At 44.1% G+C, this 144,179-nt stretch overlaps 2 long non-coding RNA genes across 4 annotated transcripts; one reads left to right on the top strand and one right to left on the bottom strand.

Annotated features, from left to right (window-relative positions):
* Nucleotides 1-37,457: 37,457 nt before the first annotated feature.
* LOC149127064 (uncharacterized) lies at nt 37,458-63,047 on the top strand. Of its 2 annotated transcripts, none has more exons than XR_016232548.1 (3): nt 37,458-38,630; nt 46,185-46,376; nt 62,730-63,047. It is a non-coding gene; the product is annotated as an uncharacterized LOC149127064 (long non-coding RNA). The 2 variants fall into 2 exon arrangements; XR_016232547.1 differs by lacking the exon at nt 62,730-63,047 and adding an exon at nt 49,279-52,241.
* A 13,178-nt stretch (nt 63,048-76,225) lies between these two features.
* On the bottom strand, nt 76,226-101,568 carry LOC149127063 (uncharacterized). Of its 2 annotated transcripts, none has more exons than XR_016232540.1 (4): nt 101,307-101,563; nt 99,671-99,729; nt 87,796-87,840; nt 76,226-79,173 (listed from the first exon to the last, which is right to left on the bottom strand). It is a non-coding gene; the product is annotated as an uncharacterized LOC149127063 (long non-coding RNA). The 2 variants fall into 2 exon arrangements; XR_016232541.1 differs by lacking the exon at nt 76,226-79,173 and adding an exon at nt 83,107-84,004 and having other exon boundaries at nt 101,307-101,568.
* Nucleotides 101,569-144,179: the final 42,611 nt, after the last annotated feature.

Genomic DNA, 144,179 nt, shown 5'->3' with positions numbered 1-144,179 from the left:
ATTGATGCTACTGGGAGCAGAGAGAACATTCAAGGAATAGCACAGGGTTAAGCATTGTGACGCAGCAGGTGAAATCTGCCTTGGGAGTCCACATTCCATCAGAGTGCCTTGTTGGAGTCCCGGGTCATCCACTTCTGATCCACCTTCCTGCTCTTGCGCATTCTGGGAGGCAGCAGGTGGTAGCTCACATACTTACTTCCTGCCACTCACGTGGGAGACTCAGATGAAGTTCCAGGTTCCTAGCTTCTACCAGGTCCAGTCCTGGCTATTGCATGCATTTAGATAGAGAACCAGCTGATGGGAGATTTTGCTCTTTCTCTCTCTCACTCTGCCTTTCAAATAAAATAAATAAATAAAATAAAAAGGAATGGTATGAATATTAATAAGCTTCCAGTTCTGCAGAACCAAGAGCTCAGTGTGCCCAAGGTGAGTATGAGAATATAACTTTAGGAGCAGTGTTACGCACAGTGGTTGACACCACTTGGAATGCCTGCATGTCATATCAGAGTGCCTGAGTTCTAGTCCAGATTCTGCTCCAGATACCTTTGACTGGGTGCCCTGGGAGGCAGCAGGTGATGATTCACGTACTAAAGTCCCTGTCACTCACATGGGAGACCTGGATTAGCCTTCCAGGCTCCTGACTGTGACTTGGCTCAGTCCTGGCTGCTGTGGGCATTTAGGGAGTAAACTAGTGTATGGAAGATCTCTCTATCTCCCAGATATCTGTATTTCTCTCACCTTTAAATATTAAAATAAATGAAAAACATTTGAAAAACAATGTAATTTTACAGATATCTCAGTAGTCCTGGAGGAGAACTATTGACCTGAATAGTGTATCTGGATGAAAATGGACAAGGAAACCCCAGTAGGAACTGAGTCACATACATTATTCAGAGTTCCTGGCCCTGGCCTTGGATAGTAGGAACTTAGTGTCTTAGGATAGTCTAACTGCTATGACAGATGGTCCCTGAATCTCAGTGGTTCAACACAATAAAGCTTATATCTTAAAGAGTCTAATACGAGGCCAGCACCACGGCTCACTAGGCTAATCCTCTGCCTGCGGTGCCGGCATCCCGGGTTCTAGTCCCAGTTGGGCCAGTTCTGTCCCAGTTGCTCCTCTTCCAGTCCAGCTCTCTGCTGTGGCTCAGGAGGGCAGTGGAGGATGGCCCAAGTGCTTGGGCCCTGCACCCGCCTGGAGACCAGAAGGAAGCACCTGGCTCCTGGCTTCAGATCAGATGCAGTGTGCTGGCTGTATCGGCCATTTTGGGGGGTGAACCAACGGAAGGAAGACCTTTCTCTCTGTCTCGCTCTCTCTCACTGTCTAACTCTGCCTGTCCAAAAAAAAGAGTCTAATACGAATCTATAACTTGAAAAGCAAAGCTAGTTTTAAATGAACAAGCACTTACCAACAGTGAAGCCATACTAAAATAAACTCAAATAACAAAGAGGAGCCTTGGCTTGCAAGCGGGGGAGGTGGAAGCTGCCCTGTGCAGCTGTTTAGAGCAGTTCTGTGCAACTTCTCAGAGCTCGGGGTGCCAGAGTCCACCAGCACAGCATCGGGTAGTAGATGAAGGAGCGCCGGCACACAGAATGCACACCAGTCACCTGCCACGGGCCTTCTGTCGCTGTGCTCTCCGTGCATAGGAGAGGGCTCTTTGTAATCCCTCCTACATGTCAGGAGCCTGCACAATTCAGTGTGCCAGGATCAAAGGAACATGGGTAACGGGCAACCGCTAGCTCACCCCTGCCATTCTCAGTAACTACTGGCTAGATCAAATGAGCTACTGCTCTCTGGATCGTCCCAGGCCTAGCACTTGGACCTTGCAATGGCCGTGCTAAAGCAGCTGCCTGTGTATGGCTCCTGGAAGACATCTGTATAGAACAAGAGACTCCTGGTGACATAATTCCTTAACTCAAAATAATGTGTTGAGGATAGTGAGAAGGGCGTAGGCCTGACCTATATCTTTGAAGTTGCATTTGTATACACTTGGCTACTGTGACTGGTAATATCTTTTTCTCTCTCTGGAGACTGCACCCTCCGTGAAACATGCTCCATCTGTTTAGCAAACACTAATGCAGCACTTGCACTCTGTCAGGCAAGCGTCTAAGCCCCTGGCTAGTTCTGAGTGATCGGATGCACATATGCCTGTGAAGGCCATCCTACTGAGCTCTGTGTTACCATGGAGAAAACCGAGGCCCATAGAGGACAGGAAATTGCCTCTGAGTCGTGGCTCCAGAATGTTGGGGCATAGACTCCAAACCCAAGAATCAGGCCTGAGCACCTGAGCTAGTTGTAACCACTGCACCTCGCCGCCTCTCCTCGAGGAAGCCTCTCGCTCCCTTTCCACTCACACCGGAGTTTGTACCCCAGGACATTACAAACATAAAGATGAGTCTGCCCACAGTTTTCATGGGAGCAACGCTCTTGTGCATTGTTTCCAGTCGGTCGTTACAGATGGTTGTAGAGCCTGATGAGCATGTATTTCAGGCTTAACAATCAAATTGCAGAAACCCTTAATACATTTCTCAAGCCTGTTGCTTCATCAGAATAAAGCATTGGAGAGAATTCAAGGCCCTAAGAACAGGCTGGTGGAAGAGATGGGCTGGAGCACCTTTTACCCTTACCTTACGAATCACATCTCCTTCATCCATTTTATTCACCAACAGCTATTGAGGTCCCCATAAGCCATCTGATAGAAGGGTGAGCAAACTTCTTGTAAAATTACCTTGACACCACGTGTATGTACATAGTGAATACGAAGTATAAGTGAATTTTGTATTTAGACTGGGTCCCGTCCTCAAGCTATCTCCTTCTGTGTATGCAAAATTCCAAAATATAAAGAACAATCCCAAATTTGGACACTTCTGGTCTCAAGCATTTCAGGCATGTGATGTTCAACCTTCAGTGGGGAGTAGGAACAAGCTGAAGATTAGGCAGGGCTCACTGCACTAACAGTGCTACCTATGAGGAGCGGTGGAATGTAGCGAAGGAGGCGGGAGGACCATGTTCTAAGCAAAAGAAACAACTGTGGAAGTGGCTCCTCAGGGCGCAGAAAACAGTATTTCAGAAGGGGCAGAGGCACGGCCAGCGTGGCTGGCACGCAGGGTCCCGGCAGAGCTCGCAGGCCACGGGGAGGATTTGGTGGTGTCCCGAGGGCTATGGAAATCCAATGAAGGGTCTCAAGCAGGGAGGTGATGCGCTTCTCTTTCTCTTAGAAGGATTTCCGGGAGGCAGATTCAGAGCTTCATAGAGGAGTCAGGTAGCGCAGTGAAGAGGCCGCTGCCATTGTGTGTACCTCCTTATATTTACTTATACAGCGGACTGCCGCGTCTGTGTGGGAGATTGACCTTGCCAAAAGGTCAGTGAGACTTTTCCACGCTGACCTGCTCTTGGCTTGTTTCACCATGGTTATCACACCTCTCCTAGAGGTAGGGACACATTTAAGACTCCAAATACAACTTGTGAAAGGTATTTCTGTAGTTATAGCCTCTTTCTCCTTTATATTGTGAGACTGATATCATGGAAGCAGTGTGTCATATAGAGGGCGTTCAGATAACTAGATAATGAAAAATTGAAGGGTTATATAAATAGATCACTGAATATAATAAATATTTATGGTAGCCATGAGTGAAAGGAAAGGCATAGAAGGAACTATAAGCAAAAGGAGAGGCAATTACAGAGCTCTTTCTTTGCGGGGAGGGGTAGCATTTTTCGTGAGGGAGGCCCGGCCCCAGGAATCTGAAGTTGTTTTTTTTTCCCCATGCTTGTAACAATTAAAAATATCAGTGTAGCACAGGTACCTATGATGAGTATGATAGGCAAGAGTACTTGTTCCTGCCTTGTTCATTGTTCAGCCCTAAAGAGTTGACCTTAGTGTGGCTGGTTAAGCCACAGCTTGGGACACATGCATTCTGTATCAGAGTACCTGGTTCAAGTACCCCCCCCTGCATCCAATCCAGCTTCCTGTTATTGTACTTGGATTCCTGCCACTCATGTGCAAGTCCTGGATGGAGTTCTTGGCTCTTGGCTCAAACCCAGCTGCTGCAGGCATTTGGGGAGTAAACTGGCACATTGATTCTCTCCCTCTCTCTCTCTCTCTCTCTCTCTGTGTGTGTGTGTGTGTGTGTGTGTATGGCTCTCCTCTGTCACTCTGCCTTTCACATAAATAATTAATTTTTAAAAAAGATAGACTGACATTTACAAGAAAGAAAAAAGGAGTTGACCTCAGTAAGGCTAAGGATGGTTTATTAGCTGGTAGGAAGGGGAAATGGGGAAGTGAAGATCAAAACTGTTTCCTTTAAGAGCACACAGCCCACAAGTCGCACATGCTACTCTCTGTTTACACCTCATTAGCCAGAACTAGCCGCATAGCCAAGAGAGACTGGCAAGTCTAGTCTGTTACTAGAGAAATGAAAAACAAACACTGGGAACAGAATGACAGCATTCTTACCCACAGAGCTGCAGGTAAAATGCGACTACATTTATAGGGCTTACTGTCTATTGGGGAAAAAGACATTCAATAATTGATTATACTAATATATATTTAATTATAGCTATCTAATACAATTACCACAATTATAAGTGGCAGCACTGCTGCTATTAGGGTCAATAACAGAGGAGTCAAACCTAATCTGATGGAGGGGCAGCAATAGGAGCAGGGTCCCGGCACACTTTTCTGAGGTTGTAGCACTAAGACTTAGATCTGAAGGAAGGTGAAGGATGAGCCAGGGGAAGAGGGTTCCTGGCAGGGGAATTGGAAGGGGTCTGGCACAATCTGGAGGCTCAGAGGCCGTGGCTCAGAGAGAACGGGAGAACAGAGCAGCCGGTGGGAAAGCAGAGTGGCTGGCGGGTGGAGGAGAGATCCCTGAAGGGTTTCGCAAGAGGAGTGCATGATGCAATTTGTCCTATCAAAAATTGTCTGACTGTGAACTGGGAAAGATATGGGCTGGGACAAGAGCAGAAGCAGAGACACCAGATAGTAGTCACCCAATTGGAAATGCAGATAGGTGGAAAGATCTGAGGCTATTTCAGGAAAATTCGCAGGCACATGAATTTTCCTGGGTCCTTGTATATCTGAAAATACTTGTATCTTTATTCCTTCCTCATAAATAAATGCTGGCTTCATTTGGTTCAAAATTTTTTGACCCCAAATCATATTTTCCCTTAGAATACTGAAGATGGTGCTTAACTACCTTGTAACAATCGGTGTTGTTGATGTAAACTCCGAATTCAATCGTCCCTCATTCCTCTGTTGCCTTTTTTCTTTTTTTTTCCTACAGGCAAAGTGGACAGTGAGAGAGAGAGACAGAGAGAAAGGTCTTCCTTTGATGTTGGTTCCCCCTTCAATGGCTGCGGCGGCCGGCGCGCTGCGGCCGGCGCATCGCGCTGATCTGAAGCCAGGAGCCAGGTACTTCTCCTGGTCTCCCATGGGGTGCAGGGCCCAAGCACTTGGGCCATCCTCCACTGCACTCCCTGGCCACAGCAGAGAGCTGGCCTGGAAGAGGGGCAACCGGGACAGAATCTGGCGCCCCAACTGGGACTAGAACCCGGTGTGCCGGCGCCACAGGCAGAGGATTAGCCTACTGAGCTTCAGTTGCTTTTTTTATGTCAGATAGATTTTCCATGTTTTTCTCCAAATTTTGAAATTTCACCAATATTTGTGTTAAGACTTTTTTTGTCCTTTTATATCTGAAAACAGTGGTACTTGTAGTGTGAAGCTCCCTGAATTTCTTTAACACTGGAAAACTATATTTTTCTTCAAATATTCTCTCCTCTCTGTTTCCCTTTTTTAGAATACCTGTTAATGAGCATGAAACTAAGTATTTGACGTATCCAACAGTATCATAAAATTTGATATTGCTATGTGTTCCTGGGGTAATAAACACTTTATTTTGTAGCTTGCTGATTTAATCTATGTGACTGAACCTATTCCATATTTATCTTGTCTTTTGAATTTCAGAGACAAAATTTGTTTTCATTTTTAAGATGAAAGTTGGGTGCTGGCATTGCGGTATAGTGAGTAAAGCCACTGCCTACAATGCTGACATCCCATGTGGGTACTGGCTCATGTCCCAGCTGCTCCACTTCTGATCCAGCTCTCTGCAAACGGCCTGAGAAAAGCAGCAGAAGATGGCCCAAGAGTTTGGGCCCCTGCTACCCACCTGGAAGACCCAGATGAAGCTCCTGTCTTCTGGCTTCAGCTCGTCAGCCTTGGCCGTTGTGGTCATCTGGGGAGTGAACCAGTGAATGGAAGATCTCATACTCTGTAACTCTCAAATAAATAAATAAATAAATCCTTTTTTTAACAAAAGTTTTTATGCTTATATTTAATTTTTAAAAATATTTATTTGAAAGGCAGAGTTACAGTGAGAGACAGAGAGACACAAAGAGAGAGAGAGAGAGAGATCGAGAGAGAGAGAGAGAGATCTTCCATCTGCCGGTCTACTTCCTAGATGGCTGTGAAGTCTGCAACTGGGCCAGGCTGAAGCCAGGAGCCAGGAGCTTCTTCCAGGTCTCCCACATGGATGCAGGGGCTGAAGCACTTGGGCCATCTTCCACTGCTTTGCCTGGTGCATTACTAGGGAGCCGGATAGGAGGTGGAGCAGGCAGGATGTGAACTGGCACCCATATTGGATGCTGGCATTGCAGGTGGCGGCTTTATCCACAACACAACGCTGGCCCCTTCATTTATCAACTTGCTCTTTTTAATATACTTTTAATATATGTGCCTGATGTATTGGAACATTTATGTAGTTATTGGTACAACAGGTTGTATAGAAAAAATACCAACTCCCTTCTAGTTTTCTATTTATACTTTATTTTTTAATTTCTTCTCCTCTCTTCTTGTGAATTAATTGAGGATATTTTAGTTTTCCACTTCATATTTTCTACTTTTTTGGGTTTTATTTTTGTAAATTTTGTAGGCTTGCACACATATCTTTAATCTCATGGTCTACCTTTACATAATATTACATTCCTCCTTGTTTGATATGTCGTGTTTTCTAATGTACCAACTTGGCTCGATGGAACTGTGTCCCAGAATTTCCTTCCTCCTGTGTTCTGGTTTTGGTGGACCATAGAGATTTCTGACTGAGATCTGTCAGAAGTGAAGCAACAGCCCTCTTGCTTTGATTTTCAGAAGGTCAGGCAGGGTCACCAGGTGTAGTCGCAGCTCCTTTGTGTTGTCAGTTCTCTGGTGGCTCACGCTGTTGATCTGGGGCAATAGCCAGGCATGCAGCTGCTTCCTTTACCTCCAGACGTCTGCAGCAGCTTCTCTGACTCTTGGTCAGCTGTGTGTTTAGCTCCCTGACAAAGGGTGACAGCCTGGCTTGCAGAATATTCTTTATTAAATGTGGAGGTGCAGAGAGACTGGCACAACTTCTTGTCCCACCTAGCTTGTGCTAGTGGGTTTCAATTAGTCTTTACTTCCTCCAAGTATTTTTTTTTTCCAACTGCCTGCCTGCAGAGTTCAAGTTCCAGCGCTAGACACAAAGACAATAGCCTTATAGGGATTGTTTAGCTAGCTGCTCATATTACTTAAGATTAACTTCACTATAATACATTTCAGGGTTCAAAAATCTGTATTAGTTACCTATTAAGAAATTACATCCAAATTTAGTAGCTTAGAACAACAGAAGACATTTTAAAAAATGTTCTCACAGTTTCTGTGGGTCAGGAAATTGCAGATGGCTTAGCTGAGTGTTTCCACGTTGGGGTCTATCGTGAGGTTGCGGTTAAGAGATCATCTGGGGCTGCAGTCTTCTGAAAGCTTTATCAGGGCGGAGGAAATGCAGCTGAGGTGCCGCATGTACACGGCTGGCAAGACGGAGCCTGGTCCTGTTGTGAGCCCGTGGTTCTTCCACATAGGGTTCACATTACATAGCTTACTGTCTTCATGATCTGCGGACAGGCTTCCCTTGGAGCAATTATTACAAACATAATAGCTTCTATAATTTAACTTCAAAAGTGACAGTTAAGGGACCAGTGCTGTGGCATTGCCGGGAAGGCTGCCGCCTGCAGTGCCGGCATCCCATATGGCTGCCGGTTCATGTCCTGGCCGCTCCTGTTTGGATCCAGCTTTTTCTCAGCTTGCTGCTATGGCCTGGGAAAGCAGTAGAAGATGGCCCAAGTCCTTGGGCCCCTGCACCTGTGTGGGAGACCCAGGAGAAGCTCCTGGCTCCTGGCTTTGAATTGGCCCAGCTACTGCCATTGTGGCCATTTGGGGAGTAAACCAGCTGATGGGAGACTTCTCTCTCTACCTCTGCCTCTCTCTGCCTTTTGAATAAATAAATAAATCTTTGAAAAGAAAAGTGATGGCTAAGATGCCCACATCAACATCTGAGGGTCTGGGTTGCATTTCTGGCTCCAGCTCTCAGTTCCAGCCTCCCATCATGCAGCTCCTGGGAGGCAGCAGGTGATGGCTCCAGTGGGTGGAGGACCTGGACTGAGTTCCGGTGCCCAGCTTTGGCTTCTCTCAGTCCTCGCTGTTGCAGGCATTTGGAGAACGAGTCAGCACATGGGACCTCCCTCTACCTCTCAAATGAAAACATTTTTTAAGTGACACAGAATCCTTTCTGTAGAGCAGTCGTCCACTCTCATTTGTGATTTTGCTTTCTGTGGTTTCAGTTACCTGTGGTGAACTGTGGCCCAAAAATACTAAAAGGGAAATTCCAGAAATAAATAATAAACTTTACGTTGCATGCTGTTCTTTGTGGAGTGATGAAATCTCGGGCCATTCTACCTTGTCCTGACAGAACATCAATCATCCTTTGTCCTGTGTATCTGTGCTGTATATGCTGCCTCCCTGCTGGTCACTTAATAGCTGAGTAGGTTGTCAGATTAACTGTGTTGTATCACACAACGCTTGTATTCAAATAGCCCTCATTTTACTTAATAATAGCCCCAAAGTGCACTAGCACCTTTAGACTTTAATGAAGGAGGCAATCTGGATATGCCACAGAGGAGCTGCAAAGTCCTCCTACAGGGGCTGGCAATGTGGCAGAACAGGTAAAGCCAGCACCTGTGACTCTGGCATCCCATATGAACACCAGTTCAAGACCCGGATGCTCCACTTCCAATCCAGCTCCCTGCTAATTTCCCTAGGAAGCAGCTGAGGATGACCCAACTGTTTGGGCCCCTGTCACCCACATGGGAGACCCAGAAGAAACTTTGGGTTTCTGGTTGCAACCTGACTCAGTCTTGGCTATTGTGGCCATCTGGGGAGTGAACTAGCTGATGGAAGATCCTCTCTCTCTCTCTCTCTCTCTCCCCCACACCCAACTCTTTCAAATAAATAGGTAAATCTTTTTTTAAAAAAGTCTCTATAAGTGAAAAGGTGAAAATTCTCAAATTAATAAGGTTATACTGAGTTGGCTAAGATCTACAAGTAGAATAGGCTATTTTGAGAGTAAAAGAGAGATACCATGTTCACATAACTTTTATTCTACAGTATATTGTTATAACTATCCTATTTTATTATTGTTGTTAATCTTTTACTGTGCCTAATTATAAATTAAATGCTATCATAAGTATATATGCATAGGAAAAATAGTGTGTATAGGATTTGGTATGACTGCTGATTGAGTGTGGGAGGGTACTATACAATGGCATGAATCTCAAAAGGTGAAGATGATTGAGGGGTGTCTTAGGAGGTGGCTACTGCATATGTGAACACCCAACTGTATATACCTTTCTTACTTTTCTCCTGTCTTTTGTTACTACTGGTATCATACATGTTACATATGTTTTAAACTCTGGAATACTTCATTATTATTTGTGTGTTAAATAATAGTCATCTTTAGAAATTAAAAGCAAGTTTTTTATATTGGTCTTAAAATATATTCTTTCTTCGAGGCCAGTGCTGTGGTGGCACCAGCATCCCATATGGGGACCAGTTCATGTCTCAGCTGCTCCTCTTCCAGTCCAGCTCTCTGCTTATGGCCTGGGAAAGCAGCAACAGATGGCCCAAGTGCTGCACCTACGTGGGAGACCCGGAAGAAGCTCTTGGTTCCTGGCTTCAGTTCAGCCCAGCTCAACCGTTGTGGCCATTTGGGGAGTGAACCATTGGATAGAAGACCTTTCTCTCCTCCCCCCCCCCCCCTGTAACTCTACCTCTCAAATAAATAAATTTTTAAAACATCTTAAAATACATATGTGTGTACATCTCCCACTCTTCATGCCTTCCATCTCATGTCATTTTTTTCCACCTAAAGAATTCCTTCGTCATTTCTTGTAGTTTAGATCTGCTGGTGGAATATAATCCGATTTATGAAGAGATCTTTACCATATATATGTTGTATTTACTTGAAAGGCAGACAGAGGAACAGCCAAAAAGAGAGATCTTCTGCTGTTTTACTCCCCAAATGCCTGCAACAGCCAGAGCTGGGCCAGGCTGAAGCCAAGAGCTAGGAACTCCATCTGGATCTCCCACGTGGGTGACAGGGATTCAAATTCCTGGACCACCAACTGTTTCCTCCTAGGCTCATGGCAGGAAGCAGGGTTGGAATCAGGCACCCAACGTGAGATACAGGTATCCCAAGTAGTGGCTCAGCCCATTGCAGTACAAGCCCACCACTTCACCTTCATTTTTTTTTAAAATATTTTATTTATTTATTTGAGAGGCAGAATTATAGACAGAGAGAGGAAGAGACAGAGAGAAAGGTCTTTCACCTGCTGGTTTACTCCCCAAATGGCCACAACGGCCAGAGTTGTGCTGATCTGAAGTCAGGAGCCAGGAGCTTCTTCCAGGTCTCCCACATGGGTGCAGGGGCCCAAGCACTTGGGCCATCTTCCACTGCTTTCCCAGGCCATCAGCAGAAAACTGGATCAGAAGAGGAGCAGCCAAGACATGAACTGGTGCCCATATGGGATGCCAGCACTGCAGGCAGAGGCTTAGCCTACTACACCACAGCGCCAGCCCTTCACCTTCATTTTGGAAAGATATTTTCACTGGATGTAGAATTCCCATTTGACACATTATTTTTTTCTTTAAACATTGAAGATGTTGCTCCATTGTCTATCTGCTTGCAGTGTTTATGCAAGGAAGTCAAGTGATGTGTCTTTCATCTCTGCTTTTAGGGTTTTTTTCCCTTTGTCTTTGGATTACAGCAATGTGATTATCATAGGTCTTGCTATATCAGGTTGAGTTCTCTGGGAAACTGATTCTGAGACAAAGGTTAGTGCTCAGATTGCTTAATAGAAAGTAGCCACGAGCTTAACACCCATGGAGAGGTGACAAGTTAAGTAGAAACTGGACAGAGGGAGTCCTCAGGCTGTGATGAGGACCCAGCAGAGGTTCTAGAAGGTCCAACAGGGCCTGGGCCCCTGGGGAGTTCTAGATAACAAGATCAATCCTAAGAGGTGGGTCCCTGCTGAATTCCATAACCTCGGGTGAGGCAACTCTGTTGTTGAGGCCATGCCTGCAGGTCTCAAAGCTAGAGGCTGTCTGCTGATAGAACACGCAGAGATGGGCCAACAATGCCTTCCTTGGTTAAAGGATCCTGGTAGTCTGTTTCTCTGTGTTAATCTGTTTGGAGTTTATTGAGCTTTGTGAAAATGAATGTTTACACATTTTCATCAGATTTAGAAAACTATTTTGGCTGATGTTTCTTACATTTTCAATAGTTTTATTGAAGTATAATTAACATTCAATAAACTACATGTATTTAAATGCATAATCCGGGTGAGTTCTGAAATGTGTGTATATCCAGGAAACTATTACCACAATTAAGGAAGTATTCACCACTCAAAGGAAAACTTCTCATATGCCTTTAAAATTCCTTCTACCTACTACTACCAGTTCACAGCCAACCACTGATTTGTTTTTTCCAATTAAAGATATATTTAAATTTTATAGAATTTTGTAGAAATAGAATCATACAGAATTTACTCATTTGCTCTAACTCCCTTTACCCAATATAACTTGTATTTTTTGACATTCATCCATGTTTTTATATGACCATACATCAATAACTCACTCCTTTTTTTTTGCTTGGAAGTATTCCATTGTATGCAATATTGGGTCATTTCCAAATTTGGGTGGTTGGAAATATTAGAAATAGAGATGCTATTAAGATTTGTGTATAAGTCTTTTATATACATGTGCTTTCATTTTTTGTGCATAAATTTTAATGAGTAGAATGGTTGGAACGTATGGTAGATGTATGTTTAACTTTTAATAAACTCCCAAACTATTTTCCAAAGTGGTTTTATTGGCCTCATTCCTATCAGCAGCGTCTATAAGTACTCTTTTGCCCAAATCCTCACCTCAACTGTAAATATGGTTAGTCCTTCAATTCTAGCCATTCCAATGGGTATGTGGTGGTATATCATTAGTTGTTTTTTTTTTTAAGATACTTTTGTTTATTTGAAAGTCAGAGTTACACAGAGAGAGGGATAGGCAGAGAGAGAGAGAGAGAGAGAGAGAGAGAGATAACTTTCATCTTCCGGTTCACTCTCCAGATGGCTACAACAGCCAACACTGGGCCCAGCTGAAGCCAAGAGCTTCAGTCGGGTCTTATAGGTGGGTGTTAGGGGCCCTAACATTTGGGCCATCTTCCACTGCTTTTCCCAGACCATTAGCAGGGAGATGGATCAGAAGTAGAGCAACTGGGACATGAACCAGTGCCTATATGGGATGCTGGCATCACAGGTGGTGGCTTTACCCACTACACCACAACACAAGCCCCTGTCATATAGGTTTTTTTTTTTTTTTTTTTAAGATTTATTTATTTACTTGAAAGGCAGAGTTACAGAGAGGCAGAGGCAGAGAGAGAGAGAGGTCTTCCATCTGCTGGTTCACTCCCCAAATGGCTGCAATGGTTGGAGCTGGGACTATCCAAAGCCAGGAACTGGAGCTTCTTCTGAGTCTCCCACACAGGTGCAGGGGCCCAAGCACTTGGGCCATCTTCTGCTTTCCCAGGCCATAGCAGAGAGCTGGATTGGAAGTGGAACAGCTGGGACTTGAACTGGTGCCCATATGGGATGCTGGCACTGCAGACACAGGCTTTAACCCATTGAGCTACATCGCCGGCTCCTGTCATATAATTTTAATCTGCATTTTCCTAATGCCTAATTATGTTGAGCATCTTACAATGTGTTTAATACAGATTCTTTGGGGAAGTCTGAGCCATCATCTGCTGCCTCCTAAGGGGTATATTAGCAGGAAACTAACTGGTGACAAAGCTGGAACTGAAACCCAGACACTCTGGTATGGGCTGTGGGTATCTCCAGTGGCATTTGTCCAGTATACCAAAACACCTGCCCACAATTTTGTTCTTTTCAAATTCATTGTAACTATTCTAGATTTTTTGTAATTCATCATAGTCAATTTCTAGGAAAAAAATCTTCTGGTGTTTTGATTACAATTTCACTGAATCAATAGGTCAGTTGGAGTAAATTTACCTCATAACAATATTGAGTTTCCTTACGCACCTATTCTCTCTCTCCATTATTTAGATCTTCTTTAATTTCTCCTAGAAGTGTCTTATTTAGTTTTCCTTGTATAATTTGTCCTACAAATTTTAATCTTTTAAAGTCATTCAACAAAACTTACAGATAGTATATATTTTAGCTCCTTAAAATTCAGTTTAGCTCTGTTTCTTTGTTTCCATTGTTAAAGACCTTGAAAATATTTGTAAGTTCTCTGTCCACCATCTCTGTCATTTCTGTGTGTTTCTATAGACTCTGGTTTTGGGTTTTATTTTCTAGCCCTTGTACATTAAGAAATTCTTTTCCAGGTGTATTTATTTATTTATTTGAAAGAATGACAAAGAGTTGGGGGAAGGAAGAGATATTCCATCCACTGCTTCACTCCCTAAATGCTCAAAGCATCCCAGGCTAGACCAGTACAAAGCCAAGAGCCAGGAACTCCATCCAGGTCTCCCACAGGGGTGGCAGGAACCCAAGTACTTCACCACCATCTGCTGCCTCCTGGACACATTGGCAGGAAGCTGGATCTGAAGCATAGATTAGCCAGTTCTCAAACCAGGCATTCTGATATGGGATGTGTGCACCCTAAGTGGTAGCTTAACCCACTGCACCACAATGCCCACCCCCGGAGATTTTTGTTCTGATGTTGTATATTGTAACTACACTTAAAAAACTGTCTCACTGGTGTCATGGCTCAGTAGGTTAAGCTGCTGCTTGGAATGATGACATCTCATGTTGGTGCAATGACTCAGGTCCCAAATACGCTGTCTCTGATTCAGCTTCTTTCTAATGTGCCTAGGAAAGTAGTGAATGATGGCCCAAGTACTTTTGGATCCTGCCACACACGGGAGATCCGGAAGGAACTCTGGGCTCCTGGCTTCATCTTGGCCCAGCCTTGGCCATTGCGATCATTTAATGTATGGACCAGGGAAAGGAAGATCTCTCTCTCTCTCTCTCTCTCTCTATCATGCCACCATTCAAATAAGTAAATCTTCTTAAAAAATTAAAAATAATTTGAATTTTGTTGCCTTCCTTTAATTCTGTTGCTTCCTTTAAAGAATGCTGAAATTTTTTCTGACTCAGTTTGAAGCTTTCTTAGGTTAGGTCTAAACTAGCCTCACTACTCTAATAGGGGTTCATCATCCACAGGACTATTTGCATCTGCAACCACACAATTTTTTTTTTTTTTTTGACAGGCAGAGTGGACAGTGAGAGAGAGAGACAGAGAGAAAGGTCTTCCTTTGCCGTTGGTTCACCCTCCAATGGCCGCTGCGGCCGGTGCCCTGCAGCCGGCGCACCGCGCTGATCCGAGGGCAGGAGCCAGGTACTTCTCCTGGTCTCCCATGGGGTGCAGGGCCCAAGCACTTGGGCCATCCTCCACTGCACTCCCTGGCCACAGCAGAGAGCTGGCCTGGAAGAGGGGCAACCGGGACAGAATCCGGCGCCCTGACCGGGACTAGAACCCGGTGTGCTGGTGCCGCAAGGTGGAGGATGAGCCTAGTGAGCCACGGCGCCGGCCCACAATTCTTTTTTATTTTGCAGAGCTGTGATGGGAATTGTAGGATTTTGATTCTCATCTCTGGCTACAAGATACAAAGAACAGCTCCAAATCCTCCCTTCCACACTGGTTGTGATCATCAAAAATTACCTCTATATTATTGTCTCCTGGCAGGCAAAATTGCCCCTATGTTTCTGATATGTCTAGCAGTTGTTCATCCTGCAAATCCCTGGTAGTTGTCCTTTTCCTACAGTTTTAGTTTACCAAATATGATGGAGTCCTTGCCTTTGGACCTTAGTATTCAGCCAGTTTTTTGGTTAAAAATTTATTTATTTTAGCCAGTTCCAAAAAGACAGATATCATATGTTTTCCATGGCTCGCAGTAGATAATAGAGTACCTAATATGCAATATTTAGGAGTGAAATGGACATTTTGAGATTCAATGATTGTTTACAACCCTTGTCTCTTCTGTTGAGGAACAGTGAGTTTTTTGTTTTTTCCATACTATATGTTGAACTCTTTTACTCAGTGTAAGGTTAACTATACAATCATTAAGTAAACTGAAAATACATCTTTGTAAAAATTAAGAGGGAAGAGGAAGAAGGGTTGGAGCTTGGGTGGGAGGGAGGGTGAGGGGGAAGTATCACTATGTTCCTAAATCTGTATATATGAAATATATGAAGCTTGTATAACTTAAATAAAATTTTAAAAAGATTTATTTACTTTATTTCAAAGGCAGAGAGAAGGAGGAATGGAGGGAGGGAGTGGGAGAGAGAGGGAGAGATCCATCTTCCAACTGCTGGTTTACTTCCCAGATGGCCACAACATCAGGTCAACCAATTTTTTTTGTTTGTTTTTTAAAGATTTATTTTATCAGGGCTGGAGCTGTGGTGCAGTAAGTTAAGCCTCTGCCTATGGTGCCAGCATCCCCTATAGGCACTAGTTTGTGTCCTGGCTAGTCCTCTTTTGATCCAGCTCCATGCTAATGGCCTGGAAAAACACAGTAGAAGATGGTCCAAGTGCTTGGGCCCCTGCATCTACCTGGGAGACCCTGAAGAAGCTCCTGGCTCCTGGCTTTGAATCAGCCCAGCTCCAACCATTGTGGCCATTTAGGGAGTGAACCAGAGAATGGAAGACCTCTTTCTCTCTGTCCCTACCTCTCTCTGTAGCTCTGTCTTTAAAATAAATAAATACAATCTAAAAAAAAAGATTTATTTTATTTGAAAGGCAGAGTTAGAGAGAGAGAGGAAGAGATGTCTTCCATCTGCTCATTCACTCCCCAGTTGGCTTCAACCACTGGAGCCAGGAACCCAGAGCTTCTTCCAGGTCTCCCACATGGGTACAAGGACCCAAATATTTGGGCCATTTTCTGTTGCTTTTCCAGGCACATTAGCAGGGAGCTGGATCAGAAGCACAGCAACTTGGACTTGAACCGGCTCCCATATGGGATGCTGGCATGCAGGCAGCAGCTTAAACCACTATGCCACAGTGCTGGCCCCTCAGCCAATGTTTTAAGGGGCCTTTATGCAGATATCAAGGACTCTTCTACATTGTTTCCCTCTTTCTTTTGTACTTTGTCTTGCAGTTTTCAGTTGCCTCTGCCTTCCCTAAATTCAGTCTCTGCCTTCTTGGCTCATCAACACCATTGTGTTCTGCTTGGATTCCTCCTCCACAAAATAATGTCTGGGAAGAACCTCTAGGCAGAACGTCAAGGGATTTGTTGGGGTCACCTCACTTGTTTCTCTTGTCTACTCCTTACATTTAGATGTGAACTCCAATTCTCTCCTTTAGAATCTGGTTAGGCCTCCATTGTGCTTGACCAATGGGCAGAAGTGGTATCTTGGATTGGGAATACTACGTGCTAAGACTCTTGGAACCCTTGCCCCAGGGAAGCCAGCCACCACATAAGTGGTTTGATTACCCGGAAACTGTCCTAGGGAGAGGCATTGCTTGAGTGTTCTGGTTGGCAGTTCCAGCTGACTCCATTCTTCCCGCTGTGGCCATCAACATTAGGCCTGGTGGATACATCTGCCCTGGACCCTCCAGACTGTCTCATCTGTCAGCTGTGTGTAATCAGGTGACCTCGCTAGATGACACAAGGAGTAGAGAAATCACTGATCAATTTCCTGACACACAAAATGGTGAGACATATGAAAATGGTCGTGTTTGGTCAACAGGGAGGTAGCTGGTAACGTAGCAGCAGATCCATGGGGCATACTCAGAGACATATTTTTGACTTAGAAGACTTGTATGTTGTTGGCATAATGTTTCCTCAGGTTGAGTGTTAGTAGTTTTTCCTCAATGCTTTTTGGGGATTGTGTAGGGCATATGTTTTGGTCTGTGTATAGCTTGATTTTTTTTTAAGATTTATTTATTTATTTGAAAGTCAGAGTTACACAGAGAGAGAAGGAGAGGAAGAGAAAGAGAGAGGTCTTCCATCCGCTGGTTCACTCCCCAATTGGCCACAACGGCCGGAGCTGTGCCCATCCAAAGCCAGGAGCCAGGAGCTTCTCCCGGGTCTCTCACACAGGGCCCAAGGACTTGGGCCATCTTCTACTGCTTTCCCAGGCCATAGCAGAGAGCTGGATGGGAAGCAGAGCCCACCTGGGATGCCGGCGCTGCATGTGGTGACTTTACCAGCTACACCACAGGGCGGTCCCCAGTTTGATTTTCAACATGCGGAAAGGGTTCCCTATCACTCATTCGTATCTTAAATCATCTGACAGTCTTCGTTGTTTCTCTGGTCCCAGTTAGATTCTGCTGTGTCAGAAATCTCACCTGAGGAACAGCACCTTAATATTTTTCCTAAGAGCTCAGTGCCTGATTTATCCATTCTGTTTTTCCCAGCTCTCCCTCCCGTCACTCTTGAGATTTGCGATTTCTGCACCGCTCCCCTTCTTCCAGCTCCAACACTCAGGACCCTCACACTCCAAGTAGCTTGCTCACATGAGCAGGCAGAGAGCCAGTAGCTACCCTTTTCTAATCGCAGGGGAAGAGGCATAGCTATGACTCATACAGCTCATCCAAAGACCACAGTTTAATGGGTTACTCTGATGATTGTGTCAAGGCTACTATACTTGTCATTTTTGTTGATTCTAAGCTTAGAGTAGACCTGTAATGGCTTTTATTTTTCCAGTGGAGTTACATTATACTAATATTTAATTTTTCAAAATTCAATTACATTGTGGAGTTAAAGTAAAAAAAAAAAAACACAAAAGTTCAAACATGGCACATGATGTTGCCTGTCATTCTCTTAATGAGATTTGTCCCTGAGTGTGCAAATCTTGGTGGGAGATGTAAATATGTGCTCTTTCATATTTGGCTTCCATGTGCCTCTTGTAGTAAAAGTATTCACCACATTAGTATGACGGCAGTTACTAACGATACAGATTTGTGTGACTTCTAGAAGTAAGCTAAGCATTGCATCAAGAATTTAACCATGGGTGGACACTGTGGTGCAGACGGTTCAGCTGTCTCTTGGGACAGTGGCATTCCACGTTGGCGTGTGGGTTTGGATTCTGGCTCCTCTGCTGTCGATCCAACTTCCTGCTAATGCCTCCAGGGAGACAACAAAGGATAGGTTAATTGCTTGGGTTTCTGCCATCTATGTGGGAAACCCAGATGGGGTTTCAGATTTCTGACTTCAGTCTGGCCCAGCTCTGGCTGTTGCAGGTATTTGGGAATTGAACCAGTGGATGGACTATCTCCCCCCCCCCGCTCCTTCTCTAGCTCTGCCTTTCAAATAGATAAAAATAAGCATTTTTACAAAAACAGTTTGACCAAAGAAATTTCATTCTGTGCCAACACTGAGGAAAAAAAAATTGTGCTAGATATATAAGGGATATTACAGTTGTGTGCAATGTGGCCTTTTCCCCAAGAGCTCTTCAAAAATATTTTTTCATTTTTTAAAAATAATTGAGTGGTTTTCATAAAGATGACTGCATTGTGGTGCATGTTTGGCTCAACAGTTAAGAGGTTGCCTAGGACATGTACATTCTACATCCAAGGGCCGGGTTTGAATTATGGCCCTGCTTCTCATTCCAGCTTCCTGCTAATGGCCACCCTAAGAGGCAGCAGGTGATGGCTCAAGTACTTGGGTCCCTGCCACCCGTGTGGGAGAGTTGATCTGGTTCTGGGATCTTGGCTTCAGCCCAGCTATTATAGGCATTTGGGGAGTGAAGGAGCAAATGGAAGATCTGTCCCTCTCTCTATCTCTGTGTTGGTTAGAAGACAACAAAGTTTCCAGCGATAACACAGATACCTTGAATAGAAGTGCAAAAGCATAAAATTGCTTCATCTAGACAGCTATATGGGGCACAAGGCACAGCAGCAAACTCCCTGCTGGAGTGGAAAGTTACCTGGCTGTCATCTCCTGCAAAGGTGTCTTGCTGTTGGTGGCCACAACCTATTGAAGGAGAGAACTGTTAGTCTTTCAGAGCTCTTTTTCCCATGCTCTCAGAGGTTTTTACTCCTTGATCATTTTTCACTGTTCTGCAGACGTTTGTTATGTTTCTAATGTTCACCAGATGCAAAGCAACTCGTGACCACCCAGCACATTCCCGAATGCTTACTGTAAGAAGAGGTGAACTGGAGATCAATTGCCCGGGGCTGTTTGTCCAGGTGCACTAACCCCCCACCCCCACCCCGCCCCAGTCCCAGGCCTCCTGAAGCTATTTCCAATGCCATACACGCATAGGGCACCACATTTAAAATCTCCAAGAGTACAGTGAAAATAAATCCCATTTCAAGAGTAATTGTTAGTTGTAAATAATTCTTGCTTATAATATGCAAATTCATTGAAATGATCTTCTGTTTGTCGGTTAGGCTGGGTGAGGTGTTTTTTTTGTTTGTTTGTTTGTTTTTTTTTTTTTGGTTTCTTTTTATTTATCGGTCACTTCCCTTCAATTTTGTATCACATTGTTTCTTCCTCAAATTTCTGGTCAGATGACAGTGCAGTTTTTCTGTTTTTTTTTTTTTTTTTTAATTTTTGCATAGTTATTCTAAGGGGAAATTTAAAAATGTATTTTTGGTGATGGTTACAGGGCTCTGGGAGAAACAGGATGGGTAGATCCATGTGTCCAGCCTGACATCTTGCCCTAAACTTCATGTTTGTGTTTGGTTTTGATGCTTTTGGTATCTGAACTCCTAATTTTTGTCTTTCCCACAAGGATTTTGCTTGGTCTTTGCCTGCTTTGTACTCCCTTGAGTGGAATTCCTGTGCTAATTCTCATCTCAGAACCTAATTCTGTCCTGGTATTGTGTTTAATGTCACGGCTGACCTGCTCAATCCCTCCAAATCAGGGTGAGAACCCGGGCAAGGCTTCTTCCTGTTTTACCCCAGTGCCCTGTGGTGGTGGCAGCTGTCTCTGGCCTCACTCTCCTCGGCTGCCAGCTCCCATGGCAGTCTCCTTTCAGGGCCTGGAACAGAAATCCATGCCCAGTTTTGCTTCACAGACTGTTACATGCTTTCCTCTGCCTAGAGTGACCTGGTCCACGTGCTCCCACGCTTTGTTATTGCTTAGTCATTTTCAGGCCTCCTTTCCAAATCCACTTCTTCAAAAAGACCCGCCCTGACTCCCTACGTAATCTAGTCCCAGACCACCACGGCGTTTTCTTCATGGCCATTCGTTACAGTTTGTAGTTATGTGTATTTGCATTATAATTTGATGACTATATCTCTTTTCTGAGACTACCAAACTCCCCATCACATCCTGAGGATATTGTCTATTTTCTGTATATTATTCTCAGCTTCTACCACATGGCCCATATTGCTTGTTGAATGAGTCAATGAAATGCCAGCAAGTGTTCCCTAGTGTATGAATGAAGACTTGGAATGATGAATAAGGCTGATACTTGACTTCTTGGATTTCTGACATTAAATATTTATATTTATAGCATAGGACAATATATATACAGCTATATATCTACAGCATAGAATAACAACTTATATTGACAGTATAGAAATTAGATGGTGACAATTGTAATTGATACCAACATATAGACTTCTTATATATTTTTGGTAGTAATATTTTATTTGCTAACCTCAACTCACCTATGTGTCAGCGAATCACTATTGATAAAAACATGATGAGGTGCTTTGTTTCCATTTCCCAGCTTTATTAACAATATACAACGTTCAACAACCAGCATATGGCAACTTTAATCAACTAATAATGATATGCTGTCATAGATTCTATGACATTGAATTGGCTCGTATTTTTAAAATAAATGCATAGAACACTTCCTCATGTTATAGGCACAATAGAGTCCACAGGATCCACTTACATTTTTAAATAATTTTACAACTCTATACATTGTAAGGTATTTTGATTAGGATTCTTAGCTAAAAACAGATCAGTCCACTCAGACTAATTTAAGCAGCAAAAGGTGTTAAGAAAACCACAGTCTTGGTGTTATTGCATGTCCCATCTGTTCAGGACAGCCTTGTTTTACCCTTGAAATTATGGATTGTGTCTCTTTCACTCTCAAATGCGTTTTAGTTCAAATGATGAACTGTATGAGCCCTAACAGGGTTATGAGAGAGCTGGAGAAACAGATGAAGCTCTAGGAACAGCACCTTGCAGCACACCACAGACCTGGATGAATGAGGGGGCCGTTTGTCAGCATCACTGACTCAAGAACCGCTCCACAGGTCCGGCCTGGGGAGGAAGCCGCAATCATTCATTGCCACTGACTCTACGATGTGATTCAGCGCTGGATTAGAAAGGAAGCCTCTCTCACTGCCTCTGCCTTTGACGCCATCCTCATCATCAGAAAATCTGCCAACCCCATTTTCCCACGTAGCAGAAACCAGGTAACTACCTGCTGTATTTGTAAAAAGAGTCTGTAAAAATGTGGCTTTTGGGATTCCACTGGGGGAAAGTAAAACAAAGTTAGACACAGTTGAAAGTGGGAAGAGCTTTAAAAAATCCTTGCGTAATCACAAAAGAAAGGTGCCTGCTACAGTCCACTCTGCCAGGACATACATCTATTTTCCTAACTCAAAACAAACATAGCAGTGTAAGCTTTGTTCCCGTCTACAAGGTGAAAATATCTCATACAAACCAAAACAACAGCAACAAAAGCAAACAAACAAACAAAAACCTCTCCCTCCCCCCAAGCAAGGAGACTTCTAGTAAAATCTTCTCTAGGCCTAATTTATGGTGATGCTTGTGTTTCCTCAGTTCTACCTTGATGTTTTGTAATATGTGGGCTTAATTGCAAAGTAAACACCGTAGACATGTATTTTAAAAAGCAAAGGTAAGGCTGGTGCCGAGGCTCACTAGGCTAATGGTCCGCCTGCAGTGCCGGCACCCCGGGGTTCTAGTCCCAGTCCGGGTGCCGGTTCTGTCCCAGTTGCTCCTCTTCCAGTCCATCCCTCTGCTGTGGCCTGGGAGTGCAGTGGAGGATGGCCCAAGTGCTTGGCCCCTGCACCCGCATGGGAGACCAGGAGAGGCGCCTGGCTCCTGGCTTCGGATCGGCGCAGCGCTGGCCGCTGCGGCCACTGGGGAGTGAACCAACGGAAAAGGAAGACTTTCCTCTCTGTCTCTCTCTCTCACTGTCCACTCTGCTTGTCAAAAAATAAATAAATAAATATATTAAAAAAGCAAAGGTAAAGTATATAATCAGTTGTATTTTCTGCAAATGATATTTATTGACTTTTTTATTTTTTTCAAAGATTTATTTATTATTTGAAAGTCAGAGTTACTCAGAGAGAAGAGAGGCAGAGAGAGAGAGAGAAATTGGTTCACTCTCCAATTGCCAGTAACGGCTAGAGCTGTGCCGATCTGAAGCCAGGAGCCAGGAGCTTCTTCCGTGTCTCCCACGTGGGTGCAGGGGCCCAAGGACTTGGGCCATCTTCTACTGCTTTCCCAGGCCATAGCAGAGAGCTGGATGCGAAGTGGAACAGCCAGGTCTTGAACTGGAGGCCATCTGGGATGCTGGCGCTTCAGGCCAGGGCGTTAATCTGCTGTACCACAGCACCGACCCCATATATTGACTGTTTATAACTTTCTTCATTAACTAACTATTTCATTTTACTTTTATCTTCAGATCAGTATGGACTCGTTTAACAGAGGTTCGTTAGCTAGTGTGGAGCAATTCAAATGTTCATTCCTTGTAATTTGAACTTCTGATAGTCCTGCTTTTTGTGGGAGCTCAAGTTGTCCATCATTTACAAATGGAACTTGGTAAAACTAAACAGCACCCTATGGGAACCCTGGTGTCAGAGAAATACTCTTCTGTGTCTACATTATGGATGAAAGGGTGCGAAGTAAAAAATTTTTAGTGAGCCCTGGAGGAAATAGTGAGAAGGGCCACTCCTATTTTCACTTCTTGATTTCTAGCTCATGTTTTCTGGCTAAGGAAGAAAAAAAAAACCACATCTTTGTCGCTATTTTATAGCATATATAGTATCTGGTAGGATAACATCTCAACTTTGTAAATGTCTCCTAACAGGCACCAACACAGGTACCTTTGGGGCAAGTGTTTAGCTTGGTGGTTAAGACATCCATGTCCCACGTTGGAGTACCTGGGTTTGATGTGTGACTTTGGCTCCTAAATCCTGCTTCCTGCTAATGCAGACCTTGGAGGCAGTGGTGATGGCTCAAGAATTGGGCTCCTGCCATGCATGTGGGAGACTTGGACGAAGTTCCTGGCTGCTGGCTTCCACCCCCACTGAGGGCCATTGAGGTCATTTCGGGGGAAGTTTAGCAGTGGACAGGAATTCTGTCTCTCAAAAAGCAAGAAATAACCAAATTTTCAACAAGTCACTGAAGATTTATAAAGCCAACTGCTTCTGGTTAGAAATCTTAATGCATCCTAAATGCATCAGTCCAATGTCCTAATCATTTTGCTATAAAATAAGATCTGTGGTCAAAAGCAATATTATATGAATTACAGTGAATAAAGCACTTGCTAAGTCCACAGATGGTGTTGCTGGCAGAAGCTTGATGACCAAGAGACAAATGCATGTCAAGAATCTATCAATTTTAGAAAGGACTGATTCCAACGCTTGCTTATTGAATGAGGCTCTATGTGATTAATCTACCATCAGATGGCTTGTTATTCTTTTGGGGGGGTATGGTAGCACATGATAGGGCTCATGTTTGTCCACTGCTGCTTTCTTTCTTTTTTTATTTTTAAAAATTTATTTATTTATTTGAAAGAGTTACACAGAGAGAGAAGGAGAGGCAGGGAGAGAGAGATAGAGAGAGTCTTCCATCTGCTGATGATTCACTCCCCAATTGGCCACAACTGCCGGAGCAGCACCCATCTGAAGCCAGGAGCCAGGAGCCTCCTCCGGGTCTCCCACGTGGGTGCAGAGGCCCAAGGACTTGGGCCATCTTCTACTGCTTCCCCAGGCCATAGCAGAGAGCTGGATTGGAAATGGAGCAGCCAGGACTTGAACTGGCACCCATATGGGATGCTGGCATTGCAGGCAGCGGTTTCACCCGCTACGCCACAGCGCAAGCCCCTACTGCTGCTTTCAAACGGGGCATTGGGCATAGAGGAAGCCTGTGCTGAAACATTCTGTACCTTTCTGTATGAGACTATTCAGTAGTGACTGGGGTGACTACGGAAAGCAGTGAACATATCCCCAAGGCCAATCTTTTTGCCCAACCTCTTGTGAAAACCTTCCCGTATCAGTCTTTTATTCACATGAGACATACATATTCTGAAACTCTAGACTGAAGCTGAGAGGTTTTTGTTCCAATGCTCTTTGTTGCCAATCTTCCAAACTGGAGAAATTATTAGCTATGGCCCATAAATTAATGTGGACATATGGCTCTACTCTTCACAGATAAGTGGGTCACACAGTGCGCAATCTGAGGTGCTATCCACTGTGGATCATTTTTTACACTGCCCATCAGGTCACTCACAGTGAGCTTGTCATGCTGCTGGAGTCAGTTCCACTTCCTTTTTTCAGATTTATTTTGGGGCCAGTATTGTGGCACAGTGGGTTAAGGCTCCCCTTGCAAAGTTGGCGTCACATATGGGCCGCACTGGTTCAAGTCCAGACTGCTCCACTTCTGATTTAGCTCCCTGCTAATGTGGCTGGGAAAGCAGAAGATGGACGGACTCTGTCTCTCCCTCTCTCTCTCGTAACTCTGCCTTTCAAATAAATAAATCAATATTTAAAAATATTTATTTTTATTTATTTACTTGAAAGGAAGAGCTATAGAGAGAAAGTGGGAGGGAGAGAAAATGTGGGGGGAGAGAGAAAGAGAGAGAGAGATGTCTGCTTGCCATTGTTTCATTTTCCAAATGGCGTAAATGATCAGGACTGTGCCAGGCCGATGCCAGGAGCCTGGAACTCCATCCGGGTCTCCCACATAGATAGCAAGGACACAAGTACTTGGGCCATCTTCCACTTCCTTCCCAAGAGCTTTAGCAGGGAGCTGGATCAGAATCAGGGCAGCCAGGACATCTATGTGCACTCTGATATGGGATGCAGGTGTTAGAAGTGGCATCTTAACCCACTGCACCACAGCATGGCCCTAGTCAGTCCGTTTCTTCACAAGGGTAACTGAGACATTACAAGGACAAAGATAAATACTGCTATGTAACTGGAGCAAAGCAAAGTATTTCTATTTTGCAAGGGTTCCTGTAGGATGCTTCTTAGTATTGCTATGTCCAGTGGAGCCAGCAGTAAATGAAGCTGGAATGCTGATCATAGGAATCTCTTAATGGCCAGAATAGATGCACTAGAAGTAGGAGCTGCTTGCTCTTGCAACTTGGGGTTTTGGAACCTACTTGAGCCTGTTCAAAAAGAAACAATTTCCAAAGGGTGATGGAATGCTATAAGAAATAATGACTATGTAGCTCAGTACATTAGATAACACATAGTTCAGGGTAGGCAGATTAATTTTCATAGTCACATGGTAGACTATTTAAACTTTACCAGGGTCCAAGCAAAGCAGGGGTTTCTCTAAAGAGAAGGCCGTAGTTACTTGCTGGAAGGATGCTGTACTTTGAAGTTCAAGGACCTGCCCTGCAGCATTATTCTATTAGAGAGTCATCTGTCGCTTGTGTCACACACAAAGCTGGAAGATTTTCAGATGACTTGTTACATTATTAGAGAGGCATAGCTGAATGTCACATATGTTTTCTCAAAAACACTGGGCAAGCACTGTTCCCCTTCTTGGTGCCCCGGAGTGCACAGTGCATTATTTTTCTATTATGTTGTGGGGAGCATTTTGAGAAGCCTGAACCACTGGTCTTTCAGAAATTTTACTGAAGTTTCTTTCTTTGAAATATTTATTTGAAAGGCAGAGTGACAGAGAGAAAGGGAGAGAGATCTTTGCTTGTTCATTCCTTAAAATGCCCACAACAGCCAGGGCTAGGCTGGCCAAAGCCAGGAGCTCAGAACTCCATCTTGGTCTCCCAAACGGATGGGCCAACTTCTGCTGCTTCCCAGGTGTGTTAGCAGAACCTGAAGTGGAGCAGCCGGGACTCCAACCACCACTCTGATGTGAGATGCTGGCACCGAAAGTGGAAGCGTGACATGCTGTACTCAATGCCTGTCCCTTGGTATTTTTCATATATCTTTGCCTTCGGTATGTAAAGTGTCTAGGATACATATTCTCTCTATACACATGCATATTAGCACAATAGCATCAGTTTATAAGCCACTACAATGTTTTGTGACCAAATTAGTTAGAGAATTCATGTTGCTTTTAGGCAGTGAAGCCAGTAAAAGTATGTGTGTCTGTGCCAGGTGAAGGCAAACTACATGTAGTATTCTCTGTTTATTCAGACAGTTTTAGTCAGATCCACAACTACATTCTGGTTTCAGGGCTCGACTGGTTTTCCCAATTTTAAGGACAACACTTTTGAGATGTGATGTTTGATGTATGCCTATTGGGACAACTTGATTAACCCAAAGTAATCCGTCATCATTCTGCAAAACCCATCCGTCTTATGTAAAGACCAGACAGGTCAGTTCAAGGAGGCTATGACAGCAGTTACCAGCTATTCATGTTTCGAGTCTTTAATTGTGACAGCAGTCTTCATGAGTGTGATGTGATTTTCAGCTGGGGAGATATGGTAGCTCTAGAGACTTACATTGGGTCGTTTGTACCATAACAACATTTGTTATTATTTATTTGAAAGAGGGGGGAGGGGAGACCTTCCATCTGCTGGTTCACTCCTCAAATGACTGCAACGGCTAGGGCTGGGTCAGGCTGCAACCAGGAGCCCAGAATTTCATTTGGATCTCCCACGTGAATGGCAGGGCCATCATCTGCTGCCTCCCAAGTGCATTAGCAGGCCGCTGGATTAGAAGCAGAGCAACTGGGATTTGAGCCTGTGCTCTGATATGGGATTCCAGCCTTAGAATCAGCAGCTTAACCTGCTGCACCACAGTGCCAGCCACTACCAGAAAATCACTTAGCTTGAAGGTCAGGGGTCAAGCAGGGATTTTGCAAGTTGCTGAATTTATCTCTTCCAATGCCATTTGGAAAATTGGGAAAATATCAACAAGATTTTTTTTAAAGATTTATTTTTATTTACTTTGAAAGGCAGTTACACAAAGAAAGAGCAATCTTCTATCTGCCAGTTCTCTCTCCAATCACCTGGAGCTTTAGCAGGGTCTCCTACATGGGTGACAGGATCCCAAACACTTGGGCCATCTTCTGCTGCTTTTCACAGGCCATTAGCAGGAGCTGGATTGGAAGCGGAGCTGCTAGGACTTGAATCAGTGCCTGTAATGGGATGCCGGCATTGCAGGTGGCAGCTTTGCCCACTGAGCCGCAGTGCCGGCCCCAACAAGATGGTTGTGTGGAACTGTGGAACCCACTCTAACACTGACTATGCCTTCAAAATCCACATCACCTGGCCCCCATTAGCTCCCATTCTGGCCAGTGGAGCAAAGTAGAAATCTAGGTTCTCAGGGATTAACTGTAGCTCAGAGCTAATGTTCCGTCGTCCCCAAAAATATTTTCCTTCCTCTGATAGTGATTAGTCATCCTTCCAAAATGGCCATTGGAGAAGACCAGATTAAAGACTTATCCATATGTACAAGTGATGTTATCACAGGGCCTTTCTCAAGGCATATCTGGGATTCCTTCTTCATGGATGGGCTTCTTGGTCTGTGAGTGGACTCAAGTCTGGTTGTCTGTGGTTGGATTTTGACTATCTGACATGGCAGATAATTTCACACCTTTGTCCTTAACTAGAGATTTTTTTAAAACTTTTATTTAATAAATATAAATTTCCAAAGTACAACTTTTGGATTACAGTGGCTTCCCCCCCCCCCATAACCTCCCTCCCACCCGCAACCCTCCCATCTCCCACTCCTTCTCCCATCCCATTCACATCAAGATTCATTTTCAGTTATCTTTAGGTACAGAAGATCAATTTAGTATATACTAAGTAAATATTTCAACAGTTTGCACCCACACAGAAACACAAAGTGTAAAGTACTGTTTGAGTACTAGTTATAGCATTAATTCACATTGTACAACACATTAAGGACAGAGATCCCACATGAGGAGTAAGTGCACAGTGACTCCTGTTGTTGATTTAACAATTCACACTCTTATTTATGGTGTCGGTAATCACCTGAGGCTCTTGTCATGAGCTGCCAAGACTATGGAAGCCTCTTGAGTTTGCCAACTCTGATCTTATTTAGACAAGGCCATAGTCAAAGTGGAAGTTCTCTCCTCCCTTCAGAGAAAGGTACCTCCTTCTTTGATGGCCCGTTCTTTCCACTGGGATCTCACTCACAGAGATCTTTCTTTTTTCTTTTTTTTTTTTTTGCCACAGTGTCTTGGCTTTCCATGCCTGAAATACCTGGCGCTGGTACATGCCACCTTGATGGGATTGAATTGGAATCCCCTGGCATGTTTCTAACTCTACCATTAGGGGTAAGTCCGATTGAGCATGTGCCGAACTGTACATCTCCTCCCTCTCTTATTCCCACTCTTATATTTAACTGGGATCACTTTTCATTAACTAGAGATTGTTAATATTTTGTTATCGTTTACTTATGGGTTGGCCCTCTCCCCATTTATATTTAATATTTTAAAAAGATTTATCTTTTAATTATTTGAAAGGCAGAGTTAGAGAGAGAGAGATATTTCATCCGCTGGTTCATACCCCAAATGGCCCCAATGGCCAGGGCTGTGCCAGGTCTCCAATGTGGGTGCAGAGGCTCAAACACTTGGGCAATCTTCCTCTGCTTTCCCAGGCACATTAGCAGAGAGCTGGATTGGAAGTGGAGCAGCCAGGTGTTGAACTGATGCCCATACGGGATGCTGATGTCACAGGTAGCGGCTTAATCCACTACACCACAACAATGGTTTCAGCATGTATATTTTTGTACTGGCAATTCCATGATAAATTGTTCCTGTCAAAAATTGCTTTTTTAAAAAAGATTTATTTATTTATTTGAAAGTCAGAGTTACACAGAGAGAGAGAGAGAGAGAGAAAGAGAGAGAGAGAGACGTCTTCTATCATTGGTTCACTCCCCAAATGGCCACAACTGCCAGAGCTGCGCCGATCCGAATCCAGGAGCCAGGAGCTTCCTCTGGGTCTCCCACGCCAGTGCAGGGGCCCAAGGACTTGGACCATCTTCTACTGCTTTCCCAGGCCACAGCAGAGAGCTGGATTGGAAGTGGAGCAGCCGGGTCTCGAACCGGCACCCATATGGGATGCGGCGTTTCAGGCCAGGGCATTAATCCACTGTGCCACAGCGCCGACCCCAAAAATCGCTTTCTTATAAATCATAAAGATTATTGTATCTGCCTATTGCCTATTACCATACTTATGTCCATCTTGTCTCATGAAGTTAGGAACTTCTATTCAACCTTTGCCAATCAAAAATCTGCTCATCAGAGAGCCCATTTTCATGGCAGAGTCTCTTGCCCAAACAAAGAGTATTTTTCAAAGATGTTGGTTCATCACTTACCAATGTGTGTGTGTGTGAGTGTATGTATCTGTATGTGTTTGGTTTACAAATATAAATATTCATCAACATTTTATTTTATCCAAAACCTGTGTATTGCTACATAACAACTTTTTAAAAAAAATCTTTATTTAGTGAAGACTACCACTGAATCTAGATTTCTGTGAACTAATTAAGAAAAACTGTAAATTTTAACTTCATGACCTAGCGGATTGAATCTGGAATCTCTAATAAATATATTCATATCAATAACAGACCAACCTAAATTTATATTCTTCTTTTACTTCCCTAAGTGGTGTTTCAACTACTAATGTTGTGTAAACAGCTACCTCAAACTAAGTGCCATTGAAAAAAATTCTTGTTGGTGCTAAGTTATGGTTAGATAAGAGGAAGATGTTCAGGGCCGGCGCTGTGGCATAGTGAGTGAAGCAGCTGCCTGCAGTGCCGGCATCCCATATGGGCACTTGTTTGAGTCCTGGCTGCTCCACTTCTGATCCAGCTCTCTGTTATGGCCTGAGAAAGCAGTAGAAGATGGCCCAAGTCTTTGGTCCCCTGCACTTGTGAGGGAAGACACGGAGGAAGCTCCTGGCTCTTAGCTTCGAATTGGCACAGCTCCAGCTATTGCGGTCATCTGGGGAGTGAACCAGCAGATGGAAGACCTCTCTCTCTCTCTCTCTCTCTGCCTCTCCTTCTCTCTCTGTGTAACTCTGACTTTCAAATAAATAAATCTTTAAAAATAAAAAAGAGTAAGATGTTCTGATGTTCTACTACATAGGGAGACCCAAGATAACATGCGGTATATTTCTCTTTAAACAATAAAGGATTAAATTGTTAAATTTTTAAAGATATAAAAATGCTTAATTGAACACTACACAAGGTATACTTGTATTGAAACATTACATGGTGCTCTATTAATATGTAATCTTTTATATGTCGGTTAAAATTTTTAAAAATCATTTTTGAAAAATGACAAGTTTATTTTGGTGCAGAAAAATAAAATAAAATGTAACAAAAAGGCCGGCGCTGCATCTCACTTGGCTTATCCTCCGCCTGCGGCGCCAGCATCCTGGGTTCTAGTCCCGGTTGGGCCAGTTCTGTCCCAGTTGCTCCTCTTCCAGTCCAGCTCTCTGCTGTGGCCTGGGAAGGCAGTGGAGGATGGCCCAAGTCCTTGGGCCCTGCACCTGCATGGGAGGCCAGGAGAAGCACCTGGCTCCTGCCTTTGGATCCGTGCAGTGCGCTGGCTGTAGCGGCCATTTGGGGGGTGAACCAACGGAGGGAAGACCTTTCTCTCTGTCTCTCTCTCTCTCTCTCTCACTGTCTAACTCTGCCTGTCAAAAAAAAAAAAAAAAAAAGTACCAAAAAATGTTATGCTCATGGAGTCCTACAGTCAGGAATTCAGAGAGGGTATAGTGCAGATGGCTTCTCTTTGTTTTGTGGTGTCTGAGGCCTCAGTTGGGAATACTTGAAAGCTGGGGTGGATGGGGTGCTGAGTGAGGGCCTGACCACTCACCTGTTGAGACTGATACTGGGTGTTCAGCTGAGGCTTTGGCCTAGGAGTACTACCCGTGGCCTCTTTAAATGATAGTTTGGACTCTGTTTTTTAAGATATATTTATTTGAAATGCATAGTTTACAGAGAGAGAGAGAGAGAGAGAGAGGGAGGGAGAGACAGATCTTCCATCTACTGGTTCACTCCCCAAATGGACATAACAGCCAGAGTTGGGCCAGGCTAAAGCATGGAGCCTGGAGCCTGGAGCCTGGAGCCTGGAGCCTGGAGCCTGGAGCCTCCTCTGGGTCTTCTGTATGGGTGCAGGGGCCAAGCACTAAGTCATCCTCTGCTGCTTTCCCAGGCGCATTAGCAGGAAGTTTTATTGGAAGTGGAGCAGCCAGGTCTTGAACCAGCGCCCTTATGGGATGCTGGCATCACAGGCAGTAGCTTTATTTTTATTTTTATTTTTTAACAAATTATTTTTTAGAAAACTTCTATTTAATTTTTTTTTATTTTTTATTTAGTAAATATAAATTTTCAAAGTACGGTTAATGGATTACAATGGCTTCCCCCCAATAAATATAAATATTGCAAGTACAACTTTTGGATTATAGTGTCCCCCCCCCCCCCATAACCAACCTCCCACCCACAGACCATCCCATCTCCAACTCCCTCTCCCATCCCATTGTTCATTAAGATTCGTTTTTAATTATCTTTATATACAGAAGATCAACTTAGTATATACCAAGTAAAGATTTCAACAGTTTACACCCACACAGACACACAAAGTATAAAGTATTGTTTGAAGACTATTTTTTAAAAAATTTATTTATTTGACAGATAGAGTTATAGACAGTGAGAGAGAGAGACAGAGAGAAAGGTCTTCCTTCCGTTGGTTCATTCCCCAAATGGCCGCTACGGTCGGCGCTGTGCCGATCCGAAGCCAGGAGCCAGGTGCTTCTTCCTGGTCTCCCATGCGGGTGTAGGCGCCCAAGCACTTGGGCCATCCTCCACTGCCCTCCCGGGCCACAGCAGAGAGCTGGACTAGAAGAGGAGCAACCAGGACTAGGACCCGGCACCCATATGGGATGCCAGCACCGCAGGCGGAGGATTAACCAAGTTAGCCTCGGCGCCGGCCCTTGAAAACTATTTTACCATTAATTCTCATAGTACAACACATTAAGGACAGAGATCCTACATGGGGAGAAAGTGCACAGTGACTCCTGTTGTTGATTTAACAATTGACATTCTTATTTATGACGTCAGTAATCACCCGAGGCTCTTGTCATGAGCTGCCAAGGCTATGGAAGCCTCTTGAGACAGGCAGTAGCTGTACCCACTATGCCATAACACTGCCCTCAGCTTGGGCTTCGTTAGAGCATGGTGGTTGAATTTCAAGGGGGGGGGGGGGTCATCCCAAATACAGTGAGAGGAAATTATTGCCTTTTTATTTTTTAAAGATTTATTTATTTATTTAAATGCAGCGTTACAGAGAAAGAGAGAGGGTGCGATAGAGAGAGGTCTTCCATATGCTGGTTCACTCCTCAGATGCCCACAGTAGCCAGGAGTCAGGAGCTTCTCCCAGGTTTCCTGCATGAAGCACTTTGGCCATCCTCTGCTACTTTCCCAGGCCATTAGCTGGGAGTTGGATAAGAAGTGGAGCATCTGGGACTAAAACCCGCACCCAAATGGGATGCTGGTGCTGCAAGTGTCAGCTTAACTGCTGTGCCACAGCACTGGCCCTGAACTACTGCCTTTTATAACCTAACCTGAAAGTCACATAGCCTTACTTCTGCCAGTCATAAGCCCACTAGGATTCAAGAGAAAGTAACAAGAGACATTAACTCTTGATGGAAGGACTATAAATGAGTGTATGTAATGGGAGACGTTGTTCATCCATCATTGGAAAATCCTATATATATTTTTTTAAGATTTATTTATTTGGGGCCAGCGCCGTGGCTCACTTGGTTAATCCTCTGCCTGTGGCGCCAGCATCCCATATGGGCGCCGGTTCTAGTCCCGGTTGCTCCTCTTCCAGTCCAGCTCTCTGCTGTGGCCTGGGAGGGCAGTGCACCCGCATGGGAGACCAGGAAGAAGCACCTGGCTCCTGGCTTCGGATTGGCGCAGCGCCGGCCGTAGCGGCCATTTGGGTGGTGAACCAACGTAAGGAAGACCTTTCTCTCTCTCTCTCTCACTGTCTATAACCCTACCTGTCAAATAATAATAATAATAATAAAGATTTATTTATTTATTTGAAAGGCAGAGTAACAGAGGCAGAGGCAGAGAGAGAGGTCTTCCATCCACTGGTTCACTCCCCAAATGGCCACAACAGCTAGAGCTGGGCTGATCCAAAGCCAGGAGCCAGGAGCTTCTTCCAGGTCTCCCACCTGGGCACAAGGGCTCAAGCATTTGGGCCATCCTCTACTGCTTTCCCAGGCCACAGCAGAGAGCTGGATCGGAAGTGGAGCAGCCAGCTCTCAAACCCATGCCTGTACAGGATGCAGGCCCTGCAGGCTGCAGCTTTACCCACTACACCACAGCGCCCCCCAGAAAATCCTATTTTCTATAAGCACCTTTAAAGGTGTCATTCCTACACAAATTCTTGCTTGTATGTGTGTATACATGTACATGTTTGCAACCTCTCTCTACCCTGGTTTGACTTTATCAAAGGCCTGCAGGCAAGAGGAAAAGGCTATTTCCCTTACATGGGGACTACCCCTATAGGGAACTGAAGAAAGGCAGGGACAGCCTCATCAGATCAACGGGTGCTACAGCTGGCCTGGGAAGGCTCCCCAGCACCTGGGAGTTGGAGTGCTGTGAATCATCAGCCCTTCCCAGGTGTCTCATCCTAATTGTTAGGGATGGCAGTGGGGTGCTACTCATCCCTAAACAATACTTCCATTTTTGTGGAAGGGAAGTGATGGGGCTATGAAACCAGCCGATGATGTAACTGGATAATCCATAGGATAACACTGGGTTTATAATTTCAGTTTCAACAGCCCTGTGGCCACGTAAGGTAAGGCATTCTTTTTAGAGCATATCTCCTAGTTCTATGACCATAACTTGATCAAGGTCATAGTCAAACATTAAGCCTATCTTAGTTAGGGTTATATGTGACAGGGAGAGAGAGAGAAGGAGAGAGAGAGAGAGCGAGAGAGAGTGCGCAAGTGTGAGGGCTCCCATTTGCTGGTTTACTCGCCAAATACCTGCAATGGCCAGGATTGGGCCTGACTCAAGCAGGAACAGGAGGGACAGGGACACCAGGAAGCTGAAGTTGGTAGCTGTGATGCAGGCAATTAATATGTTAATTTTTAATCCAGGTTCTTGCCTCCAACAGAGATAGAAATTCTAAGCAGAGACTGGTGTTGTGTGCAAATAGGAACAGAATTTATGTAGCATGAGTGGGCCAAAGAGTAGCTCGTAAATGAGAGAAGAGAAAAAAAAAAAAACCAAAAATGGTGCTTGGATGGAGCTCAGTCATATTTTGCATGGTAATCTGTTTTATTCTATTATTTTAAATGATAATCTCACCTAAAAACACCTTCACATTAATGTCCAGACTAGAATTTGATGAAATATCTGAGTCCTATAGTTAGCTACATTGACAGATAAAATTAACTACCCCACGGTCTTTTCGTTCCCATAACAATCAGAAGCATCCAGCCTGATCTGTAGGCATTTCTCCCACATACCCACCTCCTCTCACGTAACTGCAAGGACTCGGTCTCTGAAAGACTTGCCTTGGATGGGCCCCTCCTTCCAAGTGATAATTTAAGATAAAGTCTTTCTTCCCTGCTGTCATGGTTTGGATCCTCACTGCCTTTAACCTGGCTGTGTCAGGCAAGCATCTCTGTTCCTCATCACATCTACCATTTGTTACTATGTTGGTCAAGGTTCTTGTTTGCAAATAACAGGGTTCACTCTGGCTAGTTTCAGCTGAAACAGTTTTAATAGGAGCTGTTAGGTGCTCATGGGGTAATTGAGAAGGCGAGAGGAAATTGCTAAGTTTTCATAAATAAAGCCCAGAGCCACACTGAAAAACAAGCCTTAATGAGGGAGTTGCCACTGTTGCTGCCAGCTCCAGTCCATGGAGCAGAATGGATGAGGGGGCGACGGCTGGTGCCAGCTCGGTGAGAGCAGGTTGGAGAGCACGCGGCTTGTGGCACGTATACAGAATAGACTAGGAACGGTTCCTCTCTTTTTGTCCTAGTTTAAAGGAATAGTTGCCCTACAGTGTTGAATACCTAATTTCAAAACACTGGTGACAGTGCAGTGCTGACAATGGCATTTCTAGATAATTAGGTAAGAATCTGGGCACTGCCTCCCTGTTCTGAACTATGAATTCAAAGTTAACACCTATAACCACTTCTTCAGGCCACAAAATCCTCTCCGTTGTTGTAATAGGAAGGATTGTGAGATGGTCCCCAGTGTTCTGTCCACTGGTGTACACATTGTAAATTGCCCTTGTCTGGTGTGTGGGAGGGAGCGGTGACTATGATGAAATTATAGCTGATGATTCCACAGACTCTAATCAGTTGACCTTGAGTTCATCACAAGGGAGATGATCTTGTGTGGGCCCATCCCAATCAAATGAGTTCTATAAAAGAAAGAGAAATGTCAGTGAAATGCTCTCCTTCTAGCTTGAGGACAAGCAAACTGCCAGGTAGTGCGAGATGGGGGGCATATGGCCGGGACCTGAGTGAGGGTGACCTCAAAGAGTTGATAGAACCCCCTGGCCAGCACCTGGCACGAAAATGAGCACCTCAACCCTCTCCTGCAAGAACTGGCTTTCACCAGTGATGTATGCAAGTTTGAAGAGGATCAGAAGCTTGTGATGAGCACATGGCTCGATGGACACCTTGAGCAGCTAACCCAGATTTTCCCAGAGTTCCGACCGATAGGAAGTGAGAGGTGATAAATGGGTATCTTTTAAGTCATGAAATTTCTGGTAACTTGTTATATGAGGGGAAATTAAATGATAAGTTTATTTAGGGTGAACATTTTTGAAATCCATATGTAGTTTTTGATGATACACATTTTCCCTGAACTTTCTGAAGATCACTAAGAGAATTCTCAATGGCATTAAAATGTCTCTATAAATATCTACAGTTTGGGTATGCATTAGGAGTGGAGACTTTCTTGGCAATATGGAGATGAGAAAAGAATAAACTAAGCAATACATCAGCGAATCCACAAAACACTGTCTCTTCTTCAACTCTAGGATTCTGATACTCTGACCAATGATTTAAAGAAATAAATCATTTCTACAAATCAATCCCACAATTTAAAGATCCCTACTGCTTCCATTATTTAAGCTGAAAATCCATTTGCTTGGGTGAGCAAAACTACTTACATTCATATTCCTGAGCACACAATTTTTCATGTAAACCATATACACAAAATAACAAAAATGCTTTATGTATTTGTCAGTTTCCAAAGGGAGAAAATCATAGTGCATGTCTTCTTTGCTTTCCTTTCCCTTTTTAAAAAAATTTATTTGAAAGGCTGAGTTACAGAGAGAGAGGTCTTCCATCTGCTAGTTCACCCCGCAAATGGCCACAATGACTGGGGCTGAGCCAGGCTGAAGCCAGGAGCCTAGAACTCCATCTGGTCTCCCATGTGGATGATAGAGGCCCAAGAACTTGAGCCATCTTCTGCTGCTTTTTCAGGTGCATTAGTAGGGAGTTGGATCAGAAGTGGAACAGCATGTACTTTAACCAGTGTTCATAGGGCTGCTGGTGTCACAGGCACAGCTCAATCTGCTGTGTCACAATGCCAGACCTGTCTTCCTTTCTATCTATGTCCAAATTAATTTTACTGGAATAATTGGAGAGGGTGAGGGTAGCATCTGTGTTTTTGTCTTTATTAACAACTGAATCATGTTTTTGAATGATTGATCAATTCCGCAACAGATGATTTGATTTCAGATACTGTTTGCAAATACCTGATGGCTGTGTAACACAATGTTTAACCCTGTTCTGTAGATGTACCCTAATTTTTAAGATTTAAGATGCTGAAAACCTTTATATCTTCTGCTACCATTTACCTGATCATTAGAAGTTAGAAATTTCATTTGGCTGTAAGAAAAATAGAAGGTCAGATAAATAAGACTTTTATTTTCTTCAGGTCACATGTCTGGAGCTAGGCATTTCAGGGCCGGGATGGTGAAGCCTCGGTTCCAGTATAATCCAGGCTCCTGCTCCACTTCCATTCAGCCATCCTTAGAGTATGTTTATTGCCTCATCAGCCCAAGCTCACTGTACCACCTCCGGCACATATCTACTTTCCAGGAAGGAAAAAAAAAAAACAAAGTAAGGAAAAATATTTGTCAGCTGACTCTCTGCTGCTTTCGAAGAGATTTCCTAAAAATTCTACCCAATGTCATCCACTGATATCTCATTGATCAGAACAATGGCCGCTTTGCTCTGCCTTGAGAGATTACCAAGAACGTTAGTTAAGGTCATTGGTTTGCCTTTTGTTAATCATTTTGCTGTTCAAAAATGGCAGAAGGTGAGAATGGAGGAAATTATAAATCTTTGCCACATATCATATGGACTAAAATTAATATTATTTAAAGAAGAAAATCTATAAAGACTTTCTAATTTTGAACTAACAAGCAGAACTATTCAACATCTCACTGGTGAACTGTATATTGTAAAACAATGTGAAAATCCAACAATAGTATTGCTTTGACATTAAAAGGCCATAAAAATCTTTGCAATTTTTTCCAAATAAAACAAGGAGTTATATATAAGTTTCATTAGAAGAGCCCTCTCATAAGTAAAATGTTGAAATCCAATGAACTAAAATGTCCAAACTCTGATGGGGGGAGGGGAGTTGTTTTCACAGTGAGGGCTGTGGAAGGGGTTTGCTCTGAGAACCTCAAGAGACAGAGCAGACTGGACACTGCAGGTTTGTCCATGAGGAATCCCCTATAACAAGTTTAAAATCCCTATTCCTTGGGCTTTGAGAAGAATCAAATTCAGCTCTGGTTGTAGATATATTCCCATTATCCCCAATCTTCAATACCTTGTTTTTATACAATATCCTTGTGTTAATAATTTATAGGGAAATTAAGGGGTGATGTAATGCTGAAAAACTTGTTCTCTGTGCTCCCATCCTCTGAGGCCAACATCCCAGCAGCTTTACCCCAAAGGGAAGGATGGTCCTATTGTTTTATGACAAGCAGAAAAGCAAGCAGAAACTATGGCAGAATCAAGTTGAACTGGAGTCAAGTTCACTGAGGAGACAGGTTATAGCCAGATGGTCTCTGGGCAGGAAATGAGACCGGCTCCATATTTTGAAAGGTAAATATTTAAATATTTATTTTCCTGAAACAAGGAGAGGGGAATGTCATAAGTAGGGAGGGGGACTCAAGCTGTTTTATGGCAAGACTGGAGGAAAGGATGATACCAGCAAAGCAGAGGGCTGGGATCCTTCAAGTGAGCAGGCACTCAGGTTACACAAATCGGAAACTGGCTACTAGCATTGGAGAGTGTAGAGCAGCTAAATGAGGAAACAGTGGGTACAGCTGACCCTGCAGGCCAGGGTGTATGGGGAGGCTAAGGACCGAATGTTAGATAAAGTACACTTCCAATTTGGGAAGGAATTAGGGGCCTGGAGTGGACCTTGTAGGCAAAGAGCAAGTAGTACTGCCGGTACCACGGCTCACTTGGCTAATCCTCTGCCTGCGGTGCTGACCCACTGGGTTCTAGTCCCAGTCGGGGTGCCAGATTCTGTCCCGGTTGCCCCTCTTCCTGTCCAGCTCTCTGCGGTGGCCCGGGAGTGCAGTGGAGGATGGCCCAAGGGCTTGGACCCTGCACCCGCATGGGAGACCGGGAGGAAGCACCTGGCTCCTGGCTTCAGATTGGTGCAGCGCCAGCCATAGCAGCCATTCCGGGGGTAAACCAACGTAAGGAAGACCGTTCTCTCTCTCTCTCTCACTAACTCTGCCTGTCCAAAAAAAAAAAAAAAAAAAAAGAAAAAAAAAAAAAAAGCAAATAGCAGTGGCTGATCAGGAGCTGGTAGCCTGTGAGAGAGCAGAAATTCAGTGCTGAGGCCTTGCTTCCTGCTGAAGCAAGTCAGACATGATGTTGCAAAAACTCTGTAAGCTCAAAAGTGAATGGAAAAATTTTTGTTGAAGATTTTTCTGTAGGTCAGAGAACTTACATTCCTCAATTATGGAGAGACAGAGAAAAATTTCCGGCAATACTTAGATCTTCTCTGGCTTTGCAGGAGATAAGTGGCCCACCTAACTATGCTCTACCTTCCTTGCAAGAGGATATCCTTGACCTGCTCCACCCAGCAAATGATTCCCAGTCTTCGTGGATTACAAGTCACCTGAGTTTCATGCCAGGCCAATTCCATCTGAATTTCCAAGAAAAAGGGTGGGCATTTGGCACAATGCTTAGATTCCTAGGATGAGACTCCCTCTTGGAGTGCCTGGGGGTTCAAGTCCCGGCTGGAATTCCTGATTCCAGCTTCCTACTGTTGCACACCCTTGGAGGCAGCTGGTGATAATTCTAGTACTTTGGTCTTGGCTGGCGCCGGCTCACTAGGCTAATCCTCCGCCTTGCGGCGCCGGCACACCGGGTTCTAGTCCCGGTCGGGGCGCTGGATTCTTTCCCGGCTACCCCTCTTCCAGGCCAGCTCTCTGCTGTGGCCAGGGAGTGCAGTGGAGGATGGCCCAGGTGCTTGGGCCCTGCACCCCATGGGAGACCAGGAGAAGCACCTGGCTCCTGCCATCAGATCAGCGCGGTGCGCCGGCGGCAGCGGCCATTGGAGGGTGAACCAGCAGCAAAGGAAGACCTTTCTCTCTGTCTCTCTCTCTCACTGTCCACTCTGCCTGTCAAAAAATAAAATAAATAAATAAATAAAAAAGTACTTTGGTCTTTGCCACCAGGTGCTGGCTCCTGGCTTTAGCTTGGTCTTGCTACAGCTGTTGGAGGTATCTGGCTGGTATTTGGGGAGTCAAACAGCAGAGAGAAGAATCTCTCTCTCTCTCTCCCTCTCTCTGCCCTTCAAATAAAATAAATAAAAATTTTAAAAAGGAAAAAGAATTGTGAAGAAAGGAATCCAAGAATTTGCCTCTGTAACGGGTTTTCTCTGTCTCTTGGGAATGAGCTCTCCAAGCAGCGCTGGTAGAGTGGGGCTGCTTAGATAGTTCTGTAGGCAGTGAGCAGGTGCCAGGGAGTGGACTTTGGAGGTGATTGGAATCCAGGCAGAAATGAAAGGTAAACTGAGATGAGGAACACAGACATTGAAAGAGTAGAAAGAACCAAGTTAGTGGGTTCCAAAGTTGTTTGTTTGTTTGTTTTTTACAGGCAGAGTGAACAGTGAGAGAGAGAGGAGAGAGACAGAGAGAAAGGTCTTCCTTTGCTGCTGGTTCACCCTCCAATGGCCGCTGCGGCCGGCGCACCGCGCTGATCCGATGGCAGGAGCCAGGGGCTTCTGGTCTCCCATGGGGTGCAGGACCCAAGCACCTGGGCCATCCTCCACTGCACTCCCTGGCCACAGCAGACAGCTGGCCTGGAAGAGGGGTAGCCGGGAAAGAATCCGGCACCCAGACCGGGACTAGAACCTGGTGAGCCAGCGCCGCAAGGCGGAGGATTAGCCTAGTGAACTGCGGCGCCGGCCTTGGGTTCCTAAGTTCTTTACCTTCATCATTTTTCTCTTGCTGCCTCTGTCTCCTGTGTAAAATATTGGGGTTAACTTACTTTTAGGGTCCTGTGGAGTATCTCAAGGATCACAATGAGGAAGGAACCCTTTAGGGTTATCACAGTCTCCTCATCACCCAAAGCAAATCTGCTTGAATTTGCTGAGCTGATTGGGCTTCTATATTAGGTTCATTTAGATAAAATATTCAGTACCAGTTTTTCAAAAATTGAAAAGTACCACACTAAATGATTTCTAAAGCACTTACAGCTCTGAGATACCAAGTGTGTCTGCAGTGGCAATGCCAACAGCACAGATCATTAGCACAGAAAAGAGCACCAGGGGCCTTAGGATGCAGGCCACATTTTGAGGCCTAGTTTTTTAGTATTGACTCCTGCTGTTCAAGCCTGCTGCCCTCCCTGTCGTGGGCTGACATTTAAGCAGAGAAGAAATAATTGTGATTTCTTCATGGATATACCACTCAACTCAGAGAAAAAAATAAACCCCAAAGGTCATTGTGCAGACAAAATAGTAGCTGGTTAATTGCCTAAATTTCCCCCTTTTCACGAATTATTTTGGTATGAAGTAGCTATACGTAAATAGAAGTCCTATTGAGTGACCTGGCATAAGACCAGTTGTACATTCAAAAGCAGGTGTAGCCAGCAACAAGCCAAGTTGTGGAGGAGAGCATGCCAGCATTTAGACACCACTTTCCCTATTTGGACACAGCACTACAACATCTTCAGAAACAAGCATCTGTTTACAAATGAACATAACCCCTAGCTTCTGTGCACCTTCCAACCTGGGCAAACGGCTGCCAGAGATGTATGTGGCAAAACTTGGGTTCAAGTCCAGCTCTGTGCTTACTGTATACTTTGGACACATCAGCCATCTTATCTAAAGTGGGGGATAATAATATCTACTTTGCAGTACTGCTGTGAAGATTAAATACGCTAATGCATGTGAAAGCATTTTGTAAGTAGCACAAAGTCTTACAAATGTAAAGGTACATTTATCACAATAATAGCATCATAGTCAAGCAAACAACATTAGCAAAAAACACGATTACAGTCACAAGCTATAGAAATGCTTTTGTATATAATCAGACAATATGCGTTTATTAACATATCCATTTCTTCCTTCACTCACTAGTTCCTGCCTGTACAGCGCTAGTCCCTGGGGGAGATAAGAAGTAAATGAAAGGGGAATGGTTAGATAAAAAATGCATTTAGGGCTTGATGACCAAACAGTTCAATGTCTATGGAGCCAGGAAGTGCATTCTTCTCTGTGAGGACACAGAGTCTGAAGACTCTGTTTCTCCGTGGAGGGGAGACAGCGGCTCAGTAAAATCCAGAGTAGCTGCCAGCTTGGCAAATGGAAGCTGACTGAAGGCAGATTTGATCACTCAAGGCCTTTCCAGAAAACTCATTGCTCTTTCCATTCCCACCAACTGCACCCAATCATGTTTTGCTTGATGCTTACTTGTCTCCTAACTGCCCTGCAGAAATTACATAGTACCTGAGACAAGTGCAATTTGGCTTTTCAGAGTAGAAGACAAGGCTTGTAGACCACCGGACTCGTAGACTAGCACAGTGATGATCCTCGGCGCCTCTCTCCCACAGTAAGTGAAGGAAAAATGACTTTTTAAAATAAAAAACTTGAAGTCAGTGTGCCTCCATGGACTATGTCCTTTCAATTTTATTTGTTTATTTTAAGAGTTTATTTATTTGAAAGGCAGAGTTAGAATGAGAGACACAGAGACTGAGATCTTCTATCCTCTGGTTCATTCCCCAAGTGGCTGCATTGGTTAAGGCTAAGCCAGGCCAAATCCAGGAGCCAGAAGCTTCTTCAGGGTCTCTCACGTGGATGCAGGGACCCCAGCACTTGGGCCATCTTCCCCTGCTTTCCCAGGCCATCAGCAGGGAGGTGGAACAAAGGTGAAGCAGCCAGAACTTGATCTGGCGGCGTGATGGGATGCTGGCCTCACAGACGTCTGCTCTACCCACTATGCCACAATGTCAGCCCTCCTTTCAACTTTAGTAGAACACATAGGGGCCAGCACTATGGTATAGTAGGCTAAGCTTCTGCCTGTGGCACCAGCATCCCCTGTGGGCGCTGGTTCATGCCCCAGCTGCTTCTCTTCTGATCCAGCTCCCTGCTATGGCCTGGGTAACAGTGGAAGATGGCCCAAGTCCTTGGACCCCTGCACCCATGTGGGAGACCTAGAAGAAGCTCCTGGCTCCGGGCTTCGGATGGGCCCAGCTCTGGCCATTGTGGCCATTTTGGGAGTGAACCAGCAGATGGAAGACCTCTCTCTCTCTAACTCTACCTCTTAAATACATAAAATCTTTAAAAAGCAAAAAAACAAAACACAAATGATTTAGTATGAATATATGATTATTTTGAGAAAATCGACAACCCGAGACAGCTTTAAGCAGTGGAAATAATGGACCTGTTGTGAGTTGTAGAGTTAACTGGACTGCCACACCCTGTGACTCACGGGTGATATGTTGTGCCCTGCTATACTGGGCCCTCATCTCCCACATACCACTCACTGAGGTCTGCACTTGCGGTTTTTTTTAAACTTACTTCCCTTGCTTTTAATAATCACAAATAAAAATAAAGTCAAGAGTGACCACATACTCTCCTATAGGAGGTTGGAATTGGAAGGAAGCTAGAGTTTTTAGTCCAAGAGAAGCACTTTCCTTTGATCTCTCTCCCTTCTTTCAGAAATGGTGACAATGAAGATTAAAGTCTTTTCTGGAGGGCTTTTAAGAGCATTGCATGTATTTTGCAACCGAAAGAGTTCAAGCAAGGATAGAGGGCGAGTTTTCCTGCTTGGGGAAGAAGCTGATTACAACACCCTTGCCTCTGAGCCCCAGTAAAATGCCCCTTGACCTGCTCTGACTTTCTCTGTGCCTTTGGCACGGATTTGTCCCAGGGACTCCTGTTGAGAGAGCCACCTGGTGTGTATTTTTTCTTTGTGTGTTAGATAGACTTTCAGACAGCATGGGGCACTGAAGTGTGTGCCTTGTGGCTTGTTACAGAAAGAGTCCTCAGAGAAAGACTGCACCCTGTTCCATAGCCTTGTGGGAGCAGCAGTCCTGTTGCTGTGGACACTGTTTTACCCAGCCCTGTGTTGACACCTGTGTCTTTGTTTCCTGGTGCTTTGTAATCTCAATTTGTTTGCTTATCCAGCTGTTTTCCTCAGCGTTTGGATATAGACAAAATGTGTAGTATTTTACTACTCTAATACTGTAACATACCATTCTCTTCAAATCCTTTAATCTATGGGAGAGAGATAGAGAGAGCAAGAAAGAGAGAGATCTTCCATCTACTGGTTCACTTTCTCAATGACTGCAATGGCAGGGGTTGGGCCAGGCCAAAGCCAGGAGCCTCAGCCGAGTCTCCCATATGAGTGGCAAAGGCTCAAGTACCATCTTCTGCTGCTTTCCTGGCACATTAGCAGGGAGCTGGATCAGAAATGGAACAGCCAGGACTCGAACCCCAGTGCTCATATGGTATGTCAGCATCCAAGGCAGTGGCTTAACCCACTGCACCACAATGACAGCCCCTGTATTCTTTTTAAAGGCAAAGTAATGAGACACTGATGCACAGATACGTAAGGGTTATGTGAAAAATCTTAGACATTTGTTTAGATTATGTATATCTGATGACCAATGACCTTCAAAAATGAGTGACCTTATAATAAATCTCCAATAATTTTGAGACCAAGGTTATCCTAAATAGACCATGGTCACATACAACCCTCCTCCCCCAACTAGCTTTAGCCTAAGGTAATTTCTATCAATGACCCGTTTTGTTCTTCATACCATTATCAATGCTGTGTAAGAGAACCAAGGCTTAGAGACAAGAGCTGTGCCCAGGGTCACTCAGGGAGCACAGGAAGCAGCTGGAGCTTGAAGCCAGGTTTCTCCCAGTGGAGCTCCAGGGGCTGCCCAAATGATACAAGCTTCATCTATTTCTCCGAGAGTCATGGGATGTGGCCCAGACCACGTGGCAATGAATCCACGGGGATAGGTATTAAGGGACCATGATTTGGCCACAATGTTGCTGCCTACAACAATGATATCCTGGGTAAATTCTCTTTCCTCATCTAGGCTTCAGGTTCCTCATTTCTAACAGCAAGGACTGCTGTCAGTGGGGAAGGCTCTCTGCAGCTGTTTCTAAGGTTTTGCAAATGTCTGACCTTTGACTCAACAATCTTTCTTAACTCTTGTTTTCAAATTCCTGAGTTCATCTATGTGGCATCTTAGTGGAAATGTTACAAATGTGAACTCAGAATACATTGTAGGAGAAATCTGCTGGGCAGAACCCACACAAAGATGTTGAAAACTAGTTTTGCAATCTTTACCCCTCACCTACTTTGGAATGAGAGATTAAGGTTCTAACCAAGAATGGTTAGAAGGAAGATTTTCAGATCTTTAGAGAGAGTTGTCAGGGTGCTGTTAGAGCCCTTTACCCACAACCAGCAATGAGGGCTTCAGGGAGACCACTTGGAGCACTTGGGTCCCCTGCAAGGGAGGGGAGGCAGTGGCCCAGCATCTAGCGATCAGAGCCAGAGGCTGTGCAGGTGAGATAAAGATGTATATTAGGGAGGCACAAGCCTTTTCATGAAAAATAGCAGCTGCATGTTTCTATGGACCTGTACATTCTAAGACAGAGGATGAGCTGGCTTGAGTTGCCTTAGATTCTGCCTCACCAGCCTAAGGCCAGGAAATCTCAGTAGAAAAAGGCTAGAGGTAGGGGCTGATGGAAGCATTAAGTCACCCACTTCAAGACATTCACACCGAATGTCACAAGAACAGCAAATGGAAGTCCATAGATGCCAGGGTCTCTCAAAACCCCACAGGAGAAAGAGGCAACATTTTACACATCTCAGGCTCAGAGAGCACCAGTGCTACCCACAGCAGCACCTTCAGGAAAACTTTTCTCCACCTTTCTCCTGACCTTCTAATCTGGCAGATGTGGGGGAGACTCCATCAATTAAAGGGAGCAAAACAGAAGAAGGTGGCAACCTAAAGAATGAACCAGCTCAAAGCCCTTCTCCTAGTACTGGAAGCCAGCCGAAAGCAGACTCACCCTGGGAGGGCAGCAGCATGGAGTTAACTCCCCAGATTGATAGCTGACCTGAAACTCTTTGAAGGTGAAGAGTGAGCAAAGGACTTTTCTTTTTTCTTTCTTAGATCTAAATGGGATCAGAAAAGGCTGGCACTAAGTTGCCTCCAAAGGAAGAGGAACACCAGCCCAAAGAATGGGCATGCACTGGCAGTGGGGGAGAAGCGCATAGCTATTTCCTGTTGTGTTTCCTGGATCCTGATTATTGAATATAATGGCTACATCTTTATGCTTAAAAATACTACTTTTCTTTGCTGCAGGTAAGTTGATTTGGCAAAGTGTTCAGTTTCAAAAGCTTGAAAACCACTAACACTGGACGTGGAAAGCCGCTTCTGACACTGTCATCAATACCAGTTATTGCAGAGTGGGAAGAAAGTAGCAGAATTCCCCCACTCCCAGCCACCTTGTGCTCATATCCTTTTGGGACCTATGGCATGAAGCAAAAGGAACTGAAGTTGGTTCCTTCTGCACAAAGAAAAGCCAAAGGTTTGCTCCTGGTCACCCTCACCTGTCCATCCACCTTCTGTCCTGCCCTGCCCCCCCAATAATAAATAGTACACTGGATTAGGGGTAAAGTAGAAGAAATAAAGAAAATGGGAGGAGGGGGTAATCAACATGAGTTTAAGGGACAGAAGAGGAAGGAGGAAGTGGAGAGAAAGGTGAGTGTGGACACAGAGCAGCCTTCCGGATCAGAAGGAGGGAGGGGAAAGAGGCCTGGGCGGGGGGCGGAGCTCGGGGACTGCCTCTCCATTTGCTCACTCCCAGAGCACCACCTCCAGCTCTGTCCCCTTCTCCGGGAACACCTCGCCTTCGTGGTGGCCAAGTGTCTTCTGGCTTTGTGCCGGTGCTCTGGTACTCCCCTACTACTGCCCCTTTCTGTGGGCCTGCTGATTTCCCACTTGTGCTCTTACCAGGGCCCCCTCCCCAAGGCTTGTTCTACATGCAGTCGGGGGAAACACGGAACAGGTTGCCTATGGTCACGGGCTAGAATATGGCCCATCTTCATTGGGATAGATTGTGTTTGCTGCCAAGTCATGTAATGTAGTTTTTTTTTTTTCTTTAAAGATGTATTTATTTCTCTGAGAAGTGGAGTTACAGAGGCACAGAGAAAAAGAGAGAGAGAGAGAGAGAGAGACCTTCCATCTGCTTGTTCACTCTTGCAAATGGCCACAACAGCTGGAGCTGGGCCAATCCGAAGCTAGGAGCCTGGAGCTTCTTCTGGGTCTCCCACGTAGATGCAGGGGCCCAAGGACTTGGCCATCTTCTACTGCTTTCCCAGGGTATAGCAGGGAGCTGGATGGGAATTAGAGAAGCTGGGACTCGAACTGGCACCCATATGGGGTGCCGGCACTGCAGGCAGCGGCTTTACCTGCTATACCACAGCACCAGTGCCTGTGATGTAGTTTTATATTAAGGCAAACTTGGGTATATAATGGTACTGAGTGTAAAACTCATATGAATATTAAAACCACCAGAACATTTGAAATCACTAGTGAGCTTTCAGCTACTTCAAGCAGATTCTCAGGGCTGTTAGTTCCTCCTGCTCTGCCACTAGAGGAATTGTCCTGGAAATGCTTGAGAAATGTTGGCCTACCTTGTTTGTTTTCTTGGGAGCTTCCATATTGGGTACTAGATCAGCAAAAAGTAATCAGAACCAAGGGGATGGCATTGTAACAACAGAAGCAATGGTTGTTTGATGGGAGGTGGAGGTGTAGACAAACTAAGTTTAGGTATTCTGCTAACTAACAGGGCCACCTCTGTTTATAAAGCTATATGTGAGCCAGGTAATCAAAATAGCGAGTACTCAATGAGAGTTGGTTAGACCAGCTTTTCCCAAAGTGTGTTTCATGGAACATTCATCTCAAAAATGCTTCCAAAAGAGAAGAGTCCCATGATCAGATAAGTTTGGGAGATGGTTTAAGCCCCTCTTGGAGATTCACAAAGATGATAAAGCACTGAGAAATCATTTGCAAAACAAACAAGTTTGCTTAATTCCATGTTGCCCAGGCCTAGTGGTCTCTTCATATAACTTTTCTTTTGATCACTGTATCTCAGGATTAGTCTTTGGGCAGCAATCTTATGGGCAACATAGCTAAGAAAAATCCATACCAGATAATATTATAGACAAGAAAGTACCAGTTTTTTCATTATACAACCTCTCTGTTCTCTTCTTGTATCTCATGTTTTGAACACATTTTCCTAGTAAGTAAAACCATATTTACCTCACTCAAAGTTATTTCAAAGTTATGTAACATGTAAAGAAAATATTCACTGCTGCAAATGTTGTTTAATTTTGTTTGTAAACCTGTTTTCATCCATGAGTCCATCCACCGTGGGTATTCAGCTTGGGTTCTACCACCTGATATTGTACTGACCCGTGCACTGCATCAGAGGCTGGCTATGATATCACCAACTGCTAGTTAGAACTTTTTTTTTTTTTTAAGATTTATTTATTTATTTTAAAGGCAGAATTACAGAGAGGCAGAGGCAGAAAGAGAGAGAAAGGTCTTCCATCTGCTGGTTCACTCTCCAACTGGCTGCAATGGCTGGAGCTGTGCCTATCTGAAGCCAGGAACCAGGAGCTTCTTCCGGGTCTCCTACGTGGGTGCAGGGGCCCAAGGACTTGGGTCATCCTCACTGCTCTCCCAGGCCACAGCAGAGAGCTGGATCAGAAGTGGAGCAGACGGGACTCAAACCGGTGCCCAAACAGGATGCTGGCACTGCAGGTGGCGGCCATACTCTCCATACCACAGCGCTGGCCCCTCAATATTCTATTGCCCTAAGGATGACTTCATGTTAGGTAACCCTCTAAACCACAAAAATTTGTAATACATTATAAAAAGTACAGAACAGTATGGAAAATATGAAGCATGATAAACTCTTTGGTCTTTGAGTAGGAATTTTTATTGAATATATGGGCCTCAGAAGAGTCACATCTTGAATCATGTTGTACAGATGACAAGGCATTTCTGTGCTAATTATCTTACATAATTCTCCAAGCAATCAAGTGATGTCATCAGTATATAATCTGAGCATTGGACAGTGTCTATTTTGTAATTTTTAGGATCTCCTGGTTACAGATGTTAAAAACACAATATAAACTGTTTTAGGAAAGAGGGCAACTGATTGCAAGAATACTAATATTTTGTTTCGGTATTCCAGGAAATGATGAATAATCAAGACAGAGGGAGAGCAGAGATACAGCTGGATTATGAACACTTTGAGCCAAGGACTGAAATGTCAAGATTCTTTTCAACCTCATGTTCTTCTCTGAGTGTTGGCTTTACTTTCATTTTAGATTGGCTTTCTCAACTTAGTGGAAGATATTCTTACCAAAGGCACGTGAGGTTTACATGTAGATTTGGAGCCACTGAAGAGAGTTAGTTCAGCTTGAAATTTATCCCAACACTATGGGCCATAAAGAAGTACTATGGTCCAGTTTAATCCCAGTGCTAACCTATGAGTGAGTAAGCAATAACCAGGGAGCAAAGCCCTTTATATGTATATGGTGGCTCCTTTGGTAAATATGTAGGCGAGGGTTACTTTTAAGAATGAGGGTGGTGAAGAAACAAATTCTTAGAAAAGATATGCTAGGTAGATAATTCTCTGTGTGTGTACTCCATGTTATGCACTATAGATCTACCTATTATTCACTTATTATGGTAGACGGTCAGCAGAACCCCCAAGCTCACAGCAGCTGAATTTATTGCCAACTATGTCAAGAAAATGATCATATGTTAATGGAAGCCCCACAAATCCTTACCTTCAAGGTGGCCAAATACCCCCCAATACTTGAATGAGTCTATTCATTATTATATACTATCAAACTGATATACTCAGAAAGAGCTTTGCTGTTGAGCTCCTATTTTAAGGGTAAAATTTGTTTAAAAAACAAAACAAAACAAAAAAAGGGGGGTTGGTGAGGAAATAACTTTTGACCTGGAGAAAGAGAAGGTATCTCAGTGCCTGGGCAGTTTCCTCATGGGATAATTGACCATGAGATAAGGATGAGGGTTTTGGCTGGACTTTAAACTCAGCCTGCCTAGCCTATTCCCTTCCCAGGACAGTCTGTCTGCAAATGGCTGGCCCCTCCTCCAGCAGAAAGAGGGAGTGAGAAAAGGTATAGGAAAAAAAAAAAAAACCCTCTAGGAATTAAAAGGAGAAATTATTTGGGTAGGAAATGCTTGATTCCAGGCAGATGTAGGACGTAGTCAGATCTCCACATCTATGCACTAATACGCAACTGTGGAACCAGAAATTGTTCTTTAGGAGCTTGGTGACTTATGCCATTCATTTGAATTTTCTCTAGTCATTTCCTTTTACTTCTCTCTATTATTTTTTTATTTTATTTTATTTTATTTATTTATTTTTTTTTGACAGGCAGAGTGGACAGTGAGAGAGAGAGACAGAGAGAAAGGTCTTCCTTTGCCATTGATTCACCCTCCAATGGCCGCCGCGGCTGGCGCACCGCGCTGATCCGATGGCAGGAGCCAGGAGCCAGGTGCTTTTCCTGGTCTCCCATGGGGTGCAGGGCCCAAGCACCTGGGCCATCCTCCACTGCACTCCCTGGCCACAGCAGAGAGCTGGCCTGGAAGAGCTCTCTATTATTTTTTAAGGCAAGAGCATATGTCAGCTGTGCTAAGGGGAACCTTTGCCCCACCCATCCCCTCAAGACCTCTGCTTTTCTATGCCCATATTTAATGGGAAAAATTTAATATTATTCACAAGTGCCAGTTTTGGTGATGACTATAGAATAAAAGAGAAAATTCTAAGGACCAGAAGAAACTTCCCCTTTTATGATCATAAGAGTCGCAGTGGGAGTAGATTCGGAGGGTCTTTAGAAGCTGTGATGATTAATTTGCTGTCGGTTTGCTGGGCTGGGGTCAGCACTGTGGCATAGTAAGTTAAGCTGCCACCTGCAGCACCAATATCCCATATGGATGCCTGTTGCAGTCTTGGCTGCTCCACTTCCAATCCAGCTCCCTGCTAATGCTCCTGGGAAAGCAGTCAAAAATGACTCAAGTACTTGGGCCCCTATACCCACATGGGAGACCTGGAAGAAACTCTGGGCTCCTGGCTTTGGCCTGGCCCAGCCCGGGCCATTGCAGTCATTTAGGAAGTGAATCAGCAGATGAAGACCTTTTTCTGTCTCTCCCTCTTTTTTCTGTAACTCTGCCTTTCAAATAAACATTTTTTTTTTTAAAAGGCTGGACCGTAACGCCCAAATGTTTACTCAAACCCTATTCTGGGTGTTTCTGTGCAAGTGTTATTGGGATGGGATCAATAAACCATTGGACTTTGAGTAAAGCAGAATTCCCTCCATAAGGCGATGGGCCCATCCAATCAGTTGAAGGCCTTAGTGAAGCAAAGACTTACCTCCCACAACTAAGAAAGAAATCTGTCAGCAAACTGGCTTTTGGCCTCTTGCTTGGATCTCCAGCTGCCAGCCTACCCAACAAATCTTGAATTTACCAAACCTCCTTTAACTGGTTGAGTCAATTTCTTAAAATAAAATAAGCCTCTTCCTCCATGCATACCCAAACTAATTGGTTCCATTTCCTGGAGAACCCTGAGTGACTCAGAAGCTGTTCCTACAATCAAACATCACACGAGATTTCTCAGTCAGAGCGCTTCTTAAACCATGGATGCTGTAGTGGCCAGAGAGTTCTATGCTTGAGCATACACAAGGGGCAAAATTCATTTTCTCAAATAACAGGGAGTGTTTACCATTTATTGAGGGCCACTTTTTGCTAGTTCTTCAAACCCAACAAGGCAGAATTTGGATGTGCAGGGACAGAGTAGCTTGTAGTGGAAACTGTCGGAGTGTGCAGGGAAGTGAGGAGGGGATGAGTGACTTTGGTAGGTGCCCAGGAAGTGTGAAGGGGACTATGAAAATGTTACATCAGAGGGGCTGGTGTTGTGGCACTGCAGCTTAAACTGCAACCTTTGACGCCTGTATGAACACAGGTTCAAGGAGACCTGGTTGCTCCGCTTTAGATCCAGTCTCCTGTTAATGCACCTGTAAAGCAGTGGAAGATGGCCCGTGTGCCCTGGATGGAGTTCCTGGCTACTGGCTTTGGCTTAACCCAGCCCTAGCCATTGCAGTAGATTTCTTGATCTCTCTCTCACTGTCTCCCTCTCTCTCACTCCACCTTTCAAATAAGTAAATAAATACATCTTTTAAAATTGCTATATTGGAACAGGTTTGTGTGGCTTTGATTGTCAAGCTCAAGAGTTAGGAGGCATTTTCTGTGAAGGCAAACAGAAGCCAATGCAGTTTGACTGAGGGAATGGAGGAAGGCGTCAGTGCAACTAGAGTAGTCTGGGAGGAAAATATTAGAAGTAAGGACTCCATTTCGAAAGTTATTGTCATTATCTCCATACTATTTTATTGTTTTTAAAGAGTTACTTTTATTTGAAAGGCAGTTACACAGAGAGGTAGAAACACATAGACATACACACACAGGCAAAATACATGTTTGCCACAGGTGTCAAATAGACAGGTGCAGAACATATTTGCAACTTGTTCATCTGTCCTTGTTAAATAACTGAAGTACAGAGTGATGGGGAGAGCTATTCCAGTAATTATGGGCTTCAAGATACAAAGGTCTTCAAAAAGTTCATGGAAATTCAGAATATGAAAAACTACACAGGGCCAGCACTGTGGCATAACGGATGAGGCTGCCTCCTGCAGTGCCGGCAACCCATATGGACGCTGACTTGAGTTCCGGCTGCTCCACTTCCAATCCAGCTCTCTGCTGTGGCCTGGGAAAGCAGTGGAAGATGGTCCAAGTCCTTGAGCTCCTGCACCCACGTGGGAGACCCAGAGGAGGCTCCTAGCTTCTGGCTTCGAATCATTGCAGCTCCGATTATTGGGGCTATTTGCGGAGTGAACCAGCAGATGGAAGATCTCTCTTCTCGCTCTCTTTCTCTTTCTTCCTCTGCTTCTGCCTCTCTGTAACTCTGCCTTTCAGATAAATAAATCTTTAAAAAGTTATTAATATTATATGCTTTAAAATATTTAATTATTTGACTGAGTTAGAAAAGGAGAGTAAGAGACAGAGAGAGATCTTCTGTTTGCTGATTTGCTCCCCAAATGGCCAAAGCCAGGAGCCAGGAGCTTCTTCCAGTCTCCCACATGGGTGATAGGGGCCTAAGTACTTGGGCCATCTTCCATTGTTTTTCCAAGGCACATTTCCAGGGAGCTGGATTGGAAGCAGAGCAGCCAGGACACGAACTGGAACCCATATGGGATGCTGGTGTTACAGGTGGCAGCTGTATCTGCTATGCCACAATGCCAGCTCCAATTATTAATGTTATTTGAGGTGGGGGTGGGAAGAGAGAGACAGAGTGGGAGAGCTCTCATCCACTGGCTCATTCCTCAATTGCCCACACAGCCAGAGTGGGTGAAGCCAGGAGCCAGGAGCTCCATCCAAGTCTCCCAGTAGGGTGGCCCGAACCTAGCCACTTGTGCCATCATCACTGCCTCTCAGAGTGCATTAGCAGGAAGTTGGTGCCAACAGCCAGAGCCAGGAATTGAACCCGGGTATTCTGATGTGAGACAAGAGCACCTTAAATGCCAAAGGCAAAATGCCTGTCCCATGAACTTACCTTTTCATTCCATTTCCCAAAAACTTTTCGAGGTGCCCTTGCATATGGCCCATCAACTCCTGAGGGAGGGAGGGAATGTTCTCTGGGCTAACTCAGGATTACTCCCCGAGCCCAAGAGAAAGCCCTTACACCTGGTGAACTCAGGCTGATGACGGAGAGTCCAGGTTCTGCGAGGGTAAGAGACTGGACTTGGACCTGTAGCGCGAACACAGTATTTTCTTATCTTTAATCCCCACAAAGCTCAGGTTTACTTTTCTCTCACAAAGGCCAAGTCTAAGGTGACTGCTTAAAGAATTGTTCCTCTGGATAACTATGTGTGCCTGTAAACACCCTTCTCAAAAAGAGGAGTGTGCACTGCTCACAAAGCCGGACCAGGAAGTACTTGGTGGCCCAGTGAGGCAGGCAGTTATGCCCTTGAGTGCCATGGCTGGGTGAAGATAAGAGAGGCTTTCGTTGTGGTCATTCATTCACCTGGAAAGGCCCAACACTATCTCATGTCCCTGGATTCTGGGAAGTCCAACAGCCTGATTGCACTTTATGACTTGGTAAATGATATACTCTAAGGGCTCATAAACATTAATCCAGACACATGTCACAAAGCTGATTCCGTGAAATAATGAGCAGAGACCTCCGTTCTCTTTGATTCAAGCATGGGCCAAGCTGTGTGTGGGTATAGAAGTGCCGGGGAGCACAGAGCCTTCCACCGCTGCTCATTGCTGGGACTGCCCATTCCCAGCCCTCCTGGAAGGGGCCCTCACACTCCCACCGTAGGCACAAAGTACCTAAAGCTGCCTTTGGAGGAGCTTCTGGAGTGCTCTCTAGTTTGCTGGTTCCTCCAAGTGTCTCCTTTGGATTCAGTGAAATAAGTACAGACTCTCCTGACTTTATAATGGTTTGACATGAAACTTTCCCATTTTATGATGGTGCGAAAGTGATCTATTCAGAGGAAGCCATCCTTCAGATTTTAAGTGTTCCTCTTTTCCAAGGCCATCAGTCCCTCCCGATTCTGGAACGTGACAATGAACCACAGCTCGCAGTTAGCCCCGGGACTCTGAGGAGAGACACCCATGCCCGGCAGCACACTGTACTATTTGAGCTGTGGTGTTCTGCAGGTTAGGTGGGTTAAAAGCATTTTCCATTTGCAATATTGCCAATGTGAGATGGGTTTATTAGGAAGTAAGCCTATCAATAGTCTAGGTCAACCTGTAGCTACCAGGAAAATAATAAGAGCTGCCATTTACTGAAGACTTAATATGTGCCAATTTATTTTCACAAGCTATTTCGTTCTTGCCATCAATAATACCATGGTCACTGGTCTTACCTCTGAGAATTGGAAAGAACTTGCCCCAAGTCAAACGGCTAGAAAACGCAAACCTAGGTCCACCTGCTGCCACTGCCCATGCTGACGAGACTTCTGCTTTGTTGAAGGCAGTGTCTCGGTGGTTTTTACTTACTTACTATGGAGGGAAAATGCAGGCACCGTTATCATGAATGTTTCAAGTAGGAGGGAGTAAAAGATCTGAGTTTCTTCCTTCAAAAGGGTCTCTAGTTCTCTCCATTGAGAGACAAGGTTGCCTGCAAGAATTTTGAGTCACTTTTTGTAGACACTGTGTGAAATTTTTATCAGAAAGAAGATAGAAGATAGCTATGAAGGGCCTTGATATTAACTGGTAGAAGATCTCTCTGTCCTCCCCGCCCCATAACTCTGCCTTTCAAAAAATAAAATAAAATAAATCTTAAAAAAATTAATGAGACTGGCTAATTATACCCAAAAATGAGTGTCATGATGTTAAGTGATATTTCTCAATAAAAATCACTGGGGGCCGGCTCTGTGGCACAGTGCTAGCATCCCATATAGGTACCCATTTGAGTCTCAGCTGCTCCACTTCCAATCCAGCTCCCTGCTGATGGGCCTCAGAGGACAGTGGAGGATGTCCCGAATGTTTGAGCCCCTACACCCATGTGGAAGACCCAGATGAAGCTCCTGACTCCTGGCTTTGGCCTGCCCCAGCTCTGGCTGTTGTGGCTATTTTGGGGGTGAACCAGAGAATAGATGATCTCTCTCTCTCTCTGTCTTTCCCTCCCTCTCTGTAACTCTACCTGTCAAATAAATAAATAAATATTTTAAAAGTTAAAAACATCAAATTTAAAGGAAGAAAAATCTACTGAAGACAATTGGAGGAATTGTTGAATTTCAGAAAAGTTCCTTTTCTTGAGGTGGTGGCTATGCTAATTACTCTGATCATTTCATATTGTAGCTCATATCAAAATGTCACAGTGTATTTCATAAATATGTATAATTATTATGTACATTTCTTTAATTTAAAAATTCTCCTCCACTAGGAATAGTTCCTGAAATAGCTCTCTATTTTAGATTGTAAAAAAAGGTTGTGAAAAACATCTAAGAGTATATGTTTCCCCAATTTTCAGTGGCAGAGAATGTGAACATTAATATTGTCATTCTCCACCTCCCCTTTGCCCAACTTCCTTTGCTCAGTTGAATTGTTATTTTCAGTTTATGTAGATTTATAATGCCTACATCTGCATTAATAATTCCCATTGCTTTCGTATAACTTTTCTGTTCTGTTCCCCACCTGCCTTTGTACCATAGCTTCCCTGAGTTTTACTTTGATTCCTATCTTATTTGCTTAGATTTCATTGTAAGATATTTTTGCAAGAAGGGCACATTGAGGTTATTCTCTGGCCGTTTCACGTTTGAAAATACCTGGCTTGGCCTTTGTCCTCGGAAGATGCCGCGATACAATCAGTGCTCCTGAGTCACTTTCTTTCCATTAGGATTCTGTGCAGCTTTCTCCGCTGTCTGCTTTTGTGTGTTACTATGGAGACATTGGAGGCCAGAAGGATTTCTTGCACCTTGTAGGTGTGTCAGGGTTTTCCACAGAAATAGAACCAATAGGGTGTGTGTATGGGTATGTATGGCAGGGTGTGTGTTTAGAAGGGTACTTCAAAAAGTTCTTGAAAATGAAATTAAAGATAAGTTTGTTTTGTACAAAAAAAGGAAATCCATGCATACCAGAGTTTTCCAAAAACTCATGAAAATGCATATTTTGAAAAAACTATGCTTGAAATTTAAAATATTTTTTGCACCAAAATCAGCATATCTTTTAATGTTGTTTTTCCCTGAACCTTTTGAAGTATGCTTGTGTGTCTCTCCATGTGTACAGACTTACTGACTAAGGAATTGGCTCATGCAACTATGGAGGCCTCGAAGTCCCACAGTGTGCAGTAAGCAAACTGGAGACCCACAACAGCTGTTGGTTTTAGCTCAGTGGGGAGGGTGGCAGGCTAGAGACCCAAGAAAAACCAGTGTTTCAGTCTGAAGGCTGCAAAGGGCCAAGGATTCAGCTTGAGCTCCCTCTTACTCAGCCTTTTTGTTCTATTCCTGTTTTTGATTGATTGGATGAGAACTGCCTACAGTGAGGAGGGCTGTGTGCTTTACCTTGTCCACTGCTATAAAAGCCAATCTTATCCAGAAACACCCTCACATACACACCCAGAATAATGTTTGACCAAATGTCTGCACATCTATGGCCCAGTCAAGTTGGTGCAGAATATTAACCAGCATAGGAAGTAATGCTTCCTTGGGTGTCTAAAGAACTGTTAGGTTTTTTTTGTTTGTTTGTTTGTTTGTTTTTTTTTTGTATTTTTTTGACAGGCAGAGTGGACAGTGAGAGAGAGAGACAGAGAGAAAGGTCTTTGCCGTTGGTTCACCCTCCAATGGCCGCCGCGGCCAGCGTGCTGCAGCCGGCGCACCGCGCTGATCCGATGGCAGGAGCCAGGTACTTATCCTGGTCTCCCATGGGGTGCAGAGCCCAAGTGCTTGGACCATCCTCCACTGCACTCCCTGGCCACAGCAGAGAGCTGGCCTGGAAGAGGGGCAACCGGGACAGAATCCAGTGCCCCGACCGGGACTAGAACCCGGTGTGCCGGCACCGCAAGGCAGAGGATTAGCCTAGTGAGCCGCAGCACCGGCCAGAACTGTTAGTTCTTAATGTCTAGGAACTAACCAAGGTAGTGTCTGTATTGAGTCTTGGAATTGATTTGAATGTCCTGTTTTTCCCTTCATTTGGGATGAGGGTGTAGAGATTTTTTTCTGCTATTGTGTCTTTTAGAACAACTTCTACTTCATTTTTAGTATCTTGATTATCATTATTTAAGATTTTAATCATTTGTTCTTCATTTATTGATTTTCTAATTGAATTCATATTTTGTTCCTTTAGAAGGTCATAGTCAATGGTGTCTGTTCTTCCTTGCCGTGCTTTAGTTTTGGGTAGTGCTATGGCAGAGTTTCAGTCAAATCTTCCTTTACATCTCGTACCATAATTTTATCACCTTCTCTTTGAGCTCATCCATTATGGAATTCATAATCTCATTAACTTATGCTATGGCATGAAACAAATGCTAATAATTTTCTTCTGATCTTCAAATTGGTTTTCCCTTTAGTTTGCGCCCTCCCTCCCTCCCTTTCCTGTAATAAGTTTTCAGTTTCCATTGCATCTATTTTGATTTTCTTCGGGTTTGCTCAGTTCTGGTCAGGCTGACTCTGGCATGGAAGACTTCCTGACTCTATACCGCTCTAGTCAATGTGATTTCCTCTCAGAACAAGAGCATGAGCTCAGTATGCTTCTTCTATTTGTGAAGCCATGCCTTTTGGGGCCCAGGCTTAGTGTTAATAGCAGAGTTAAGCCAGATCTTTCTTATTTCTCTTAAAAACTGAGCCATTAGTTTTTCGAAACATGGCTCTTTCCTTGTTTGGTTGCCTTTGGTGAATCTTTGCCTAAAGTGGTTCCTAAATCTGTATTTTGTTCAAATTACATGAGTTGGGGAGGAGAAATTTTTTATTTCATTTCTATTCCTGGTTTCCAAAGTCAACACAGAAACTGCAACCTACTGAGAAAGGACTAAATAAAACATTGAATTACATTTAAGTCCAAACAATTTTTTTTTATTTTGAATTTTGGATGCACCATCTAATATATGTTGCTGAAACTAGGGAAAGAACCTTACTTCTTTGATCTTGCTTTTCCTCAGTTGTAAAATTGGAGGTTAGAATCCACCATGACTGCTTCACAGAGCCATTGTAAGGCTCAAAAGAGAAAATGAAATGAAAGGACTTTGTAAATGGCAAAATGACATTTAATGTAAAGTTTTGTCATGTGATTATCATAATTATTACTATATATTTATTTGTGGAGATTGCTATAGAGATAGTTAGATGAGAGATTCTTAGGAGGAAGACTGAGCAGATTAAGGGGGCCAACTATCTGAATAAGGTAGGGAACTTCTCTAAGCATCCATATTTCCTATGTCTCTAACCTGAAAGGCACAGGGAATGTGTCTTGTTTATTCTATATGGCATCTCCCATTTCCACTGTGAATTAAAAGGTGCAAACATTTATGCACCTCACAACATGTGACCAAGTTTTTCTTATAGTTTTATATTGTGAAATTGGTAAAATGTCTGAGTAATTCTTGCATATGTGAACGTGAATAGTATTAATCATACTTTACTATTTTTATGGTTTCTTCTGGATTTCAAGAGGTTTGTATTGCCTTTTAACCTTGATTAAGATTCTTTTCAGGGACAGGCATTTGGGCTAGTGGTTAAGTCACCAATTAGAAAGTCTGTATCTGGTTTTGGAGTGTCTGGATTTAATTCCCAGTTCAGCTCCTGACTCTGGTTTCCTGACAACGCAGACCCTAGGAGGCATCAGTGATAACTCAGCTAACTGAATTCTTACTCCCAATGTTGGAGGCTGGATGGAGTTCACATATCCTGACTTGGCTTCAGCCAAGCCCTGGGTGTCCTGGGCATTTACAAAGTGAATTGGCAGATAGGAGATCTTCCCTCAAAGGCTCTTCCCAAAAATAAATACATTTTTAAAAGGATTCTTTTCAAAACATAGGCCTATAATCCTCCTCCTGCGGCACCGACGCCCTGGGTTCTAGTCCCGGTTGGGGCACCAGGTACTAGTCCCGGTTGCTCCTCTTCCAGTCCAGCTCTCTGCTGTGGCCCGGGGTGGGGGGTGGGGGCAGTGGAGGATGGCCCAAGTGTTTGGGCCCTGCACCCGCATGGGAGACTGGGAGGAAGCACCTGGCTCCTGGCTTCAGATCGGCGCAGCGCCGGCCGTGGTGGCCATTAGGGGAGTGAACCAATGGAAGGAAGACCTTTTTTTTTTCCTCTCTCTCTCTCTCAGTGTCTATAACTCTCTCTCTGTCTCTCTTTCTCACTGTCTAACTCTGCCTGTCCAAAAAAAAAAAAAATGCCTAAGGAATATGACTTGAAAGAGAAGAGATGGAAAAACTGGACTATAACACTAAGCAATGAACATTGTTGATAATATTACCAAACCAGAAAGAATTTGGGCAAAATGATGGGTTTGCTTCTGAGTTTTATTTTATTTTTTTAAAAGATTTTTTGTTTATTTGAAAGGGAGAGTTACAGAGGGAGAGAGAGAGATAGAAGGATCTTCCATCTGATGGTTCACTTCCTATAAGACTGCAATGGCTAGGGCTGGACCAGACCCAAGTCAGGAGCCAGGAGCTTCTTCCGGGTCTCCCACATGGTTGCAGGGGCCCAAGTGCTTGGACCATCATCCACTACTTTCTCAGGTGCATTATCAAGGAGCTGGGATGAAAGTGGAGCAGCTGGAACACGAACTGAAGTCCATATGGGGTGCCAGTACTGCAAGCAATAACTTCACCTGCTATTCCACAGCACCTGCCCCTTTAATTTTTTAAAGAAGATTTATTTTACTTGTTTGGAAGGCAGAATGAGAGAGAGAGAGGAAGAGGCAAGGAAAGAAAGAGATCTTCCTTCTGCTGGTTCATTATCCAAATGGCCTCAACAGCCGGGCCAAAGCCAGAAGCTTGAAATTCTGTCGAGGTCTCCCAGTAGAATGAGGGGACAACGCACTTGGGCAATTTTCTGCTGCTTTCTCATGCGTATTAGCAGGGAGTTGGATCAGAAGTGGAGCAGCTGGGACTCCAACTGGCACTCATATGGTGTGCTGGTGTCTCAGGCAGTGGGTTAATCCTCTACACCACAACGCTGGCCAACATTTCAACTTTCCTCCTACTGCCGTAGCTCAGAGAACCACCCACTAAAATTTATAGCCAGGTTCTGCAGTATATTCTGGCTGTGTATGTGCTTAGGATTCATGTTGTTTTGAAAGAAATATTATTTGGAAGTATATCTGTTATGGATTTGTTTTCTTTACCTCTTATCATAATCCTTTCAAATCTGAAGCCAAGTTTGAAAATGGATCATCATTGGGCTGGTGCTGTGCATAGCGGGTAAAGCCGCTGCCTGCAGTGCCGGCATCCCATATGGGTGCTGGTTTGAGTCCCAGCTGCTCTACTTCCCATCTAGATCTCTGCTATGGCCTGGGAGAGCAGTAGATAATGGCCCAAGTGCCTGGGTCCCTGCACCCGTGTGGGAGACCAGAAAGAAGCTCCTTGCTCCTGGCTTCAGATTGGCCCAGCTCCAGCCACTGCGGCCAACTGGGGAGTGAACCATTGGGTGGAAGACCTCTCTCTCTTTCTCTCTCTCTCTCTCTCTGTAACTCTACCTTTCAAATAAATAAGTAAATAAATCTTATCTCTAAACAAAAGCAAATGGAGCATCTGATTTTAACACAATATAAAGAATTCTTTCATCACAGATTTTTTAAAAGATTTATTTATTTTAAAGTCAGAGTAACAGAGAGAGGGAGAGACACAAAGAGAGAGATCTTCTATCTGCTGCGCCACTCCCTCAGTGGCACAACAGCCAGATCTGGGCCAGACTGAAGCCAGGAGCCTGGAACTCCATGCTGGTCTCCCACATGGGTGGCAGGGACCCAAGAGCTTGAGCCATCTTCCGTTGCCTTCCAGGTGCATTAACAGGGAGCAGAATGGAAGCAGAGCAGCTGGGACTCCGATATGGGAATCATGAGTCATCTCTTCCTGACTTAGGAGTTCTGACTGAATGGCAGAACTGATTTTTATCTTAATAGATATAATAATATCTAATGTTTATAGTCCTATAAACATTATTGAGCTTTCTTCCAATTTACACCTAAATTACTTAGGAACAGCCAATTCTTTTGGGTCTGGCTTTAAAACTGTTAAGGAAGACCAAAGCACTGTTTGCTCTAGGACTGCTTTTCCCACGTTACTGCTGCCCCATGAATCCTGAGGTATTCTAATCTGGGTAGTGGGAGTAGACAGTTTTTTCAGCTCTGTGTGATTAGTCCATTGTACCCTTTGAGATCTTGAGTTTTTTTTTTTGTTTTTGTTTGTTTGTTTGTTTGTTTTTTCTACCTGGCCTCACGTGCATGTGGTGGTCCATCCTCAGCTGAGCATCCAGGGTTACCTCTGAGAACATCTGGGGCCTCCATTCATTCGTTTCTGTTAACCTTCCCAGTAATCCCGATCGCATTGACTTCCTCACACTCATAGTTCCGTGTCCTCAGCTCAGGGATACTGGTAGGCTTGGTTTTCCCTCCCTGTGTTAAGACTGAAGACTTTGTCAAGGCACAAAGTGAGGGCAACCACTGGGCTCAACTTACTTGGTTCTCACCTCTCAGGGACTGGTGCCTTTGCTGCCCGATGACCAGGGTTTTGTGAACCATTGTTTCATGGATTTGTTCAGATTTTCTGTTGTTTCAAGCGGAAGCATAAATTCAGTTACTGTTCTTTCAGTTTGCCAGAAACAGAAGTCTGTTCAGAGTCTTTTGAAATATTATTCTTGCCAGGAAAGAATGACTTGAGTAGGACAAAGCCATTGGCAACATAATAGAGCATATAAATTTTGGGGATGTTTCATAGGCTCCGTGGGACTTGGTGCCTAATTAAGCATGCGCAGTGAGAGAAATTTCCCACCCTTTTGACCTCCTGACTATGGAAGAGCAACGCCATGTGTTGAGCTTAGATGGCCTCGGGGAAGAGGTGGGTGTGTAAATGAGTTCTAGGTCTGTGTATGATCTGTTGCTATCCAGATGGAGAGACCAGGAGGCGGGTAGAAACGTGGATCCGCAGTTCGAGAAGGAGGGGAGTGGCTAGAACTGGAGATCATGGAGAAATCTTCCCAGAAAAGGTAGTGCCCAGTTGCAAGGAACTGCTTACCTCAAGTTGTACAGGTAAGTTAAATGAATTCTGGGATTCTCAAAGAATTTGCCCATGTTCCTACTGGGCGGCACTCACTGCAGTGTTTGTATGCGTTCATTTTCATGTGGCAGGAAATACGAATAACTTCAACCTTAAAGACCAATGCTTTATCATCTCCTATCATATAGACCAAAATTTTGCACTCTACTTTAGAATTTGTTATAATAAAAAGAGAAGACTAAATGTTCCCCTTTTCTCCCAGTTTCTAAAATTGCGTGTTTGCCCATAAATATAACATATATGAAACATTTTATAAGAATACTGAAGAAAATGACAGTTTTCTAAGGCCTTTGATACCTCTTGTAGCTCTTGAAGTTGCTTGGAATTAAATGAATAAATGATTCTATTATTAATGTAAGTCTTATAGTATTAGTCAAAACTTGGCTCAAGTTGAGACTTTCAGTTTTATGAATTTTTACTTTCAGTATTACATATTTCTCCAGTCAGTGGTTTGGAACTTGTGTCAAAAAGATGAGAAAACATAAGGTAAAAATTATTCGACTGAAATAGCAATTCAACAATTTATGCAGACATTTGACACATTTAATAAATATTATGTGAGAACTTGGATCAAGTTGTTTTTATTTAAGGAAAATGAAGATCCTAGTATCATGTGACTTCCAGGCCACACAAGAGAGGAATAATCACACATCAAGTCTGCTCTGGTCACACAAGAGCATTTAAAAAAAAAAAATATTTATTGGGGTGAGAGCTGTGGCATGGTATGCTAAGGCTCCGCCTGTGGCACCAGCATCCCATATAGGTACCAGTTCAAGTCCTGGCTCCTCCTCTTCCAATCCAGCTCTCTGCTATGACCTGGGAAAGCAGTAGAGGATGACCCAAGTCCTTGGGCCCCTGCACACATGTGGGAGACCCGGAAGAAGCTTCTGGCTCCTGGCTTCAGATCGGCCCAGCTCCGGCCTTTGCAGCCATCTGGAACTGAACCAGTGTCTAGAAGACCTTTCTCTCTGTCTCTCCCTCTCTCTCTGTAACTCTACCTCTCAAATAAATTAATAATAAATAAATAATTTTAAATGATTTATTTATTATTTATTTAAAATTCAGAATTACAGAGAAGGAAAGGCAGAGGCAGACATAGATAGATAGATAGATAGATAGATGATAGATAGACAGACAGACAGACAGACAAATAATCTTCCATCTACTGGTTCACTCCCCAAATGGCTACAATGGCTGGAGCTGGGCCAGGCTGAAGCCAGGAACTAGGAGCTTCTTCCAGGTCTCCCATGTGGGTACAGGGGCCCAAGCATTTGGGCCATCTACTGCTTTCCCAAGTGCATTAACAGGGAGCTGGATTGGAAGTGGAGCAGCCAACTGGGACTTGAACCAGAACCTATATGGGATGCCAAAGGGGCAGACAATGGCTTTACCCACTATGCCACAGCGCTTGGCCCCATATATTAGCATTTTTAAACTGTTTTATATTTTCAGGGATTCAAAAAAAAAAAACTTAATATAGGAAGAAGGTCAATAGTCAATGATGAACAATATTCCTGCATTTCATTTAACATGCTGTCCAACTGACCTTCAAAACAGTGGTCTTTTGGCTAATTGGGGGATTTTAGTTATTGAATAAGGACAGAAAACTGTGTTTTGCTCCTTCAGTAATGTCTTTGGAGCTTATTTTTAAAGGTTAATTGTGAAACTGTAACTTTTCCTATGGAATGCCTTTTGTAAGCAAGTTCATGTCTACCACAGAAATTTAATGAGCAATCTGGAAATAAACCAAGTCTGCCCGTAGAGATAAACTCAATCTGATTTATGAAAGGAATGGCAGTGTCAGACTCAATGACAGGATTTTGGAAATCATAAAAGCTAAGAATTGTTTATTTTATTTATTTATTTTTTGTCTTTTCAGTACTGAAGAACTATCCATTCATGGGACCTACAACCATCAGATTTTTTTTTTAGAGATTTATTTTATTTATTTGAAAGATAGTTACAGAGAGAGGTAGAGTCAGAGAGAAAGGTCTTCCATCTGCTGGTTCACTCCCCAGATGGCTGCAATGGCCGGAGCTGTGCCAATCCGAAGCCAGGAGCCAAGAGCTTCTTCCAGGTCTCCCACGTGGGTGCAGGAGCCCAAGGACTTGGGCCATCTTCTACTGTTACTCCAGGCCATAGCAGAGAGCTGGATCGGAAGTGCAGCACTGGGACCAGAACCGGTACCCACATGGGATGCCGGCGCTGCAGGCCAGGGCATTAACCCGCTGTGCCACAGCCATCAGATTTTTAACAAGCCACATCACAATAAAGCTTAACTCTATTTCTTCATGTATTATTTGGTTATTTTGGTGCATGTATTATTTTGGTTAAGAAAATTATTCATTTACCTCTCATACACAAAGCAAAGTAGTTATCTCATGAAACACTACTCTTTTTTTTTTTTTTTTTTTTGATAACTGAAGCTTCCCATTTCACTGAAATTTTAATAACATCATTCACTTTGGATACAGACCATCCTAAAAGGCAACACATAGTTTCTTGTTCTTTATAACATCATTACCAAAGGAAGAAGGGTGAATCCTTGAACCTTGTGTCATATAAAAGCTGATTCCTTTTGTAGTTTCTCAGACTTTGTGCCCTATGCATGCAGTTGTAATATAAGAATCATTTTAAAATGCAGTTGATGGAATTTAATTATCACAGAGTGGCTCAGGGTATTAAATATGATCACTATTTTTCAACAAGGCCTCTGATTTTTATTACAATTACATTATTACTTTGGGAAAGCTGCAAACCATATGGATTTTAATTCCAATAAGGCATTTGATAAGGATCCTGAGAGTGTGAGTCCATTTAGGTGTTTGTAACCGAAGAAATGACCACAAGAATCTAAAATTTAAAAAGTCGCGGCTCAATAGGCTAATCCTCTGCCTGCAGCACCAGCGTACCAGGTTCCAGTCCTGGTCGGGGCGCCGGATTCTGTCCCGGTTGCTCCTCTTCCTGTCCAGCTCTCTGCTGTGGCCCGGGAGTGCAGTGGAGGATGGCCCAAATACTTGGGCCCTGCACCCCATGGGAGACCAGGAGAAACACCTGGCTCCTGGCTTCGGATCAGCGCGGTGTGCTGGCTGCAGCGCACTGGGCCGCGGGGTCATTGGAGGGTGAACCAAGAGCAAAAGGAAGACTTTTCTCTCTGTCTCTCTCTCTCTCTCACTGTCCACTCTGCCTGTCAAAAAAATAAAAAAATAAAAAAATAAAAGTGAGACAACAATGTGTGGGGTGGGTGCTGTGGCACAGAAGGCAAGCCGCTGCTTGGACGCCTGCACCCTGTATCAGAGTGGCAGTTTGAGTTCTGCCTGCTTTGTTTATAGGCCCGGGAAGAAGCAGATGATGATGCAGATACTTGAATTCTTGCCACCCACATGGGAAATCTGGATACAGTTCCTGGCTCCTGGTTGCAGCCCAGTTCAGCCCTTCTATCTTCTGCTGCCTTCCCAGGCGCAGGGGTAAGGAGCTAGATCAGAAGTGGAGCAGCCAGAACTTGAACTGGCATCCATATGAGATTCTGGTGCCATAGGCAACAGCTTTATCTGCTACCCCACAGTGCCAGCCCTTGAATCTCTCTCTCTCTCTCTGTCTCTCTTTAAGGATTTATTTGTTTGTTTATTTGAAAGGCATAGTGACAGAGCGAGAAAGAATCTTCCATCTACTGGTTCACTCCCCAAACATCCACGACTGAAGCTGGGCCAAGCTGAAGCCAGGAGCTAGGAACCCCATCTGGGTCTCTCAGATGAGGAGTAGAAACACAAGTACTTGAGCCATCATCTGCTGCCTCCCAGAACCATCAGCAAGAAGAAATCAGGACTTGAACCGGTGCTCCAATGTGAAGTGCAAGCATCCCAGGGCAGGTTAACCTGCTGCACCACGATTCCTGCCCCTAAACCTCCATTCTTATTTTCAGTATAGCAATTTATTCTGAAGCTGTGGTCTGCGGGCAAGAAGAACATCTTGGCAAAGTACCCCCAGCAATATTGGACCCCTAGGAAACAAAAGAGACTTTCCTTAGTATTCCTGGAATATTTTCACATACCAAAAATGGTCTTCCTTCTTCTACCTTACCTGCAGAGCAATAGGACTGTACTTAGAATAAGCATCAAGTCACAATCAAGTCACATTCAAAATGACACTACAGTCCTCAATGCACTTGAAAATGTTTTCAAAATGTTGGATTTTCCTTCCTCTCTAGGCTTCTCCCTGTAGTCTGACATGACTACGCTGGTATGATTGGTAACAGAACTCGAGTTAGTGGAGGCCTCTTTTTTTTTTTTTTAAGATTTATTTGTTTATCTGAATATTATTTATCTGAAATGAAATAAATTTATCTGAAATATTTGTTGCAGAGAGGCAGAGGCAGAATGAGAAGTCTTCCACCCACTGGTTTACTCCCCAGATGATCGCAACAGCAGAAGCTGCGCTGATCTAAAGCCAGGAGCCAGGGGCTTCTTCTGGGTCTCCCCTCTGGGTGCCAGGGCCCAAGGACTTGGGCCATCTTCTACTGCTTTCCTAGACCATAGCAGAGAGCTGGACGGAAAGTGGAGCAACTGGTACTCGAACTGGCGCCCATATGGGATGCCGGCACTGCAGGCGGCGGTTTTATCCACGATGCCACAGCGCCAGCCCCAGTGAAGGCCTCTTTTAAAGTCAAGAGCCTCTTTTACAATAATACCCCATTGAAAACACGCTAAGGGGCTGCCCCTCACAGCAGTGTGGAAGATCACATTGCCACGTCTGTGCTTGGAGGCCAGCACAGGAGCGGGGATGACACCAAGCGCACCTCTGTGAGACAGCGTAAGGGATAGCGAAGCGTATTTCGAAGATGCTGCTGTCGTTTCTTTCTCCACAACAGGAATTCCAGTCTCTGTGGCAGTGGGAAATCCGTTTCATTCTAGATGCCTACTTTCATCTCTGCTTACAGAAAGGGCCAGCACACGGGATGCTCTGTCTTTATATGTAGATACTCATCAGAGGGAGAGGAGCACAGAAAGCAAACAGAAAACACAGCAAAGACTCAACACTGCTGTTCTAGTCTGTCTTGTTTTGAAGCCTCTAACAGTACACGACTTTCAGAAATCCTGAAACGTTGTCACATGCCCAGGGAAAGCTGTTCTTAGCAGCCAATGCCTTCAGAGGTTGCCGTCAAGTTGCCTTGGCACACGTATCCGCCTAAATCCCTATTCTCAATGTGACTTTGGTAGGACTAGAAAATCTACCTGTTAGTCTAAAGAAAAGCCCACAGGATCCCCCTACCAAAACAGAGGAAGTAGATCCCTATGTTTTTACGCCGTATGAACTGAGAAGTGAAAAGCATTCTGGGAAATGGGTACATACTGAGACACAGTTTTTGAAAAGCCATTGTTTTGACTCTCCATGTGTGTATCTAAATAATGCTTTGGTCTCTGCTCAACATGCTAAGAGGGGCTGAATAGCCTGTTCCCTAGTTAGGGGAGAGGAGGACGGCTGGGCAAACTGCCACGTGGAAGACACCTATGGTTCTAAAATATCCCAGTGGAAACCACAGTCTCACACTGTCCAGCAGCCAACAGAGACTGAATTCTGGAGGAGGTTTAATTCTTCAAAACTCAAAATAATAGAAGATATTCATCAATACTAAATACTTTTGGCTGTGTGTGTGTTTTCACATCTTTATTATTAGCTTCTAAAATATATGCTTGTTATCTGTCAGGATCCACTTACAAAAAGAGAAATATTCTAAGTGTTTTAAACAGAAGGGATTTAACACAAGGAATTAGTAGGCTGAGTTAAAAAAATAAAGATAATGTGTTAATCTGGAGATTATGAAAATCAGAAGCAGCTACCATCCGTTAGGTGGCAAAACAAAAAAGAAACTGACAGAGCTACCAGAACTTGGGGGCACGGACACAGAGTGGCTTCCTCAGAGTGAGGCTGGGGAGAGGCCCTGCTAGTAGGCGGTCCTGACGCTGCCCAGAGGGGGTCAGGCAGCTGCCCACCGACACTGAGCACCTGCTGGGCTGCTTCGAATCTCTGCGCATGCCCTGTGGCTGTGCCAGGCAGCTGGATTCTGAGAGCGCACTGTGTAGCTGGTGTCCACGCACCAGGAGTGAACCAAACCTTCTTTCTTAAAGGGTCAGAGTTCTTCATTGAACATAATAAATTACAAAGAGATGCCTTTGCGAGTCCCCTCAGCTCTAGATCCAGCTTACCCTGGCAGCATTCAGTAGCCACCGACCAATAGGGGAAAACAGAATCAATCGCCCCAACCAACAGAGCAACCCCATTCTTGTCTGTTGGATCAAGGACATGAGGAACCTAAGTTGCCAGATGGTAACCTCAACTTCCAACTCAATAGAGCAATTTCTATTTTCCTGGTAGAATCGGTCTTCCTTTAAGAGCTGAATTCTCCAATAAATGGAGTGACCGTGGGACTAGGAAGCAAAAATTCTGTGTGTTAATAGGAGTAATGGTGAGCAATTGTTGTCCTTTTCATCTCTTTATTTTCAGAACCCCAAATTACAGCTTTAGGAGAAAAAAGTACCACCAACTATTGTCCTCTGGCTTAGAACTTAAACTGTGTCTTGTAGGGTAGTGATTGTACTACCAGAACATTCTTGGAACTAGAACTGTAACTGAATCTTTTTTTTTAAATATCAGAAAAAATAGACTTTATATTTTTGTTCTTCCAGCATTATTCTTTTTTGTTTTTCATAACAAAAGGAAGCTTTTATTTAATAAATATAAATTTCATAAGTACAACTTTTGGATTATAGCGGTTCTTACCCCCATTCCCACCCTCCCACCCCCAAACCATCCCACCTCCTACTCCCTCTCCCATCCCATTCTTCATTAAGATTCATTTTTAATTATTGTAACTAATCTTTTGAGGGCCGTTCTACCTTTTTCTCGAGTGAGTTCCCTCTGGGTATTTGTGGCAAGACCAGTGAGTTCCGGGAGGTCATTGCTGAGTTACTTTTTGTTTGCTGAGTTTGAGTTCTCAGATGTAATGTTGTGTGGGATACCAGGAAGGAAAATGAAGCAACCTGTAAGTTCATGGGTGGTGTCCTGGCATTAGTATCACATCAGAAAAGAGCAATCAGTATTCAAGGTACGTGTCAATTTCTGGAAAGACAATTACAGCTCCTCCATTGTGGAAGGGGTTCATTGCAGCTGGTGACTGGATTGTCCCTATTTCTCACCTAGTAGTAGCATAACAAGAGTTCAAATTTGGCCTCTGTTATTGTCTGCTTGAGTACTTAGTGGGGGTAAGTGTGGACAGTTCTGCTGTCTTGGTTTTGTACTTAGACCTATTGAGCAAGTACCTAGGTGTTTAAAGAAAGAAGCTGACAGGTATCCATTTAGCAGGCTGTCTTTTCTATCTGACTCTTGCAGGCTCTGTGTACAGCAAAGGCTGTTCTGAGCATGCATGTAACACATAAGAATCCTCATCCTCTGTGACAATTCAAGGGGTCCATCTGCAATGTGGACAATCTTCTAATCATTCTTTTTTAAGCTCCTGATTATCCAGCAAAACCATTAGCCATTACCCAAGAAACAATCTATATTTTAGGACATCTCTCAGTCCAGTCAAAGAGGGCGAAGAGGAATACTGCTTAAAGTTCTGCCCACTGAGAAAATGTCTCTTTCCCACTGTTTTTGTTTGCTTGTTTGTTTTATTTTAGCAGTCTCCTGATTGTGACTGCAGCGCTCTCTTCCTAGTCAGCAAGGATATTGAAAAAACCATCTGTGGACCAGATCCTTCCTCAGTCATTTGTTAACAGGAAGATCTCCATAAAAATCTAGCGTTGGATGAAGGAAAGATGGCAGTGTGGCAGAAGAATGTGTCATAGCACATGTGACTTCATTGTTCCCTCGGAATCTGCTTGAGGCTGATTGTGGACATACCATTTCCACTTGGAGATGAAGTGTTCCTGGGCATGCCCTGGTGTGTGGCCCCATGAATCAGACAACATCAGTCTGCTCAGGCCACAGGGCAGGTGTCCAGTCTCTATAATGTCCAATAGCAAATGTCTTAAAAGGAGAACAGCTATTTGGAAAAGACAATGCAACTATACTTCAAACCCTAGGGATGTTCATGGTTTTACTCTTGGGATTTTCCATAGCTGTGTATGGCATCCTTATTTACTATAGAAACGCCAAGTGCTGCTAGATTTGCTGAGTCACATGGCTCATGACTTGCCCAGGGGACCCTGAATCAGTCTGCAGTTTATGTCCTGGACCAACTGTAGAGCCTCTCTCACTTGGTTATCATTCAAGACTAGCTGCATCTATAGGTTATATACTAAACATCTCAAAGTAACACAGAATCACCACATTTTGTCTCTAAAGTACAGAGGTCCCTTCACACAATGACAATCTTTCTTGGCTATAGTTGGTGCAAGACAATCGTTTGTCTTTCCCTTTGGAGGGAGTATCCTGATGGGAACCAGAATATTGGACACCTAGAGACTTCACCCAGGTGGCTGGTTCCTGCATTTCTTCAGGTGTGACTCCTTCCCTGGACAAGCTTGTTTTGTAACCAGGCATCTCATGCATTTGCTGCCCACTATTCATCAGGTCTGAAAGTCCTACTGTCTCCGTGCAGTGGGGCCGGTTTGGTTTGGTGGGATCAATCTCCCTGCAGAGTAGTTGCTTTCAAAAGAGCTGACTTAGCTCTAAGAAGGTGATGGTGTCTCTGGCAGTCCTTTACAATAGAGAAAAAAGCTTAGATTAATAACTGCCTGCATATTGGGTCATCACATATAGGCTGGGCTTGGGCCTGAGAGACAGTGGGAAACTAATTGAAATAATGTTATTCCCAATTAATAGAATACGAGAATATGTGGTGTATGATTTTGTTGGGAGCACATGTGGAAAAGCCTTTTTAAAGTATGTCAAGGCTGGCGCCGTGGCTGACTAGGCTAATCCTCCACCTTGCGGCACCTGCACACCAGGTTCTAGTCCCGGTCGGGGCGCCGGATTCGGTCCTGGTTGCCCCTCTTCCAGGCCAGCTCTCTGCTGTGGCCCGGGAGTGCAGTGGAGGATGGCCCAAATACTTGGGCTCTGCACCCCATGGGAGACCAGGAGAAGCACCTGGCTTCTGCCATCGGATCGGTGCGGTGCGCTGGCCGCAGTGCGCTGGCCGCAGAGGCCATTGGAAGGTGAACCAACAGCAAAGGAAGACCTTTCTCTCTGTCTCTCTCTCTCTCTCACTGTCCACTCTGCCTGTCAAAAAAATAAATAAATAAAGTATGTCAAGATATCATTGCTGGATCTTCACTTAAGTACATTATAGACTTGTAGTAGAGAGGATAAAGCTGCCACCTGAGACACCAGCATCCCATCTGGGTGCTGGTTGGCTTCCTGGCTGCTCAACTTCTGATCTAGTCCCCTGCTAATGGCCTGGAAAAGCAGTGGAAAGTGGCCCGAGTATTTGGACTCCTGTCACCCATGTGGGAGACCCAGCTAGAGCTCCTGGTTGCTCCTGGATTTGGACTGGCCCAGCACCAGCCATGGTGACCAGCTGGGGAGTAAGCCAGTGGGTAGAAGATGCTTCTATCTTTTTCTCTCTCCCTCTCTCTTTGCCACTCTGACTTTCAAAAGAAAAAGCACATTATGTAACATTTGTGCCCTTTTTTGCTCACTATAAAACACCATGACAGCTTTTAAAGATTATGTGGAAAAGTATATGAACTCTATAAATGGTACAGGGGTATTACTGCTCACTTCTTTCCTTAAAGTGAACTTACAAAATAGTTGGCTTAAAGTTTATTTCCAATTTGTAGATGAGGAAAGTGAGGATTTCTCTATTTAGGAAACTTGTCTAGGTTCTCACAGCTGAGCAAGAAGAGTTTCAAACCAAAATCAGCTCTTCTGATTGATATATTAATGATATATTAGGGTGTGTGCATATATTTGCATAACTGAGATACTAATTTATTTTTTCTAGTTTTATTTTTCTCTCTCCCATTCCCTGCACACAAATCCTATCCCAAGGTACATGCTTTGGAAAGGAGATAAAAGAAGAGAAAGGAGAGAAGATAGAATGGTGGTCTTCAGTTTGTTCTTCATGCAGGAGAGACCCAAGGCCAGCTCCTTGCAGGCGTCCTGGGAAAGAACTTGGAGGGTAGTAACTTGGTGTTGTACCTAGAGAGGCTGGAAAACAGACTCTGGGGCTTTCAGCCCTGGCAAAGAACTGTGCAGCACGCTTGGCAGGAACCACAGAGCTGTCTGACCTTAAGGGATCCTGAGAGCTTGGACAATGAGCACATGTGTGATGACTGGTGTGAACTGAAGACAGAGGACTCAGTCCAAGTAACGTGCTCTGGGTAAGTTCCCAGGGGCTTTTGCACAACACTGGTAGGCCTGATAAGATGAGGACTTATGCTGAAATGTGCTTTGATTCTAGAACAAAAATAAGTGTTGTGACATTTTTCATAAACACTTGTTTGTGGAGTAACAGTCAGATTTCCTACTCATATATTTGTTTTTTGGGCACAGAAGGGAAAAGCAGGGCAGAGGTGACAGGAGTGTGATTGTAGTGTTAGAAAGAGTGGGCTTCATGTTACCAATGGCTTAAAGGGAAGAGTAGCCTTTTGTGCACCTGAATAGCATTATCAACTCAAAATGTTTTCAGTTTATTATTGGTATGTGCCACTTAGCTGTTTGGGAGAGAGTGTTAATGAGGCCAAGGTCAGGGTTCTCATTTCCATACCATCAGATGTGCTCAATGAGAGACCTTCTGCTCCAGTTGCTGCAGATTAAACCCCTAACCCACACTAACTGGCTCACGGCTGTGTGGGCCAGGTGCTGGGAGGCCAGGTGGGAGCCTGTGAAGGAGTCGGCCCAAAGCTTCACCATCTCCAAGGGCAGAGGCTCAAAACTGACATCCCTGCAATCAGAGTGAGTGCTTAGGAGAGGGCGTATGGCTGCGTATGGAGCAGTCCACAAACACATCCCATCAAACTGCTCTCATGTCCAGAGTTCACTATGACAACGAGCTCTATGGTATGGTGGGTTTAGCGCATTATCTGTATACTAAACATTTACCCCTAATTTTTTTATTATGGTATTTTTTTTTATTATGGTATACTTTATATAAAAAGCCCTAGTCTTATGGGTTTATTTTGTGGAATTTTGATGATTGTATACATTCATGTAACCACTACTCAATACAAGGTATGGGGGCCGGCGCTGGCTTGCAGTGGGTTAAGCCACTGTTTGTGTTACCAGCATCCCACATCAGAAGAGCAGTTTGACTCGTGGCTTCTCTGCTTCTGACCCAGATCCCTGTTTAATGCACCAGGGAAGGCAGCATCCATCCATGAGAAAGTTCCCCTTTGCTCTTCTTTCTTTCTTTCTTTCTTTTTTAGATTTATTTATTTAAAAGTCAGAGTTACAGAGAAGGAGAGGAAGAGTCAGAGAGAGAAAGAAATCTTCCATCCACTGTCTCATTCCCCAAATGACTGCAACAGCCAGGTCTGGGCCAGACTGAAGCCAGGAGCCAGGAGCTTCATCTGGGCCTCCCACATGGGTGCAGGGGCCCAAGCACTTGGGCGATCTTTCACTGTTTTCTTGGGTGCATTAGCAGGGAGTTGGATTGGAAGTGGAGCAGCGGGTCTGGAACTGGTGTCCATGTGTGATGGCAGCAGCATAGGCCGCAGCTTTTTTTTTTTTTTTTTTTTTTGAGATTTGTTTATTTGAAAGGCAGAGTTATAGAGACACAGAAAAAGAGAGAGTTCTTCCATCTGCTTGTTCACTCCCAGATGGCTACGACGCTGGAGCTGAGCTGAACTGAAGCCAGGAGTCTGGAGAGTCTTCTGGCTCTCCCACATGGGTGCAGGGGCTCAAGGACTTGGGCCATCCTCCACTGCTTTCCCAGGCCATAGAAGAGAGCTGGATCAGAAGTGGAGCAGCTGGGACTCGAACAAGCACCCATATGGGATGCCAGCACTGCAGGCGGCGGCTTTACTTGCTATGCCAAGCACCAGACAGGCCACAGCTTTAACTGCCATGTCATGGGCCGGCAAAAACAATTCTCTATAGTAACTACTGTAAACTTTCCTGGTTTCTTCAGTTTGATTTTCCTTAATTCTTACCAAGATTCAGGAATTTGAAAAGTTTTCTCAAATGACTGATATGGTATTGAAGATAAAACAGATCCACCAGTTCCCTGTACCTCTTCATGCATCAAGTTTAACTTCCTGAGCCAGGCCCAGTTAAACCCATGTGTATGATTTTGAACTGTACTTCGCAAAGCCCCTCCTGTTTGCCAATATGAGTCCATTCCATAATTATTTACTTGTTTATTTAACACATACTCACCAGACTTCTGTCACACGCTCTTAGGCTTGTGCTAGGCTCTGTATATGCAATAGCATGAGTTATATTTATATCAGATCTCCAGACGATGCTTGCTGTGCCTAGCACGATGGCTAGCACAGAGAGGAAACTACTTTGTGAATGAAGGCGGGAGCTCCCAGGTCGGTGTGGAGAGTGACTGAATACAAATAAACTGAAGTATGGCCCGGAGGGTACGGCGGAGGAACTCTGGTCTTGTTTTTGCTGTCAGTATACTTGGTCATATTGCTGTAATGATAACTTTCTCTTTTGTGATTTATCTAATTATTATTTACTTGCTCATTTCAGGGACAGAACAGAGATTTTTTTTTTCCTATTAATGTTTACTTCTCTGGTACTTAGAAGGGAGGGACTAACTGTGTAGATTTGCTAAAGAAAGTTAACAGGAGAAGGGACACTTGAGATGGGCCTTGGAGAAGACATCCCAGTGTGGATGGTGGTGCAGAACGATATTCCAAATAAGAAGAAACGGTTTGATCAGCGGAGATTTGTGGGGCATTTGCTGGTTCTCTCTCTTGAAAAGTCTTCCCTTTGGTGTTCTTGAATCACCATCATGATTTTTAATCCCTGTTAGCAATTTAGTTTTTAATTAATTTTTTAAAAGATCTTTATTCTATACAAGTCTACAGAAGAAAATGATCCTGGGCCAATTTTATTTCTTAGAAAAGATTATGTTCATGTCATTTCTTGAAATAATTATTTCATTGAATGCCTTATACACAAAAGAAGGACGTGACAATAATAAAATCATTGCCTAACATTTCAACAAAGCCTTTTATCCTAAATAGAATGAATAATGGGAATTGTTATTATTATGACTTTTAGCCATTCCAAGTAGGAGAATAATCTATTTTTCAAATAATTTCAAAAATTAAATGGTTTGCTCTTCATGATTGATAATCAAATCCAGCCAATTCTACTTATTGTTGAGGAATGTGCATCCCATTGGTTTAAAGAGAATATTAAGAACAAAGAAATTAGAATCTTTTTATTTCACATTTGTCATACAAGTGGTAATTTTATAAAAGGAGTCAGGAATAGAGTATTTTAGCTGTACATTTTCCCCTTTATGCTTACAGGCATTGGGCAAATTGCACAGGAGGCTTCTCTGATTGAATGTTGGAGGTCATCTTTTGGTAAGCATGGCACACAGTGATTTCAGGCATTATGAATTCTAAGATATAAATTACAGGAGCTTTGAAGATCAGAATGATTCTCCCAGGCAAGGCAGTGCACAAAGGAGCATAGTGGAAATGTCATCATTTATGTTTTATTTTGGAGACGATCATCCCCTGAATTCCTTCCTTCCTTTGCTTTAGCAGATTTTGACACAAAAGAAATCTCATATTCTTTGTAGATACAATGTGCAAGTCTAATATTTCAGCATTCAGAATAAAACTTTCTTTCTATGCCTTTAATAAGATCTTAAAGCATTTAAAAAGTATTAATTATGCTTTACAAAGCAACTCTAAGATGATTTGATCAATTCAAAAACATAGTGGTAAAGTCTGCACTCAACTTTCAATTACTATATGTCCCAGTGGAGAAAAAGCACAGATAGTACAAACCACAGACAATACCCAAAGCATTTCTACTCAATGAACAATGGCACAGATACTTTAAAAAATGCAGCTACTCCAAAATAATTTATACTCGATCTTAGAATGCATTATTTGATTTTAATGAAACACATGAATAACTTACTATATTAATTATGCTTTCCTTAAATGCAAACTACATTTCATTTCATTTCATTTCCTTGTATATATATGGATCACTGAAATAAAAATATACACATAAAAATCATGTGGGCTGTGTGTCAGAGAAGTTCTGTAGACATGTGTAGTTTTGCCTGTGTACAATCTGTTAAGTAAAATCACCTGCATGAGGTTACATTTCTTAGGACTTCACAGATGGGAGAGCTGTCCTAGATAAACTACATCCGTCCAGCTTATTTGATGGGTAGCAATGAGGCCCACTATTGTGACAAATGACCTGCTAGGGCTGGCTAATGACAGTATTATTTACAATAGAACTGTCACACACGCACATACACACACAGACACACACACAGAAAGAGAGAGAGAGAGAAAGAGAGGGAGAGAGAGAGAGAGAATGTAAATTTCCCACAACTGAAGAATGTTTGGATAAATTATGGCCCATCAACCTCACGCCAGCTAACTGCCATAAAAAGCCGTGGGTAGGTGGCAACAGCCTTCCCTGTTTTTCACATCCATGCAAAATGTGCCCCCTGCATTCTGCCTTTGACACTGAATGTATCCCATCATAATTATAAACTTGATTGTATTTCCTTTGGGAGATTTTCAGCTCTTTGAAGGCTTGGACTATAGCATTCTTACTTATTTCATTTCCAGATCTTAGTGAAGGGCTTGGCCATGAGTATCATTCATAAAATATTAATGTCAGTGGAATAAGATGTTCTTAATACAAAAAAATTTTTTGAGAAAAAAAGTCCCAATTACAACATAGCCATGTATTCGCAGGTCTCTCCCTTTCTACACCCACCCCTTCCATATTTAGCCCTGCCCTTTCCTACTGGGTCTCCTTGCTCGTTATCCAAGAAAACAGTGGATGACTTAAAGCAGCAAGATGCTGGGCTGTCACAGATAATACACAAAGTGTACATGGCATTCAGAAGTAGTTTTGACAGAGAAGTGACATTCTGAGACAGCCTAAAAACCAAACAGCTAAACCTTCAGCTTTAAAAAAAAAAAAAAGGAAATAATGAATGCGCTTAACAGACACACTATGCACCTATACAAATGAAATCTCCTCCATGAACTCCAGTGACAAGGTTAATGGACAAGCCAGGGCCCAAGCCCCATCACAAAAGGGAGTGCAGAAAACAAATAGTGGGACGGTTTCACCCCTGGGCTACCTCTGGGTGCTCCTCCTGTCCTGGACAGATCTGTCCCAGGTCCACCAATCTAGGGCTAGTTTTGTTTTAAGTGTTTTTCTTTGAAAAGAACTTTCCTTTGTATTAGGGCTGGTTGCTAAGAGTCCAAGTAAGGGTCAGGATTTCATTATTGAGTTTGGTTGAGGTCATTTGCAGTTCAAGGGCACTTGGTGAGCTCTAAGACAGGTCAGCATCAGGAGGAGGAAACTCGGTGAATGTTCTAGGAGGAAGCCTGGTTACCGTAAGAATTCCCCAGGGTTAGGAAGAAGCAGGAATGGAGACACAGAGCGTGGGCAACACGCAGAGGCAGGTGTTTGGCATCTAGAGTATGTGTTCAGTGATCAAGTCCTGCACACCTGACTGGTGCAGCCTGTCTTGTCCTTCCAGCACTCGACATGGTTGTAATTGTAGACCCATTCGTGTGATTTTTTCTTTTTGTATGTTTAGTTTCATGCCATCCATGGGCATAACACAGTGTCTGGCCCATAATAACATTGATACATACACTTTGAGTGGATAAAAGAATTAATTCAAATTTATCACGTGTGTTTCCCGAGGGAGGGAGTTAACAGATTACCTAAGGCTTCACCTTGGAGAAGAAGGCAGAAGCTCTATCATCCAATGAAGATAGGCTGGGATAGGACAGGAAAAAAGTGAGGCCCCAAATGCTGGAACCCAGAATCCAGGGCCAACGTTAAGTGTCTTTCCGGCTAAGGTAGTATTAGATTCTAGAGCTTCAGGTTAGGACTGAGCATAGGTGTCCACAGGTACCTGCAGAGACCAGGGAGGTCTCAGGTGTGTGTCACAGCACTGAAACAGAGGTTCTGCACTGGTAGGTCTGAGGCAATGCAGGGCTGATCCAATGCGTTTCTAACACATTTGGTTCCATTCATTCCTTTCAGCTCAGAAGGCTGTTTGAGATTTCTCTGGGAGTTAGAATGTACACAAGATATTTTTCTCCCCTTCTCTTCCTGATGTCTTCAGTCCAGCCTGGATTATGATATCTGAAGTCAAGGAAACAATGATTATCTGAAAAAACTACCACCTCCACCCATCCCTATTTTTCCAAACTACTCACTGTTCTTTTGACCTACACACAACCACTCCCCCCCACCCGACACACACACTGTGTGCAGGCCTAGAAGTGTATTTTGAAAACAATACTCAAATTTCTCTCCATTCCTTAGCTAAGCTGTCTATAAAGAGCAGTTTCCATCCCCAGTGTAGGGAGTTGTAGAGACCCAATAGGATTCTTCTGCAATTCTGCCTGCCGAAGATTGAGTCCTCTAACTCCTCCAGTCAGTGACGGAGGGGCTCTCGCACTGTACCCTGGACCCTGACCCTCGGCGGATGCTCAGCTGTGGTGTTCACCATCCCTCATTCAGGGGAAGGCCAGTCCCAATCAAGTTCCGTCTCCAATAAACCCCACGGCTCAGGGCTCACCCTTGTGAGATAAAACTGTGGCAGGGCTAATAATAGAAACCACAAATCCTGCCTGCCAATCCTGCATTCTAACCTCTAATCCACTTGTAGCAAGGACAAATGTTTTCAGGAAAATAAAATGCCACTGCACAGAACACAGCGACACAACTGCTCTTGCTTTCAGAACTTCCACTCAAAAAACCTGGAAACAAGATGAATTCCACCTTCCACATTCTGGTCACCATATACCTAGTTTCAGTTCTCCTCTAATTTCTAATATGCTTGAATTACAAAAGCAATGGAAAAAAAAAAACATGGCAAGAGAATAGAGTGTGGGCTTGGGGGGAGGACACATAGTTCATCCTGGCCACAACTTTCTTGATGATGGGCATTTGTCTTCTGTGTTTCAGTATGATGCAAAGGGACCGAGAAACGTTTGCTATGAGATGACTGAAGCCCTCCGGCTGGGCAAAGTGGAATGTTGGCTAAGTGGGTGGATTCTGCAATCAAGGAGGGCAGAGGCAGCCTGCGCAGCGGAACGCACCCTCGGGAGGCCCGGGTGGGCGCTCCAGCTTGTCGCACACCCCTGGTTCAGAAAAGGCCAACTATTTCCCCTCCTGGAGCTTTAAGAGTTGTCACCCCTCAAAGGGCATGGAAAGTAACAACCCAACCCTGCTGGCACAGAGGTATTTGAGGCTCAGTGAGAGAGAATGCCTGGGAAATGTTGTATAAACTGCAAGTGTATCTATAACTGAGGAATTATTATTACTGGACACAAATCCACTTATTGTTCTGGATTGGATGGACACATAATTCAAATTCCCCACAAAATAGCTCAGCCCTTCATTTCCAGCTGTGTGGAATGCAGCTTCTAAACATTTTCACTGAAACCCTGCCTCTTAACCTTTACTCTTGAGGATCTGCTCGGAGCTCAGTTAACTGTTGCTTCTCCAGGCAGCTGTGAGGCAGGAATTCCGGGGTTGATTTGTGTGTTAACCAGCCCAGCCCTCCAGCTTCTTGGTCATGGATGGGCTTTCACAAAGACACTAAGCAGAATGGAATCTTGCAGGAACCTTGGTGAGGGATGCGTTCTGCGAGGAATCTGATTGAACAAATGAGCTCTGTGAACAGGACGCAGGAAACTGTGGCTAGCGACTTCTCCAGTGAGGCTTTGACTTTCTCAGTTTTGAAATGCCGTATGTGCTTTGCTGTGTGTAGCATGGGAGGGAATTAACAATGTATGTGGAGAGTTCTGAGCTGGTAATGTGATCCAATTTAAAATATTATTCTTGTTGGGTTTCATTTTGGAATTTTCATGGCACTAATAAAACTAATGAGAAATAACCTCATGCTGTTGGAAAGGGTGAGTGTATTTCCAGCCCTAGTTTTTGGGTGGTTCAGTCTTCCGTAATTAAATGCATGACAATAGATTTATTATTGAAGAAATAAAGAAAGAGGTCAGGCAAAAGCAGCAATTTATCATTGGAAGACACTCAATCATCTACTCTTTTATGCAAGAAATCTTATGGCCCTGCTTAAACAATAATAAAACACAGTTACAAGAGAGCAGATGTTTGAGGCCTAGCCACTAGCTAGGCAGTAACATGTAAATGTGAGAGTTTGTGGTTACAGATTCATACTTTGCTGTGCAAGGTGCTAGTCAGTTTTTCCTTGGTGCCTATCGGCTACCAAATAACACGCATTTGCCTTTACTCTGGTCTGCAGTGAAAAGAAACTGAGAAGAGAAAGAAGAAGATATCAAATAAAGTGGAACATTGTGGTTGGGAAATTCCCATGCCTTTACCCTTAAAAAAAAAAAAGAAATAAAGAAAAAAGAAACCCTCATGCAAGTAAGGCCCAAGAGAATTTTCAGTGCACACAGTATGAGTCAAAGGCAATGCAATTAACATTTACTCATCAAAGTCGATGCTTGGTCTTGGCTGCCTGGGTGATACTCACGGGTGGCAGCCTGTGCTCTGTCAGGGCATTTTTATCTAAGCACAGGTGTCTGGGCTCTTCTTCCTGAGGCGCCCACTTTCTAGCGTGTTTTGCTTTTGTCTTTATCTCCAAAGTATTCGGAGCAGGAGTTTGTTAAAAAAAAATCAGACTTGCCAACAGATGAAGAGAAATTAGCAAACTCCTCTAGGACTCAAAGCAAGATTTAAACGTTTTCTAGTCTTCTTTTTCAAGCAGATTTAATTTGGAAGCATGACCCAAGGAAAGTTACGACATCATGCTCTGGCCAGTTTGCTTCAGATAATGGCCTGTGTGACCAAAGGAAGTCATGGGGGAGGGGAAATTCAGAGAGCAGCGGGAGGAACTTCTCTGTCATCTCAGGGTTTCACAATACACACAGGAAACATTTTTAGCTGACCCTCCATTAGCCTGGAAGATTAGCTAATCCCTTGTTTCACCATAAGATGCGTTTTTAGCTCTTGGTCCTGAACTGCAAGCAAAGATTCAGCGTGGCAGGCTCAAAGTCCTCCTGCAGTATAGCTGAGAGATGCTTTGTGTTGTTCCCATTGACCTGAGCCATCAGGAAACTGGGGTGGTTCCATAAAAATTCTGCAAACAGTGTTTTTAGGGAAGTGTCAGATTCTTGAAGCCAAGAGATGGATTAACTGTCCAGGTGCCCCAGCCAAATTCCAATTCAATTAATACACCTTGTGTAAACGCAGGGTCTTCGGAAAGTTCAAGGAAAAATGCATACTATGGAAAAAAAAAACTATGCATGAATTCTAAAACTTTTTGAACAGAAATAAATGCATCTTTTAATTTCATTTTTTCCACGAGCTCTTTGAAGCTCCTTAGTACAAGCTTTTACCTCCATACTCATACATTGAAACTGACCTTCTGTTATTCAAAGTGGAAACAGAAGCAACTCCATTCCATCATGGTGGCACCCGAATACATTTGTCACTAGCCTGGCTTACCCATTTGTAGATTGCCCTCTAGATTTCCATCTTGTATAGTCATTTATTTCTAAAAGGCCTGGATGAAGTGTTGAAATTTAATTATTGTTGTTTATATGAAAAATTGATCACAGATCTATTCTGCTGAAAGAGAATGGGATTATCCATCCAGTAATCCAATGCCCTTATTTTGCATATAAAGACATGAGGGGCCCAGAGATGTTAAGGGTCTTGCTCAAGATCACTCAGCTCTTTAGCCCTGGTAGATTTGTAATCTGAACACAGGGTGGATTCCTAAACTAGTTCCACGGGTCCCATGTGTTCACGGCTCCTCAGTAAGCAAAGGCCCTAGCTAATGGAGCAGTTTTGTCACACGCACTACTCCCAGCCCTCTTCACCTCTAGACATTGTGCCAATACCAAGAATGCCACTGGCCTGAGATCAGCTTGGAGGATCAGCTGCTCCCAGGGCTTCCTGTGCACTGAAGGAACATGACAGCTGGGGAGTATCTGTCACATGTGTCTTTCTGAATAGAACCCATTACTGAGATGGAATCTAGCACAGCTCCCAGATTGCAAATATGATTGAATTCATGCACGGTGCTCCACAGTACATGAGATTATTTATTTTCATTCATTATATACCACAGTTGGCTTGGAAATTTTCTAGCTACCAAATACAAATACAAAATAAACAGAACAATTAGGGTCAAGGGAAAACTTTTTTGTTTTTGATAGAAAAATAATGAAGATGGGTAGAAGTTATACACAGAAGGAAATACGAGGAAGTCCTGTTCTGTGTCTGCAGAATGATGCCAACTCTGGCTCTGAGTTTCTTAGCGGCCTAAGCAAGTGGGAAGTACAATCTATTTTAAGATTCCAAAAGTTCATGAGATTCAGAGAGAAATGAATTCAAGAGAAGCATAACCTTTTCTCATATTAAGATATAAGAGGAATTTCTTCCAGAGAACACCTTTGAGCTGGTGTAGCAGTGAATTTCATGCTGCCATGTCTCGTATTCCTCCGTGCTAGTCAGAAGCACAGTAACTAATGCAAATCGGAAGTGTCATTTCCAGGAGATGGGGGGAGACAAGGGGTCCAAATACATACCGCAAGGTTTAGAAAGGAAATCTGTAAGTACTGTTCCTTATATCCTGAATACTGTAGATATTAACCTCACACTTGTAAAAAATAATTATTAGGCATCTGAGAAATAAGAATCAATGAAGGAATTGGTTCCTGCAGCAAGGGCCCTCCGTGTCGTCCATGCTCTCTGCTTCTTTTCGGGCTACAGCCAGACTGCATTTCCCAGCTACCTCTGCAGTTAGGCGTGACCACGTGACCAAAGTCAGGCTGGCTTGGCCTGTGCAGCCCCTGGGTGACCTTCTCAGTCTCGTCCTGTCCACCGTCTGCACTCGGAGGGCTCCATGAGTGTAGGAGCAGGGCAGAGCTACAAGATGGAGCTTGGGTTCTTGGAGGACCCTGAGCAGTCTACTGCTGACCTACAATGGGTGGGACGGGGTGAGAAATGAACCTTGTTGTATTCATTGAGGTTTGGGGGTTTGCTTCATCTAACATTGTATTAAATAGTTATGTAACAGATGGAATTATATCATTAACAAGATGACTTTTCAAACTGTTAGTCACATTGAAGCAAATGTCCTCAATGGTTACACAATCCAATCACTTCTTTTTACCTGAAAGAAACCAAAATTCCTATTTTTTTCAAGGGCAAGTCCTTTGACTTTCACTGGTGTCTAGCAGGATTAGTAGGGTTAGTATTGGGATCCGACCGCCTGGGCTCTAACTTCAACTCTGCTGTCCAAATGCTCTGGGCAAGTTACCTTGACTCCCTAAGCCTTAGCTCCTCCATCTCTAATAGTAACACGATCCCCATTTTAGTTTGTCTACAGAGAAGGTATTCTACATAGAGTGTCCAGTTTAAGATTTGCCATGTGGCAAGAATATGATAAATGTGAGCTAGAAATGCCAGCAATCCTTTGCAAATATATCCTTGCATTTCTGGTTTCCCATGAGGAAGCCCTAAGGCAGGAGGACAGGCTAAGGCTGTGCAAAGGCGGCTGCACCTGTAGCAGGAAAGGAGTTCAGAGTGATGAGGCTGCCTCCTTTCCACCCCACTCCACTCCTTTGCTGCTTCTCCTGTCTTAATTCAAGCAACCATCCATTTGATCCTCACACTTTGAACCTGGCTACCAAGATCTGTGAGCTGTTCACATCACCTAAACATTCTGAATAAATTTCACCTGATCCATGTGGGAAAAGAGGGTAAATTACAGTAACAATAATTCCTGGTAATTTTGAGTTTTTGAAGATTTTTTCACTTAAAAAAACCTGTGATGTTTCTAATGGAGCATTTTTTGATATTGAAAAAATCTTACATTTCCTGATAAGGCATGTTTCTGGAAGATCATTTCACAAAAATGGTTGTGTTCATATTAAAACAGGAAATAACTCGATTTCTGAGTGAAAGACTATGCACCGTGTAACTCTTTCTTGAAGAATTTAGTGACTGTTCCCCTTGCACCTGACTGGAGATATAAACACAGCTAGAATCCTGGCTAATGAGAACATCACAATGTGTACAGACCTGGCATTCCTCAACAGCTTTGCAGAGTTATTTTTGCCAGAAAGGATTTTATCATAAGTGCATTTCTTCTCCCAGTAGCACATGATGCACCGCTGAACTGTCCATCATACAAACTTTCTAATCGCATTTACAATCACAGAGATTGCAAATAGATAATTAATCAGCATTTAAGAACCTTAAGTAATCCCAATACCGATAGACTGGCAAGGACTCTGGCCTGGGAGAATCCCAGTTCTCGTCAGCTATGAATGAATTCCTTGACGCCCCACAGCTGCGGGGCTCAGTTTACATACATGTGAATGGAGTGCTTTGCTAAGTATCTCCCCAGTCGTCACACAGCTGAGCATGCACTGTCATGGTTCTGAGTATTTCAGCCTAATTCACAGCAATGTCCTTGTCCTGATACAAGACCAAGGTCACACACAGGATAACTGTGTTTTTTTTTTCTGAACCTAGGAAATTTGTACTGGGAGACCTGCCAGTTTTGTTGGCCTTGGTCTTCAATTCCATCCAGTGCCCTTGTTGTGACAAGTTGTACAGGATTTGACTTGGGCTGCTTTCTTCTACTCCATTGCTTTGTTTCTTTATTTATATCTTTTTACATGTGAGTTCCATAGCAGTAAAGGAAACTTTTCCTTGGAGAATGTCTGTTAGGCAATAGAGAACTGACCAAGTGACTAAATATAGCTTTGAGACCTGACCTTGCTTGGGCTCCTCACCACTCCTTTCCATCTGGTTAGCATTTAGCTACTTAGTTCATGAGACAGGCGGGCGTTTGACTCAAGTCAGCATTATCCTGGTCATAGGACTTCCCTCATTCAAGCAGCAGTCTGTGAGTCCAGCTGGAGATAAAGGGACTTTCAGGAATGGATTTAGGGAACTGTATGGACCTTCAGATTTGCCAGCTTCTGACAAAGGAATGCACATTTAACAAGAGTGCAATGAGGGGCCAGCGCTGTGACGGACTGGGTAAAGCTGCTGCCTGCAGTGCCAGCATCCCGTATGGGCACTGGTTCGAGTCCTGGCTGCTCCACTTCCAATCCAGCTCTCTGCTATGGCCTGGAAAATCCCCTGCACCCATGTAGGAGACCTGGAGGAGGCACCAGGCTCCTGGCTTCGGAGAGATGCAGCTCCGGCCCTTGCGGCCATTTGGGGAGTGAGCCAGTGGATGGAAGACCTCTCTCTGCCTCTCTCTAACTCTGCCTTTCAAATAAATAAATAAATCTTTTTTTTTTTTTCTAAAGAGTGTGGTGATTTAGAAAGTTCCATTTCCTTGACTTAACCTAAGTGAGGTTTTACCAAGGAAAGCAGAGGGAGGAGTTGCTTCCTGTGCATGGGCTGGCTGCTGAGTGTCGGGTAGGATTGGTCTGAGACGATACTTCTCAACAGGAGGCAGCCCGCCCTGCACACCAGACCCGCCCCGACCACACAGTGTGTGACACTGCTGGACTTGAATCCAAAACCCCAGCTGTAACTGTGCTTCCACCACTTGGCTTTCTGTAATATTACTCAGTGTGATACCCCACTGGTACTTTTATTTTATTTACGGAGCAGGACGTGAACGGACAGCCAAATGCTAAACACGCCGCACTCCTGCATTCCGGTGGGTGTGTGCTGGGGCTGCTTGGTGTTCTGGGGAAAAAAACAAAAGCAGCAGGAGGGGTTTGGTTCTTCCAATGTTCTTGTGCTCTAGGTTTAGATGCCGCTGCTCTTGTTGTTCTCATTTCCTTTTTGCCATCAATGGTGGCGGTTATCGGATAGGCCTGGCCAGCTCCTAAGGCCTGCTGCTTTGCCCAGTGACTGTATCTTTCCTGTTAGCATGCTGATCATACTTGGAAATTATGAGTCAGTGAAATGTAGCCACCAGCAGTGGGGGTGGGTAGATTGCTAGGGAAAGTGCAGCCAAGACTTCCTGTACCAACTCAGGGTCATTATCTCTGGGGGAAGGTAGGAACTCAGCATGCAAGGGGAACGCCTACATTCACCTGGCATTTGCTGTGTACCAAATTGATTCAGGGAAGGCACACGGGCATAAGCGACAAAGGAAGCAATTAAACCTTTCATAGACACCAGGGTGGAGCTTTGAGAGTCATGTTATAATATCCCTGTTATTGACACCTTAAACTTGCTATTAGTTGGTGAGGTTCATTAACTATTCACATTTGTCTGCCCTCATTCAACTCCTAGCAACTGCAGTTACAGTCCTATTTAAAATAATAGAGTGAGATTGGTTACATTACTGATTTAACAGGAAATTAGAGGACTTACATTCACAGAGCTTAGGTAATTGACACCAACAGCACTTTTCTTGTAATTTATGCACTATGATTGATTTCATTCCCCAGCTAGTCTTAAAAGAATCTCTGAAGCATATTCAGCCATCAGATTACTGTGCAAAGGAATTAAATGAATATCACCCTGCTGTCTATTCCAGAACTGGCAAAAAGTTTCTAAGTGGTTTGGAGCTCAGGAGTCAGTCCAAAATTACAATGCTAATATAAATGAGTTCAGTCTTAGAGCATTGCTTTCATAAATGACAACTGTGAAGTCACATGAAAGACCCTTGCTACTGCTAACGAGGACAGAATTATAAGTGGGTCACTTCTTTCCAATTTTAAAGATTTTTAAAACTAAAGTGTATGTAGATATGTATTCCCTGGAATAGACAAAAAAATATTCACTTACCTAAAATGGCACTGTTATCAATGACACATTTCCAGAGGTAGGATCCTGTAGTAGATATATTGTGTATGAGTACATGATATTAAACATAATAAAATATTCACTACCATGCTTTATGTTCCCCCACCTTCCACCATATACTTTGAGAAAAGATAAAAAATATATTGCAAAATCCATGTGCTCTATCCTGGAAACCTCCGAGGCAGTAAGCGCAGTGTTCAAGTGAATCCCAGTTATTATTTTGGGCTGTTTCCTTAGCAGAGTAGGCATGATATGGGATCTAGCTTCAAGCCCCTCCACAGTCTAGACTCTCTCATACATCACTCTGCTTTGTGTTCCTGGGCTGCTACTCTGGCTATTTCACCCCGGAATGTTCTTTTTCTGCTGCTTTACCCAGTAACAACCGCTTATTCTTCAAAATTCAGGTCTTGGGTCACCACCTGCGAAACCTATGATTCCATGGTCTTGCTCAAGTAATCCCCTTCAGCTCCTCCTAGCTTAGTCACACAATCTTATGAGTGTCATTTGCCTGCTGATCATTCCATCAGACTTTAAGTTCCTTAAGGGCAGAAATAATGAGTTAATTAACTGTGAATCACATCTATAACGGTTCTTGATACAGAATAGTGGTTGACAAATGTTTTCCAAATGATCTGTGAATATAGAATGCAACACTTAGAGAGGCTAAGTTTATGAGATGCCACTATCTTGTTTTTAAGATGTATTTATTTATTTGAAAGTCAGAGTTACACAGAGAGAGAAGGAGAGGCAGAGAGAGAGAGAGAGAGAGAGGTCTTCCATCCACTGGTTCACTCCCCAATCGGCCACAACAGCCAGAGCTGCGCCGATCCCAGGAGACAGGAGCTTCTTCCGAGTCTCCCACGTGGGTTCAGAGGCCCAAGAACTTGGGCCATCTTCAACTGCTTTCCCAGGCCATAGCAGAGAGCTGGATCAGACGTGGAGCAGCCGGGACTAGAACCGGTGCCCATATGGGATGTGGGCACTGCAGGCAATGGCCTTACCCGCTATACCACAGCACTGGCCCCATATTTCTAAGTTAAACCTAAAATTCAATCCAATATGTTTTTGCCACACACACACACAAATGTGCACACACATGCACATACTCATACCTATATATGATACGCACAAATGCATGCATGAATGATTACAAATGGGAAAGCAATTTTATCAGTGACCATATTTCTATTTTTTTTTTTTTTTTTGACAGGCGGAGTTAGACAGTGAGAGGGAGAGAGACAGAGAGAAAAGTCTTCCTTTTTCCATTGGTTCACCACCCAAGTGGCCACTACGGCTGGCGCGTTGCTGCCAGCATGCTGCACCAATCTGAAGCCAGGTGCTTCCTGCTGGTCTCCCATGCGGGTGCAGGGTCCATGGACCTGGGCCATCCTCCACTGCACTCCTGGGCCACAGCAGAGAGCTGGACTGGAAGAGGAGCAACTGGGACAGAATCTGGCGCCCCAACCGGGACTAGAACCCAGGGTGCTGGCGCCACAGGTGGAGGATTAGCCTACTGAGCCACGGCGCCAGCCCATATTTCTATTGTTAAACTTAAAAAAAATTTCCTCAGAAATGCTACCTCAAACATTGCAAGTAAAAAAAATAAGGTTTCCAAAAGTTCATGGAAAATGCATGTTGGTAAAAACTATGTATTACGTCAAATTTTTTTTTTTGCACCAGAACCCATCTTTTAATTCCATTTTCCCATAAACTGTTTGAAGTGTCCATACATAGTCATAGTAGGAGTTCTTGGATTTCTAGAAGGGCAGGCACATCAGGGACACCTTGTCCTTTAGCTTTGTCATGGTGAAGACCAGGGAACAAGGTGGCCTTGCAGCCTAGGGATATCTGGAATATGGAATAGGTACTCTCAACCTTGAAAAATGATTAACTTGTTCAATATCATCCACCCTTTCTCATTCTGAAACCCTAATTGCTTGTTGAGGCTGGAAAGCTCAAAACGGTAACTCTTGCAGCTAAGATTCCACCACTGAGATAAACTCTCACAAGACTTTAATTTGGAAGTGAGAGATGCAGGTCTACAGTAGAGATGGTCTGGGTCCAGAGCCAGCAGCTGAGCTGTGTCTTCCTGAACCTGTTAGGAGGCCTCCTGATCCAGCAGCTTCTGCATTGATGGAGACAGACTTCACCATGGAACAAGGCAGGTGCTGAGGCTCCAGGGTCAGGACCTCAGCCTCGAGTAGTGTTTCTCAAACTATGGATACTTAAACATAGTTAATGCAATGTACCAATCATTAAAAAATAGAATAAAATGAAAATGGAACAGCAAACATAGCTGAGAATGCTGCACGGAGCAAGGGTTAACATTGTTTACAAAAGTTGCCTTTCAGCTGTGTGTGTGTGCATAAATTCATGTGTGTGTATTCTGAGTCAATATGTAAAATGTATTTCTAGCTATGGGTTTCACTCATGAAAGTTCAAGAACATCTGGCCTACAGCCTTACCTCCAACATTTTCAATAATCTTCTTAATCCCTTCCTGTTTAAAGTATCCAGCGGAGTCTTTTTTTTTTTTTTTAATCTGCTGAACATCTGTTCTGTGGTCCGTCCAGCAGCACATAGGTATATAGATTTTCTCTTCTAAACTGCGGGTTGGGGAGGGAGGAATATGCCATTTTTTTTTCAACTGATGGCTTCCTCCCATGGTTTACTCAGTTACTCTCCAATACCTCGTAATGAGGACAAGATAAAAGTAGAAGATGGAAGTGTATCTTTTAGGGGTTCCTGACATTTTCTGGAATCCTCCAAGGGGAAATGATACTTAAACCACTTCAGCAAGGTCCCTATGAGCTGCTTCCTCCTCTCCTAGCTCTGTGCAGGGAGAGGTGGCCAGGCCTCCGCCTGAGGAGAGCAGTGTACAGCCATGTGCCTTCGGGACTCTGGCATCACTAGCACACATCTCAGAAAGGGGCAAGCTCAGAAATGACCAGGCTCCAGGCAGCCCCCGAGTAACTCACCAGGAAAACCAGAGAGGCAGAGGGTAGCTGTAGGATGACGTGGTTCTGCAGGATATGTTTAGTATTACAAAGAAGCAGATGACCCTGTCTTTACGTTTATGAGCAAATGGAACCATCAAGACAATATAGGGGCAGGCATTGTGGCGCAGCAGGTTCAGCTGCCCCTTGACATTCCCACACCCCATACGAAGGTACCTGGTTCAGGCCTAGCTAATTTGCACTTCTGATCCAGCTACCTGCATGTAGGTGTGGGAGGCAGTGCATGATGCCCCAAGTACCTGGGTTCCTGCCACCCATGTGGCAGACCCGGAGGGAATTCCTGGCTCCTAGCCCTGGGTGTTATGGGCATTTGGGGAGTGAACCAGTAGATGGATGATACCGTTGTCTGTCTCTCTCTCCCTCCCTCTCTGTTGCTCTCTGCCTTTCAAATCAATAAATATGGCTCAACATAGAGGATAAGATACTAAGTGAAATAAGCCATAGAAAGAGAAATAACTGTATGGTCTCACTTTTATGTGGAATCTTTTTAAAAAAAATCATAGAGAATAACATAATGATTACCAGGGGCAACAGTGAGGGGTTGAAAAGTGGTGAGTTAGATGTAGGTCAGAGGGTACAGAGTTGAAGCTGAGTAAGTGTCGAGACCTAAGCTATAGCACAGGACTACAGTTAGAATACTGCGTCGTGTACCTGAAATTAGCTGGAGAGTAGATTTTTGGCACTCTCGCCACAAAAGGGGTAACTATGCAAAAAGAATGGATATGTTCACTTGTTGGACTAGATAACCATTTTATTATGGAAGTATACCAAACATCCTATTGTATATCATAAATATATACAATTTTAAAAAAGGACTTTTCTGGTTCTTACGGCTGTCCAATGTCAAAAAGTGTCGGAAACTTAACAGTCAGCTAGCTAAATCTACAGCCTCTGAGGGTTCCACCCCTAGCTGTCTCGCATGTCTTCCTCATAACGTCTCCATGGGCTGATCTGACAACACGTTGTCCCATTTCCATCGCTCATTGCTGTTCTTCTGGCCTGAGGTACCCTCCCCCAACTCTAACCATCTGTACCAAGCGATTCCTCCGCATAGCTCCTCTCTCAGCTCTCCATCGGGTCTTTTCTGTTCCTTCCAGGTTCTCAGTCATTACTTCCTCTCGTCACACATGGATCTCATTTAGGACTTGCAGTGACCTCAGTGAAATGAACGCACGCTGGAACTTTGGTTCACACCACTTTGTAGCTCCCTCAACACTGACACAGGGCCCTACACATAGCAGATGCTCAATAAATACCTTTTGACTGGCTGAGGACATCTTTATGAATTCATGTACAACTCGGCGACTGGGAATACTGTGTGAGAGCTGTGGGGCCTTAGTTCTCCCTTCCCTATCACCTCCATGGAAATCTGAATTTCTTAAATGAAATTTAAGAGAGCCTCAGGCTCATGCTGCTTGTTTCTGCCAAGTGTTAATTATGTGTGGAATCCAAGGGGACTTCCATGTATGGATTACAAGGGGTATTATGAAGGGACATTAAGAAAGACAGCTGTGCAGCAAGATGACATTCTTTTTTTAAACTTTCAAAGACCTACACTTCCCTAATTTGCTTTTGGGAAAGATTTCTTTTCTCCCATACATTTTGTGCATTATCAGGATTTAAAAACACGGGTGGAAAATTCGTACTCATGTCCTCTGTACTACAACTGCTAAGATATTGTAGCTCTTGAAATTGTTTTCCGGATCTTCATCTGGCCAAAACTAACCAGCAAGTGTGTATGAGCATCTCATTTTAAAACAATTCTAAACATAGTGATTATATTTAAGATAACCTTAACATGTAGAGTGACCATAAAGCAAGTATAATCTATATGGTCCATCCTGTGTAGTCACTTGAGAGGCCACATTCTCCAGTTTCAGCATTTGTTCCAGCTTTGCAGTCATTGTGCTAATGAGATTGGGTTACCTTTGAAGCTTCTTTCCTAGCTATACAAAAAAAAAAATCACTATTTCATAGTTCCATATAATTTTTTACTCTTAATCTAAATTGCATTAGCTTGATCATATATAAGGGACCTTAAACATTTTTTGGAAGGTAGAATTGAAAGACAAGATTATTTTGGTGTAAAATATTTGAAATCCATGCATATTTTTTTTACATAATACGCATTTTCCATGAACTTTTAAAAGTTTATTTATTCACTTGAAAGGCAGACTAAGAGATGGGGAGAGAGACAGGGGGAAAGAGAGAGAGAGTGTGTGTGTGTGTGTGAAAATTGTTTTCCACTTGTTCACAACAAGCCAAGATGGTCCAGACTGAAGCCAGGAGCTAGAAACTCCATCCAGAAACCAATGTGCTTGGGCAATCATCTACTGCCTATGCTGGATCAGAATGGGAGTAGCTAGGACTTGAACCAGCACTCTGATATGGCATGAGAGCATATCATTAACCTACTGTGCCACAACATCTACCTGCTCCCATGAGTTGTTTGAAGATTCTTGTACCTTTTCTACCAAATTTAGCACCAGATGCCTTTGGGCTATTTACTAAAAATCAAATCAATGAACATTTATTAACTTTAAAGTCATATTGGAAAACCAAATGATATAGGCCCTGAAGGCAAATCCAAAGGAGGAGCTACAAGAGTTGTGAGTAATGGAGTAAGTGTATTGCTGCAGTGGGTAGCTTTTTTTATTTGGGACAATACTCATTTTGATGTAGAAGAGTTCACATATTTCTTTAAATTCAGTTTCCTCATTTTATATTCACATCTGATATTTGAAAACTCATTTTGAATTAAGGAAATGGTCTTTGTGAAAGAAGACTGGGTAATTTTTTTAAATTTGGGGAGAAATTACATCCTGCTAAACTGAGTGACAGATGAGAAGCAGGAAAAACATCATTAAGAAATGCCAGATGGCAGGAAGTGTTAGAACCACATAGACCTAGATCAAACCACAGTACCCGTTCAGTACTTTGGGTTAACAATGTAACCTTTCTCAGGTTCCATTTCCTTGTCTAGGCAATAGTGATCTATCAAATGGGCACTTACGTAAATTATCTAACACAGAGTCTGGCAAAAAGCAGGATATTAGGCATTTGAAAAATGTTAGTTTCCTTGGAGAATAAAACATTTAACAGAAAGATGACCCTGTCAGATTTAAGAGTCCTAAATTTCTAGTACCAGCTCATCAGCTAGGTGATCTTAAGTCATTTAATTCTGGGGCTCAGTTTTATAATTATACTTGTAACACTAAGACATTATATCCTGTGAAATTAATTTTATGTCCCAACCTGGACCAGTCATCCTGATATTTGGCTAAACACCATTCTGTATGTTTCTGTGAGGGTGTTTTTAGATGAAATTTACTGTTAGCATGGTGGATTTTAAAGAAAGTAGACTGTCCTACATAATGTGTGTAGGCCTCTTCTAAAGTCGGCTGAAGATTGGCCTCTACCGAGCCAGAAGGAGTTCTCCTGGCAGATGGCCGTTGGATTGAACTGCAACATTGGCTCTTTGACTAGGGTCTTCAAGGTAAGAGCCAACTTGCATATTTTGGACTTGCCAGCCTCCGTAATGGTGTGAGAAAATTCCTTAAAACAAACCTCTCTGTTTACCTATGTGGATATATCCCATTGGTTCTGTTTCTTTGGAGAGCACTGACTAATCCATCTACCTCAAGGGATTTTTTTCTTTTTTTTGCCCAAGGAGGAATAAAGGAAGTCATGTATGGAACTTGGCTGGCCATAACTGATCTTGGCATCCGTTCTCATTCTCTTTTCCCTCCCTTTGTTCATTGAGCCCCAGTTTTCTCACATGGAAAACAAAGAGTTTGGAGATGCAGGATGATTTCTAAAGCCAATTTCAGCTATGAAAGTCTGTGTTTCTTGATGAAACTAATTGCTTGGGGTGTAACATTCAAATACAGGCATGGCCAAATTGGGTTTCTGCCAAGGGAGAGAGGCACACGGAGTGTATAAAGACTATTTATGTAGAAACAAACCTTTTCAGGGGTATGTAATGTGTCAGGGGGACTAATGGGGAACTCCTCGTAGTCCTATAAATATTCTTATAAGCCTGAACGCTTTCTTGGTAGTTGAGGGAAACAAAACACAGTCTCTAATTCTATGCAGAAGTAGCTGGGGAAAGTACCTACTTTATCTGTTGATGCTTTTATGTGCCTCTGTGCACATCCTTAAGTGACTAAACTGTGGAGAGGAGTCATTTGATGGATTCTAAAGAACCTATTGACCATGTTGAAAACAGTACTGATCTGCAATCTCTGAAAATTTAAAGTCCAATGCAGTGTTTGTGAGAAGGTGAAAAGTGGGGCCCCAGATTGCATTTTAACCATGTTCTCAGCAACTCACCAGAAAAGTTTCCTCATGTATTTCAGGATATAAGTGCTATTTATTTCCTTTCTCAGCCAGTGAAGTGGCTAGGTACTTATACATACTGGCTCGAGTACTTTGGGTGTTTGAGTCTTTAGATGAAACAGTTGCGAAAATCCTTTGTAATCTCTGTGGTGCTATATAAGGCTAAGTGATGATTCTTCTTACAGTACACACTCAAGGGACACCCACAGTCTGAAGCTCCATAGCATGATGTCTAGCTTCTGGCCAGCAGGGCCTCCTTGCCAACGTTCAGGTTTCAGATTTTCTTTCTGGCACACACTGGGTGCTCCTGTCAGGTAGGCCAATGAGCAAAGTTAGCAACTGCTCACACAGCTTGAATTGAGAGGCTGAAATCAGACTTCCTGCTCATCAGTCCAACTGCCCAGCCTGCCACCTGGGCTCCAGGCCACCAGGCTGTACCCTGCTCTCTTCCAGATGATCCCAGAGCCATTTTAGGCACATTCGGCATCATATGAAATCCTACTGCTTTAAAGACTCAATGCTGTTCCATTGCCTGTAGGATAAAATGCAAACACCTTAGCGTAGCACACAAGGCCTTTGAAGGGTACTCTCTGGCCTCTACTTATTTCCACAATTCCATTTTTGTTGTGATTATTGCCCACTCTTCCACAGCAAAATTCAGGGCTCTGGTTTGTGAACTTTCATTCTTAAATTCGCTATTTATTCAGCAAATATTTAAAGCCTGTTGACTAACGAGTTTTAGGCACTGTTCTCAGTGCTGAGGCTAGATCAGCAAATAAAACGGAGCTTGCATTATGGGGTGCAGGGAGGAAACATGATCAACTTTACACAGCATATTGCAGAATGATGAGAACTATGGGAGTCTTCATTCTGCAGGGAATGGGAATTGGAGTTGCATTTTACACAGCATAGGCCTCTTTGCAAAGGGAAGGGAATTCTTCAGTTACGCAGCTTTTACTGTAATAAGAGCTGGCTGATACAGAGAGCAAGTGATGCAAACATCTTGGAGAACAGCTTTCTAAGTAGAGGCAATGGCCGTCTCCAATGTCTGGAGAAAGGAAGTGGCTACTGTGTTTAAGAAACAGCAGAAAGGCTGGTGTGCTGGAATGCAGTGAGAAAGCAAGAGACTAGAAGGAATTGGGGAGGAGTTGGGTGGTGGGATCAGATATAGTAGGCTCCTGAATGCCAGAGTCAGGATTCTGGCATTGACTTGGAGTGAAATGGAAAGCAACTGGAAGGTTTCATGCAGACAAATGTCATGCCCTGACTTGTACTTTTGAAGGACTGCTGTGGCTGCTGCACTTGGATGGACTGAAGAGGAGACAAGTTATGAATCTGCTGCAATCATCAGGACAGAGGATTATGGTTAAGGTCACAGCAGTGGAGGTATAAGAGGTGATCCGATTAGGAATCTATCTTAAAAGTACAGTGGAAGGTGTTGTGGTACAGGGGGTTAAAATGCTGCTTGGGACACTCACATCCCATATTGAAGTGCCATTCTGAGCACTGGCTACTGCTGCTTCCAATCCAGCTTCTTGCTAATGTTCTTTGGAGGCAGCAGATGATGGCCCAAGAACGTGGATTCCTGCAAGGTAGACCTGGATGTAGTTTCTGGCTCCTGGCTGCCACATGGCTGTTGCAGGCACATGCGGAGTGAACCAGTGGATAGAAGATAGCTGTTTTTTTTTTTTTTTTTCCTGTTACTCTGCCTTTCACATAAATAAATAAATGCATCTTAAAATACATTCCATAAGATTCAAATGTGGGCTATTATAATACCTAGATGATAGAATATGGGCAAAGAAATCAACAGATTGGGAAAGTACAGCCAGTAACAGAGGAAGAAAATCAGTAAAGGGTAGCATCCCAGATTCCAGGTGGAGAAAGTGTTTCCAGAGGTAACCAGTGATCAATTATATCAGATGCTGCTGATATGTTAACTAGGATGAGCCTAAAAACTATTGGATTTAGCAAAATGGAGGGCATCCATAGCCTTGAGAGAAGCAGTTTTACTAGAGTGGTTGGGGCAAATGCTTGCTTGGAAATAAACCAGAGAATATAGGAGAAGAGTGAAGGCGGTGCGTCTCCACAACTCTTCGGAGGCCTGTCTAGTGGGAGAGGAAGCAGAACACTGAGGCAGCAGCTTCACCAGCAACTGGACTCAGCAGAGGTTTCTCCCAATATACCAGGTGGTCTGATACCGTCCTGCCTTTGTAAAAAGCCCTTCTCCTCCAGTCTATCTGGTGAACTTTCACTTCTTGAGAAGCTAATGTGAGCATATCTATACTGAACTTTATGTACTGTCTGCATTGATTCTTCAAAATAGGACTTACTGTAGCCGGTGCTGTGGTGGTGTGGGATAAGCTGCAGTACACAGTGCTGGCATCCCATATGGGCACCCATTTGAGTCCCAGATGTTCCACTTCCGATCTCGCTCCCTACTAATGTGTCTGGGAAAACAGCGGAAGATGACCCAAGTGCTTGGGCCCCTGCATCCACATGGGAGACCCGGATGAGGCTCCTGGCCCCTTGCTTCAGTCTGGTCCAGTCCTGCCCATTGTGGCCATTTGGGTAATGAATCATCAGATGGAATCTCTCTCTCTCTCTCTGTCTCCCTCCCCACATTTCAAGTAAATAAACAAATATTTTTAAAGGACTTAGTGTGTGCCTGTTATGAAATAAGACACTCATCAATGAACAGTGAGGAAGCCTGACAAGATCTCTGTCTTCTTGGAGGTCACCATCCAATGGGGGAGACCAAGACTACAGAAGTAAACAAAGAAAAAAAGTAACTGATCGCTACAGATCATGAGGAGAGTTGTGCAGGCCACAGACTGCGTGGTGGATAGAATGTGAGCTGTGGTAGCCCTGGGAGGCCTCTCTGGGAAGGTGATCACTGAAATGAAACCAGATGGACACTGCTATGACTTGGATGTTTGAGTATCCTCAGATTCCTATGTTGAAGCCTTAATCCTCAATGTGATGGTATTTGGGGGTGGGGCCTTTGAGAAGTGATCAGGTCATGAGGGTGGAGCCTTCAGTAATGGGATTCTCTCCCTGTGAGGACACAGCTGAAGTATATCCACTTGCAATCCATAAAAAGGGCCCTCATCAAGACCCAGGTCAGCTGGTGCCTGGATCTTTGATTTAAAACCTGCAGGCTGTGAGAAATAAATTTCTATTGTGTATGGTGTTTTTTGTTACAGCAGCTTGAGCTGACTTAGACACATACGAAAGAGCAAGTCTCAGGAAGGCCCAGGAAAATCCTCCAGGCAGAGGGAACGTACTCTGGTGGTGGGTAACAAATAGGCGTCTCACAGGGTAGCTGTGGCCTGAGCTGGGGGCCAGTGAATGCTTAAATGGAGCAGGTGACCCGACGCCTGACTTTACGCTCAGTGAAATAGAATTTTAGCAGGGGTGCTTGGAGCGTGGGAAGATGAGGCTGGCTTTGTCAAACACTGGCTGTGTACATGGTGACAGGTGCATGGCAGGACACAGGTATGTTTTGGAGGTAAACCAGTCAGCAGATAGGAATGTAGTGAATCAAAGAAAAGAACAAACTAGCCGGCACCGTGGCTCAATAGGCTAATCCTCCGCCTTACGGCACTGGCACACCGGGTTCTAGTCCTGGTTGGGCGCCAGATTCTGTCCCGGTTGCCCCTTTTCCAGGCCAGCTCTCTGCTGTGGCCAGGGAGTGCAGTGGAGGATGGCCCAAGTGCTTGGGCCCTGCACCCCATGGGAGACCAGGAGAAGGACCTGGCTCCTGCCTTTGGATCAGCGTGGTGTGCTGGCTGCAGCGCACCGGCCGTGGCGGCCATTGGAGGGTGAACCAACGGCAAAAGGAAGACCTTTCTCTCTCTCTCTCTCTTTCACTGTCCACTCTGCCTGTCAAAAAAAAAAACAAAACAAAAAACAAAACAAAAAACTAAAACTTGTGTTCTTGGTATGAGCAGCCAGGTGGACGTGGAACCATTATCTAGGAAAGTGTTCATGACAGGCTAGGGGGCTACCGGTAGGTTTTAGGACTTACTCCTCTTCAGCCCTGCAAACGTGTCTAACGTTGGCTTCTTTCTTTCCGGCTTTGTTCTTCATTATTTGATAAGTTGTTAGAGAGTCTGGCCTCTTTTTTTTTTTTTTTTTAGAAACCATTTGTTTGTTAAGTACAACTTTCTAAGTACAACTTTAGGAATATAGAGGTTCTTCCCACCATAACCACCCTCCCACCCCACCTCCTCCTCCCTCTCCCATTCCCAGTCCCGTCCTTTTATACTCCCCTCTGTAGCTCTGAGCCCAGCAGAGTGCTTTCGGAACACATGGGTTGCACCAACAGTTCCTGGCTGCACCTCCCAGGTGCTACCGGTTGAGGGGTCAGCTGCTGGATGGCAGGGCCCCTCCCAGAAGCACCAAGGGCCTCACAGGCTGCGCCCTGTCCTGTCTGTCTTATTAAAGCAAGAGAGGGTGTGCACGATAAGGCAGGGTGGGACCCTTGACTCACAGACTCACAATTAGCAGGCTTTTGTCTTTGAATCTGACTGGAAGTGACTCATGGGCTGGAAAAAAACCTGTTGGAAACAAATGAGGGGGAAAAAAAAGGAGGTTAAGCCAGTGCTGCATTTCATGCTCAGATAAAATGCAGATCTGCTGTCCCATAAACGTTGACTACTGTACACTACCTCAGCCTCCTTCCAACAAAACCCAGGGGGACTTATTAAGCGCGACAATTCACTCATTTTCTCCAAGATTTTTATTAAATGCAATTTAGAGGGGATAAAGTTTCCTTCTTTCTCTTCACTCGAATGAACCCTAATTACCACTAGGGTGGAATAAGATGGGCTTCTTGAAGTCCGCCGCGATGAGTATTGCTTCCCCTTTAAATTAACCCGCCAGTCTCTTGTTCAAAAAGCCACCGGTGCACTTCCTGTCCACACAGACTTGGCTCCATGCATTTTAAAGAGCATTTATTAAGCACCTGGTGATGGGGCACTGACAACTATATAGCCTGTGCAGGACAAAAGACACAGCTTTGCCTGGGGGTGGGGGTGGGGTTTACTGTGGGGGGTGGGGAGTGAGTTTTGCACTAAGATTCTGTGCAAGTTAAGACTAACAAAAGCCATTTTGGACTGCTTGGGGGTTGCAAGTAACAAAACACCAATCAGGTTAAGCAGTAGGGAGAATGTGTAGGTGGTCACAAGTCATCCGTGGCAGGCAGCATGCACCAACCGCCAATTCCATCAGCCCCCACTGGGCTCTGTCCCTGCCCCCAGCCCTGCCTTCACACACGCTGGGAAACAGCTCATACACAAGGTTCCTAAATACACCAACTTGCAGTTTTAGCCCTGGGCAGAAACTGTGTTTTTTCACTTCCAGTTTCAAAATCCCCCCCAAGAAAACCTGTGTTGTGTCAGGTCTTTGCTCGCGGACTCCCTGCCTGCCACAAGGTTGGGGAAGGGCAGCGACTGGTACAGCTTAGGTCGGAGGCTCCCTGCCCACTCTCTCTCGGCGCCGACAAAGCGGCTCCTGCTGTAACTGCGGGTGTGGGGCGCCACTAAGCCAGGAGTGGAGGGGGAAGGGCTGAGGACGCCGGGCTGCCGGTGCGTTTTCAGAAACCACCGCAGGGGCTCTGGCCTCACCGGCCGCCCAGGACTGGACTCTGGGCAAGCCAGTCCCTTGCGAAATCTGGATTTCACTGAATCCTCACGACGGTCACTGAGGGGCCTGGCTGCTGCCCCCATTTCACAGATGCGGGCCTCAGAGACGTTGAGCACCCGGCCCACACTTAGGCAGCTAAGAAGCCCACAGAGCAGGATTCTGCTTCCAGGCGCTTCCAAGTCTCTGGGCTGCTGGCACCACCCAGGGCGCGCACCCACCCAGCTCAGCGGGGAGGAGAAGGCCGGCCCTGGGGGAGGGGCAGCCCGACACCGCGGGTTGGGCCGGGGTCCCACCCGGGCCCGAGGCGTGCAGGGATGCGGCCTGAGGAGCCCACGCCGAGCAGGGCGCGGGGTGGGGGGAGGGGTGCTCGGGGCCTGAATGCAAGGCCCCGGCACCGCAGGCAAGGCCACGCCCTGGTTGGGAGAGCGTCCCTCCAGATCCCGGCCTTTAACTGCAATCCCATTTAAGGACAACCCGGCCCGGTTCACACCTAGCCTTGAAGATGACAGATGGCTCTGTAGTCCATTTGCAGGGTGAGAACGGGAGCCTATAACTCTGCACCTGCACTGCCGGCTCCATAAACCAAGCAGATCGTGGCCCATAAAATGCCACCGCCGCTGAGGCGCAAAATCCAAGCGGTCACCTGGAGAAGGAAGTCCGCCACGGAGAGCGCCCCGGGACCCCGCACCCACGGGGGAGGCTGGGCACGCGGGTGGGGGATGGGCGCAGGCGGCCTCCCCTCCCCCCACCCCGTGCCTCCGCTCCCGGCTTTGTAGCCCTGCTCTGCCACGTGGTAAAAGCTTCCGGAGGGCGGGGGGTGGAGGGGGCGGCATCAGTTATTTCTGCCTGAAGAGTTTTTGACCAAACGTAAGCGTCGGAGGAGCGGGAGCCCGAACCCCCCACCCCGCCACCCCCCAAGCCCCAGCGGCTGCGACCCCGACGCGGCGGCGGCAGAGCCCCAGCGCCGAGCGGCTGCAAGGCGCCCCTCCCCCGCCGCGCCCGCGAGCCCATTTTCGCTTGGCCGGTCCCCGCGCTGCCGGATGGATCGCGCCCCACCCCCGCTCCTCTGCTCAGTCATTCAGACTTGGAAAGTCAATAACACGCTGACATCATCAGGGGTTTGTGTATTATTACACGGCTACTTTCCAGAGTACCTGGCATTCTCTAAGAGAGGAGCACTCTGGCTGCCCAAGAAAGGGCCCTGAACTGGGAGCCTGAAGGCCTCGGGCGGGGCGGCTGCTCGGAGCGAGGCTCGGTGCTCGGCGGGGAGCGTCTTCTGGGCACCAATTAGGAGCAGATCCTCAGCTTCTGCTGCGCTGGATGCAGATGCACTTTAGATATCGATACAGCCTTCATTGTGGCTTGGGGGCACACTTATAAATCATCCTTAAGTGACCTGTGTTTCTACCAGAGACATCCAGAAGCATTTTCAGTGATCTTTGCATAGGAAAAAAAGAAAGGCATCTTCTAGGCCCAGGAGCCCAAAGCTGATTCTTCTGAGCCTCTCGGGGTTTGTGTGTGCGAGTCTCTTATGTAATCGCCATCACGGCTGATTAGGTCTTCCTGGTCTCTTCCTCCCTCCAGGGCTGAGCTGGGTGGTTTGGTGGCTGTGTTTTTCTTTAAGCCGCATGCTGGGCAAACACACATCCATAGGAAACACATCCCAGATCCATGGTGCAGGCTGCTCCCCCAACGGCTCCCTTGTGCAGAGTGGCTCAGTTTTTTTGGGGGGGGGAGTAGATTAATTTGTTGTTAATTAAGACTCCTTTATGTTGCTACTCTGGCATTTCCTTTTCCTAGAACGAGTTTTTAAAGATAATTTCATGTATTTTAGATGATCCCCCCCTCCTCTTGGCTGTGGTACTTGAAACAGCTTATATAATGACTTAACTATCGATTACTGTTCTGTTCATACACACACCTGAGTTTAAAAAAACAGCCGTAAAACTTAGACAACGCTGTACCTTCTCTATTTGGCCAAACAGGCGATTTCTTTCTTCATACACACACACACACACACACACACACACACACACACAGGGCTGACTGACCTCATTTGAGATTTTCTTAGTATCTTAAGTGGCAAAAAATGGCAGCCAGCCCTGAGCTGGCTGCCCAGAGAAGTACAAGGGCAGAGCTGTTCTTGCCTGGCCCCATCCTACCCTGGGAACCTCAGGCCCCAGGCCCAGCGCCATAGGCAGTGATAGAACCCCCCCCCCCCCCCCGCCGGAAGCGAAGCAGACTCGGGTCTCAACAATGTAACAATTTCCCTATGTGCACTTGATCGGTTCAGGAGAATTTGTAGTCGGTTATGACTGCTTCCTTCCAGATGGTCCGAAGGAAAACTCTCCCACCAGGCTTGCACTTCTAAAAATCACTTCCCCAGGCCTGTCCCTTCCCCGTTTCCCCTTTCCGAGGCGAGGCAGCTGGGGAGCCCGAGCAGCCAAGCAGGCCTTCCAGGCCATTCGGTGCATGCGTGTTCCTGTTCCTGTTCCGCCTGTGGAGACCGAAGTGGGGAGGAGGGGCGGTGCCCAGGACCTGCGCCAGGGGACGCCTCTCTCGCTTGGGGGTTTTCTGAGCTCATTAGAGACCAGTCTGCCTCTTTGGTTCTCCGCAGGAAGAGTCTCTTAAATCTCTAAGCACTTCTGTTTCCTAACCCAACCGACCCTCTGGCCCTTGCCCAAGTCCTGCCAGACACAACTGCCCGATCCAGGGGTCCTTGCTAAGCGAGGGTACCAGCTGCCGAGTTCAGGGTGCTGAGCTTTGAAACTTGGCAACGCGCTCGCCGCCCTGGGGTTTCTGCCAAGGCAGGGGAGGACAAAGGCCAGAGGGTTGGCTTGGGCAGAACCCCTGGGATTAGGAAGTTGGTGCTTTGGCCTAGCAGAGAGCCCTGAAATGAGAAGGAAGAGAAGAGAATTTGTGGAAAGGAACCATGTTGAGGATCTCCAAAGGAGCGCAGCGTGTTGGACAAGCATCATTGCCAGAGCATGCCCTGTGCCTCTCCAGTGTCAGTCCTCCTGGGCTGGTCGGGGGAGGAGGAGGCACCCGGACCTGGTGGGCGTAGAAGGAGTCCTGTTAGAGTGACACTGGCATTTCCCACAATCCTCTGCGGGAAAGGAGGGGACCCCCAGGGCCTTTACTGTCACGTGTTTGTCAGCTGGTTATACCGGGCGCATTTTCATTCACCCAGGGTTACCCCTTTGCGGGGGGGTCCCTGTGAAGACATTCAGCTACAAAGCCCTGACCCTGCTGTGGGACAGGCAGTGTCTGCACATGGATCCTTTGGCTTGATGAAGGCCACGGCATTGCTTTTTTGAATTATCTCTGGGCAAGATTTCCAATTGCTTGCATGCTGATTTCTTTTCTTTAAAAAAAAATTAAATAAAAAATATACAAAACACAAGCCAATTTTTTTATTATTAGATTCAGAAAATTAGATTCAGAAAATCATTCTGTCAAATGGTTACTGAGGTTTCTAAATGTTATTCTCAGTTGCTATGCACATCTCATGGCGGAATGTAACAAACAGTTCTTGAACCTGGGAAGGAACTTTGAGGAGCACAGGAGCAGGCCTTGCAATCCGGAGGCTTAAGAGCCAAATTGAGGTCCCATGTCTATGTAGGTTGGCCTGAATAGGCGTCTTTTAAAAATTGGATTAAAAAAACCCAGAGATTTCACGTAAAAATCCAATTTTTCCTGAAGAGTAAACAGCTTTGGGCAACACAAGCCACATCAGCAACCGGGTGGAGCAAGCAGCTGCCTCCTCTAAGCCAGCACAGCTCACTGCTGCCCACAGCTCTAACCTCTTCCGGTCCTCTCACTCCCCCAGGTAGGCGCACTCATTTAAGCTGTTTGCTTGGTGACAAAAAGCATTTGAGTCTTTGTATCCCTTCACAGGGCCTCTGCTTGAAACAGGCTTCTTGAGGCTTTTTCTGGCTGCCTCCCAGGGGACTCACAGGGACAGAACATTCTGCCAGGGTCGAAAGAAGCCATCCAGAGCCGAGGAGGTCTGAGCCTGGAGGCCATGGTGTTGGTACAGTTTCTATGAATCATTGGGTGCCCCAGATAATCTCTAGATAAGTGGATCGCACACTTTGGATCCATGTGGGTAAATATCCTCAGATGCAAGTCAGATACTATTTTGATGAAAATAAAAATTTGCCCAATAATTTATATATGTCATTTTACTTATTTACCTGAGGGGCAGAGGGGAGAGAGAGTGGGAGACATATAAGCAGCTCCCATCTGCTGGTCCACTCCCCAAATGCCCACAATGGCTGGGGCTGGCCCAAGTCGTAGCTGGCAGCCAAGAACTCAGTCTAGCTCTTCCATGTTGTTGCAAAGGATACAATATCCAATATTTCCCAAAAATTGACATTTTTGAATAAAACTACTACATCACTTTAAAAAATATATCTAATGGGATCCAAATAGCACAGTAATCAAATACCTATCATCATTCACTTAAAACATTCATGAACAAGCTCTTCTGTAATACTGACAGGTTTTACATCATTTTTATCCTTGAATGTATGTAGCTATCCTTATAGTTCATCAAAAAATAAACTTTAACTGTAAAATGGTGTGATTATATAACTCTCAGTGTTAATGTTTATTTAAAATATTTACCTCAATAAGGTCAGTATGGCTTTTCTTCTAATTGGTTTATGTAATAAACCAATATGACCTGTTGTTAGATGGAGGTAGGTTTGTACTAAGTTTTTAATGATTTATTTATTAATTTATTTGAAAGGCAGAGTTACAGAGAGGCACAGGCAGAGGGAGAGATCTTCCATCTGCTCGTTCACTCCTCAAATGGCTACAGTGGCTGGAGCTGGGCTGATACAAAGCCAGCAGCCAGGAGCTTCTTCCAGGTCTCCCACGTGGGTGCAGGGGCCCAAGGACTTGGGCCATCTTCTGCTGCTTTCCCAGGCCATGGCAGAGAGCTGATAGGAAGTGGAGCAGCCAGGATGAGCACATATGGGATGCAGGCACTGAAGGTGGTGGCTTTACCCGCTACACCACAGTGCCAGCCCAGGTTTGCACTAATTCTATTTTTCTTTTTTTTGTGCATTCATGCACATGTGTGGGTACACATATGAACACAAGAAGCATTGTCATTTAAGTAGGCAGTGAAAATAATTTTTTGAACCTCCTGAATCAGTTTCCAAAGATCTCCTGGCTTGTCAAAAATCAGTTGTAGTTAGATACTTCTTCAATCTTGTGGGAGCAAAGAGTGGGAAGCTACTTGATTAGCGAAAGTGTTTTTAGTCAACAAAGGGTCTGTGTTTGCTTCCTCTACACCTGTCCTTAGACTTAGTTCTTCCTTTTCTCATACTCTAGAGGTACTCATGACCAGGGCAGTGCAGCACAGTAAGATCTGATATGAGTGTGAGGGATGCACTTGTTCTGTAAAGTAGGAGACAGGGCACAAATTCAGGCCTGGGTTCTTGCAGTAAAACAGAGCTCCATGGAGGCCAATGCAGTCAGTGGTTGTAGTCATAATATATCCATTGTGCTCCAGTAGGAGGCACATTATATTCTGTGGCTCTTTCTAGGGTGCTCCCTGTCAGCTCCCCTGTGGGAACAGTGGAAGGGAACCTGGCTGTGGGATTCTGGCTCCTTGTGAAGTTGCTGATGGTTGGGCGCCCAAGAGCGTATGCAACATGGGCTTTTCAGGTATAACCTGGCTCTGGATGTCATGAGCTTGGTTCTTTCTTTTTGCTGGGACTCTAGTAGGAATAATCTGGGAAAGGCTGTGCTCTCCACCCCACCCTTATCCCTCCACCATATACTGGTTGAAAGAACAGTTCCTGTTCCTCCTCTGTTACGCTCAGCTGTCTGGCCCTCCTCCCCCACACGTGATCTCCCAAGTGTGTTGGTGTTGTTTTAAAGAAGGAAGCAAAAGGTGAGCCAAGAATTTCTAAAGGAGGTAGCTGACAGTATTCCAAGTGTGGCCTTTTGTTCACCACTTTCTTTCCTTGGTAGTTTTGAGAATTTGCAAGCTTGCGGTCTTTAAGTTAAAGAGTCATCTGGAAGATAAGCCTGTCTTCACTGCTCCTACCATTTGATCTGGTGTCACCGACAAGAGCATTGTGGGGACCTGGACTTTGAGAGTTATTTGTATAGTGATGGTGACGGAAGCTGCTGGAGAGGATGAGATCACTGGAGAGTGTGTTTAAGAGAAGAGAGCCAGAAAACAAGAGCCGGGGATCATAGCAGATCAGAGTAATGAGCTGGCAAAGGACATTATGAAAGGGAGTAGGTGTTGAGGCTAGCTGTTAGGATGCTCGTGTCCCACGTTGAAATGCTTGGGTTCAGCACTCAGCTCCGGCTCCTGACACCAGCTTCCTGCTAACGCAGACTCTGGGAGGCAGCAGGTGAAGGCTCTAGTAATTGGTCGCTGCTACACACAAGAGAGACCTGGGCTGAGTTCCTGGCTTCCAGCTTCGGCCTGGCCCACTCTGGTCAGTGTGGGCATTTGAGGAGTAAGCCAGCGAATGGGAGCTCTGTTTGTCTCTGTCTTTGAAATTGAGTGGAGAATGACGTGGAGGGAGAGCATAGCCAGTGAAGAGGGGAGAATGCTGGGAAAATGTTTTTGTTTTTCTTTGGCTTGCTTTTTTTGTTTTGTCAAGAGTGTTAAAGGTAATGGGAGAAGCTAGGAGAGAACAGACATAAAAGGCGTTGGACCAGCCCTAAGGAATTCGGTAGACATTTTGGCAAGAGCAGTTCCTGGGGGAGAAGTAGTAAGTGTGAAAGCGCAGAGGGTGAGAAGGGAAGTTGTGAGGCCAAGGAAGCTGTGCTGGGACACAGCTTTTTCAGGAAGCTCGATTTGTGAAGGAGGGATTGATATGCCACAAAGGAAGGGGACCACTTCAACCTGTTTCTAATGCTGGTGATGGCAGGGAGCCAGTGGAGGGGGAGAGCTGAAGCTGGGCAGAGAGTGAGGACACGTAACGGCCAGAGGCCACAGAAACCCCAGAGAGGCTGCGCTTTAGAGGGCAATGACATGTATGGTGTGCTGCAGGTCTCCTCCTCCTCTGTTTAAGCCCTGGTAAAGTCATTGAATATGGAACTAATATGCCTCCACCACTGCGTTCACAGGGTCACTGTCCAGTTTACCCCCTCGCAGGCAGACATGACACATGCTTAGTACAATATCCTATTTGTGAGTGAGTTCTTAACTCACTTTTAGTTCTCAGTAGGCATTATGATTAGCAAGTGAAATTTAAGGACTTAAGAGGGTACTTTGTGGAGAAACAATTAAAAGATAAATAGATTTTAGTTCAAAAGAGTTCGTAATCCATGCATCATTTTTTCATAATATACATTTTCCATGAACGTTTTGCAGACTTCTTGTATTGATGCAATAGAAAAAAAGTTAAGGTATTTCTTAGGCTCCATATGTAAGAGAAAAAAAAAAAAGGCACACAAACCAGGGGAAGGAGGGTGCAGAAGAGCAGTTCCTACCCAGTGTCAATCCTGGCCGTTAATTTGTCCAGATGCACTGTAGTTGAACCAATCAATTGGGAGACAGCCCAGGTGCATCATTAAACTGGTTTCACTTCCCAGGTCAGCGGTGCTCAATCAGCTGCACACAAACATGATGTTAAATTTCGTCTTTCCACAGAGCAATTCGAAGGTCCACACATTCGTGTATGCAGAATGCCCATGTTACAAACACACGGCCCAAAGTATCCTGTAGGGATAAAAAGAACTGCAAGCTCACAAGAGTGAAAAGAGATTCAGATGTTCTGTCCCCAACTCTTTAACATGTTGTTGCTTGCCAAGTGGCGTTCCCGGTGCTGCACTACCTTGTAATGTACCTCCCCATCAGTCTTCTGCAGGAGGAACCTGGGCAGCAGTTAAACTGTGTCTAAATACAAATTGCCTTGGTCTAGAAGACTGTTGGCTGCTTTAATTGACTCAATTTATTAGCCTTCCTCATCAGCACATTCTCTGAAGACTATGTACCCAGAACCTGAAAATTCCCAATTTTATTATTAAAAGAAAGTTGAGTATTTCAAAACTTGCTGTAGAATTCTACCCACAGATGTCTGGATAGAGTTATAGAATGACTGGCAGGATGCCTTCATCCAGTTTGGTTTTACTGGTCAAATGTCCAGTTGAAACCTGTGAGAAATTTGTCAAATGAAGAGTAAAGACCCCGGCTCTGTCCCAGCTTTTAATTTGAAAGAATCCTAATGGGCTGATATTGGTGTGGGGCAGCTCTTCAGCTGGTAACCAGGCCTGGTCAATTCTGCTGTCTCTTGCATCTATCTCCATCCTCTCCATCCCACCTCCTACAGCTCCTCCAGTCCTTCCCGCCTCACCTGTCAATTGCTGCAACAGCTCCAACTGGTCCCCCTGCTTCCAGGTTCTCTCAACTTCAATTCCACTCCACAAGTATCAAGGGAGTATTTTGTAAATCACCAGCCCTGCCACATCCTTCACCATTTCCCTGTTTAAATGCCCTGGGGGTGGGCATTTAGCCTAGCAGTTGAAGCACCTGTGTGTCATATAAGAGAAGCTGGGATGTGAAACCTGGCCCCGCTTCTGACTCCACTTTCCTGATAATGTAGACCCTGGGAGGCAACACTATTGGCTCAGGTAACTGGGTTCTTGCCACCTTTGTGAGAGTTAAATTGAGTCTCTCAGTTCCAAGGTTTGGCCTGTCCCAATCCCTGGCTGTTGTGAGCATTCAAGGAGTGAATCAGTGGATATTACTCTTCATTTGTCTTTGTCTCTCTGCTCTCAAAAACAAAAGTGCACGTGGAGCTGGCATTGTGCTGTAGGGGGTTAAGTTGCAGCCTGAAGGCAGTGCCAGCATGCCATATGGGCATTGGTTCATATCCTGGCTGCTTCACTTCCAATACAGCTCTGTGCTAATGGCCTGGGAAAAGCAGCAGAAGATAGCCCAGTGCTTGGGCCCCTGCCACTCACGTGGGCGTCCCAGATGAAGCTCCTGGCTCCTGGCTCTGACCTTGCCTAGATGTGGCCTTTGCAACCATCTGGGGAGTGAACCAGCCAATGGAAATCTCTCTCTCTCTCTGTAACTGACTTTCAAATAAATAAATAAATAAATAAATCTTTAAAAGAGTACCTTGATATTGCTTACTGAACCAAGTAGAGATTTTTCTTTCGCATAAAAATAATTTATTAGCATATGTAAGATCATGTGCTTTGATTAAAAGTGACATAAAAAGCAGACACTGAGTTCCTTCTAGGAAATGCAAATGAGAAAGGCTTTGATGGGCTGTATGAAAGGAAAGATCCTACATTCCTAGGTCAAATCAGGGTTGCTCAGGGTCTGACGCTTATACAACTTGGGGGCCGTTTTTAAGAAAAGAGAATGGAAAGTGTATACTAACTGCAAAATTAAAGATTTATTTATTTATTTGAAAGGCAGAGTTACAGAGAGGGAGAGCCAGAGAAAGAACCATCCACTGGTTCACTCCGCAAATGGCTACAATGGCTGGAGCTGGGCTGATCCAAAGCCAGGAGCCAGAAGCTTCTTCTGGGTCTCCCACACAGGTGCAGGGGCCCAAGCACTTGGGTCATCTTCTACTGATTTCCCAGGCCATAGCAGAGAGCTGAATTGGAAGTGGAGCAGCCAGGACTTGAACCAGCGCCCATATGGGATGCCAGGACTGCAGGCGGTGGCTTTACCAGCATGCCATACCACAGTGCCGACCCTTAACTGCAAAATTAGATATTGGTCTTGGAAGGGGTCAGTGCCAATGAGAGGCCTTGGAGTATAGGTATTATTAGCTTCAGAATAGTAATAAACTGCCTCTGGGTCAAACAAGTGGGGCCTAATAACTACATTGATTTGTCTTGGATTTTTATAGTTGGGTCACAGTGACACATTCATGAGGCATCAACTCAAATAGTGCAGGGGGTTTAGAATGAAACGCAGCATTATCTTGTCCCTGACCATCCTCACCTTTGCTTCTATCTCCAGAGATGAGCTGTTTTAACGTTCGCTTTACCTTGGCATTTACTCCAAGAAGGATAAAAATAATATATGCTTATGCTTTATTTTCCTGATTAATCAAATTTGAATAGTACCTACTGGATTTATCATACTCTAGGACACCTCTTCCCAGTGCTTAGTAGTAATTATTACTGTTTTAGTCCTAATTTTTTTTGTAATTTAAGCTAGTAATTAACTTATATTTTAGTCTTGTGTGATTTAGAAATCATTCCTTAATAGAATCCCATGATCACTCAACACATAGCATCTCTTGTCTGCTGCTTTCTTTGTTGTTCTTTGCACACAGGTTCCTGGTGCCTCCTTCTTCCAGCCCTGTCTGCTTTTGTATATTGAAGTCCTTTCTAGCCTTCAAAGCCCCAATCAATTTTTACCTCATCCATAAATCTCAGCTGTTCCAATATACTTTGGTATCTCTCTTTGAATGCTTTACACTTGACTTCTGCAACACACAATTTAACACTTAATTATAAAGCTTATTGTTTGTTTTTGAGGCTAGTCCCCTCCCTATTCCTGGAGCCAATCACCGTATCTCTTGCAAGGTTGACTCTTCAATAAATGTTTATTGAACTGAATCATTGTGTTCTGTAATTGTTTCAGATCTGTGCAGCTTACCTGCCTCACTAGATTATTAACTAAACACGTTTTTGTATTTTCTCATATTGTACACAGAGTAGACACTCAATGATAAATAATTGCTGAATAATTCTGACCTTTTGTTTCCCACATTAATTTTGTAGCATTTCTCCTATATTTATTGGAAGATAGCAGAGGGTAGGTGAAAGCATAATATTTAGTATTAACTCTGGGTCTTACAAAAATATAAATTTCTTTCCAACTTTTCTTTGTAAGCATAATTCTTTCTCTCCATTCACCCCCTAAACTACCAAAGGTATCGTTAAATGTGCCTTTAAAAATCATCCTTCCAGGAAAAGGCATTGAGCCTCGGGGTTAAGATGCTTATATCCCTCATAGAAGTGCCTGGGGTGGAATCCCAACTCTAGCTCCTGACTCTGGTTTCCCATTAGTGCAGACACTAAGAGGCAGTAGTGATGGCTCAAATAATTGGATTTCTGCCACCCATTGGAGGACTTGGATTGAGTTTCTGGTTCTTGGCTGTGGCCCCAGCTGAGCACTGGCTATTGTGGGCATCTGGGAAGTGAATCATCAAATAGCAGCTCACCCTGTCCATCTCTCTCTCTCCCCCTCTGTCTCTTTGGCTCTCAAATAAAGCACAATTATTCTTTAGAGCAGTTTTTGTGGCAGGAAAAATTACTCAGAGGCTTTTTTTTTTTTTTAAAGATTTTATTTATTTACTTGAGAACTAAAGTTCCAGAGAGGGAGAGACAGAGAGAAAGGTCTTCCATTTGCTGGTTTATTCCCCAAATGGCTGCAAAGGCTGGAGGTGGGTCGATCTGAAGCCAGGAGCTGGGAACCAGGAACCAGGAGCTTCCTCTGAGTTTCCCACAAGGGTGCAGAGGCCCAAGCTTGTGGACCATTTACTGCTTTCTCAGGCCATAGCAGAGATCTGGATGAGAAGAAGAGCAGCCAGGACTAGAACCTGCGCCCACATGGGATGCAAGCACTGCAGGCAGAGGTTTCGCCCACTATACCACAGTGTCAACCCCCACAGAAGCTTTTTTCTTTAAAGTTCAGCTTTAGGGGCAGGTGCTGTGACATACGTAGCAGGTGGGGCTTCCACGTGCAGTGCTGGCATCACATATGGGTGCCAGTTCAAGTCCCAGCTGCTCTACTTCCAATCCAGCTCTCTGCTATGGCCTGGGAAATCAAATCCTTGGGCCCCTGCACCTGTGTGGGAGACCCAGAAGAAGCTCCCAACTCCTGGCTTTGAGACCATTTGGGAAGCGAACCAGCGGATGGAAGACCTCTGTCTCTCTGCCTCTCCTCTCTGTAACTCTGCCTTTCAAACAAATAAATCTTTAAAAAAAGTTCAGCTTTAAAGTTTTAATTTTCTACTTACAAATCCAGCAAATTTAAACAATAATTTTAAGGAGTCTTTGGTTAATGTTTAGTCTCTTTTATAAGCTTAAACAACTAAGAACATTTAAAATTTCATTTATGATTTAAATATGCTTTATTTTCCTTTTATAAACTACAATCCTTTAATAAAACCTCTCCTATGTACTTAAACAACTGTTATAAATCTAATGAATCAAATTCACAGATAAGAGAATGTTGACATCTATTAAATCTGCCACTATTGTATTTATTTAAAATCACAACTGTAAATCAACAACTCGATTATACATTAAAAAAAAATTTTTTTTGACAGGCAGAGTGGACAGTGAGAGAGAGAGAGAAAGGTCTTCCTTCCATTGGTTCACCCTCCAAATGGCTGCTACAGCGGGCGCGCTGCACCGATCCGAAGCCAGGAGCCAGGTGCTTCCTCCTGGTTTCCCATGAGGGTGCAGGGCCCAAGCACTTGGGCCATCCTCCACTGCACTCCCTGGCCTCAGCAGAGAGCTGGCCTGGAAGAGGGGCAACCGGGACAGAATCTGGCGCCCTAACTGGGACTAGAACCCGGTGTGCCGACGCCGCAGGTGGAGGATTAGCCAAGTGAGCTGCGGTGCCGGCCGATTATACATTTTTTTAAGATTTATTTACTTATTTGAAAGTCAGAGTTACACCGAGAGAGAAGCAGGGGCAAGGAAAGGTCCTCCATCCACTGGTTCACTCTGCAATTGACCACAACAGCCTGAGCTGTGTTGATCTGAAGCCAGCAGCCAGGAGTTTCCTCCTCCAGGTCTCCCATGTGGGTGCAGGGGCCCAAGGAGTTGGGCCATGTTCTGCTTTCCCAGGCCATAGCAGAGAGCTGGATCAGAAATGGAGCAGCCGGGTCTCGAACTGGCGCCCATGTGGGATGCTGGCACTGCAGGCAGTGGCTCCACCAGCTATGCCACAGCACCGGCTCCTTGATTATACATTTTAAAGTTACAACTTACTTTTATACTTAATACAAAATTATAAGTATTACAGGTTTAATTTTTTTAAGCATTTATGTGCTTAGATTGTTTTTAAAAGTTTAATTTATTTATTTGAAAGAGTAACTGGGAGAGAGAGAGAGAGGGAGATAGAGAGAGAAAGGTCATCTGCTAGTTCACTCTCCAGATGGCTGCAGTGGCCAAGGCTGAGTCAGGCTGAAGCGGGTAGAAAAGAAAAGTGGGATGCAGGCATTGCAGATGGCTGCTTAACTTGCTACGTCACATTGCCAACCCTAAATCTCAACATTTCTGGGAATTAAACAGATGCACATCATTGTGGGAAAAATATGTTGCCCTGTTGAATTCTGGGGATTGCCTCTATCTTAGTTTGGGCTGCTTCAACAGGTTACTACAAATGACAGACATATATTTCTCACAAACCCAGAATCCAGAAATCCAAGATCAGTGTACCAACACAGCAGGGTTTTTGGTGAATGATCTCTTCCTGGTTTTCAGACAGCAGTGCCTTCACTTGGCAGGGAGAGAGCCTCGCTCCCTTGCGTCTTCCAAAGACGCTGATCCCATTCATGAAGACTCCGCAGGCATCGCTACCTAATTACGTCCCAAAGACCCCACGTACACACTACCATCAACCTGCCAGGAGGCTTCGCCGCGTGAGTGGGGTGAGGAGGGCACACATGCTCTGTCTGTACCACCTTCCCACTTGACTTTAGGAGTTGTCTTTTCAGTTTGTCGAAGGTGCTTAACACCTGGACACATCAGCTTGGTAATGACTGCAGTAGCTTGGCAGAGGGTTGTTTTTTTTTTTTTTTTTTTTTTTTTTTTTTTTTTTTTTATAATCGTTTCTGGGTAAATAGCCTCCATTTGGGGTAATGATGAACAGTAGATGCAACCACAACTTTTCCTCGTTTTGTCTATCAGGAAAGTCTCTTGCTTCATTGGTTTTTGGTAGGCTATCTGCTATATCTAGTTGTACCAGGGCAGTGGAAGGACTCAGGAGGCGACTATGTTTAACTGGAGTTTTCATTACTTTGATTCTTAAAATATGTAAATGTTGAGACCGTAAATCATATCTTTGCATCTAATTTTAATGACCTTTTAAAAAATTCTGTTTTTTGTTTTAAAATGTAACAACTTTTAACATTTTGCCGCATTCATTTCAAATGTAGACATTATAGACATACACATGTATACTATTTTTCCCAATGATCTTTGAAGTGGATAGAATCATTCATTTTTCTAAGACATTTCTAATCCAGAAAAGCTATAATTTCTATATTTATTAAAATATTGTTCAGTTGAATTAGGGAGGTCTCTTGGCTTTTATTGGCATTATGGTCACCATGTCTGAGCACATTCTATTGTGAGATGTGAGCTGCAGATAGTGCCCACGTCTAGGTTTTATTTTATAAACCTATGTACAAACCAGTGATTATCACTCTGCCTGATCCTACCATGCTACAGGAGGGAACAGAAAGCCAGCAGTGGAGCAGAACGTGGCCCAGCTAAGCCTTTTCCAAATATCAAAAGGCTATAAAAGGATACAACTGTGCTTCCTCTGCAACTTCCTCTGGAGGTCAGGGAAGGGGATTATACCCTACAGAGTAGTTTTCATACTACGGAATTCATGTCTGCTTGCTCAGGGTCGTAACTTCAGTGCCCACAATAACGTATTGAGGGCCATTAATAAAAATACTTTGAATGAATGAATGGATGGATGGATGGCAGTGTGAGCCAGGCAGGCTCTCTGTGCATGTAAGGGACACATACAGGAGATTGTATTAGTCAGCTTTCTGTTATGGTAACTAAAACACCTGAGAGAAACTTCTTAGGAAGAAAGAAGGTTTATTTTGGCTTACAGTTATGAAAGTTCAGTTTGAGATCAGGCAGGCTCCATTGGTTCACAGCCCTGGGGAGGCTAGAGGTACAATCATATGGCAAGCTGGGAAATAAAGAGAGAGAGGGAAGAAAGGGGGAGAGAGAGAGAGAGAGAGAGAGAGCGTGAGCAAGAGAAAAAGGAAGCACACTGCGCTTACATAACCAACCATCTCTACCTTCTGGGCAAACTCCACTAACCTAAAGACCTCCCACTGGGGTCACCTTCCAGGCACCATAATTAGAACAAGTCTCCACCTATAATCCATCAACAATTAACATTAATCCATTAGTTGTTAACATAACACTTTGGAGTTTAAATGTCTACCTGAGTTTGGGGAACCAAATCTCCATAACAGAGACTGTTTATAAAGCTGCCATTTGATACAGGGTTAGATCCCACTAAACTGCAACATTTGCAAGTGGAGAAGAAGCTGACTCCTTTAGGAAAGAACTGGGATGGTTTTATAAATGCTCAAGATAATACAACAAGAGCAGCAACAAAACAAAATTCCTAGGACCTTGCTCCCATGGGCAAGGAGGCCTTTAATGGTGCCTTTGAAATGATGAATATGAAGTGTGAATCATAGTTTTAGAACGGTTTTGTTCATTCTCTGTGATTTTCTAATGAGCGTAAATGACTGTAACCTATGCCTACAGCAGCAATGAGGACAGATAGGCAGGCAGGCAGGACACCCTGTTCCTGCTTGTGATCACTGAAATAGCAAGTTTTCAGTCTGGTGTTTTCTCCTGGGCTCTCTTAATGTCATACCAAGTACCACTGTAGACAGGGAACTAAACCAGCTTTTGAGACCATCTCCAACACAGCAGATGGACTCCCGTTCCATTTCTCATTGTACTCATTTCTTGCTCTATAGTTGGGAAAAATAATTGAACAGCAGGCAACAAACATACAAAATGAAGTCTTTGATACCTAAAGAAGAAGGAAGTCACTGATTCTGTGGAGGTGCTATTAATGTGGGCAATGATTATTTTATTTTCCAATCCAGGTTCCTGCTTCCTACAGAGGTAAAAACACTAAGTGGAGACTAGCATAGTATGCAAATAAGTGCATAATTTATTTAACAGCAGGCAAATAAATATTCATTTATACATGTGTGTGGGCCACTTCACATAGAGAAATACTCATCATGAGTGGGCCAAAGTGTGGCCTATAAATGAGAGAAAGGAAAACCAAAAACGGCACCTCTAAGCAAGTGTGAGAGAGGTCCTTCCGAGACTGGTCCACAGTGAAGAGAGGGCAGATGAGAGTGGTATGTCCACATGTGTTCTGCTGTGGAAAGAGGCCTTTCCCACCTTCCACCTCTTTTTATAAAGAAGGGGGTGGTACCCCAAATAGATATACATCTGGGGTGGGGTCTGAGCAAGAGCCCTGGTCCTGGATATGACAGGTATATTCTGGGATGGTGGACATATGAAACTGAGAAAGAGATAGTATCATTTTACAAGTGCCAGAGTTCAAGCTCACCTAACCATTAACTAACTGCCTAGTTACACCATGTCACCACAAGATGAGGAATCATAGAAATCATATGATAGCACTCTTGTACGCTTGTATGGGGGAAGCAGATAAGGACGTTTCTTAGGAGGTCAGGCTCTCAGGAGTTATCAATGAGGAGATACGAGATCCTAGTCAGGAATAAGATAATACATAGGTGTAGGGTTGGGCTTGAGGGTGTCGTAGAAGGACTGGATAAAGCAGGGGGACTTGGAAGATAAAGAGGGGGACTGCTGGGGGAAAAGAAAGCTTGCTTTTACTAAGAAGCATTGGTCTTCAACGTTGAGACGATGTGAAAAGATGAGGATTGGGAATCATACTGAAGATCAACTGACCAAAGATTCCTTCTGAGCACCAGTTGAACACAATTATGGGACCATGTCGTGCTTTTCCTGCTCCATTTCACATTGGTGCTGGCTTTCCCTGAATGTGCTAGATGGGAAAAGAAGACTTAGATGATGTCCGTATCTTCTTGACCACTTTTAATCGAGAGGCACAGAAAGCCAACTATGAGCCCTCCTTGAAGAAATAATGCATCTGTGGACTGTCCTCCACAACTCTTTTTATTTTTATTTTTATTTTTATTTTTGACAGGCAGAGTGAACAGTGAGAGAGAGAGAGACAGGGAGAAAGGTCTTCTTTTTTCTGTTGGTTCACCCCTCCAATGGTCACTGCGGCCAGCGCGTTGTGGCCGGCGCACTGCGCTGATCTGAAGCCAGGAGCCAGGTGCTTCTCCTGGTCTCCCAAGCAGGTGCAGGACCCAAGAACTTGGGCCATCCTCCACTGCACTCCTGGACCACAGCAGAGAGCTGGACAGGAAGAGGAGTGACCGGGACAGAATCCAGCACCCCGACCAGGACTAGAACCCGGTGTGCCAGTGCCACAGGCGGAGGATTAGCCTATTGAACCGTGGCTCTGGCCATCTTTTTATTCTTATAAACTGAAACTTGAGTGCCATGTCACAGAAGCTATAACATTTCCTACAGTTCTTTACATATATGGCAATTACTGAAATGGTTTCTTTCCCATTATGCAGCCAAAAAGCAGTGAGATCATGAGGTAGGCAGCAAGAAAAAACAATATTTAATTTGTTCTCAAAGAGTGCCGTGGGAATAAAAACACTCTCCTTTTCCCCTGGGGTTTAAATATATGGACACAACCAAAAAATGCAGGAGCGATGCTGCACACCAAACATGCCCACACTTCACCGCCTAATTAAATCATTTTAATCTAATGAATATAAGCAACTAAATAAATTGGCGTAGCCATGAGTCAGGAGTGGTTCCAATGGAAGCAACTGCAGCGTTGGCACCGCCGTGCTGGGACTCGCAGTGCTGTTCCGTTTACTTTCCAGCCACGCCCTGTTTGCCCTTTAGCCTCAGCTGAATGGACTGAACAGGAAGGAGGCTTTGTCTGGCAGCCTCCCAGAGGGCATTGTGCCTCCTATGCATCCTCACCTTTTGCCTGGTGAAAACTGGGGGTTAGCAACCGTAGAACGGGGAACATAACCTGGGTTACATGTGTTCCCCAGGGCTGTGGGTGCAGGGGTTTTCCCAGCTGGCCTGGAGTTTGGTGTTAACAGATTGTTTACAAAGATGAATCTCAGGTTCTTGATCTGGGTAGTGGTGGATGGAAAAAGTTCACGGTGTTATTCTGCATTGCTTTGACATGAGATCAAACATGAGTTGCCTTCGTTCTCAAGATGGTAAGGGGTGTTTTGCAAACATTTTTAGAAGGACTCTTCAGCCTTTATCAGCTTGTTTGAATTTTCCCTTTTTAAGAAAAAAACTTTAAAAAAAGATTTACGTATTTCTTTGAAAGGCAGAATGACAGAGACAGAGGGAGAAGCAGAGAAGAAAGAGTTCCTGTATCTGCTGGTTTACTCCTCAAATGCCCGCAACATCCAGGACTGGACCAGGTTGAAGCCAGAAGCCTGGAGCTCCATCTTGGTTGCGCACATTGGTGGTAGATTCCCATGTACTTGGGTCATCGTTTGCTGCTTCCCAGGTGCATTAGCAGGAAGCTGGGTTGGAAGAGAAGTAACTAGGACCTGAACCAGCACTCCGACATGGGATGTGAGCATTCCAAGTGATGGCTTGACCTGCCGTGCCGCAGCACTGGCGACCCCAGCCCTGCCCCAAATCTTCCTGTTAAAACTGCCTTGTGTGCCCCTTGCATCAGCTGTAGAAAAAAAGAAAATAAGTTGACAACAAGGACAGGCTAGTGCATTTTACAGTAGATAAAAGAGGAGATTATTTGGACGTATATTGGCTGGCAACTGGACTCCGTGACTCACTGGTTCTGTGACCATGGGCAAGTTCTATTTCCTGTACAGTAGGAATAGCATTGCACACTCAATGGATAGCTTATGGAAAGTGCAGATGGAGCTGGTCTTCGGGGAAGGTGGCTTTCTTGGCTGCGAGGCACATGCGTGCACGCTGCATTTATGGATGGACATCCTTGGCTCTGTAGATGCCTGTGTGGCAGGGGATTCCCATCTTGTCACTTGGGCAGGAAAGTCCCTCTTCCTCTGTGGCTTGCAGAGGTGTGAGAAGATTTCTCTTCTCACCGCTGAGGCAGTGAGGGCTAGGGGAATCCCTTTTTACCCCTCTAATACTGACAGAAAAGGAGGGAAAGAAAGCAGAGGGAAAGTCGCTTCCGGGCTAAGTGGCTCAGAGATTGATAGAAGTGGAGACAGGCTCTGTTCTTGCCATCAGTTTTGTGGCTCTGGGGATGGACGTGTTGGTCTATTTCCAGTGAATATTTCGCTATAGGCTGACCCTATTCCTTCAGTGCCATTTCTCCCACAAGTCTTTAACCATCATTAATATCAACGCTGCACTGACTTCTTGCTCCTGTATCTTTCTTCTTATTAGCCATGACTCCTGATTTCTACTCATTGGGTATTCCTATAATGTGGAAACTGTTTTACTTCTAGCTGAGGGAGATTTGAGGGACTTTGTTTCATTCTCCCATATAGCACCCAGGGCAGCCACAGGTCTCACCCTATGGAATCTACTGCACAGTGGGCAAAAGTGTGTGTGGGTTCAAGGGTGACAGAGGGGAAGCCTGGGTCATTGGGCAGGTGGGAGACTTCCAAGAGAAGATGGAGTGCCGGCTGTTCATAGTTAGAAGAAAGTTGCAGACAAGACTTACAGACTTTGAGGCTGTATTACACTGCTGTACGGTACTTTAACTAAAAAAACCCAAGAGGGGTTTCTTTGGGAAAGAAAAGGTTTGTCTCAGCTGACAACTGGAGGTTACAGGATTGGGTGGCCCCACTGTCAGGCATCTGTGGAGGCAGGTCAAGGTGGGTATGGAGGTCTGATCTCATGCTGGGGCAGAAGCAGAGACAGAACCTAGGCGGAACTTGAACAAAGCAATCAAACCTCAAGGGAATCATCCCCCTACCCATCCCCAGCCAGCCCCTCCCAGGGCTCGCCTCCGATGATCCAAAGACCTCCTGTCACCCTCCCCTCTTGGCCACTATAATTACGTCAATCTTCACCCTTCAACCATCAACCAGTGAACAGAAAGACGTCAGAGTTTAAACAGCCACATGAATTTTGGGCAGACAGATCCTGCTGTACCCATAATAGAAGCCATTGTCAGTTTTTGGTGTTGAATCCGTGGGAGCTGATAACGCAAAGGAAGGAAGTACAGTATAGTGGTTCTCCGATCTGACTACATATAAGAAAGCTTTCGGTAGTATTCTAGAATAAACTATGCCTGGATCGTACCTCCATTGTCTCTGATTTAAAAATCAATTTAGGATGCAATCTGGGCACCAAGATTTTTAGAAGCTCCTTAGATGATTTTAGTGCACAGCTAAGTTTGGAAATCATGGCTGTACTCTTCCCTCCCCTTCCCTCTCTCCTTTCTTTCCTTCTTTTCTTGCTTTAATTCAATGCTCCCCCTCCTGAGCTGCACATTAGAATTGGCAGGGGGGATTTTGAAAATCTAGCTGCCCATGCTATACCCCAGACCAATCAAAAGGGAGTTTCTCAGGTATCTGCAGATTTGCAGAACAGAAGACACCATTGTGCCATCCAGATTGAGAGGCAACTCCTGGGTTCCAGATGCTCTGTATCAGCAGGGGCTGAGTGGAGCTGACTGAGAGGCAGAGAGAGCAGAGACCAGAGGAGGACTGGGTCACTAGACATTTGGTATCAATGGAGCCTTCAAAACTATGTTGATGAGAAGTCATGATAGTGTTTCATTCCTGACTTTTAAGAGGCGGCTGCCAACACTCCCTAATAATAGACACTATGCTAAGCAAGCTCCCTGCTTTTCTTCTGTCGCTATGCGTTTGTATTATGCTGAATTTTATCAGATCCTTTTTATGCGTCTATTAAAATGGTCATATGGTTTTCTTTTTTAATCTGTTAATGTGTTGAATTACATTATAGATTTTTCTAATATTAAACCATCTGCATTCCCAGGATAAAAGCAACTTGGTCATGGTATATTATTTTTTATCTCTACTGTTCCATTTGACTTTGCTGGTATTTTGTTTAAGACTTTTGCATCTTTATTCATGAATTACAAAGGCCTGAACGTTACACTTCTCTGAATATCTGCATGGCTTTGGTATCATTTGTGTAAAATGACCTGGGGGGTGTTTTTTTTTTTTTTTAATTTTCCTGGAAGAAATTGTGTAAATCAGACGATTTCTTTCTTGGAAGATAGATTGAGAGACTTTTTGTTTCAAGCTGTCTGAGTCTGATGTTTTCATTGTGGGGATATTTTGTAATATTGCTTCAATTTCTTTAACAGTTATAAAGTTATTCAGGCTTTGTATTTTTGTGGAAAGCCATCTAAAGTTTATTTTTCTAGCTCCTAACCTCCCTTACTTCAGTATCTGTTTCTAATGTTTTCAGCCAAATTTCTGGCTGTCTGCATTTTTTTTTTTTCAATTAGCGTTTACTCTCCACACCCTGAGAGCCGGCTTCTGCTTCCCTCTGAGGCTGCTCTGACAAGGTCGCTAATGGATCTTCATGACACCAACCCGAAAGGAGTCTTTTCAGGGCTTTTTTTTTTTTTTTTGGTGGAATTTTATACGTTATTTTGGGCTGTTTACCAGCCACTTCTTCCTGAAATTTCTGGGGCTTGATTTTCGCCCTGATCATCTTCTAAACATCTTATCCCAGCCTCCTTCTTTCTCGCCTGTGGTGCGAGTATTGATGTTTGCAGGTTTTCATTCTTAGTCCACTCACACAGTCTCACCTACTCTTATGATTTAAACTGCACCTAGGGTGTTGTGCCAGCTGAAGCTCATCTAACTTTCGGTTTTTACTTTAAGAAAAAATACCTAAAATTAAATGCAGGGCATTGCCTTAGAAGTAAAGAGGAAAAAATAAAAAGAAGTAAAGGGCTTGAAATTTAAGCTTCATGAAGAATGTGTTTCAAATGTGTTTCTCTCTTTTGATCTCTTTAGTAAACTTATGGTTTGTAAATTAAATTATTTATTGGACTTACCTGGCTCACCGTAGGACTTGAGATGTTCTATAGCTTGGAAGATTTAAAACATGACTAGGAAGATTTTTGACATACCGCTTATTGAGAAGTGGGGTCTATGACCCTCTTTCCTTTTAATGTTTATTTTTCTGTATTTTCATGTACTTGAAAGGCAGAGCAATAGAGAGAGAGAGAGAAAGAGAGAGAGAGAGAGAGAAACCTTTCATCTGCTGGTTCATTTCTTAAATGCCCCAAACAGCTGGGGCTGGGCCAGATGGAAGCCAGGAGCCAAGAAATCCATCTGAGTCTCCCAGATGGGTGACAGAAGCCCAAGTATCTGAGCTGTGATCGGCTGCCTCCCGGGCTCATTTAGCAGGAAGCTGGTTTGGAAACATGGAGTAGCTAGGTCTCAAACCAGGCATTTGGATATGTGATGTGGGTAACCCCAGCTGGTCCTATGACTTTCATTTTTGTCTAAGCTTTATAAATTCTTGGTCAATAAAAGCAAAATGGTGCCAGCTTCAAGCTTTAACAAGCTGGCAGTTTCTACTTGTACCTTGAGCTGTTTGCTTTGGGACCGCAAGCACCATGCTGAGAAAAGCCAAACAGCTGTGTGCAGAGCCTACCTATGGGTGTTTGAGCTGACAGGAGAGGCCCAGGAAGCAGCCAGCATCACCCTGCCAGCCATGTGAGCAAGCCATCTTGGAAGTGCAGTGTCTAGCTCCTAATCAAGCTGCCTTACAGGACACCAGGTATAGAGAAAGGACTTCCCCACTGAGCTCTGCCCAAATTGCAGACTGGTGAGAGATTTCATCATCACTTGGAGGAGCGCTGCTATACAGCACTAGTTAGCTAGAACACACAGACGCTTCAGCTCACTCCTTCCCCTAAAATACACTTATGATTAATGATGGTCCTACTGACACTGTCACCCATACATTATGTGAACCTTCATTCTGAATGTTTCCTATTCCCTCATGTCCAATAAATCACTAGATTATGTCATTTTGGATTTTATCTTTTAGATATTTCTTTTGTTTGTATCCTTTTCTCCATCTCTTTGCTAGGGACATCCTCTGTATCTTGATGTTTCTCAGGGGACGCCTAATGCATTTTCCAGTATCCATCCCGGCCCCACCACAAAAATGCTTACCATGTAAATCATGCTACTTCTCTGCTTAAATTCCTTTGATGAAATAAACATGAAAGAGTTGAAGATATAATGCAATTAACACATTTCTCAACTGAGGAAAGACTGGAGTTTGCAGTTATGAATGGAGCAACACTTAGACTGGGATCTATTCTTCAGCCGCTTTCTAACCTCCATCTTGCCCTCATCCCTGCCCAAGTGAAAAATGGTAACAAGAACAACATTTCCCCTGCAATGGTTTATGCAGCTGCTGCCTTGAATTTTCTATATGTCTCTCTCTCTCTCTCTCTCTCTCTCTCTTTGTGTTGTGTGTGTTGGGAGTGGGGTAGGAATAGAACAATATCTGTGGGACTTGAAGGGGTAGAGATAGCTAAAATGCTTAATACCTAGCCAAGTTGACATTATGATAGAAACAGAAATGCAAGTTCCCAGAATACCACACACATATGCTTCCCTGAAATAAAGATTATTTTAGGCGTTATCTGCAGTCTATCTTGTCCGGTTTACAGTGAAACTTTTTTAGAAATTTATTTGAAAGTTGTAGTTACAGAGAGAGGAGGAAAGACAGAAAGAGAGGTCTTCCATCCACTGGTTCACTCCCCATATAGCCACAATGGCCAGGGGTGGGCCAGGAATTTCTTTCAGGTTTCCCACATGGGTAGCAGGGGCCCAAGCACTCGGGCCGTCTTCTGTTGCTTTTCCCAAGCCATTAGCAGGGTGCTGCATTGGAAGTGGAGCAACAGGGATTAGAACCAGAGTCCATATGGGATGCCTGCATTGCATGCAGCTGCGTTACTGGCTAAGCCACAACACTGGTCCTGTAATGAAACTTTCTATGTCTAGTTTTGTCACGAGATTTGGGAATATTGTTGTAGCTACTATACTAATAAAATGATAAATATAGTAGCATAGGGTAATACTTTTTGAATATCCAATAGTTCAACAACATTATGGGATAAATTGACTTCTGAAGGCTAGTTGGAGGGGACTAACTGCTATTTTAAAGCCTTGTTTCAGTGAGAAAATCCATTTTCAACTTCCATGCATATCATTTAAAGAACAATTTTTGGAGCATAATGTGGAAATGTCTGAAGTCATTTGTCTTCTTGTCATACAAATGATAGCTTGAATTTTAATGTTTTATAGCCAAAATTAATACTCTTGATATTTAAAAGATACACATGTTTATGAGAATGCTGTGCAACATTTTCCTGAGAAACAGCCCCATTATTCCTTGCTGTTTCTCTAGATCAGAAAAATGTCTGGAGCTTAGATTCCAAGACTGTTTTAAAGTACAACATCCAAAAATTGGCTTCAGTTTTACATCAGTTGGCTGTCTTTTTGTTTTCCAGTTGCCTTGGCTCTGTATAAGAGTAAATGACTCCCCTAAACCAACAGGCGGGAGATTTATAAAGTAATAATATTAATATGTCAACATTCAATAAAGAATTTAATACTTGAAGTAGTGAATCACAGGTATGTGTGGTACCGATGACTTTTCCAGAATCACATTTTAATTCTAGGATGACCTGGACATTACACTTTCTGTGCTGGCAAGTGCAGTGTGGGCAGAACTCTTATATAGGAGAAAGTTTGATTATATTGCAATGTAACTGTTCCTGGGTACCATATTTCAACCCAAATTTCACAACTCGGGAGATATTTTAATCTAGAAGTAATTTTGTCAGTAACCTGAAAACAAGCTTAACAGGCAAGAGCAAATGAAGGTAGGAAGCACAGTATGTAAATACGTCATACCTGGGACCTTGCTTTCCATATTTTCTGTATCAAAATTCTTCCTCATCTAAGGTCTGGGAGAATGAAAAAAAAAAGAAGGAATAATTATTTATTGTTGTGCATCCTTTAAACACATGTGAGGTTGTGAATGATGTGTATGCTTTTCTCAGGACTCAAGGGAACTAGACTTGAGAAAGTTTGGTTTTTGTAGAACTCAGTGTTTGTTCTCCCTTGACCATACAAGAAGGATTAAAAGAACTGTGCCTAGGTAAAATGGTCCATTGGTAGGCTGTTGAACTGAAATGATGGGAAGGACTGGGTTTTCACTGTGCACAGCTCTTGACTTAGGAACTTGTCCCATACCCTCTTTCCTCTCCCCCCTTACAGCCTTGAATGTCAGCTAAAAAAAAAAAAAAAAAAAAAAACCCTAGAAAAGGAAGAGTGAGACAGGAAGATCATGTCATGTAAATAAAGGAAGATCTCATCCTACAACTTCATTTGGTTTCATCATAAACATCAACGAAACCATGACTTATATAACCTCAGATTTCCCACACCTGTGACCTATTTGTTCCTAATTCTATGAAACCCAGATAAAGCCCTAAAGTTCTAACCCATTTTTGTTACTGCTCACAGTCATCTCTCCTACAATGATGTGACCAAATAAAATACCTTGCGTATGTACAGAGAGGGCTTAGCGTGACAGCAGGCTCCCTGACATACCTGTATAGTCTTGGACACGCAGACACACAGACAAGCACTTCAGTGCATCTTCACATTTGATCCCAAAGATGGTCCTGTCCAGGCAGGTGGTCTTGCTATTCCCATTCTATGGATGAGAAAGTGTATCTGGGTCTGTTAGCTGTGGTTCATTTTCCATTTTCCAATTTTCTCATCACCACCATCATGATTACTTAATTGGCTCTATTTAAGTCATCTCCCACCTAATTACACAAAAGGTTTGTATTTTATAGTTGGGTTACTTGAAGAATATGGAGGTTGCAAAGTTTTTAAATGATTCTTACTCCCTTAACCTCACTTTATGATGTAAGTGAATAGTTTACTTATTTATTTGTTAATATAGTCTAAGGTTATCCATGATGCTACTGTTTTGCCAAGTTTTAAGGGTAATGTAACATCATCTTGGAGTTTTGTCTAAAATCATAGCCAATGACTTTATACTTATTTTATTCTGCTAATATTGAACTTCTTGGGTCCAGATGGTTTAAATAACTCATTAGGGGATCTCAAATGCCTTCTTGACCACAAGGTCTTTCTTAAAGATATTAATTGGGGGGAAGCCATTTGGCTTCGTGAATAAGATGCCTGTGTTCCGTATTGGAGTAGTTAAGGCCCATATTTTGCTCTGGCTCCTGAGTCCAGCTTCCTGCTAATGCAGACCTGGGAGGTGGTGATGATCTATGTCACCAACATGAGAGACCTAGATTGAGTTTCTGGCTCCTGGCTTTGGCCTGACCCAGTCCTGGCTGTTGTGGGCCTCTGGGGAAAGAAGCAGCAATAGTAGTTCTGTCTGTCTATCTTCCCTCTGTTCTAAAATAACTAAGTAAAAAAATGTTAAAAAGAAAAAAAAACATTAAACGGATCAAGAAAAAATACGGCCAAAATTTTATTGACATGCATTTCACAATTATCAAAGAAGTGTTAAGCCTGTGTGTTTCATTGTCCTGTTCTTGAAAAGAGACTTTTACCTAACTTGGTTATAGCTTGCTTTCCCAAGTAGCATAGTTAAAAGGACCCTGGCTGAAGAAATGTACAATTGTAGGCAGTGGAATTATAGGGTTTGGAATCCTGTAATTGGGGCAGGAGGAAAGCTGCAATTTCTATATGCCATTCTGTAACTTACTTTCCTTTTTTAAAAAGGTGACATTCTTCTTTGGACCAGTGGGTGCCAAGAATTTCCTTGACTTAGACAAGAGAGAGGGGAGGCCTCTGTTCTCTCTGGTGGGTTGCAACTTATGTGCCTGCTGTTAGAAGATTTACACGCATTCCTTCTACAGTTTATACCCATGTAGGTATGATTAGTCCATTTTACAGATCAGGAAGAAGAACCTGGGAAGGGTCAGAATCCTGAATGGCAAAAGTCATTTTCTGTTGGAAGTGAGTATAGATAAAGTTTCCTTCCTCAAATTGTGTAGAGCTCAACAAAGAAACAAAGATTCTAGAAGGAAAATAATTTATTTTTTCATACCCGTGGTGAAATTAGTAGCCTCTACATACATATCTTTTCTTTTTTTTTTTTTTTAAGATTTATTTATTTATTTGAAAGTCAGAGTTACACAGAGAGAGAGAGCAGAGGAAGAGAGAGAGAGAGAGGTCTTCCATCCGATGGTTCATTCCCCAATTGGCCACAATGCCTGGAGCTGCGCTGATCCGAAGTCAGGAGCCAGGAGCTTCTTCCAGGTCTCTCACGTAGGTGCAGGGGCCCAAGCACTTGGGCCATCTTCTACTGCTTTCCCAGGACACAGCAGAGCTGAATCGGAAGTTGAGCAGCCAGGTCTCAAACTGGCGCCCTTATGGGATGCCGGCGCTTCAGACCAGGGCGTTAACTCACTGGGCCACAGTGCCGGCCCCATATCCACGTATCTTTATATGCTTTACCTTACCTGTGTAGTAGGGTTTATTAAATATTCATTGAGTAGCTACTATACACATAGCATTTTGCTGAAGTGGGGGCTACCATTATTAGTTCACGATCAAATGCTTTTGAGGATCTTTGCTCTTCTTCCTCTGTCTTGGAACCCTTATTCATGCTTTAAGAAGCTGCTGAGGGGCTGGCTGTGTGGTGCAGCCTGTGATGCTGGCATCCCATATAAATATCAGATCAAGTCCAGGCTGCTCTGCTTCTGAACCAGCTCCCTGCTAATGTGCCTGGGAAAGAAACAGATGACCCAAGTGCTTAGACCCCTTCCCTCATCTGGGAAACTTGGATGAAAATTCCAGACTCCAGGGGCTGGTGCTGTGGGGCAGCAGGTAAAGCCACCGCCTGCAGTACCGGCATCCCATATGGATGCTGGTTCGAGTCCTGGCTGCTACACTTCTGATCCAGCTCTCTGCTATGGCCTGGGAAAGCAGTAGAAGATGGCCCAAGTCCTTGGGCCCCTGCACTTGCATGGGAGACCCGGAAGAAGCTCCTGGCTCCTGGCTTCAAATCAGCCCAGTTCTGGCCATTGCTGCCATTTGGGGAGTGAACAAGCAAATGGAAGACCTCTCTTTCCTCTCCGTGTAACTCTGCCTTTCAAATAAATAAATAAATAAATCTTAAAAAAAAATTTCGGGCTCCTGGTTTTGCCTGACCTAGTCTGGGCTATTGGGGCCATTTGGGGAGTGAACAAGTGAATGGAAGATCTCTGTCTTTCTCTCTCTCTCTTTCCTTTGCTGTAACTCTGCCTTTCAAATAAATAATTTTTTTTGAAGAAGTAACTGACATTTCAACTCTTTGAAGTCCTACCTGAACACATCAATCAGCATTCATCAACCCGTATACATTTCTGTCTGTGGTACATCTAGCATAGACTTATCTCATCGCCCATGCTTATTTGTAATATGCCTGTCCACCTCTGCTAGACTGTGAGCATGTGAACACTTTCTGTGGGATGTGGTTCTTCCCCACCGCCTCTGCTCACAAAATTCCCCAGTGGTTATGCCAGCCTGACTCTGAGCAGCCGCTCAGCAAAGCTTACTCAGTACTTGAATTACTGTACACCAATGATTCTAGGCAAAGCAGAAAGTTCTTCAAAACCACTCAACGTTTTAATAAGTGTGACCAACTGAACACCTGCTAGTCCTCACATATAATATCTAACTTAATTTCACTACAACCCATGATGTTGCATGGCAATATTAAATAGAAGGCTCAATATTTCTGAGTTACTAAGCAGAGGAGCAGAAAGTGAAACCTAGTTTGACTGACTCTGAAGCTGTTTATTCCACTAAATTATATTGAATGCCATAAATAACGATGGCCTACATCCTACAATGTCATTACATATTTGCTTCTTCACATTCTTTTCAACAACACAGAACACTGTAACAATCTCCCAGTTTTGCATTAATTACAAAAACATGATTTTTTTTCAGATTTGTCATCTGTTAGCTTTTAGTAAGAAAATTTCTCAATATCTTTCCGTGTGATAATTATCAATGCATTAAAATTTCCAAACTTTTGGACATCCTAAAGAGAAGAGCATGCCAAGGGTCTGAAATATCCTTTGAGCTCGAGAGTTTAAGCTTCAGAGTATTCAGAAAAATGCCCAAGTGCCTAGTATATGTCACAGTCAGGCGGACTTGAGTATATGCGTTCTGGCAAACCCTAACCCTGGACAATCGGATGTAAGTTCTCGGTTCCTCAACAGAAAGTGGGCGCAGATGACAGACTGCCTGTGTGTGAATCCCTTTGTGGGGAGGACATTGGATCAGGGAGATGGTGAGCCCCCTTTGAACTTGGTGCTTCTCCAGGGAGGAGTAGACAGGGCTCTCCGCTAACATCTGGCTTGCAGTACGTTGTGGTCATACACAGAGACCTGATGGATAAGTTTCTGTCATCATAACGTCACTTAACCCTATCCCTTACCATATAGATCAGCTGAAGCCAAATCCTGAAAGAATACATTGTTCAAAGAAAACAGGTTAGGGCAAATTGGAAAATTAAGTTACAGATTATGGCAGCAAGAGGTTGAGGGAGAGGAGAAACTCCAAGAATCAGAAAACCTGTGTCAGATTCCAGATATCGTCTTTTAAAGAGACGCCATCAGCTTGGAGGAAAGAGCAGCATGGCTTTATTAAGAGCTAGTGAGACGGCAGGGCATACACTTGCTAGAATAGCTCCATATGGTGAGAGCAGAAACCTACATCTTTTATCGCCCCACCTTTGCCAACAGCTAAGTGGATAATCTTGTGGTGAAGAGCTGCCAACAAAACACTACAAAAATGACAAAAGCTCCACAGCACCCTGAACTGCGAGATTGTGTTGTTCTGCACAGAACAGGAAAATCCCACTTACTGTGGAATCATACAGACATGTTGTCCCATGTGTGCGAAGCTCAGCCCACATGCTGAGACTCCATAGCTGACATTGAAAGGAACTGCCCATATGTCTGAAGGCGACAAAAGGAAATACAAGGAGACCACAATTTCTCATAAATCTATCATAAAAGGTCATTTTTCTTATCAAATCAATTAATCTATTTAGCTCTATGGATTCTTTGAAGCAGCAAAAATGCTTAAGTATCTTGGAAGCACCAAGGAAAGATCAGCTTTCCTTTTTAAATCAAGGATGCTAAGAACACTGTATGTTGAAATGCTATTTTTGTTTCAAAAGATATACATGGTAGCTGTAGAAATCGTGTGACTATAAAGAGGAGATTGTAAGAAATTCAGATATTCAGACCACTAAGGATGATTACTATTAGTGTTTTGGCAAATATATTTGTGAACCCATAAAATGGGCAGACGCTGAGGATATTAATTTATACCATTTCTTCCTCATAAATAAATTGGGAACAATTCTCTGAGATAATAGCATTTTTAATTAATTTAGGTAAAATTATACACAGAAAAACACACTAGTTGTATCATATCAAGGCATAATTTAACAGCTTTTTAAAAAAGATTTATTTATTTGAAAGACAGAGTTACAGGGAGAGAGGGAGGGAAACAAGGAGGGAGGGAGAGAGAGAGAGAGAGAGAGAGAGAGATCTTCCATCTACTGGTTAGCAGCACAGATGGCCACAGTGGTCAGCTCTGGGCCAGGCCGGCTGAAGCCAGGGGCTTCTTCCAGGTCTCTCATGTGGGTACAGAGGCCCACGCACTTGGGCTATCCTCTGATGCTTTTCCCAGGCTACCAACAGGGAGCTAGATTGGAAGCAGATTAGTTGGGATGGGAACCTGGGGCCCATATGGAATGTCTATAGGTGCTAGCCTTACTCTCTAGACCACAACACCGGCCCTGATTTAACATCATTTTTAATATTTGTGTAGTATTCCATTCTTTGGGTACAAATATTCACAACTTGTTCAACCAATGTTTTGTTTATAGAAATATAAAATTTCTCCTATTACAAAGAATGTAAAAAAGGCTATCAGTGAACAAAAATCTTTGCATACATCCTGATTTATGTCCTTAGGATTAATTAATTAATAAGTTAATTAATTAAGTTAATTAATTAAATGAGATGAGATTTCTTTTAGAAAATTTTTTATTAATATAAAAAAGACATTTTTCATGTATTTCACAGGTACAGTTATAAAAAGGTAACCATACTTTCCTTCCTTCCACTATTACTCCCTCTCCCTCCTTCCTTTCCTTCTCCTTTTTCTTTAATTTTTGCAAAGACATATGTTCAATCTACTCCATAATCACCAGCTTTATTCACTACTAACCATAATATTCAACAAGTAGAAAATAGGAAGACTGAGATGAGCTCTCTAAAGCCCTGCCTCATTTCCTTCCCGAATAGTCATGTCTCACTATTCTCCTACTCAAAAGCACAAGCCAGTATGAAGGAGAGGATGCTGTTGTATTTAAAAATTGCAATGAGTTTTCTTTCTCTGGGAAATGTGTATATGTCCTCAAGCACGAATTGCCCAAATATATCATTTAATTACTTTTTCTCCTGGGATATTTGCTTTTTTTGAAAAAATATTTATTTATTTAAAAGGCAGAGTGACTGGGAGAAAGAAATCCTCCATCTGCTGGTTCACTCCTCAAGCAGCCCCAACAGCTAGGGAGCTGGGAACTCCGTCTGGATCTCCCACGTGGGTGGCAGGAGTCCAAGCACTTGGGCCATTATCAGCTTCCTCCCCAGTGCGTAAGTAGGGAGTTGGATCAGAAGTGGAGCAGCTAGGACTTGAATTGGTACTCAGATGGGATTCTGGTGTTACAGGTAGTAGCTTAACCAGGTGAACCACGATGCTGGCCTCTTGCCTTTTCAATCTATACAATCTCTTTCTGTAGTAATTAATACATCTTCCATGTGACTTACATTAAGGAATTTTTCTCATTTTGTCTGGTATGTGTGTGTGCATTTGTGGGTGTGTGTTTGTTGTGAGAGTAAAGTCAATCCTAATTGTCCATGCATTCAGTATTTGCCAATTTGCACACTCATTAAATTTATTTGTACCCCAAATCAAAATTCATTGTGTGTTTTGAATAATAATGGACATGAATAGGTCAAAAAAATTTGAGTTCCTTGACATGCATGTCCCCAAGAACAAGGTGCTTCCTTTTTCATGTCTCACACTATCATGTGTCTTTTCCATGACTATTTAGTGCCTGTTGTGATTTCACATTTTTGTACCTTTTGTTGCTGATTTTGCTGTTTCAAACAGACCCCAAGCACGTGTTGAAGTGCTGTCTGGTGTTCCTTTGCACTGGAGGCTAAGATGTGCTTTACCGAGAGCATGTGTTTTGGGTAAACTTTGTTCAGGCCTGAGTTACAGTCCTGTTGATCATGAGTTCAATGGTAATGAATCAACCACACTTATTAAACAGAACATTTAAGCAGAAACACACATAACACAAGATTATGTATTGATTGGTTGACAAAGTGTTGGGATCAGAGCTTGCAGGAACCTAGCCCTCTATTTCCCTAGGAGCAATGGTTCAATATTCGTTAATTCAGTGTCTGAATGTGACTACCATGAATGACAAGAATCAGCTGTGTGCTGATGAGGGGGTGCCAGAAATTCAAGGAGACTGTGCTTTACTCTTTAATCCCACTTTCCTCCAACTTGTTTAGGAAAAGAGCCCCTTTCAGCCCCTCATTGAATCCGCCCTATTCCTGCCAGCAGCCCATCTCCTGTGATCCTTATAGGATGCTCGTGTCTCCACAGGTGAAAATCTGCAGATGGTCGGCCCTGCCTACGAGCACAAAAGTCAGCTTCTGGAGTACAGTATTAGGAAGTCCCCCACCTTTACCGATGCAAGCTATTTATGTGTCTGCTTTATGAATGAACGTGTTTACTTTCTCTCTGGCTCCTGGGTCTGTCTCTCAAGTGGCTGCAATCTAAGACAAGGAAAGGTAGAGTTCTTTTTCACATTAACACCGATGTAGATATTTATGTACGGTTTCTTCCAGTTCTTTTTTGCTTATTATTATTTTGTTCTTAGCTATTTATTTTGGAGAAGCTGATGTTGGTGTTGGATGTCTCTGTTCCTGAATAAGGCAGCCAGGGAAAGGAAGCCGACCTGGAAGCCCCCTCAGGTATCAGGAGGAGGGTAGAGGTGGCTTTCCTGGTTCCTATCAGCCTTATTTTTTGGGTCTGAGCCTAGTTCTTTCTAACCTGGACTTGTTATTAGAATTTTCAATTTGATTCTTGAACCTCTTGGTGCTCAGCCTGTTCTGACACTGTCTCAGTCTCACTGGCTCTGTTTTGAAAGTTGTGCTCCCACCCTTCCTTCCTGCGTGAGTATCCCTGAGACCTTAGGTGTTAGATTCAGGTTTGAGCTAAAATACAGTGATTCTGCCCATACTTAGTCTCAGGACTCCAGATCTGTTTCCAAAAGTCCTGTAAACTTTACCTTGATTTCCCCCCCTCTTAAATGCAATCATCTGCTGCTTTTATGTGGCACCATGGCCTTACTGGAAATAAACAGAACAAACATGCCCAGTGATGCTCAAGTATTGCAGTGACCTTATAAATATCATGGACCTTTCAGTATGGAAACACCAATTAAGTCTACATAAGATCCTTTGCTGTTATTTGAGAAAACAGCATAAACTATCACTATTTTAAATTCATCATCCATGGGAGGGCTTGCTATGCTGGGAAGGAGCTTGGAGTAAGAGAATTGGATTCAAATCCTGCTTTTCCTCCCTTATCAGCCATGTGACCTACCATATTGATTTTTAAAATATTTTTAAAATTTATATATTTAAAATTTTAAAAAAGAATTATTTATTTGAAAGGCAGAGTAACAGAGAGAGGAGATAAACATACACACCCACAGAGATTTTTCCATCTATTGATTCAATCCTCAAAAGGCCACAACAGACAAGGCTGGGCCAGGCTGAAGCCAGGAGCCAGGCATGTCATCTGGATCTCCCACGTGGGTGACAGGGGTCCACGCACTTGGGCCATCATCTGCTGCCTTCCCATGTGCATTAACAGGAAGCTGGGTTAAAAATGGAGCAGCTGAGTCTTGAACCAGCATACTGATATGGGATGCTGGCATCCCAGTCAGTGGCTTAACCCGCTGTGCCACAATGCTGGTGTTTGCCATGTTAGACTTTTTTTTTAAAAAAGAGATTTATTTATTTGAAAGGCAGAGTTACACAGAGAGAGGAGAGAGAGAAGAGAAAGGTCTTCCATCTAATGGTTCACTCCCCAGATGGCTGCAACGGCCGGAGCTGTGCCAATCCAAAGCCAGGAGCCAAGAGCTTCTTCTGGGTCTCCCATGTGGGTGTAGGGGCCCAAGGACTTGGGCCATCTTCTACTGCTTTCCCGGGCCATAGCAGAGAGCTGGACAGGAAGTGGAGCAGCCGGGATTAGAATCAGCGCCCATATGGGATGCCGGTGCTTTAGGCCAGGGCGTTAACCCACTGCGCCACAATGGCGGCCCCATGCCATGTAAGCCTTTAAGACTGAGTTCCCTAGTATGTAAAATACTGAAAATAATAACAAATATTCTCTTATAAAATGAGAGAATGTTTGCAAGTTACTGAGCACAGTGCTTGTGGACAATGCAAGCCTGATAAACACTAGTTCAATGCGTTCTGTTCCCTTCTCTTCTACATTGGATGAGATTTGAGCGATAATCTTTTGGCACATTCGTGGAGCAAATGATTTCAAAGTGCATCATTTGCTAAATAATTCGGTAAATGTTTCTGTTCTACAAATCACTGGGAGGGGCCAGCCAGTTAGGGTCTCTCCCAGAAACATGACTCTTTCAAGAGTTCGCTTAAAAATGCTTGACCATTGATCATCTGGTCAAGGAAGGTGAGTGGCCTTGTGCCGTCAGCACTTGTAAGTGCTCAGTGCCTTGACTCAGGCACCTATTTGCCCTGGGTCACCCTTTGTTCCTAGTCTCTGCTTTTCTCTATCTGAGCATTGTACCTTGAAGCAGCATCTTTATGAAGTCATTCATTCATTCATTCATTCCTGAAGGTGCAGGAACTACCTGCACCATTTTACCCCTTATACCCCACAAATGTGTTTCACATAGAACTTGATGTTCTCTAAGATTTCTACTTTTTATTATAATCTTTGTCTCCATTTGGTGCTCCAAGACCCAGCATGGCATTTGGCATACAGTGGTGTTTAATAAATGTTGAAAATATGAGAGATGAAGCAATGAATGGTAAAACATGGAGAAGAGTTGTAGTGGAGGTCATTGCCACCAAAGGTGGCCCATGTGTTGTCTTGGGAGTGCCACATGATGCTCACGTGGGGCCTTCCACAAAGCATTTGGATGCATTTCTACGGTTTTCTGTAGAGGTAATCCTTTGGCTCCTTTGGCTGAGAGGTGACTGGAGTATCTACTGGAAAACCAGAATGCTGAAGCTGAAGTGTTCAATGGCTGCATGTCTTCAGGAAATGCCTGGGACAGAGAAGCATAACTTGCAGGATGCACACTGTGTCCTGGCAGAGATGGCAGGGTCTGTGTGACTCAGGTATACATTTTTCCCTCAGTATGTTTTTATTTATTTATTTATTGACAGGCAGAGTTGGACAGAGAGAGAGAGAGAGACAGAAAGAAAGGTCTTCCTTCTGTTGGTTCACCCCCCAAACGACCGCTACGGCCGGCGCGCTGCACTGATCTGAAGCCAGGAGCCAGGTGCTTCCTCCTGGTCTCCCATGAGGGTGCAGGGCCCATCCTCCACTGCACTCCCTGGCCACAGCAGAGAGCTGGCCTGGAAGAGGGGCAACTGGGACAGAATCTGGCTCCCAAACCGGGACTAGAACCCGGTGTGCCGGCGCCTCAGGCAGAGGATTAGCCTAGTGAGCCGCGGTGCCAGCCCCTCAGTATGTTTTAATGAATTCAGTATATCAAAAAGGTCTTGGAAACAATATTTCCTTAAAAATTTAACACCCCCCCGGGGGGGGAAGCCATTGTAATCCATTAACTGTACTTTGAAAATTTATATTTACTAAATAAAAAATAAAAAAAATTTAACCCCCCAATGTGTTTTCTTACTGTTTTGTATAGTTAAAAGGCCCATCATTTCATTGATTTGTCTCATCTAATTGTTTAAAATTTTTATAATTTATTTGAAAAAAGAGAGAAGGAAAGAGAGAGAGGAAAGAGAAAGTGCAAGCGAGAGAGCTCTCTCATCTGCTGGTTCACTCCCCAGATGGCCACAACAGCCAGGGCTGGGCCGGGCCAACGCCAGGAGCCAGGAGCCCCATCCAGGTCTCCCACGTGGATGGCAGGGTCCACGCTAGTGGGTCAGCATCTGCTGCCTCCCAGGTACATGAATAGGGAGCTGGATCAAGGGATTCCAGGGACTCTGACATGGGGTGCAGGTGATTTGTCTTATTAAAAAAAATTTTTTTTTTGACAGGCAGAGTTAGACAGTGAGAGAGAGAGACAGAGAGAAAGGTCTTCCTTCCGTTGGTTCACCCCCCAAATGGCCGCTAGTGCCAGTGCACTGCTGCTGGCGCACTGTGCCGATCTGAAGCCAGGTGCTTCCTCCTGGTCTCCCATGGGGTGCAGGGCCCAAGCACTTGGGCCATCCTCCACTGCACTCCCTGGCCACAGCAGAGAGCTGGCCTGGAAGAGGAGCAACCGGGACAGAATCCGGCACCCCGACCGGGACTAGAACCCGGGGTGCCGGTGCCGCAGGCGGAGGATTAGCCTAGTGAGCTGCGGCGCCGGCCTTATTTCAAACTTAAGGGAAGTGACTACTTGGCTAAATAAATTGGGAAGAAGAGACAGGTCTCCTTTACAGCATTCTTTCTAGATACTCCCTTTCCAAAGAACATGTGTATCCGTCAGTCTTTTGTGGCCACAACTAAAATACCTGGGAGGAGCTGCTGAGTAAGGAAAAACATTTATTTTGGCTTGTAGTTTCTGAGGTTCACATGAGCAGCCTCGTTGGTTCAGGCATCTGGAGATGCTGGAGTGTGGGGAAGGTCTATCACACAGCAATCCAGGAAGCAGTGGGAGAAGCTAGGACCAACTCACCAAGTGACATCATATGAATATCATGTACCCCACGTACCCCTGGGGTAAAGTGAGAAGGGCACGCCTCTATTTTTTTTCTGAAAACCCAAACCGTAGTCTGATCACGAGACAAACCCACGTTAGAGGACATTCTACAGGATATCTGGCTAGTACTCAAGACATATAAGGTCACGAAAAATTGGGCAAGTCTGAGAAAGTGTTGCAGAATAGCAGAGGCATACAACTTCAGGTGAGATTGTACCATCAGGTGAAGATAGTGATGCGAAAACTGTGGAAGCCAAATAAACTACGGAGTTCAGTGAATAGCAATCGGTCAATGTCAGTTTCCCCATTTTGACAACTGTATTCTAGTTAGATGTAAAGATGGGGAAACTGGATGAGATGTGTATGAGGGGACTTCAAAAGGTTCACAGAGGGGGCAGGCATTGTGGCATAGTGGGTTAAGTTGCCACCTGTGATGCCAGCATCCCATATGGGCACCAATGTGTGTCCTAGCTGCTCCACTTCTAATCCAGCTCCCTGCTAATGGCCTGGGAAAAACAGTGGAAGATGGCGCAGGTGTTTGGTTAATAGACTTTTCCCCACTTGGCTGTTTTGGGAAGCTTGGCAGTGATTTCTTTTCTGGATTTAACAAGTAAATCTGCGGTGAATTGTGAGGACAATGGGTTGCTGAACCAGACTTTTCAGCAAGCATTAACATTTAGAAATTCAGCATGGGAGACACAGTGACGGGTGGACAGTTCTGCAGCAATCTACCAGGGCGTGGGGAGCAGGGTGAGTTTTCTTGTGTACAGACTATAAATACTCCCGGCCTCAATCACCATTCTGGAGGTGTGATTAGGCAGAGAATGAGATTGTACAATGTTTACCTCTTTGATTTTTTCATTTGCAGTCCAGCCGCAGCTAGCGTACATATCAGTTTTCATCCTGAAATGTGCAGGAAACCAAACCCGGGCTTTTGCAGACTCTAATTGCTGTATGATTTGATGTTACTGTGCAGTGAAGCTGTGCTAGTTAATTGTTTTCCTGACTGAATTTCCATTTCTTTCCCCCCTGCCCCCATTCTGCCTGAAGGAACCTATAAAGCAAAAAACAAACAAACAAAAATCTCTCGGAAGAGTATCTTTCATTTTCGGAAACATCATTTGCAACGGGTAGCAGCTTCGTCATAATACAGGCAATAATGATGACGGATCACTGCAATCCTTAAGTGGTTTTAGCTTATGGTTATTAGCAAAGGGAGCAAAGTCAGGATGGGTATGTGGAAGAGAAATGTAGTTCACTCTGCTTAAGTCGTCTTTTTTAGTATTCCAAACAATAGATGTGAAAGCCATCTTTTTGAATCTCTTGCTGGGTTCTATCCTGGTTTTGATCATGTGGATTTGACTTTCATCCACTGGTACATTGTGTGATATGCAGTATGGTTGTTGGAGGAAAATTCATGGTAACAAACTAGATATATGATTAACCACTTTAAATAATGATCTATTTATATGGTGACCTGTACACTGCCTTTTTCATATTAATCCATACTTCAGGTGATACATAAACAACAACCCTCAGTAATAAAGAAATGCATTATATAATGCTAGTTAAATTTGGAAAGCACTGTCTTATTTCATGTGTCACTCATAGAATGTAGTGCTAGATAGTAACTGAGATTGAGTTAGCGTCTCATGGTGCCTAGCCTCCCATGCAATCCAGGAATTGTCTTTGCAGACCTCTAGAAAGAGATCCCATGGGTAGTGATGGAGGCTGGAGGAAGACCGGCGTGTGGAGGCAGGGAAGAGGTGGGAGGGAAAGAGGGAAAGTCTAAATGAGATTGGAGGGGGGCGAGGAAGGGCTCAGAGAAAGCACAAAGCTTGATGTGGCAGGCTGCCCCTTTTGGATCCCAGCAACCCACTTCAATGGAAATGGGCGGCAGGCAAGGAAGGGCTCCAGGGGAAAGGGCTAAGGAGCAGGCCCTGTGTCCTCAGGCAAGCAAAATGTCTCTGACGATAAGATGGGAGATTTATTACGTAGAAGCAAAATGTGCTGTTTTGGTCTCCCTGGGGTTTCTAAAGCCCTTTGCATGCTAGGGGGATGGAGGCGCCCGTTTGCTCTGGGAACATCAGTGCTGCTCTGAGACGAGGCATCTACTGGGCGGGAATCTATTATCTCCCTGCCCCCATCCACCGTTTTCCTTCTGTGATTCCATCATTCTCTCCATGAAAAATGGAGGTCAGGGATGGAGGAGCAGACGGGGGAAACAGGACTCTGTTACATCGTGCTCACAGTGAGAAGATGGCCCCACATCCCGAGGTAGAGAGCCACAGCGCTCTTTGCAGTGCAGCTGTCTGGAAGAGTTGTGATCTTCGCTGGAAAATACATAGCAATGTGTTTGGAACACTCTTTACAAATGGTAAAAATGCGCTTTCAAAATTAGAGCTCAGAAAACACTGGGAGAAGACTCACCTGGAAGGGGGAAAGAATCAAATGAAGTGCCCTTGTAAGCAAGGGAAGGAAAGCCTGAGCTGTTCTGCAAAGCTGCCCACGCTGTGTGGTCTTGGAGCATCCGACTGCATCCCTTAAGCCAACCAGAGGGGCGTGCGGACGTCAGTACCAGCTCAAAACTACGTTGGCTGGCTGTGTCCACAGTTAGCTTTCTTTTCTTCCAAACCTGGAAGAAGTTCTCTCAATTTCTGCTTAAATTTTAGCTCCTCTTTATGTCGTCTCAAACCCACTTTTAGGGTTTTCTTCCTTCTTTGAGCTTTTATCACTACTGCCAAATGTCTTGATTAGAAGCATGCTTTAATTTTTAATATGTGGCTGTCTTTTCAACTGAAGAGTAAGTTCTTTGAGGGCAACAATCGCACCTTGGTTTCTTCTGTGGTTTCACCCATAAGCTTAACGAAGTGAGAAACACACGGGTGATGATCATTAAATCTTGGCTGCCTGATTGATTCAGAAACATGGATGTCTTCTCCAGATACTTCTTGTCTAGAGAAGGAAGTTGTCTTTTTTTTTCTTCAAGATTTATTTATTTTATTTGAAAGTCAGAGTTACACAGAGATAAGGAGAGGCAGAGAGAGAGGTCTTCCATCCAATGCTTCACTCCCCAGTTGGCTGCAACCGCCAGAGCTGTGCTGATCTGAGGCCAGGAGCCAGGAGCTTCTTCCGGGTCTCCCCTGTGGGTACAGGAGCCCAAGCACTTGGGTCATCTTCTACTGCTTTCCCAGGCCATAGCAGAGAGCTGGATGGGAAGAGAAGCAGCTGGGACTAGAACTGGCGCCCATATGAGATGATGATGCTTCAGGCCAGGGCATTAACCCGCTGTGCCACAGCGCTGGCCCCAGGAAGTTGTCTTAAGATATGTATGATTATCTCAGAGAAGTGTTGGAATCATGACACATCATTAGGCTCCAGATTACTGCCAATGCATGGGCTAAAGTGCTTATCACTCTGTCAGTCAAGATCCAACCTGGGGAAGCTTGACTATGGGATTTAGGGTGGATTTGCTTCCACAGTCTAAGACTCTAACTCTTGTGATTCCCCTTAGGCAAATTCACCTTTTCCCTGGGGGTCCCTTTTGTCTGCTGACCATTTGGAACAGAACAATCAACCTGGCTTTGCTGGGTCAACATTGAATTAATAACTAGCAACATCGATGACTTGAACAGAGGGTAACTTTGGTAATATTTAGGGGGCCCTCAAAAGTAAAACAACTTAATCATTTGTTGACATGGGATAAAGTTGGTACCTAAAAGCTTAACTATGGTGTGGAGCTACACGTTGCAAACCAGTGAAGCAAAACAGTGACAAATTATAGCCCAATCTAGAATGTAAACTCTCATATCTTACAAAACTTAGCAGTGCAGAAGTCCTCAAGACTGAGGATCATGTTGTTAGAAGTCTCAGTTTCAAGCCTTTACTGCCATCATCAATGGAAACCAGTCCCTCAAAGTTGTGCTGTGGCTGGCAGGGTTCCTAGAGTAGTCCAAGTGCTCTCTGGGCTGGCCATTAGACTCCCTTCTTTGCTAGCATGAGGTCATCATTCACCCTTTCTAATCATAGCATGACCTTGCTAGTGGCTCTGTTGCTATTGCCTTTAGTGTTCACATGGTTCCCACAGCACTGCCTTGTGATGGAGTTTGGGTTTTCCTCTGGCTGGGGTTCAGGGGTTTGAATGACTGTTATGAATCTCTTCCAAAAAAGCAACTTATTATTTGAGTATCATTCATTCATTTGGCACTTTCTTCTATATGACAATAGAGACAGTATAAAAATGAAGAAAGGATAAAAATAAAGGTGGAAATAAGGACGAAAATAGAATATGGGTAGAACTCTAATAAAGCGACAAGTGAACATAGTATTAGTATTCCAAAGGCTTATTACAGGCATATGGGCTTGCAGAATTTACAGATGTGGGATATACACTTGCCTTAAACATTTCTCGCATCCATAACAAAGATGGAAACCAAATAGGTAAAGAATTCACTATGTTCACATTTACAAACAGAGTAACTCTTTATGGAATACAGCTTTTCTCGGCATTGAGAGCATTAAGAAGTGCCTCCCTGTGGGTCTGTGTCAGTTTGGTGGATGACGCCTTCAACAGCATCTTTGTGTTAGATTCCTTTTGCCCTTCAGCTTTGGACTGTGATGCCCTTCAATGTCAAGCTGATGGCTACACTGCTCGCTGGTGCTCCGGCTTGATCCAAGGCTTAAATTTGAAATGTCCAGGGGGATTGAAAGACTGCAGAGTCCCAAGACAACTTTCCATCAATATTATTTTGGACAAGTGCTTTCTACTTGTCTCAGCTCCTAAGAGGCACTATAGTGAGCGGTTAAACACACTGGATCAAGTTAAAGACTCTGGATCAGACTATCTGAGTCTAAGTCCCAGCCCCATCACTCACTCAGTTTCTATATCATGAGAAACAGATAACACAGACCTCACAGAGACGTTATCCATAGGAATTGAGATGATGTAGGCAAGGTACTCAGCACTGTGAGTGCTCACTGACCATGAACCATCACGATGAGACACACAGAGGCTGACAGTCTTGGTGACCTCCCGATGCACCAGATCACCAAACAACCAGCATCAAGCACTGACACTTTGTGCTGACATCCAATCAGGGTCCCTAGATGGAGCTCGCCAGCTTGACCTTGAACCCCTCAGAAGGGACACCTTCTCCCATTGGCACCCACAGTAGGCATTGAAGGGACAGCCCCATTGCTCTCCTTGCTGTATCCTCACACCTGGGCTTTTCAGTTCCCCTCACTCTGCAAGAAGGATGTCAATTCCTTTTGTGAAGAAAACTCATCAGTCGGCCTGGTCCGGCCTATCTTCCTGAGAGGAGCTCTAAGAGGAAGGTTACTTTTGTGACACTTGACACTCACTCACTCTTGGTCTGCGACAGGACTTGAGCGGGCACGTTGAGGCCTGTGTGCAGTGAGCACAGCATTTCATATGGAAGTGAGTGATTTCAGGACATGCACGGTCTAATTCCCACTGTTCCCATTGTGGGCAGTCCTCTTGCAGTACAGGCGAAGCCACCTTGGGGTTGCTGCAGAAGGGAGAATCAGTGCAATACTGCTCCTGTTTTATTGGAAATGTTGATATTTTGCTAAAAATGGATGGATTTTTGCATGGGTTTTGTTTTATTAAGATGTTATTTATCTTGATTACTGAATTTATTGGCATTCATCTGAATTTTGCATCCAAGGCCAACGTCTTGCTTCCTTCCCTCACTCCAGTCCTGGACCTGCGTGCAGATTCTGTGATCCGTACTGACCTAACTCTTGAATATTTGATCTATAGGCCCTAAAAGCCATTATTCTCAAATGCAGGCCTGTGAACAAAATGTTCACCCAATGGAGGAGAAGTAAGGAAAGGAAAGACAAATACTAAGTTTTTTGTTAAGCCAATTTTAAATAACAAGATAATGTTTTTCTTATGTTTTTTGAATTAAAATACAATTTATTAAGAAAAACCCTATAAAATGCTATTTATTAAATAAAGTAATAATGTTAATACATAGTGCAGCTCTTAAAACATGTGCTTATTGGGCAGAATAAAATGCAGTGACTCAATTAAAAAATCATTTTAATTCCCACATATAAGGGAGAACATGCAGTAAGAAATGCCTGTATCAGTTTTGCTGCAAATACAGTGTTTTGTCAAAGTCTGCTTTAAATATTTGTCAAGTAAATTCATAAGAATTATAAACTACTATAATTTTAGTGATTTTGTGACTATTTTAAAATGTACTTTATATAAGTGAAATTGAACATCTTTTTACTTGAATATTGTTTATAACCCTTTCCTATATTCCAGCTGAACTAGGTCTTTTTTTTTCTATTTTAGAAAAGTTTTTATTATAGAAATGTTCAAACATAAAAATAAAATGGGATGACGAACCTCCCTGTAACCCATCACATAGCACCAGCTACCATCCATTGGTGCCAGTATTTCATATCTCTGCCTGCCACACGCTTTCCTGGTGTGTGAGCCCTGGTATTTGAGAGCAAATAACAG

Source organism: Oryctolagus cuniculus, chromosome 4, assembly GCF_051225735.1.
Source record: "Oryctolagus cuniculus isolate XC-2025 breed Fujian yellow rabbit chromosome 4, ASM5122573v1, whole genome shotgun sequence".
Lineage (NCBI taxonomy): Eukaryota > Metazoa > Chordata > Mammalia > Lagomorpha > Leporidae > Oryctolagus > Oryctolagus cuniculus.
Note: the sequence above shows the minus strand (reverse complement) of the source record. Positions and strands in the feature narration are given on the sequence as shown.